The following is a 144,179-nucleotide window of genomic DNA, read 5'->3' on the forward strand; positions in this document are numbered from 1 at the left end:
TATATATATATATATATATATATATATATATATTGAGAGAAAGAGTTTAGAAGTTACTCAGCACGACTTATCCTGGTTCGTCCTCTGTGCCTACGTCCAGTCCCCAGTTCCTCCTGGGATTTTCAATCCAATACTGAGCTCTTTCAAGGTAGAGCACAAACCCTTTACAAGGCAGTGAGTATGCAAGAGTATGTCCTCTATTCGTCTACTCAGCTCCTACTAAGTACTACAACCTAGCACTTAGATTTTTCTACCACTGAATGCTTACAACCAAGCACTCAGCATACACTCTCAATATTACAATTGATAGACTTGTCCTTTCTCAACAGAAGAACCTTTTAGATGATTACACAACAATCAATCTAGCATTTACACAAAGAATAGAAGATTTGGTGTAAGATCTTTGTATTTGAGTGCTTTGAAGATTTCTCTCTTGGATTTTTCTTCTTTGTAATTCGGCAATGATCCAAGGTTCTTGATTGTCCTTTTATAGATGGAAATCTGCAGATGGATCATTTGAATTGTTTTAGCCGTTAACACCAAAACAGCTCTTTTAGGGAACATCTTCTGATCAGCTTCAGACTGTACAAGCCATTCCCTTCCTTTGTTTTCTTCAGGTGTCAGCCTTGTCTTCTTCCTACAGACTTGTATTTTTGTGGCAGTTGTCTTTTACCAATAATCCATTGACCCATGTTTCTTGGAATTAGTCTTCTGTGTATTTTCGAGGCTTCAATTATTGGTGCAGAAGATTGGCAGACTTTGTCCTTTAGTGAACGGATCCTTCATGCTATCCTGACTGTCACTCAGCTTCATTCGTTATCTTCGAGTGTTCAACTTCCATGCTGAGTTCCTTCTTAGTCAGCTTCGTTCTGTTTATACAATTCTTAAGGAGTCTTCTAATTTAGTCAGCTTCGTTCTGGCAACTTGGAAGGAGACTTCTGATATTGAGTTCTACTCCACTCAGCTTCTATTCTTTCATGCTGAGTTCCGTTCCACTCAGCTTGGCTTATGCTGGCTTTTGTCCTGTCTAACTTTATATATATATTTTTGCACTCAATATTGAACAAACACATTAGTACAATTAAATCAAAGCATTTAAATTTAATTGTCTCTTAATCATGGATGATTTTGTCAAATCAAAATCTTGTGGAAAGGTGTTTCAACATACTTCTACTAATTAAGCTGTTAATTTGAAAGTGAAAAATATTTTTTTATATAGAATACAAATAATTGATGTAAGGGCCCGTTTGGTTCAGCTGTTAGCTAATAGCTGTTGCGGTTGCTGTTAGCTGTTTGCAGTTGCAGTAAGCTGTTAGCTGTTTGCAATTGCAGTAAGCTGTTAGCTGTTTAATTACTAGTGTTTGGTAAAATTATATTGAACTGTTGCTGTTCGGATTTAAAATGTCTAAAATGTACATGTTTTAAATTAATCAACGATGAAATTATAAAAGGGAAAATGTGAAAAAATGTCCATAATATTTACAACTAAGAATAATTGATTTTGGCTGCCAACATTAGAAGTATAATTGCACAATTTTAGACGTTAAAGGTAAAATTGCTCCTAGCTATAAATGTAGGGGTATTTTTGCACCTTATTCTATTATAAAATAAAAAATATGTTACACCAAACAAAAAAATTAATCTATATAAAAAATAAAAAATTTATTGAATGCAACAAAACTTTGTTCTTCCAGTAATTATGTTGTAGAAATATAAATAATGTTAAAGAATAAACATATTTTGTGGAAATAAGAAGGATAATTTTGTCAATAACAAATAACTACAAACAACTGTTTATAAGCTTCAAATAGAAGCTTTTCGTGAAACGTCCAAAAAGCTGCAGATTCCAGAAAAAATGCTAAACGCTGCGGTTATATAAACCTAACCAAACGCTATCTTTCCTGCGGTTTGGAGTGAAACGTTAAACGCTCATCCGAAAAGCTAAAACAAACACCCTCTAAATATAAAGGATTAAATAACTATTTGGATATAAATTATAATAATAATGATAATTGATGTAAATTATAATAGTCCACATGCTACATTAAAAGTAGATAGGGATAAAAAAAAAAGCCTTTAACTATAATTTTTTTTTTTTGAAGTCAAACTCAATTAATGAGCCTCTTACAGATTAAACAAAATTCGGTAAAACGTTAAAATAAACGGGACAAGAGGAAAAATGAGAAAACTGTGTAAAAGTGTGAGCGAACTCGTTAGTTTGTCGCCTAACAAAGTAGATAGAGTAACAGTCATTGCTTTGTAGTAGAAATTTGTCTACTATCACGTAGATATAAATCATTGAAAAACTATGAAGTCCTTTCCGAAAAAAAAAAAACTCTGAAGTCAATAATGAGTGAGGTTTGTTTCTCACTATTGTGTCAAAAACAGTTTCAATCATTGTTTATTATTGTTCTATTAGCGATGTATAGTATTTTTTTTTTATTCTGTTGTTCTTATTTTTCTGTTATTAGCGATGTATAGTATTGAATACACAGATTCAAGCTTTTCTAATGTATTTTTAAATTGTAATTTTTTAATTAGTTATGTAAAACAATAAAACAATTACTCCATTGATTTCACAATATTTGTTTTTTAAAGATTGTTTTTTTTATTGGCAAAAAGCATTATTAGATCCCTGATCTTTCATTTTTTGGTTCATTAAGCCTTTAATTTTTTATTTGAATATATTAAACCCCTGATCATTTATTTTTTATCTCATCAAGTCCTTGATGACCAAATTAAGTAATTTTGAACATAAAATTTGGTTAACAGATTGTCATTCATTGTACCTGTATTCGAAATTTGTTTTTTTCACTATTTGAAATCAGTTTTGGATATATAATGTGGCTATAGAAAAACGGTAAAAACCTTAATTAAAACTGTAAAATATTTTTTTTAATAATTTCAAATACATATGAAGTTAATAACGTCTTTTTAACATAATTAGATGTTCACAACTTACTAATTTGGTCATCAATGGCTTAATAAGACTAAAAATAAATGATCATGATCTTAATTTATCCAAATAAAAGATCTGTGGCTTAATGAATAAAAAATGAAAGATCAGGAACCTAATGATGTTTTTTGCCTTTTTTGTTTCATAATACGTTTGATTCAATTCATGCACATTAATTGACTTTTATCAAATATAACTCTATTTAAATTGTTTTTAAAATTAATTAATTTTAAAAAAATTAAAATTAATTATATTTTTTTCTCACAAGGTTCAATTCAATAAAAACCTGAATAAAAAGTAATTTGACCCGTCAGGTTTTAAATAATAAATTAAAATGTAGTAATAAAGATTTGAGAAATACATTGACATATGCATTAATAATTAAAGTAGACATGTGTCAGAAAAATGAAAAACTCGACAGTGAGTCAAAGTCAGCTCAGAGTAATATACCAAACCTGCCTGCAAAGCTTAACAACAGTTAATATGAATAATGATTCTTTTGTTTGAGTACTCAAAAATCAGATTATCATCTCTCAAATTAGAAAAAACAGATTATCATATCCTCACATTAATCTCTATCTTCCTGCTCTTTCAATACAAAATTTTTATACTGAGAATTTTTATTTAGTTAGATTCTGATTCATAGGAGGCTTTTCTACTTTAAATTAAATAATCACTACATACAACTAAAAATTTAAAAATAAGATCAAGAATAAAGCTTAAATGTTAAAAATGTCAACTTTAAGGCAAACACCTCATTAGTTTATTATTTCATTAAAAGCCATAAATTATAGGACAAAAATATATTTAAGCATCCAATTTTTTCAATTTTTGATAGGTTTATAATCGATGTGGTTGAATCTTGTAGATCTTTGAGGAACACTGCAATAAGTTAGGAATCGGGTTAAAAAAGGGATCGATGTCTGGCTAACACACTCTGATGTTTAAGTGAGTTTTCAGGGGTGATATGAGGATCAGCATAATAATAAATCAAAGCCAAAGAGTATAAGCTTAATGGATGAATGTGTACTTTGGAGGGTTTGGAATAGAGAGGGGCGATTATAGACTTTTGGAGCATGTTGTGATACATGTCGCCTATTGATAGACGAATGTGTACCCATTGAGTGGGGTTTGGTATCCCTTAGGCCCACTGGGTCTATGGTTGACGTGATTGGGGGTGATTGTGTTGTAACAGGTTGATCTTTGATTGAGCTGATATTGATTTCCTGGATCGGGACTGTATGACTGAGTTGTTCAGAGAACGTACCTTTTATGATGATGCTTTGGTTCCGAGGGATGGCTCGAGCTTCACTAATGCCACGTTGATATGTGTATATCCGCCTGATATCAGATGTCCCCCTCGGGTTGATATTGATTTTCTAGATCGAGACTCTATGACTGAGTTGTTCACAGAAATTACCTTTTGTGATGATGCCTTAGTTTCAAGTGATGGCTCGAGCTTCACTGATGCCACATTGATATGTTTATATCCGCCAGATATCAGATGTCCCCCTCGGGTCGAGTCTGACATTCTTTAGGATGGGAAGGCTTTTATTAGTGGCGTCCCAGGGGGCTCATTCGTGTTTTTCTTTACGGAATCATAAAAGGGATCGGGCCCTTATTGAGGGGGCTTGGCTTGATATGTTTGGGATTCGAAAAAAAGGTGGGATTGATAAAGAGATTGTGAGGGTTTCTATCGATTGATTTCAAAGGATATACTACAGCAATCAGACAGATGTCTTTAAAAATTATTTTATCGCAAAACAACCATTTTTATACATCGCCCACACACAGAAATCTCGATCGTCTAGTCCCCCATGAACGACGATAATTCTCTATTGAACATCACGATGCAAAAGGATTAAATTATATCAAAACCCACCAGTAAGTGGATCGAAACACATAAAAATATACGATGCTAAAGATGCTCATCAATGTTAGCTTGTGTAGCAATTAGTGTCTGAATCCAAGAGCTTGTCCAAAAATTTAGACTTGTATTCTCCCTAATCCCTAGATAGAATCAACTTGTAGACTTGTATAAATAGTACGAATAAAGGATCAAGTGGGCGATTTGCGAAACTATTTTAAAGACGATTCATGACGAAGTTTGGAAAGAAGATGACAAAGCTTGATAACACCAAATCAAAGGTAAGTAATTTTCCATCTCTTTCATTAATATAACATGATTTAATGGTATAACATGATTTGTTGTGATTGAGCATGGATTTAATGTGTTATTTTGGCTAGGGTTAGTGTTAATGGTATAATGATGATTTTTGAACTCATTTGTGATGTATTTGTTTGATTTATTGTCTTATAAATCGAAGGTTTTGGGTTCAGGATTCAGTTGTGATACTTCGCATATTATGAGTTTGCTTCACAATTACCAAATTGCGAAGCCATTTTTTTCAAACAAGAACCCTAAATCTAGAACCCTCAACTAGAAAATGGCTTCACAAATAGGTGAATGCGTAGCCTTCTGATGAATTGTAAAACCATTTTTTTAGCAAAAAGGCTTCACAATTTCCAAATTGTGAACATTCTACTTGGAACACGAGCCACAATTTTCCACATGTTTCACAATTAAATTAAATTACGAATTTAGTTGCTTCACAAATAGGTAAGTATGAAGCCTTCAGAAGAATTGTGAAGTTGGTTTGTTTTGTAAAACACAAACTGTTTTTACTTAAATACAAATTGTAAGTATTAAATGCACACTATATTGTCTCAAATGCAAATATATTGTCTAAAATGCAAACTATTCTCATTTTTATAGAGTCGAGTGGTAAAGCTAAACTCAAATAGTGGTGTAAAATTCAAGTATCCGTGGAGTTTGGTTCAAAAGGCACAATAACAATTATAGGTGACATTGTTGCCACGATGGAGTTACAAAATAATTTGACGACGTCTTAGATAAATACTTTCAAAAATAGATGTTTCAAACACCTTATGGATTAGGAAAATATCATGTTCTCTAGTACCATTGTCCATACTTTGTTAAACAGGGAGATTGAGCATGTTGGATCTCTCTACAGAGAGATGTGGTTCTCGATTGGAGGAGTTACATTGAGGTTTGAGGATTGGGAGTTCAAGATTATTGGTGGCTTGCAGTTTGGATGTTTGCAAGAGATGACAAAGAGGATAAAAAAACTAAAGTAAAAGAAAGTAATCAGCAAGTACTTCAAAGGAAAATAGTCCATAACTCACCAAAGCATATTTGATGTGTTCGTGAACACCGATTGGAGCGAGAAGGATAACAGTGAAGCCATTAGTATTGTGATGTTGTATTTTATACATCGTTGTTTGATCACCACCGAGAAAACTAGGTTGGTGAATATTGATTAGATCATGCTTGTTGATTATCCAACTTTGTTTGGTGCGTTTTCGTGGGGGAGAGGTGGCTTAGAATGAGACGCACAAGACTACGACGAGGGCTATTTTCAAAAGACGGTAAGCAACTGATATGAGCATATTTGACAAGATTTACTAGCTAGAACATTCATGGAAAATAGTATAAAAGACCAAGTTTATAGCCAAATCCAAGCTGCAAATAGCTATTCTGAAAAAACAACCAAGTTCAAGCAAACAATTATGTGAAAGGATCGAACAACCAGTTTCAGTCCAAATTTGGATAAAAAAAGTGGGTAAACGGATTTACACGCAGATCCAACATTAAAAGGAGAGTGAATATGTGCGATACAACTATATTTAACCATCTTTCACCATTCCAACACATATTTGTAATCCAATGGCTAGAATTAGTTGCTTTTATTATGCAAACAAATGTTTTCCAGTTTTACATTTTTAACCTATAAATCTTTTTGTTGTAGTATAAATATCACATTTTCTACTTTATAATAGAATCTTACCATCTTCTACCTCAAGCCATAATATATCTACGGAGCTCATCCTTTATGGTGTTTAAGGCTACTCCCTTTATTTTAGCAAGCTTGGCCAGCTTAGGCTGGTGATTGTAAGTATTTCTATTCTAGTATTTAATGAAGAATGTTTGTCTTAAATGGTTGTTGATAGGATTTTAATGCTTAGATCCGATCAATCTATGTTTAAGTGATGAAAGATGATATGAGAGTACTTTTGAATCAGGGAATCACCTATTAACATGAATGATTATGGACGGAGACGCGATTAGTTATGTATCGGGGTTTTCACTTGTGAAATGCTTCATAAAACTTAATGCTTGAATGTTCATGATGCAATGAGACTTGGTTATGTAATATTCTTAGAATCTTTGGAAATGGGAGACCATACCTTAGTGATATAAGAAGGAAAAGACTTTAATCAATGCACTTCACAACATTCTTGTTGAATATGGATGGACCACATGTTCTAAGTTTGTGCTAGTTTTGTTATTTTTATTTATGTATTTTATTTACTGTTTTTAGAATAAAATATGAACAAACCAACTTCAAATATAATTTGTACACTCGAACAGTCGTTTAAGGTAATCTTTCACATAGTTTCCATCTCAATCCATGTGGAATACGACACTTGGTTTACTCTTGCTACATCCGACCTAGTACACTTGCTAGAGTCAATATTCTACATACCAACGACTGAGTCAAGAAAAAAGAAAGATCATGCTAAATATTAACTAAGAGGTTTAGCACACCTATTCGAGGTATGAATTGTCTATATATTGTTTACGTATAGTTTACTTACTTGTTTGTCTCTTTTGTACATGTTTAGATATTTGAGTTTTGAAAGACGATTCAGACATACTACATGAAGAAGTAAAATTGTGCCCCTTACGCATGGTTAGATGGAAAAATAGCTAAAGTTCCATCATTTCCTCAAATGCACGATATGTTTAAGGTGAGTAGATATCTGTTTAAACTAAATCATAATCAATTTTGAAATCATATGAATTTTCTCTCAATTTGTGTTTTGTAAGATGCCGCTTCTCCACAACCTATACTTGTTGTAGAAGATACCAAGACGAAGATTGCTTATTATAAGCTGATTCATGTGTCATTTCATCAACAAATGGATCACAACTTGATTGATCTGACATATAATTTAGATGTATATTCTCTTGCTCGGATACATATATCTTAAGTGTAGAGTTTGGTAATATGTATTAAAATGAGTCTATAAATGATTTGCCTTATTGAGCTAGTTTTATAAATTTCGTGAGTTAGTTATCCCAAAATTGAGAATCATAGATTTAATTTTGCCTAGAAAAGTAACAAAGAAATTGGAGAACCAATTATTTAAGACGATGCGCCGCCCTAGCAATAAATAATCAGGGTGAGAAGAATATGAAGCTCATTAAACCAACATCCTTAACATCCTTAAGTCTAACTCAAACAATAAATAAACTAACCGCAACTGAAACGGTCAAACACAAGCATGTTGCCCTACAATCTATGTTCTTGTCTGTCCCTCCCTCCCTCTCTTTCTCTCTCCCTCACGTGCTTTACCTAGAAAAAGGTTTGCCTTGTAAGAGAAAAAAAACCATATTCTAAAAAATCAATAAGAAGAAAACCCCATTTCCATTTCCATGACCTCAATCTGATCTGATGCCTACTCCCGCCCATTTGGCCTTCTGGGTCCCTTTAGTGGAGCGATAAAAAAACACTAGTGTCCAGTTTCTATCATGCCTACCAGCTCATTTCCTCTTTTTTCTACTCATTAAAAATTGAAACTTTCTTGTTCCTTGTATGAAAACACCCCCCCTTTCCTTATCAGATTGGACCAACATAACTGCTACTACTAGATAGAAGAACAAGTCGACGGTACCCTATCTGGGTCCTACACGTAACCCTGGATTTAGGAGAAATTAAAATTCAACAACAAACGTGGCTTACACCACATTTCGTTGTCTCACACTCACCATTAACCTCTCCCCCCACTAACTCTTTTTTATGCAGTTCTTGGGGTTGGGGTTGAAACGTTTCGATTTCTGTGTGTGTGTGTGTTCTAGGTTTCTTATTTGCAGAAATCAGTTTTGTTTTCTAGTGCTTTTGAGCTTCTGCTTCTTTTTTCTCGAAGATAAGCTCTAATTTGGAGGGTTTTCTTTCTTTCTGTTCTTGGATCCATTTCTTCTGGTAAGTGAAAAAGTTGATTTCTTGCTCTTATAAATAGTAGTATTATTAAAGTTTGCTTCTTGCTTTATGCAAGGGTTTATATTTTATTATGTCAACATTATTTTCACTCACTTTGGGTATGGATTTGTGATGGTTCATTTAATTATTTGTTATTTTTGTGGGTCTGTCTTTATAAAGCGGTGCAGGAGATGAAAAATTGATCCTTTTTCTCATCTGTCAACAATTTTATAGGTTTTAGGGAGAGCTGGGGTTTTGGAATTCAGGAAAGGGGAGAGTAAAATTGATGTGGTCTTCAATTATTACTTTCAGTGAGCTGGAGCCATCCAGTTAATCTGGAACATGTATGTGACTTGCTTTCTCTGTGTTTTTTCTTGCATCAAGAATAATGCATGATTGATTTATATCTAATTATCTATCTTCATATATGTATGATGATTGCAATCTATGAATTCTTGCTCAACTGCTTCCTAATTGCTATTGTGAATCATGTTTTTTTTTTCTTTTCTAGTTTGGCTGATGATTATATGATGTCTTTTATTGCCTTGATTTCTGTAATCAAACATGAAAGAAAGAACTTTCAATCTTATGTTTCAAGAGTTTTGTGGCACTGATTTTCTTTGTACCGTTATGAAATCTACTAGATTGCTCAGATTCTGATGTTAAATTTTAGATGTTTAGCTTTCTTATGGATTCCCATCATTCATTTTTCCTTTTCAGATTCCTTTATATATGACTTGGCCTGTGGGAGACTCATCTATGGTGGCTTCTGAATTCACATAATTTAGTTAAGAATATGGGAAACAAAGTTGTTCGTCATTAGTATGCTTTATTAGCTAGGAGGTTCAAGATGGAAGATACATTTACAGAGAAAATTGGGTGTGCTAACGATGATTCCTTCTCGCTTATTGTGGACAAGGATGGAGGATTATTGGGTGAAAAATGTTTAGAAAGTTCAGAAGCGAAGTCGAAAAGATTGGTGAGAAGGGTAAATTCACAAAACACCTTGGTATTAAAAGTTAAGCAATTGCAACACAGTAGAAGTTCCATTAAGGAATCATTTCTTCGAAGCATGCGTATCTTGGACAGTTGGATCCCGAAGCATATGATGACTGTAGATGAGAAATATATTCGTCGTTGCCTAGAATTTATTCATATTAGTGCTTCAAAAGCACCCCCTACCAGCATTTCCTTAAACTTGGGATGGGGAGAATTGGATGTTTTGTCTCATGGCTTGATTCCAGCAAAAATAGGGAATGAATATGAATGTATTTTCACTAGATTTCATGTTGACTGTCCCGTATCATCTGGAAACGGGAGTGTGGTCATTAGCCCTGCCAGAGACTGGATTGTTGGTTCAATCATGGGTAGCAAGAGTATGGTAAATATACTTAACAGCCCTTTGTTTCGGAAATATGGTGCATATGACGGTGAAACCAATTTCGGGAAAGTGAGTTTCAGTGACATTGATGAATCAACATGTTATGATTTCATGAACTCTCCGGGTGTTTTAAGTAACTATTCATCAAGCAATCTGTACAAAGAAGCCGCATTTCCTGGAAAGCAAACCTATAAATCTGAGAGACTGCACGAAAGGCTTGTTTCAACTTCAAGTACAAACACTTCCTCTTCTAATCGGTCTTCCTCTTCTCTATCTTCCTCTGATACTCGAGGGATGCTCCAATGCACATGGAAGGGTGGAAACCCGCATTTTGTTTTCTCTGTTGACGACCAAAAGGTGGTGTATGTGGCAACCTTGTGGAAAGTTGAGTCCGGTGATGATAGAGCTGTGGACTATACATACCTATTCTATATGAGTATGGATGGTCATAAAGAACATGAAATTCATGATAGGGAGTCTCATCTAGTAGGTAAGATGAAGGTTTCGACTTCTTTTACGCTTGGTCCCAACAGTTCTAAAACCATGGAGAGAGAGTTCGTTTTATTCGGTGGTAATGAAGATTCCGTGCGAATGCAAACTTCAAGCCATGACCTCAAGAAGAATAAGGGATTGTCAAAGAAGGTGGTAGAAGTGTTCCGGACTAGTCACTCCATTAAAAAAAGAACTATCTCCAGATTTAGCGGATCAAGTGCCGCACTGGAGAGTTGTTCGTTGGAGTTATTTAAAGATGCAGATAAGAACTCTGATGCGCTTTTTGGGTCCAATCTTTTGGAAAATAATCTACCTCCAAATTTTGAATTGGTTGCCATTGTTGTGAAGGACCCTATTCCTGAAAAAAGACAAGAAAAAGCAGGTGGTTGGGGCTTGAAATTTCTCAAGAAACCAAGTTTAGAGCAAACAGCTACTCTAGAGGATTCCTCACTGTCCTCGGGTTTTTGTGCACGCAATACAGGTGATTGTTCGACAAGTATGGACATTCTAGTTCCAGCCAGTATTCATGGTGGTCCAAGGACTAGAAATGGTGGCCCTTCTGGTCTTATTGAAAGATGGAGATCAGGTGGATGCTGTGATTGTGGCGGCTGGGATGTTGGGTGCCCCCTAACCATACTTAAGAGCCGATCAAGTAGCAAAGATCTTTCACCCAAAGCAGACATGCAAGAGTGCAAGTTAGTTGATCTAATCATACAGGTATTTCTATTATCCTTCTAAGCTTCTATCTTTCGTGGTTTAAAGTTGTTTAGATTTACTTAAAATAAGCACTGTAATGATGTAGTTTCAACTCCAATTTTTCAGGGATCAGAAAAGAGTGCTCCGCCCTTGAGGATGGTGAACGTGTATGATGGATTGTATTTTGTTCATTTTCAGTCAACACTGTCTGCTTTGCAGTCTTTCTCTATTGCAGTGGCATTTATTCATAGCCAGAGTCCGGTTCTCCGACCCAAAAATGTACATGAGTTAGAGTAGCAAGAATCATTGGTTGAGGTTTATTTAGTTTTTGCAACTCTTTAACTATCACATCATTTTTGTTGTAAGTCAATATTTAAGTATTTATACACAAAATTAGATGTTAGTTTTGTCCATTTGTGGCTAGTTTGTTAGTTTAGTGTCAAATCGTGTTTTTAGCGATGGTCCATTGGTTCTTGCTACAGGTTGAGATTGTTTATCCTTTGATTTTCCGACACATGTAACCTAGTATGCTTTGATTGAGTGTACATTTTCATATTGGAAAGATTGACAAGTTTTCGTAAAATGAATCTTACTAGAACATGGTAGCATTGCACTCTAATGTTTTATTGCAGTGAAGCAGTTTTGGCTCTCAAGAGTTGGTGTTGCGTTGCGCCTCAATACTCTGCGTTATGAGGTCATGGTTTGATACATTCTCTGGACTTGTTTATGATTTTTGAGGTAATTTGAATTCTGGCAATTTCTATTATGCTCCTGAATTTTTCATATACTTGTATGTAACCATGTTTCAGAGATAAAAGCATGACGGACTGACCTTAAGGGAGTATTATGATATTTATATCCTTGGTGATCCAGAATGAATGGTGTCAGTCGATTGATGCTCGTTGACCTGCTCACAGTTCGTTGTGTTTCGTGATGCAGATGAATTGAAAGTTATAAGTCAAAATTCCATGTAATTTTGCTTGTTTGATTTCAACACAAATTAATAATGCAAACAAATTTCTTACACCAGGCTGTAACATTTTAGGTATACAGCATAGTTCACATGCTATTTGGCAATGCAGCATAGTTTATTGAATATCATTTTGTCATGAATACTATTCCTGGGCTGGGAGTTAATGAAATGATGAACTGAATTTAGTCCAATTCCTTTTGCATATTTGTTTTGTTGTCTGATATTGAAGTTTTGATATCATGAAGAAACTTGTAAGGAATCCAATTTATGGGTATCATATTGTTTGTTTGGTGTACTTTTGATCAAGTTCGGGAATGGAATTGAATCACCCTACTCTCAGTAGCTTCCTTTTGTCACTAGTCGGGTACGGGTTTCATAGGTACCTGGCACTTGAGACTGGAATAAAATTTTAAAATTTACATATAACCGCTACGATTGTATAGTATCCTTAGGTTATCTGCAGGGATGGAGCCAGCCTAGGGTTCGGGAGCTTCGACCCCTGATTCTAACCTTGAGTAGTATTGGTTTCGTACTGGATATACTTCTTAATTTTAGTTTATATTTCCGTATTTATAATGCAATTTCATTATTTTCATTATTTTAAGATGACTGAACTGGTTAAAAGGTATGTTTTAATGTAAGAGGTCATGAAGAAATTTTATTTATCTATTTGAATTTTCTTTTTCTAAATAACTATGTTATTATTAATTACTTTCTATATCATCTTTATCTTTTTAACCATTTTGAACTTTTTTTTTCCTTAAATCAAAATTTTAAAACTTTTGAGACTGAAAAACATTTAATTTTTGAATTAAATTTTACTTGGGAGGCTAATTTTTGTTACTCAGTCTTAACGAGTTGAACTTCAGAATTTTATTTCCAACTTTGTAAATCTAACTGTGATATTGTAGTATGTAAGGTTAAAATTAGCCTTATATATAAATTCATGCCTTCGTCACTGCTTACCCGCAAGGTTACTCATTATAGCTATTTTATATATTGGTGGTAGGATTTGAACTCACCACCAAATATTCGAAGTTAATTAAATTTAAGTATTAAACCAACTCACCTTTATTATTATTGTTTATATCGAGTAGTTAAATTCATAATCTATTTGTTAATAGATAAGACTATTTGTAAGCATATGAGTATATGAAATGAGAATAAGATTTAATATATGTATCTGTTAGGGTAACGAGACAAAATGAGTAGTTCAGATGATAAAAAGGCAAATTTTTCCATAGACTTGCTAGCCCGTTCTTTATGGGCCAGGCTTCAACATTTATATTTGTCACTTGATCCGGCTTAACCTAAGTTTGTATGAGCCCGGATATAAATAGATTGGATTTGTTTCAAAAGTCCGACCCGACGTGATCCGACCTTAAATTTGATTTTTATTATATTCTTAATTGTTTTTTTAAGATTATACTTTATTTAATTTTGCTGAATTACTTAATTAAATTATAATTTATTATATTTTTATCGTTAATAATTATAATTTATAATATATATATAAATATATTACTTGATGGAGCTAAACTGAGTTTGAGAATAAGTTACTTTAATCGGACTCACACTTGATATGAATATAATACAAGCTAGATTGGATCCGGATAAAGTAAATATATGTCAAATTCGGTTGGACGCGGTCTGAGCACGACCTAACCCAATCCATACACAAGTAAAACGGTAAAATGGGTAAGGATAATGGTATACTGCCTATACTAGCTATTAACATCCATTATTTGGGTTACATAGTGAATATATATTATATATTTTCATTTTTTCTTGGTTAAGTCTTTAAACTTTTACACAAGTTTTTAATTTTTATTTTTCACAAATTGAACCTTACACTAATACTTAGGATTTTAATAAGCATAGATCTAACGATGAATGACCAAATTCATTTGGTCATTAAGGTTCATGTGATCAAAATCGTACTTAGCTAATGAAGACATTAGTTGAGAAAACAATGCGTGGAAAAAAGTTTAAATGCTTAATCTAAAAGAATAAATAATTTCAAAGGTTAATCTTTAAACCATACAATATAAAAGTTTAAATATTTAACCATATGTTTCACTAATATTTGTTTGATGAGGTAAAAGTTTAAGTAAGGATAGATTGCACACTTTCAAGATTGGAATAAACCATAAATTTTGATAGGAATTTAAAGTAGAATTTTGACCTAACGAGGAATCAAATCTCATTTGATAAATATGATTCAATGCATAGTATTTTTAATTATTTTTTAAAGACATCTTTTTGGTAATTTCCTAATATTTTTTTTGTTGGCATTCTTTTACTACCCAACTTCAAATTCCCACCCCTAGCCCCGTGAAAGGACGAAAATGCCATTTCATGGGTTAAGGGTGGGAAAATGCTATTTTTTTTGCTCTTTCGACACGCGAGCTTGTGACTATCACGCCTCACCGTGTGGAGGGGCGTGATAGCCCCACGCCTCACCGTGTGGTTAGGCGTGATAGCTACACGCCCGACCACAAGGTGAGGTGTGGGGCTACCACGCCCGACCACACGATGAGGCGTGATAGCCACACGCCCGACCTCACGGTTGGGCGTGATAACCACACGCCCGCGTGTCCGGAGGGCAAAAAAATTAGTCCGCTATTGAATTAAACCCGTAAATACCTGTTACGTAAAAAAAAATTAGTCCGCTGTTGAATTAAACCCGTAAAAAAATTAGTCCGCTATTGAATTAAACCCGTAAATACCTTAATTAACAAAATAAAGATTTAGTTAAAATAAATTAAACAAACGAAAAATTACAAAAATTTAACTAAAAATCTACAAAATTAATCTAAAAATTTAACATATACATTATAATCAAATTAATATCAAAATTTCACATATAAATTAAACCCCAAATTAATCTAAACATTTAACAATTTAATTAAAATGTAAATATAATTTTTTTAAAAAAAAAAAATTTCAAAAACCCCTCGGACGTATGAAGATCACTCCCGAACCATAGGTCGGCGTATGAACATCACGCCCGACCTACGGTTCCGGCGTATGAATATCACGCCCGACCTATGGTGCGGGCATGAGGCTATCACGCCCGGACCACAGGTCGGGCGTGATATTCATACGCCGGAACCGTAGGTCGGGCGTGATGTTCATACGCCCGACTGCGATTCCGGCGTTTTTGAAAAATCGCCCACAGATTCCATTTTTAAGCTTAAATCAGAAAACAAAAACGGCAAATCTTATCATTTTCGCTTTCCCTTTACGGTTGTTGTTACGCTCCATGTTTTGGTTCAAAAATTAGTCCGAATTTGATCAAAGAGTGTGTAGAGTGTTTGAGAGGTTTTGTGTTTTTTCAAATTTTGGGTAAAGGGTAGTTCGGTCTTTTCACGGGGCTAGGGGTGGGAATTCATGGCTGGGTGGGTTTAATAATTCACCTAATAAAAGGTTGAATTTGATCGTTGATTGTGAGGGTTGCGTCAGATATGCGGATTGGGTTGAAGCTAGGTAAGGTAGAAGCCCGGCCTAAGGCCCCATATATTTTAGCCCATATTCTATTTTAGTAATTATGCATAAAGAGCAGGGAGTGAGCCGGAAATACGAAATTTGAATGCTGAAAACGCAGTACAAAAACCCTAGTTTCATAGCCGTCTATATATGACTCCAAAACCCTAATCTCACTCCTCGTTTTCCTTTCAGCAGTCGCAATGTCGAAGCGAGGTCAGTTCTCTTACTATTCGCTTCCATTCATTACTGTAGTATTTTCCGTCATTGTTCCTTAGGAAATGAATCTTCAATGAGCTTTAGAGAATGATGGATCAGTATTGGTCTCAATTACTTGCGATTGTGACGAGAAAATTGAATCATCACCTGTTTAATTGTTTTGTTTGTGTTGTTAACAGGACGCGGAGGATCTGCAGGTAACAAGTTCAGGATGTCACTGGGTCTTCCAGTGGCAGCCACAATTAACTGTGCCGACAATACCGGGGCTAAGAACCTTTACATCATCTCCGTTAAGGGAATCAAAGGTCGTTTGAACCGTCTCCCTTCTGCTTGTGTTGGGGATATGGTTATGGCCACCGTGAAAAAGGGAAAGCCTGATCTCAGAAAGAAGGTTATGCCTGCTGTCGTGGTTAGGCAGAGGAAGCCCTGGCGCCGAAAGGATGGTGTTTTCATGTACTTTGAAGGTCATTTTTCTCTTTATCTATCGTCTTTTTTCGCAACTGTTTTTCTTTATATTTCGAATCATGATCAGTTGTTTGATACGTGTTTGGTTAATAGATCAATTGGTTTGTGGTTGATTAATAAATGTTTAAATTTTGTTTAATAACCTCATGGTATGATGCTATCTTCCTAAATAGTGTTGAGAATCATATGTTGTTCAGGAAATGGTGAGCTGTCTTGATGATATTAGGGAGAAATTAAGTGATTGCTGGTCAAACTGTGCCCTGATGCGTGTATATCTCTGTGTACCATTAGATGGTTTAGATGGACCAACAATATTGGATATTTATGAGCGGGGCATATCAATTGTGGATGGTCACTTTTTGGAATCTGATATAATTTAATTGTTTCTTAAGTTCATAGACGTGCATATAGATTTTTACCTGCTTGATTGCTGGTGATGTGGTGCTGAGGATATTTAGTTTATGGTTCCTTTTGCACTTCCCATAGCCAGCAATACCAGACCTGCCAACCTACACTAGACCCAGATGATAAGTTCATTATCATGATATCATCTCTGTCAAGGTTGGAATATCCAATACTTTATGTATTGATTTATTTGGTTGGTTGAATTATGCATTTTATGTCCTGCCCCCATCATATGTACTTGTTTATGCTACTTGACTGATTTTTGGTTTTCACTGCTTAAAAAATATTACTATCCAAATAATAGTGTATTGAAGAAAATGACAATACTACCAGATGTAAGTCATGTATCACCCTAAATATTTCATTGTTTGGTACAGTTACATGTCTGGCAAATTGACTGAGTTCATCGTTACAGATATTGGATCATCTCATTGTTCATATCTGCTCCATTTGAACTCTACATACTCTTTAAATAGAAGTGATAAGGCTCTATACGTGTTCCAATTTTATTACCAAATAATAGTGTCTTATAAAAATGACAATACTACCAGATGTAAGTCATGTGTCATCCTAAATATTTCAGTGGTTGGTACAGTTACATGTCTGGCAAATTGACTGAGTTCATCGTTACAGATATTGGAGTAACTTAATGTTCATATCTGCTCCATTTGAACTCTAAATATGGCTTTTCAATTGATGTGATTTCGCTTTATGTGTGTTCCAATTTTATATTTCATATAAATGTTTATAAACCTTGACAAGGGCATGATGTGTTTTCTGTCTGCATGCTAAGTTCTATTCATACCCTTGTCATAATAGTTTGAATTCGCCGTTTTATGCATTCCTTTCACAGCGTTAGAATTTTTTTTTTTAAATATTTCTCAGGTATTAATATCTGTGTTTGTAGTAAAAACTCAAGCGGCCTGTCATGTCCATAGTTATTTGCATTATATAACTTGTATTCTAGGGCTCTGTGGTTGTATTAGTATATTGTTTTCAGCAATTGACACAAGGTTCAAGAAATGTTTGCCTTTTAGTTCGGAAACATGGGTGTGTTATTTATTGTGAATCAGTTGTATATTCTGATTTATTAATCAATCCATCATTAAGATGCATTTTTGTTTGGTATAAAACATTCACTGCAATTACTCGTCACTGTGTTAAAAGTATCTGAGTTGGAAGTGAATTTTTTTTTGTAGATAATGCTGGTGTTATTGTGAATCCCAAAGGGGAAATGAAAGGTATGATGTTTTCTTACTCACTACAAGCTTGGTTACATATATATATGTATATGTCTTGTGGTTCACAACATCTTTGTTTTATCTGTTTTTTTTTTTTCCTGATCTGAGGTCTGATTGGTTTTTTTTTTTTTTGTTTTAGGATCTGCAATAACCGGGCCAATTGGAAAAGAATGCGCGGATCTGTGGCCAAGGATTGCAAGTGCAGCTAACGCCATAGTCTAAAAGTCTTATCTGCTGTTTGTTTCATTATATTGGAATTGTTACATTACCCGTAGGGTTTTTGTTTTTTAAGTTTTTGGAAACTTAATTAAATTTTGTATCTGGAGGTTGCATGAGTACGAATGTTATTTTTATGATAGTATCTTCTGGGTCCCTATCCCTTGATTGCCTTAGTTCTATCCAGTTCTCAAGCTTGCTAAGTTTTTATAAAGAATATTTGAATATGAAAAATGGTAATTTTTATGATTTCGATCTAGCAGGTGGAGTTTGTTTCATAATTCTAGTATGCACACCCTCAAACAGACCAACTGCTGGTTATATATATTTATGATTTGTTTGCTATATCTGATACGGTACTACATATGTTTTTTCGTTTGGTAAAAGTTGAGATTCATTTGAAACTTTCCAATATCAACTCTATGGAAAAGCTTTCAATGATAATAAATTGACCGTTTTCTGTTCTTTTCTTCTTGTAGTTGAGATTCATTGGAAACTTGCCAATATCAACTCTATTGAATAGCTTTCAAAAGATGACAAAAGAACACATCCAAACTACAAAACAAACAAAACCCAAAGCATAAAACTGATTAATTAACTAATTAATTGTGTGTTTCAATCAATTAAATAAATTATAATCAAACAGAATTTTTTATTTATTAAAATCGAGTAAAAAAATTTGTTCCTAAAAGTATCAGCTGAATATATATTGGGATCTGCTGTTTTGATTCTGTCTGATTCGGACCAATGTTCTAAACCAGATTTCTTCATCCACAAAACAATATCCCAACTGCTAATTAACCCTTTTAGGTTTGTACTATTACATCTCAGCCCATAAACTTGTCCTAAAGAAAGTATAATACCCTCCAATTATGATGATGGTTGATTAATCTCTAATACTTGTTTAAAGTGATGTGATTAATACTTTAATTCCATACTATGATGATGATGACGATGATAAGATGAGATTTGGACAAATTGAAAAATGTATTAAGTATCTACCATTTTTTATTATTATTATTATTACTGTCATCTTAATTTGTTCAATCTGAATCAGGAGGTGTTAAATCTCACTCTCTTTGAACATTTGCTGTTTTACAGATTGAACACCTCCTGATTAACAGATTATACTGAAAACTTTCAAATTTCAGTAAAAGATTAGGTATGATGGGAGTGTGGTTAAGAAAGATATTGGAAGGGAGATAGACCTTCTGATGTGTTGAAGATGTACATGTTCAACATTTATGGAACGCTCTCATAGACCTATGCTCTACTTTGCCAAAGAAACTCCATCGACAAATTTGTTTTAACACGTCTCGAATGTATATTTTAAAAAATAAAAGACGTTACTGCTAGGAGATTTAACGGTAAGAAAAAAATATGCAGTCACCATCAGTTAATTTATTACAACACACTAAAATACTGGAAAAACATTCTACATTACATAGGCATAGTGCCATATATATAGCAACAGTGTCAACACCTGCTTTATTTCACCTCAATTTAGCCACACCTCCCATGTTCTTTTTAGCAATGTACTCGAATAAGCTACCATCAAAACAACGCCGTGTAGCTTCTTTAGAGAGATAACCTTCTTCATCTTTTGCAAGAACATAAAGGATAAACCAGCCAAATTTAGTTAATAGCCTCCATGATTACATTTCTAAGTCATGAAAGACGCTATCTAAAATCACAAGGTACTGAGTGAAAAGGGTTTAGGTTTTATCTAGGAACAAACCATCCTATGAAGTCATAGGCAACTCGATTTCCTTGAGTCATGTTCCACATTTCCTTAAATGTTAACTTATCTGGTACAGTTTTAGCATACTTGCTGAATATGTTTTCAAGACACACCGGCATATACCTGCACCCAAAAAAGTTAGAATTTCGACAGAGTTTCTGTCAGTAAACATAGAGTTTCCAGTTTACTTTCATTATATTCTGGATTTGTCAAATTGAAAACCTGCGTAATTATCCGTCACTGATTCTTAGTAAAAAAATCTTAGTTCTTTTAATAATTCTTCGTCCATTGACCCCCCAAGTATTTAGTTTCGGGTCAACCACTAGTAACATAATTGGATGATTACCGTCCTTCAGTGTCATAGACTCCCGAATCACTGCCATGCTTGCCTTTGTGTATGTTGCTTATGTATATGGAAAAGAAAGGGGAAGGAAGCCACCCCTGTCTCAAAACATATAGTAATAAACGAAATAAGAATATTAGATTTAGAAACGTTGCCTAAAGAAAAAGAATCTCCCATCAAATTGGAAAGCAAGATACTAGCAGTAATCAATTTGGTTGGAGCCATTGAAATGTATAAACATAAATAGATATACTAATAAAGAATCATATTTAAACAATAGTTCCTATTTAGATAATAATTTCTATTTATCGCAAATCGCAACTAAAAGAAGCATAATATTCCATCAAATGAGAAACAAAGAAGACATGACTTACAGATTGAGTAGGAAAGCTGAAGAAAACATGGAAGCCAATTGCCAGAAGAAAAGAGACAATTATATTGAAACCAAGTTGACGAAATCCTGAGAGAGACAATTATTTAAAATGATAAGTCTAAGTTTCAATTTATTTCATTCTAATTATTATATACAAATACCAGTAAAGGTCTCCCAGGGATAAACAATTCCATTCTTGTCTTGGTCGAAAAAGGCGACATGCTGCTGAAGAACACTCATATCGTTATGGTCATGTCCTTCAGTTCCGTGTGGATGTTCTTTATCAGGAGCTTTCAATGCTCTTGCCATATCTGTTTTACTCATCAAATTAATTCAACATTTCTCTCCAAAAATAACAATTGGAATTGGAAAAAAACAAGAGAATAAAGAACAAAAAGGCTCATGAAATTCCAGATAAAAAATTATAACTTACAAGGCTTAGGCAAAGTGGTTTCCAAATCATGAGGAACAGGTCTTTGAGAAGTAACAGGTGCTTGAGGTGCTGTTGTTGCCATTGAATCCTCTTCTGCCATATTTATTCTGATCTCTCTTATTTTCAGACTGCTTCTTTCTGTTTCTACAACTTATGAATTCGTTTCTAAGTTTATATAGAGTTGAGAAGATGGTGCCTTAATTGCTTCTACGTCATCGTTTCTATTTTCAAGTTTACTTTTAAACTTCTATCCTTTTTCGATAAAAAGAAAATTGACTTCTTTCAGTGTATAAAATGAAAGTTGTAGATTCTTTTTGTATATAACTATATAATGTTGCTAAACAAGGAAGAAGTTCAACTTTTAAGTATATATGCCTGCTGTTATAATACTTTGTTTACTGATCACCACTGCAATAAATTTATAAGAATTTTAAAACGAAACCGGATTCTTGATTCTTAGACCTAGCTAATTAAGATATACCTTCACTACTCAGATCATATCCGCATATTTAGATTTTTAATTACTGATGTTTTGTGTAATTTCCGAAGTGTCTCGCCGTCTGAATGCTTTCCTGGAAAATAAGGGAAGTGCGGGCTGCGCGATGTAGACATTCCGATGCTAAAATCAATATCACTTTTAAGAATAGTGAAAGTAATGGGGGTCGGGGCTTAGAGCATACATGGAGAGGCTCCCTATCAAAGTTTTAGAGAGTTGCTCCTCATTGGTGGATAACCATTCCAGTAAGAAGTTTCATGTGTATTGTGTCAGAGATTAATATAAGATCTATGATTAAACCTTAACTATCAGCTTGAGCTTTTAGTTCAATTGGTTCTATGACATGTATCGCAATTCTAAGAACTTATCCTTACCGGATCTTCCTAGGCGTGTGTCTCATGACCATCACATACTTATCCTTGCTGGATCTTTCTAGGCCGGTTAGCCTCTTCTTGTCTCCGGTGAGGATCTCCGACGGGTTGTACATGGGTATTTCGGCCTTATACTTGGAGTCTTTCAATGGTGAGAGTTAACTCCCGTGTACTTGTTTGACGCTTCTCGTCGAGCTCTTGAAGCTTGTCACCCATCGTCATCAACAACGCTTCTATTGCTTCAAGCCTTTGATCATTTGATCCCATAGCTTCGGGTTGGGGCGTGATTGGACCATTTCCGGGAAGGAAAATTACTCTGCTCTGATACCAAATGTTACAGATTATTTGAAAATGGACCCTTAATAAAAAAAATTGTACTAAAAAATCTAAAAATAGAAATTTGGGCCCATTTTAAACCTCAAATATCATATTATTTGATCAATTTTTAAACTTAACGGGTATTATAACTAAATTTATAACAAAAAAAAAATAGTATATATTCAATAAAATTAAAATTTTGGGGCTCCTTTTAGCCTTGGCCCTGGGCGGCCGTACCCCGGGCCTATGCCCAAGGCCGGCCCTGGCAAGCGGCAAAGATGATAATAAACCTAATGGAAAAACACTAAATAAGGTAGTAGCATAACAGTAATAAAGAGTGTGGCAGCCCTTGTCCTCTCTACTTCAACTTGACGCATAAGGCATCTCAAACACCCCGCACGCCGTGCCACATAATCCACACGGCGTGTGGGTCCAGTTCTGATATTCCTCGGTATTTCGTCATTGATTCACACGAGCTCCGCATGCCTAGCTGCAGTGGCACGTTGAGTGATACGGCGGCGTGTCACCTCAGTTTTGCTCTTGGGGTACTTGAACTCCGCCTCGTCCCTCTTTCACGGCAACCCATCGCCCTTGCTCTCTCCCACTTCGGGTCTCGTGCTGGAGATGTTCGCATCATAAACTTACCCAACGCCTTATAAAAACCGTCACTAGACGTAGCAACGGTTCTGAAAACCGTCGGTACATACTATAGAGACGGTTCAAACCGTATGATATTTTTTTTCCCTAATAGTGGATAGATGAGCTTGCTTGCCTCTATGTTTGATTGTTGATTATTGTGAGAAATTAGAGGTTTTCACTCAAACAATCAAGAATCCACAAGAAACCTAAATCATAAATTACTTTTCTCGTTTTCAAAGGTAGGCGTTGAATCTTGTTTTCCCTTTTTCAAAGTGCCAAAAAACAGTAAATCTTTCTAAAATGTTTGAACATATTAATTTAAGAACTAATATAGTATAGTACTTTGGATGAATGAAATCATGTATCAATTGTCAAATCTAGAACTATTACATCTTGGAACTTGACAGTTTTGTCTTGGGGCATCCTAACACCTCAACTTTTGTCCTTATTCAAATAAAGCTGTAACGAATGTCTTTGGCAACAACAGCTCCATTATTTTTGGCCCTTACTCCTCTACTATATATACAGTGGTGGAGCCGAGCTCGGGGGCTCCAGTCCATCCTTAAGTAAAAACCAGTTGATAGCCCCCTAAATTCAGAATATAAAGACATGTTTGTAGTATTATTTCAATATGTCAAGTAGTTTGGTTGGTTAAAAAAATTTGCTGAACCCTAACGGACTGGACCTTAAAAAAATTACCACAAACTACATGACCAAATTTAACCCTCTAAATCTGAAATCTTGACCCCGCCACGGTATCTATGCGTATAGATAGGATAGGCCTCTCAAGTAGGACCGATTCCCTCAATAAATGGAGAGCACAAGTGATCATCAGAGCATACACACAATAACCCTTAAGCATGAGCCAAGTACCAGAAGCCAAGGTGCAAGTGCAGACCATTGAAGCAACGAGCCTTCCTCCGGGTAGCTACAGAACCCGAGGTTTCCACCAAGCAAGATTTCAGGCGTTTGATATATTAGGAGATTCAGATACTTTGGGGAATAACCAGTTAAACTGGGCTAACTTGTTCTTGCTCAACAGACTTGGCCACAAGACTTTATCTTCTGCCGACATCAATGTTATCTCTCGGCTCTCCAGTTTATCAGTTGCGGATGAGTCTTCCTTGAAAGAGCTGAAAGCTCTAGCGGGGCAGATGTCTGATGAGTTTGCAGGAATTAAGGAGGAGATGCTACAAATAAGAACAGATTCTGATCTGGAAAAAGTGAGAGAATCTGTGAAGGAAGTAGTAAATCAGGCTGAGTTAGGGGGAAGATTGTCTATAATCGAAACAAAGCTGGATCGAGTGGAGAAACTACTTAACGAAATAGCAAAACGGATGGACGAGAAAAATTTAGAATACTCCGAGAGTAATGAATAATGAATAATATGTGTGCATGCATGTTTTAGTTTCTTTCTTGGTTGCTCTTCAGTTGAATTAAAATTTGTTGGTTGTTAATTGATTGATTTGTGTTTCGGTCAGTTTTAATTGTATCCGAACAAAATTGTGGGTTTGTACGAGTATTAATTGTATCAATAAAATGTCTTCAACTTTGATGATTATTGTTGCTATGGTTATTATTGTTATTTTTATAGAATTTGTGAATTGAGTTTAATTAGCATCATTGAATAAAAATAGTGGTGATTTTAAGCATTTTGTATCAATTAAAACCAACAATCATTAATTGTTAGAGGTATAGTAATAAATTAGGGATTTTTTTTAGAAAATTGTAACGCTCCATTTAGTACGTTGTAATGTAATGCAATACAATTAAGTTGTAATGTAATAGAATGTAATATTGATTCCATTATAATGTTTGATTGACAAATTTTTTTAAAAAAATTGGTGAAATGTAAATACTATTATAATATTTATAATTGCTTCGTCAAATGTAGTTAAAAACTTCAATTAGTTTTCCATGTTTTTTCCATTTTTCCGTTTCCGTATTTTCACGTTTTCTCTATCTTTCACGTTTTTTTTTATTTTTTCGTTTTTCATGTTTCACGTTTTTCATATTGTTCGTGTTTTTCCGATTTCATATTTTTCCCGTTTATTGCATTTTTCATGTTTTTCTTATTTTATGTTTTACCGTTTAATAAGAATTGTGGATAATAAATATAAATAATAAAAATATATATTAGGGTTAGTCGCAATGGAAATGCATACCTTTTTTTTTATAATCTCAATTACATTAATTAGTAAAGAAAACTTGAGTGATATAATTATGATTCCATTACGACAAAAACAATATAACTAATTTAAACATGAACATCTATTGTGATGGACATTCCATTACAATATTCATTACATCGTACCAAACGGGCAGGGACAGATTTACAGTGAAGGCAACGGGGGCACTTGCCCCCATTGAGATCTAGAAATCTATAAAACTACAAGTTTAATTTTTGATTTTTTTTGAGTTTGTCCCCAGAAAACCATAGGCAAACCTTATTGATGACTGCTGAACCTGAAAATCACGCGAGGAAGGAGATGAAGTCTAGGGATAGGTTTTATTTTTAATTTTTTAATCTTCCTGAAGTAAAACGACGTCGTTCCACTTAAGTGGAATGACGTGGAACGGCCTCGTTTTATATCATATAGATTTAAGAGAAAAAAACCTATACCTAAAAAGCCTAATCTAATTGCACACAGCAGCCCACTCCCCTCCCCTGTCTTCTCTTTTCTTTACGCAAGGTCTTGTTCTCTCACCACAAAAATTCTATTTAATCCCTGTCTGTTTCTCAATTTGGAATTCAAACCCCTAATTGTTATATTCTTTTTGCAATTTTCCCTATAATAAAATACAATTTATTGCTTAACTAAATTACGTGCTTAAAAAATTTAGGAATGATGTATTTTTTTCTAGTTTAATTTATTTTGATACATTGTAATAAAAATTAGGGTAAAGTTAAAAAAAATCCACATGCTCTGTAAAAGAGACTCTTTTTGAGATAAAGTTCAAAAATACTTCTAACGTTTATAGCCATTAGCAATTTTATCCATATCGTCTAAAATGGTGCAATTGTACCCTCACGTTGGCAGACAAGAGCAATTTTACCTCTATAGTTGATAAATTGGGCCAATTTGAGAAATATTCAATAAACTGTCTATTTAGTTATAGATCTTGTCATCTACACTTCACATTTGCGTCATTTTATCACTCATTAGTAATGGTTCATAAACATATGATTAGACGTAAATTTAAAAAAAATTGAAAAAATATATTGTCTTTTGTATGAATCGGATAAAAAAAAATTAAATATATCCATGAATTTATAAATATTAACATCTAATTCTATTATTAAATCACAAAAAAAAAAAACATATGAAATCTTTTTTTGAACCAGCTTATTTGCAATTGGTGTAGAATAAAGAATAAAATATTTGTGTTTTATAATAATGTCTGAAATTGACCCAACTTGTCAACGTTAAAGGTAAAATTATCCTTGACTGCTAATGTTAGGAGTAAAATTGCACTATTTTAAACGTTAAGGAGCTTTTTTCGTTTTGCTAAAATGAGACTCTTTTAGTTTGACACTAAAAAATTGATATTTAACGACTTCAAAATGAAAAATTCTAAGAATAAAGTTGTTTAGTACGAAATTTACTATAGAACTAAAAAATTTATTTTTCAAAATCATAGTTTAAAAATTCAAAACCTTGGTGATTTTGAAAAGTAAAAAATTTGATTCCATAATTAATGTGGTACTAAACAACTTTACCCTTAAAATATTGTTATTGGTTTTTTTGTATAATTTTTCTCATAGTTTGCCTCCACTGTATCTAAATCCTGGATCCGTCCCAGCAAACGGGGTCTAAAGGGATTTTTTTTTTAACAATAAATGGTATGCAATACTCTTTTAATTGGTTGGTGCATCATATTTGAAGTACAATAGAATTTCTCCAGCAATTTAATTAACTACAAATAATATTTTGCAAACAAAATAATAGAGTTAAAAAGAAATAAAATATTTAATAATTCAATTGATTTTAGCTCCTAAGATTCCAATTTCTGTCCTTAATTCTTTCTACTGACACAATATTACAAATACATTGATAATGGTTGTGGACAATCTCATCCTTCACTCATTTGAATTTGAATTAGTTGTATTGCATGTGATCATTTTTGTTTCTTAGTAATACTAATATGGCCTACGTTTTTGTTGTTTATTTTGAATTTTTTGTGTGTTTTTAATTGAATTAAGAGAGTGTTTAAATACAGCTCCCAAATTACTTATCACTGCCCTTTTGGACTTTTTTGCTCTTCTCATAATTTTGATCAAAAACTGAAAATTCTCTCTCCAAAATCATAAATCTGAACAACAATAATTGAATTATGAAAATAATTGATGTGTGACAATCCGAACCCCGAAAATGGATGATTACGAGTCGGAAACATTAAGATTTACATTTTTTTTTATCAAAGAACTCATGAAAATAATACATATTTTTCAAGATGACTTTGAATTTTTCGTCACAAAAAATAGGAGAATTTTTCATTTCTCGTCACAAAAAATTGAATGATTTAGTATTTTTCGTCACTAAAAATTTTACGATTTTGCATATTTCAAAATTTGGCCTAAACGAATGCGGCATACCGCCCGACCCATAGCGGGAATGGATGCTGCATCCGTTCCCGCCATGGGTCGGGCAGTATGCTACATCCGTTTAGGCTAAATTTTGAATTTTCTCTCAATTTTTTTTTCCCAATTTTGAAATTTTTTTTATACCAAGGGCAAAATTGTCCAATGGAAGCGATAATAAGTAAGTTAGGTTGGTAAATAGCAAAACCCATTTTCATATCTATTTATGTACGTTCCAAAAAGGAAATAGTATATACCTCCTTATGATAGTTTGGTTTAAATGAGAGAATCAATTATAGTTGTGAATCTTCTTAAAAATAATTTTTTATATCTATATATTTTTAACATTAGTAAATTGAACTATAGAAATTAAACAAATAATTTCAACCATTAAAATCAAAATCAAAAGACTTTGAACTGAAAGAAAATGCATAAAAAAATATTTAAAAAATAATAATTTTAAAATAATTAAAAATAAGAAACTGAAATAAAATTTGATCAAAAATAATTTTTGGAAAAAATGTAGATAAAATAAAGTACATGGACAAAAAGTGAAATTATTCTAGGGTAATAAAGTAAAAATGAATAAATATAGGGATAAAAAGTAAAATTAGTCTAAGAGTAAAAATAGTCCAAGAGTAAAAATGAGTCTAATTTAAATTAAAAATACAAATTACATACGAACACAAATTTACATATAAGCTTATGAAATTAAATACAAATTTTCATATGAATACAAACTCTTAACTTTTTTTTATTACAATTAGAGGTTAAGGTTTAAAAATACCCCTAACGTTTTGGGTCAGAAACGTCTAAAATGGTGCAATTTTATCCCTAACATTGATAAATTGCGCAAATTTAAGAAATAATTCCATGCAATTCCTAATTTTCAAATATGGATACATATAATTTTATTTTATTTTTTTATTAAACGATATATACTTTAATAAACCATCAATTCTTGACTTTGATCTAATTTATATAGATAATGATAAATTATAAATAATAATAATAATAATAATAAATAATGATAAATTATAGATAAATAATAATAGTAATAATAAATTATATATAAATAATTATAATTATAATAAATAATGATAAATTACTGAATATTGAAACTGAATGCTGAAACTAGATGCTGAAATTGAATGTTGAAACCAAATACTGAACTGAACTGATTGTTACTGAACTGAATAGATTATTACTAAAATAGAACAATGCTTTAAACTTTTTTTTTTTTTTTATGAAAATGTCTACATCTTCATTAGAGACGAAAAGAACAAGTACAACAAGAAACGAAAAAGGTAAAAAACCTTACAAAATCCACAATGCTTTAAACTCTTAACTTATAAATCTTACTCTTTAAAATATATTAAAAATAATGATTTTATTTGAATAATAATCTTACATTTAAATTTCCCTAAAAGAATTTAGTTTCAGGAGCGATTTGCAGACAAATAATTAATAGGCATCCACCTTTTTTCCAAGCAAGCGTTGATCTTAGCTTTTTCAAATCTCATTTCACAAATTACATTCATATCTAGGTTTATTCGTTCCATATTCCACCTTTTTCTCCAATGCATTTCGATTTCCCTATACATTATTGCGTGCGTTTTTTATTTATTTTGAAGCTCTCCGATGATCTTCTTTCTTTTCCCCTCTTACTGGAATTTCGACATTGAAGGTATTGACAAAGGGTAGATATATAGGTCTATCAGATGCTCACATTGACGGAGATTTTTCTTTTGATGATGCAGGTGAAGGCTCAATTTCGTCAGGTTAGATTTGTTAGTTTAGTACAATAATTAATTATTTCATCTAATTAATGTGGAAAACTTTCTTCATTTATCAATTTAAAGAATCTGTTGACTGCTAGTAGAGACGCAATTAGATGTGTGACAAAATGACTAAGAGAAGGTATACATATCCCGAAATCTTACTTTGGATTTTCTTTTTTTGTTCTTATTACAGGGCAATGAAGTTTTTGTTGAACTGTTGGGTGAAACAATGGAGTTTGAATGCAACATACAGATGAGGAAATTCTCCATTTTGATTGAAAACGTGAGTTTCATCTACTACCTATTTGATCATATTCTGAATGAAAAGTTATGTGCAAGTTACATGCCAAACAAATATTCCAGGCAAGAATTGAAAAGAATCACCAAGTTCTTGACATTGGTAATGGGCGGGGAACCTTTGCTGTTGAAGTTGTGAAAATAACAGGATGTAATTGTAAATGTGTAGGCATCAATCTGTCTGAAAAGCAAATGAAATTTGTAGCAATGAAAGTCGAACAAGCTTGCCTTAGGCTACAAGTTATATGACCATTATTCAATGAATTAAGCTTATAAGTTATAATTACAGAGCTTATATTGTTTGCAATTTCTGCAGAAAAGTAGCTACGGTCACTTAATTTATTAAACCACAATATCATCTGGAGAACAATTATACCGTAGCCATACTTCCATCTACGTAGTAGCCAGTATCCACCATTGCCTTTTTTTAACTCATTTTATCCTCACTGCCCTTGTTCTGTTTAGCAACATACTCGAACAAGCTACCATCAAAACAACGCCGTGTAGCTTCTTTAGAAAGATAGCCTTCTTCATCTTTTGCCAGAAGATAAAGGAAAATCCACTCTAATTTAGCAGCCACCCTGAAAATGACACTTCTGAAACATGAAAAATGCTATCTAAAATCACAATGATACTGAAACATAAAGGTTTAGCTTTTATCTGAGAACAAACCATCCAAAGAAGTCAAAGGTAAGTCGATTTGCTTCTGTCATGTGCCACATCTCTTTAAATGTTAACTTGTCTGGTACAGTTTTAGCATACTTGCTGAAAATGTTCTCAAGATTCACAGGCATATACCTGCACCAAACAATGAATACTTGGATTAAGATGGTAATACAGTATATTGTGTGTATAGTTGGTTAATTACCGTCCTTCAGTGTCATAGGTTCCTGAATCACTGCCATGCTTGGCTTTGTGTATGTTGCATATGTATATAGGAAAAAGAGGGGAAGGAAGCCACCCCTGTTTCGAAAAAAGATAGTACACATTGTTAGCATACTTAGCTTGAATTCAGAAATGTGACAGATAGAAACAGGATGTTCAATCAAATGAGCACACATTAACTTACAGGTAGGGTCGAATAGCTCAAGGCTCCATTGATAACAAGAGCCATCAGAAGAGCAACAATTACATTGAAACCTAGTTGACGTGATCCTGTTGTAATTGGAGAACAGAAAGTAGAAATCAATTCAGAAAGTTAATTAATAACAACAGGAAACTGATAAAATAAAGTAAAATACCAGCAAAAGTCTCCCAGGGATAAACAATTCCATTTTTGTCTTGGTCAAAAAACGCCACATGCTGCTGAAGTACACTCGTACCATTATGCTCATGGTCTCGAGTTCCATTAGGATGTTCCGTATCAGGAGCTTTCAGTGCTCTTGCCATATCTGTCAACAATTGTCACCATAAGTATATATTCATAGGATAAGGTTTAGAAATTAGATTTATCCTCATACTTGTTAAAGCACAAGGCGCACTAAGGCACTAAGGGGTCCTGGACCTAGGCTCAAGGTGCAACGCAAGGCGCGCTCCTGAGGAACACGAGGTGCAGAAAAAAAAAATATACTCTTTTACCGGTTAAAGCATAAACCAAAAAACACACTTATGACCAGACAAACAAAACAAAACCACATAAAATCATAATATTAAATCATAAATGTCAAAAGCACCAAGTTAAGTTCATATTTTACAGAGACATTAACATATACTTAACGTCTTAACCTAAGTAGCTAACTAATGCTATTAAACTAATAACCATTCATTGTCACTTGATATTTTTATCCATGTGTTCTTCTGTGTGTCTATCGCAGTTTCTGTTTGAGTGGAGTGGAGGAGACTCTACTTAATACCTCTCTAGTCTTTCTATATTTAGTTATGCGTCTTCAGATTCTTATTCAGACTCTGAGGCCCAGGTGAGGTGCACAAGGTGAGAGCCTTTTAAACAGGTCCTTGCTTTCTGTAATAAGGCTCACTATCTTGATCCTTGGGTGAGGCGTGCCTGAGGCACCTTAACAACTATGTGTACCCTTAACGTTTTTAGGGAAATGCACATATACTCCTAACTTAGAAATGTAAAAAATAATAAAATTTTGACTTCCACGTTTACAACGTGGAGAAATTTTTGGTCCAGGCAGTGCAGAGTCAGCTTTTGATTGCTTTGAATGTAAAAATAAACTCAGCCCATATTGTCTGGGTTAAAAAAATTTTACCCCTACACCAGACCAAAACAATGTCATTTTGGTTTGGATTGAGAAATACAAAGCTGTATAATTCTTCATCTACTGAAATGCAATCAGCACCTCGCAGATGAAGATGGAGATGTGGGTAGGACAAAACCACGCCTTAACCACTCCTTTTAAACACCCATAGTAAAGGTGATTCCTAACTGTCGGGAGTGCACCAGCAGTCCGACACCCCCTGCCCTCTTGCCTCTAGGCCTTGGTAAGGTTCCGTTTTATAGAATCTGTTACCTAGCTTCAGAATTGCTCCAAATTGAAAATTTTTATGAACAAAATTTTACTATTTTTTAATTCACATTAGTGTATATCTGCAATTCCCTAAAAACTACATTCATTCAGCATCAAAATAACAATTGAAAACAAAAAAGAAAAAGAAAAGCTTCTGAAATAGAGCTTCGTACAAGGCTTAGGCAAGGTGGTTTCCAAATCATCAGCAACTGGTCTTTCAGAAGTAACAGGTGCTTCAGGTGCTGTTGTTGCTATTGAATCCTCTTCTGCCATTTTAATTTTCTCTCTAATTTTGGATCTGCTTCTTTCTTTAGAATGTGTGAATGTTTTCTGCACGAAATGTTTATAGATTTTTAAAGGTTTCTAATAAAACTCTCATATATATGATGATATGTACCTACTTAGAAACTTTCATCGTTTTCTGATAATAAGAGAGTTGTTTTCTTTCGGTGCACGATTCTCATCTTAAAATTAATAAAAGAAGTTATAACTAAAATGAAAAACTATATTCTATAAATGATAATACCTTTGTAACTAATGTTGCTAAACAAGAAAAAGCTTGCTTAGCGATAGTACTAGTAGAAAGAGGCGTAGTAATTTGAACCAAAGATTTAAGAGCTGTTTTGAAATTATTTCTCGATGGATATCTATTGATGGATTGATAGTCTATATGTATAGATGAAAATGGAAACTTTAAATTTATGAGAAATTTAAAATATGCCGGAACTCTCATCACCTATTACCTAATTAAAATATATGTTTACCTAGTTAGATGAGATTCAGATTTTTCTATTTTTAGCATAATAAAGTTTTTTTATATTAGAGTGCATTGAAGGCTTTTAGTTATAAGGGTTTTAGCTTCTGAGTCGTTGATCTATTATTTTGTTATATTAAACTCCTCATAATTTATTAATAGGTATGTTAGGCTTTTCTGTAACTATTTTTTTATTCCCCTGGAGTCTGAAACCCCTTGGATTCTAGAAAAACAACTATTCTGATATATAGAGATATCAAAGTATTATTCGGTTGCATCAAGAAGTGGATTGTAGAAGGTTATGCTGGATTCGAGACCACTATATGCTGCCACGTCAGTTCAGATACTGATGTGGCAGCATCTTAACAGTCCGGAATCAATGTAATCTGAAATCATAATAGACATTTTGCTGAGATGGGGATTTTAGAGTATAAGTGGTTTGTTTGGTGTAGCTATTAGTTATAGTTAATTGCTGATGGCAGACAAAATTAGGTATTTAGTGAAAATTTATAGGTGTTATATGTGTGTTAAATTAGTATTGAGGGAATAATTTTATTGTTTAATTATACATTTTACTGACTAAATATATAAACAGTCATCTATAAATACCATTGTTTTTCAGTCGTTTGATCCAGTTAGTTTTTCATCCATATTTAATGAAAAAATAAAACGAAATTTGGTGGCTAAGGAGAATCAAACCTTGCACCTTTCACCCTTATTTAATGAAAAAAAAGCGGAATTTGGTAGTTAAGGAGAATCAAACTTTGCACCTTTGAATTCTAGTGTGCGTATATATACTACAAACTGAACTAGCTTTCAACTTGTGTTTTACTAGCAGCAATGTTGATATACATCTTATACTACAATTTAAAAACTAAAACTATTATGTAGTGTTGGGTCTGGCCTAAGAGTTCGATCATTGACTCTGTTTTTAGAGGTTGGACCTGATTTAGGGTGGGTCCTAAATATTAAAAGTGGAAAGTAGATTGTGTCCTAAAAAGGGAGGAAAATACTTTTTTTTTTTTTATAAGAGTCGCAAGGGGTGAAGTTACCTTGTTCCCTTAGGTAAGGCGGTGGCTGTAATTCGGTGTAGGAGGTAGGGCTTTCTGGATCCCTTAGAGGGATAACCCTCTTAGGAACTTGAGGCTCCATTTTGACTTGAATCTTTATTTTAGAGGATCTGTAGGTGTATTTCGAATCATTACATGTGAGACAATGTTTTTTTTTTTTGGTAGGCACATGTGAGACAATGTTTTAATATCTGCCGTTCGATGGCAGGCGTGCTTGATATCCGCTTGAATATGAGGGAGTTAATAGCCTTTGCCTTTTGATCTTGCTGACAGTTACGCAACGGTGAAGGGTTTATAGGCCAACTATTTAGCGCGAAACCTTTTCGTCTCCTTATAAGTTCTGGCTGAATCGCCTTTTGGAGGTCTTTACTTCTATCCTCTTCGCAGTTTTCTAAGCAATGTTAGTTTCTTTTTCCTTCTTCTTTCTCTAGTTAATTCTCTGTACTTATAGGACGTGCATGCAAAGGCTTTTGGGTTGTAATCGGTATGAGGTGTCTGGGTTAGCTTCGAACTTAGACGCTCCACCATCTAGGAGTATGGACAGTCCTGATAGGGAGTTTGGGGGTGCTAGTGGTTTTGAGAGGGATTCGAGGAACTCACAGTGGTTACTAGTTACCGTCACATGCGTTTTTCCACGATGGACCGATATACTAAGGAGTTCTTTGGCAGTTATGTGTTTAAGGAGGCCGATATACTAAGGAGTTCTTTGGCAGTTATGTGTTTAAGGAGGCCAATGTGACCCTTGGCCAGTTGTACGAAGAAATTGCAAGGGATGTGTGATCCACTAGCATATCAGGCTATGCGCCTGGGAGCCGCTTCGACCATCAAAGACACTCTAATATAAATGACAGTTGGTCTCATGTGGAGGATGTGGCCCACTTACACTAACATCCAACTCTAGAATTTGAGTGACACGCGAGCCTTAAAAAGTCTTGTGCAGTGTATAAACTCCTCAATATATGACTAAAGTTGGGAGCTACTTTAGCCTCCAACACTAATGTTATAACTCACATTTAACTCTATACCAAGTGGAATCTATCTATCTTATTTAGCAATACAACAAAAGATGGTAGAAATGCACACAACTATATATCACTTGTGGTACCCTTCAAGAAATAAAATATAGCTAATGCGAGTGTTCTTTCTGTCGTTTCTGATTTATTTATGCACAGTCAAAAAATCAAAGACAGAGTATTTGACCATTATTCAATATATTAATTTTATAGGTTAAAGTTACAAAGCCCATATGGTTTGCAATTTCTGCAGAAGAAGTAATTACCATCACTAAATTTATCACACCACAATATCATCTGGAGAACAATTATACTGTAGCCATACTTCCATCTATGCAGTAGCCAGTATCCACCATTGCGTTTTTTAACTCATTTTATCCTCACTGCTCTTGTTCTGTTTAGCAACATACTCAAACAAGCTACCATCAAAACAACGCCGTGTAGCTTCCTTAGAAAGATAGCCTTCTCCATCTTTTGCCAGCAGATAAAGGAGAATCCACTCGAATTTAGCAGCCAACCTACATGAATCTTCGAATTTAGCAGCCAATCTTATTGAGACAAAAAGGTTTAGTTTTTATCTGAGAACAAACCATCCAAAGAAGTCAAAGGTAAGTCGATTTGCTTCTGTCATCCGCCACATCTCTTTAAATGTTAACTTGTCCGGTACAGTTTTGGCATACTTGCTGAAAATGTTCTCAAGATTCACAGGCATATACCTGCACCAAACAATGAATACTTAGGATTAAGATGGTAATACAATATGTTGTGTGTATAGTTGGTTAATTACCGTCCTTCAGTGTCATAGGTTCCTGAATCACTGCCATGCTTGGCTTTGTGTATGTTGCGTATGTATATAGGAAGAAGAGGGGAAGGAAACCACCCCTGTTTCGAAAAAGATAGTACGTACACATTGTAAACAATGTCAGTATACTTACAAGTAGAAACAGGATCTGCAATCAAATGAGCACACATTAACTTACAGGTAGGGTCGAATAGCTCAAGGCTCCATTGATAAAAAGACCCATCAGAAGAGAAACAATAATATTGAAACCAAGTTGACGGGATCCTGTTGTAATTGGAGAACAGAAAGTATAAATTAATTCAGAAAGAAAGAATTAAGAATAAGAGGCAACTGATAAAATACAAGTAAAATACCAGCATAAGTCTCCCAGGGGTAAACAATTCCATTTTTGTCTTGGTCAAAGAAGGTCACATGCTGCTGAAGTACACTCATACCATTATGCTCATGGTCTGGAGTTCCATTAGGATGTTCTATATCAGGCGCTTTCAGTGCTCTTGCCATATCTGCCAGCAATTATCACCATAAGTATATATTCATAGGATAAGGTTTAAATGTACCCTTAACGTTTTCAGGGAAATTTGTATATACGCTTAACAGTAATAAAAATTTCGGAATCAGCCTTTGATTGCTTAGAGTGCAAAAAATAAATTGTGCCTATAGTGTCTAGGTTTAAATTTTTTTGCTTCTACAGTTGTTGTCGTAGTTTAAATTTTTTTGCTTCTACAGTTGTTGTCGTATAACTGAGAGGTAACGGGTTTGAGTCTTAGGAGCGGTGTCTTACCAAAAAAAAATGGCAGGGGAAGATTTGCCCGCAGTAGACCCTTGTAGTGGGACCCCTATCTGGACCCTCGCTTAAACGGAGACGCATAGTGCACCAGGCTGCCTTTTTACCGCTGACCAAAACAACGTCATTTTGGTTTGGGCTGGGCTGGGAAAAAAAAAAGATATACAATTTTTCATCTATTGGGTGCAATCAGCACCCGGAGGACCACCCCTTAACCACTATTATTAGATGTGGTTCCTAAGAGTCAGGAGTGCACTGTCAGTCCAACACCCCATGCCCCGTTGTCTCTAGGTCTAGGTCAGGTTCCACTGTATAAGTTATGTTAACTAGGCCCAAAATTGCTACATGTACCGTTATTTCGACCCCAATTACTCTAAATTATAAAAAAAATTCTTACATTAGGGTATATCTATGCTTTCCTAAAAACTACATTCATTCATCATAAAAATAACAATTGAAAAAAAAACAGAATAAAGAACAAATACTTCTGAAATAGAACTTACAAGGGTTAGGCAAGGTGATTTCTAAATCATCAGCAACTGGTCTTTCAGAAGTAACAGGTGCTTGAGGTGCTGTTGTTGCCATTGAATCCTCTTCTGCCATTTCAATTTTCTCTCTAATTTTCCAGCTGCTTCTTTCTCTAGAATGTTTGAAAGCTTTCTGCACGAAATATTCCCTTTATCTATAGTGTGAAAAGATGGTGTTGTCCTCCTCCCAACAAATGGTCCCTCAAATATTGCTTCTATTGCACGTGACAATTTGTAGTAAAACTATCATATATATGATGATGTCTACCTTTAAATTTACTTTGAAACTTTTATCCTTTTCCTGTAAAAAGAAAATTGATTTCTTTCGGTGCATGATTCTCATCTTAAAATGAAAAACTAGAATCTATAAATGATAATACCTATGTAACTATGTTGCTAAACAAGAAAAAGTTTGATTAGTAGAAAGAGGCTAGGGGTAGTATTTCTCGATGGATATCTATTGATGGATTGGTGGTCTATATGTATAGATGAAAATGGAAACTTTAAACTTTATGAGAAATTTAATGAAATGGAATTCTCACCACCTATTACGGTACCTAATTAAACTGTATGTTTACTTTACTAAAGATGAGATTTAGATTTTTAACTTTTAGGTCTTGAAGGCTTTTAGTTATAAGGGTTTTGCTACTGAGTCGTAATCAATTATTTTGAAGGCTTTTAGTTATAAGGGTTTTGCTACTGAGTCGTAATCAATTATTTTGTTACATTAAACCCTCATAATTTATTAATATATATGTTACATTTTGCTATAATTTTTTTTTATATTGTGCACGAGTGTCAAACGCTTTTCAAAATAACATGAATTGTATAAAACATTTAGTCAACACTATTGTGTATTGAGAGAAAGTTAATATTTAGAGAGAAAAACTCAAAAAATGATGATTTTGAAAAATAAAATATGTGGTTCCATAGTAAAAATGATGCTAAACAACTTTAATTCTTGAAAAATTTTCATTTTGATGTCGTTATTGATCAAATTTAATAAAAAAAATATGAAACCATTGGGTTTTATTCGAAATTAACCCAAAATATTATTGAGGAAATATTTCTACTTTTAAAATATATTTTTTATTTACTAAATATATAAACAGCCATCTAAATCTAGGGTAAATACCATTGTTATCCAATAGCTGGTATTGTATTGCAAAATTATTCTGGTAACATTCCATGTTAAGAATCTTTCAACTCAAATATTGTGATGTGGATTTATTATTATTATTATTTATATATTACAGAGCAAATAATTTTTTTTTATTATTATTTTTGTTTTTGTTCTGTTTTTATATATATATATATATATATATATATATATATATATATATATATATATATATTTGTCTTTTTGCAATATTTGACAAGAAAACCAATCTTAGAAGTTGAATGAAAGACGTAATAGAGCGACAACTAAACCAAATTTGACACCTTATCATGATGAATGAGATTTGTGGTCTGATGAGCGGCTGAGCGATGCGTATTCTCTTTCCGCTGCTGCAATTATGAGATAGTGGTTATCAAATAATAAATTTGGTTAAGTTTAGGTATCGAATCTACGAGATTTATATCCATAAGTATTAAACTACTCGGTTCTACACGTTATCTAGGCGGTGAATACATATGACGTTTCTACACTATAAACTACTCCTAAAACATATATGAGATAATTTTCATGCCTTTAACCCCATATGGATGATACATATGACGTTAAGTTACAATACGTAATAAACAATATTTTCGAATATATATTAGTAACAGTTTACTATTGCAAAAACGGTTATATATAAACTGATCAACTTCATGAAGTTCTTTAATCCCGATTCCCTCTTAAGGTGACTCTAATTTTATAGGTTCAGAAAATAGGATTCCTAAGTTCCGTGGCTTGTCAATTCCTACGGTTTCTAAGTGTTGATTCCTACAGTTTCCGACTTGTCAATTCTACGGTCTTCGGCTTGTCAATTCCTACGGTTTCTGGATTGTCAATTCCTAATGGATTTTAGAGTTTGTATTCAACCTGCACAATAATCAATTATGAGAATCACAGCAAGGAATAAACATCAACAAGGAAGCGTTAAAGCGGACTACAACCGAATCTAGCACATAGTACAAACTAATTAACAAGGTAAAAGGGAAGAAGAATCCGCCCTTAGAACTAGTTAACCGGACAGAAGGCTGTCGCTTCGGATTCGGAGTTGGAACTCTAGAGCTTGGGGAACGAGGATGAGACGTAACTTCATCGGCACAATGGAGGAATTCCAACAACAAGCTCTCAAGGTATAAGATGCTTTATTACATGAAAAACTGAATGTCAAATTGGGTACCAAACAAAAATCAAGATCGGGGTATAATCTTAAATTACATTTGTCTTTTGATTGTTCACATCCAAAGTGCTGAAATTGGTGCCACACGGCGTGTGGATGTCTCACACGCCGTGTGGAGCAGCCACATGACGTGCGGGAGTCAATTTGACTAGAGGACACTTGACCCAAATGACTTTGTTGACTATTGAAATTCAGTCGATGTTGTCCCCTTCACACCCACACACCGTGTTGACTTCCCTCACATCGTGTGAGAATGTTTCTCACACTTTCAAGTGGTGTGAAATCTGCTCTTTGATACGGCCCTTGGGGCGGTCCTTAAAAATTACCTTCGGCGGCCTCCTCCTCTCTTTCCTCCTCACTATGTTCCTCATGTTGTGGTTCGGGTGCTTGGCTAGATATGCCCGCTTCACCCAATTTCAGCCCCTTTAGCAATGATTTTGCAATTTCTCCAGTTTTTCTGTTGTAACTTCTGATCGATCATGGAACTGGGTTGCAAGTTTTTTAAGTTGTTGCTCTAGTGCCTCTATAGGGTGGCTTGAGGAAAGAATTGCTCTGATAACAATGTCAGGTTTGTGCTCTGATAGTAAGGAAAGTGCAGATTTAGAAGAAATTTTAGGAGAGAGAGAAGAGAGTAATACTTGAAAAATGTTATATTCTCATCGATAATAGGTTAAGCCTGAATCTCATCCTCTAAATAGAGTGATGAACGAGGTGGTTACAAGGTACAACTATGAGTCATCATAGTTACCGCAACAAACTCTCTAGAATCTAAATTAGGCTAACTGTTTTTCTAGGGATTACCAATAGCTCAAATGGCTACAATCCATCTTATAACTAAGGATAAAACTAACAACTAACAATGAATAAAAACAACCCAAATAAGCAGAAATGCAAGATAAAATAGCTGACTGAAATGGAAAATATCTGTTTCAGTCCTTCTTCTGATATGTGACACTCTGCGAGTATCGTGGATTGCCTGAGAGTGAGCAATAGAGAAAAAGATGCACAACTATACATATACATCACTACTAATACCCTTGAAGAAATAAAACATAGCAATTACGGGTGCTCTTTCTGTGTTTCTGTCAAGAAATCAAAGACGGAGTTATTTGACCATTATTCAATATATATTACAAAGCTCATACGGTTTGCAATTTCTGCAGAGAAAAGCAACTACCATCACTTAATTTATTACACCACAATATCATCTGGAGAACAATTATACTGTGTCCACCATTGCTTTATTTATTTTTAAAACTCATTTTATCCCCACTGCTCTTGTTCTTTTTAGCAATATACTCGAACAAGCTACCATCAAAACATCCTCGTGCAGCTTCTTTAGTCAGATACCCTTCTTCATCTTTTGCAAGAATATAAAGGAGAATCCACTCTAATTTAGCTAATGCCCTGCATCATTAATTACATTTCCAAAACATTAAAAATACTATCTAAAATCACAAGATATTAAGAAGGTTTAGTTTTTATCTGAGAAGAACAAACCATCCCATGATGTCAAAGAAAAGTCGATTTCCTTCAGTCATGTGCAAAACCTCTTTAAATGTTAACTTGTCTGGTACAGTTTTAGCATATTTGCTGAAAATGTTCTCAAGATTCACAGGCATATACCTGCACCAAACAATGAATACTGGGAATTAAGATGGTAATACAGTATATTGTGTGCATAGTTAGTTAGACCATGCATTAAATAGAATCAGAATACTAAGACTTGAACAATGAAATCTGGAGCACTAGTATGTCACTCCATCAGTCCTGACATAGAATAGGATGCCCTTGCAAGTTCATGCGCAACCCTATTCACAGAGCGACTATAATGAATCAACCTATTCACAGAGCGACTATAATGAATCAACCTACTACAATCATCAAGAACAAGACCATAATAAGACCTGAAGACAGGTTGATTAATTACCGTCCTTCAGTGTCGTAGGTTCCTGAATCACTGCCATGCTTGCATTTGTGTATGTTACGTATATATATCGGAAGAAGAGGGGAAGGAAACCACCCCTGTTTCGAAATAATGTTAGTATACTTACTGGTAGAAACAGGATGTTCAATCAAATGTGCACACATTAACTTACAGGTAGGGTCGAATAGCTCAAGACTAAATTGATAAGAATACCCAACAGAAGAGAGACAATAATATTGAAACCAAGTTGACGGGATCCTGTTGTAATTGGACAACAGAAAGTATAAATTAATTCAGAAAGAAAGAATTAAGAATAAGAGGCAACTGATAAAATACAAGTAAAATACCAGCATAAGTCTCCCAGGGGTAAACAATTCCATTTTTGTCTTGGTCAAAGAAGGCCACATGCTGCTGAAGTACACTCATACCATTATGCTCATGGTCTGCTGATCCATTAGGATGTTCTGTATCAGGAGCTTTCAGTGCTCTTGCCATATCTGTCGGTAATTATCACCATAAGTATATATTCATAGGATAAGGTTTAAATGTACCTTAATGTTGTTGAATGCATTCTAGTTAAGGTGGGAGCTTTTCAATGAAATCTCAGTCCTCAGCTAGTCGAGGCTATCACTGTCAAAGAAGCTTTAAGTTGGATTAAGAAGCATCGCCCCAGTGAGATTGTCTCGTCATAGTGAAGGCAATTCAAATGGGTTTAAAAGGTCCTTCGTATTTAGTTGATATTATTTTTGATCATTTATTACGAGATTTAGAGCTGTGCTCTATCTCCTTTATTAAGCGTTCAATGAATTCGGTTGTCCATGCTCTAGCAAAAGCTGTTAATTATGTGTCTGTTCGGAGTGAGTGGACATTATTTCAATAAAAAAAAAATGTATCTTAATGTCATTTTGGTTTGGGCTGAGAAAATACTACAAGAAAAATGCGTTTTACCAGCGGAATATGATCCACCAAAGTCCGTCGGTAATTGCTAGTGGTATTTATTCTGCTGGAGAATTCCGCTGGTATTTCCAGTTTTTCTTGTAGTGAAAACACAAAACTGTGTAATTCTTCATCTACTGGAATGTAATCAGTACCTCACAGATGAAGATGGAGAAGCGGGTAGGACAAAACCACCCCTTAACCACTCCTTCTAAATACTCATATTAGACGTGGTTCCTAATGGTCGGGAGTGCACCAACGGTCTGACTCTGACACCCTGTGCCCCTTGCCTTTAGGTCTGTTTTATAAAATATGTTACCTAGATCCAAAGAGTGCTACGGGTTTCCTTTGTGATCCCGGCATGCCTAATAGATTGAAGGGAAAATTCTACCGGACGGCAATTAGACCAGCATTGTTATATGGTACGGAGTGTTGGGCAGTGAAACACTGCCACATCCATAAGATGTCGGTGGCGGAGATGCGTATGTTGAGATGGATGTGTGGTCACACGAGAAAGGACCGGGTGCGTAATGAAATAATTAGGACAAAAGTAGGGGTCACATCTATTGAGAATAAAATGAGAGAAAACCGACTAAGGTGGTTTGGCCATGTGAGACGTAGAGCGCTTGATGCGCCGGTTAGGAGAACCGAAGAGTGGCAAAGGGATGTAGTGGTGAGGGGTAGGGGAAGACCTAAGCAAACTTGGAGGAGGGTGATCGAGAGTGATATGAGTTTATTGGGAATTGAGGAAAATATGGTAGTGGATAGGACGGAGTGGAGGGAGCGAATCTGTGTCGCTGACACGACTTGATTTTCACGGTTTTATATGATGGTTCATGTTAGCCGACCCCGAATCATTTCGGGACTAAGGCTTTGTTGTTGTTGTTGTAGATCCAAAATTGCTACAGGTACCGTTATTTTCCACCCTAAATTACTCCAAATTGAAAACGTTAAAGATAAAATTTTACTATTTCTTAATTCTTACATTGATGTATATGTGCACTTCCCTAAAAACTACATTCATTCATCATCAAAATAACAATTGAAATAAAACTTACAAGGCTTAGGCAAGGTGGTTTCCAAAGCATCAGCAACTGGTCTTTCAGAAGTAATAGGTGCTTCAGGTGCTATTGTTGCCAGTGAATCAGCTTCTGCCATTTCGATTTCCTCTATAATTTTCCAGCTGCTTCTTTCTCTAGAATATGTGTGAGTGTTTTCTGCACGAAATGTTCCGTTTATCTAGAGTGTGGAAAGATTGTGTCTACCCAACCAATGGTCCCTTAATTATTGCACGTGACAGTTTGTAAGAAAACTATCACATTCATATATATGATGATGCCTACCTTTAAATCTACTTTGAAACTTTTATCCTTTTTCTATAAAAGAAAAGTTGATTTCTTTTTAGCTGCATGATTCTCATAAAGGGGCGGCCCGGTCGCACTACGTATCGGGTCCCACCAAGAGGCCGCTCCTAAGACTCGAACCCGTGACCTCTTGATCACACGACAACAACGTTTACCGTTGCGCCAAGGCTCGCCCTCTTGCTGCATGATTCTCATCTTAAAAAAAAAAAACTAGATTCTATAAATGATAATACCTATGTAACTATGTTGCTAAAGATTACTAATAATATTAGAAGAAAGAGGCTAGGGGTAGTATTTTCAACCAAAGATTTTAGAGCTGCTTTCAAATTATTTATCTATTGATGGATTGATAGTCTATATGTATAGATGAAAATGGAAACTTTAAACTTTATGAGAAATTTAATGAAACGGAATTCTCATTACCTATTACCTAATTAAAGTGTATCTTTACTTTAGTCAAGATGAGATTCAGATTTTTCATTTTTAGAGGGTCTTGAAGGCTTTTAGTTATAAGGGTTTTGCTATTGAGTTGTTAATCAATTATTTTTTTTTGTTACATTAGGCACTCATTATTTATTAATATACGTGTTACGAGTCTTAAATGATTCTGAAAATAACGTGGTTTTTCTATGGAACATTTGGTCAGTAGTGTTCATGTGAGCACTACTTTATATATATAAATATATAGATAGAGAGATATATATATGTATATATTAAAGTATCATTGGATTGCATCAAGAAATCGATTGCAGAAAGTTATGCGAATCCGATACCACTAAGATGCTGCCACATCAGCTCAAATGCTGAAGTGGCAGCATCTTAGCTGTCCTAGACTAATGTGGTCTAGGATCGTAGTAGACAATTTTGCTGATAATTAGTGTCCGTTTGTTTTCATTTTTCGGAACTATTTTTTACCTTTTAATTTTAAACAAGGGATAAAAAATATAGTAAAATTTCAAAACAACTACTTTTAACAGGTGAATTGAACAAAATTCTTAATTATTAGGTAGTTAATAGTTGGTGGCAACTAAAAATAGGTATTTAATAAAAATTTATATTTGTGTTAAAATATTATTGAGGGAATAATTTTACTGTTAAAATATATTTTTTATTTACTAAATATATAAACAGTCATCTAAATCTAGGGTAAATACCATTGTTAATAGCTGGTATTTCAAAATTATGCTGGTAACATTACATAGTAAGAATCTTTCAACTCAAAGACTGTGATGTGGACTTTTTATTATTTATATTATTAGAGAGCAGTTAATTTTGTTTTATTTTATTTCAATATTTGGCAAGAAAGCAACCTAACCAAATTTGATTGTGGTTACCGACATCTTCTTATCATGAATTAATGAATCAGATTTGTGGTCTTCAATTTTTCCATACTGTTCACATGCATCCTTTTACTTTTTTTTCATTAAATAATTATTTATGCTTTTCTTGATTAAATTCGTCTGATGAATTATGACTATCTTTTCCTTTTTTGGTCACACATCAATTAATAATCTTTCAGCTCAAAGATTGTAACGTGGACTTATTATTATTGTTATTATTATTTAGAATTCTTCATGTACTTGATGATCCGCTCAGCTCGCACTGATTCGTTCTTTATGCGTTGAGTTTGAACCTAACCCAGTCGGGTCTATATTTATATTTTATTAATGCACAATACAAATTGTCTAGGTCTTTCTTAATTATTTGGTCAACAAGGAACCACTTCATCTTGAAATCCTTAAAATTATCATTTTTATTAATAAGAAAAATGGTCCCGTTTTTACTCTTCTATATAATAAGATCATCTGTAGACTTCAATATCGGAGGCCAAATTCGAAGGAATATAGCCCGTCCAAAGCAATTCTCATATCTTGAGAAATCTTCGTTAAAGCTAAAAGTTTTAGCCAAAAATTGTGGAAATCTGAGATGGATACATCACAAACTCTTGCAAGATGTTTGTAAGATGTCCACGATACTGTCACAAGGGGCCTACTATATATATATTCGGAATAAATATAAAAAAAGGTCATTATTCACCCTACAAGAAGTGAAAGGAAGACGAATATCCATCTGCACCCAAAAATGAAAGAACACAACTTTTTTGGCGACAACAAAGAAGGTTGTTCCTCAACTTGAGGATTGATTTTCTTTCCAAACGCTTTATCAGCCTTTTTTCTGAAAGTTTCTTGGGATTTTTCCTTTTAGGAGCCATGACCACAGTCAAAGAATCCATAACAATCCACGAGAGTAACATTAGACGAAAGAAGAGTAAAAACAAACTCCATACCTTTTATAGGTTCACGGAGAAATTAAAGAGACAACTATCATCATTACCAAGTTGCAATGATCAAAGAGCATTAACTACTCCTGGCACGCATGTGCAATAATGATGCCACTAACAACACATGATAAGCGGGGATAGACAACCGCCAGCTCAAACAGCGCTCCCCATATATAAATGCACCTTGACACATCAGTCTACCTTTTAAATCACCAAAATAGAAGGCACAGATCTAGGCCCATCAAAATGGCCCTAGACCTTTCGGCCAACATGACGAAACTGAAAGCAGGTTTGACATTAGACGAATATAAACTAACCCACGTGGCACTATCATGAAAGACCACTCGATCACCCATGAGTTGGGATCTACGTGGCACCATCACAAAAGATGACACTATCACCCACACGAATGGGTCCCATGACACGATGGATCATAACGGATCTGGCCAGAGATCAAGGCACATTGCCCCCAATTTCATCGATAACGGACCTAGTGGGTTTGAAGTAAACAGATTCCTGCTTAGTAGATACACGACTTCATCTATCAATAGGTGATACATGTTCCTACACGCTTCAAGATTTATAACTACCTCACTTAGCTCAAGTACATTATAAATAGAGCGAGACAATCTCCAAGGTACACATTTAATCATTAGCTCATTACTCAACTTTTATTCATTGTTGTGTTCATCCTCATCTCGTTCCTAAAAGCTTACTTGAGCATCGAAGTAGAGTCCACGGTTCCTGACCCCTTTTTTGAGTCTTTTTCTATCTTATTACTTAGTCTTTTTCTATCTTATTACAAACTTATCTAGGGATATACAAAATTCAACCACAATATATATACTACTATATCTATAGTACATTAAATTGTCCTTCTTTTTACTTTTCATAATCATAACCAAGTTTTTCATTACTTACATCGGGATTATATCAAATTGAAACTTCACAACTACAGTAAAACCTCTATAAATTAATAATGTTGGGACCATGAAATTTTATTAATTTAGAGAGTTATTAATTAATCGATAAATTAATAATTATTAATTTATAGAGTGATTTTAAATTTTTTTAAAAATAAAGTTTAAATTACTAATTTAAATAAAGTTTTTGTCTAAAATCAATGAACAAATAAGATTAAATGTGCATTATATAAGTTAATTGAACTCGGAAGTTCATTGTATTTATGTTAAAAATATTCAATATATTATAGTTAATGAATTCCTATATACATTTATATGGAATGTTGTTTCAAATCATACCAAAAATAGACTTTTTATGAATCTGTCACAATGAATTTAGAGGCAATAACCACTGAAGACATTCATGACCTTGAGGGAACGATTGGTCAGTTTGGTTACCGCAATCCAATGGATGTCAATCAAATATTGGATTATCCAGGTGAAAACAATGAATGCTCAAGTTTAGAAGAAATTGTGTCGAGCATTAAGCAAAATTCAATTGAGGATGAAGCTGAGGATGATTCGGTACCTTTGAAACCAATCACAAGAAATGAAGCAATTATAACATCATCAACTCTTTATAATTTTTTGTTACAATTTGACAAAGATACGCCAGAACTTTTGAATGCACTGAGAATAGTTAGAGATGAAATTCAACTAGATTCAAATTTCAAGAAAAAACAAAATACTATAAATTCATATTTTTACTAAATTATCCTAAGTATGTATATCTATATATATTTCGCATATTTAATTAAGAAATTATTAATTTATAGAGGTAATAATACAATGTATTTATAAAGAGTTGTTCCAGAAAATTATTATCTTATTAATTTATTAAAATTAATCATTTTTTGAACTGGCCCAAGTCGGGACCAGAAGAAATTATTATTTTAGAGAGTTTATTAATTTATTGAGTATTAATTTATAGAGGTTTCACTGTATTTCTCCATATTTTTTCGGTTGTTTCAATCTATATCTGTGAGTAGAGGGAACAAAATTAAAATATACTCACTTATTTATTAATAAGTATTTACACCTATTTATACTATTACATGAGAGTGAGATAATTACCAAATGATCCTATATTATTTACAAGTAATTACAAGAGTACCCTTACATATAAAGTAACTCTATTATACTCTAATACCCCCCTTTCAAGATGGAGGTTGTGATGAAACAAGACCCAGCTTGGGAAGAAAAAATTGAAGAGAAGGAGCGGATAGCGGTTTAGTAAAAAGATTAGCAAGTTGAAATTTGGTGGAAATGTGAGGAGTGGAAAGAAAGCCGGAAAGAAGAAGTTTACGAACAATATGACAATCAATGTCCAAATGTTTGGTACGTTCATGAAAAACGGGATTAGAAGCAATATAAATAGCGGCCTTATTATCACAATGAAGTGGAATAGGTAAATGGAGGGGAACATGAAATTCACGAAGTAAGTAAGAAAGCCACTTAAGTTTGCAACTCGTACTCGCCATACTGCGGTATTCGGCTTCAGCGAAAGATTTACTAACAATGGGTTGCTTTTTAGCCTTCCAAGATATCAATGAAGTGCCGAGAAAAATGCAAAAACCACTAACAGAACGACGAGATGTTTTACAACGACCCCAGTTAGTATTATAATAGGCGGTAAGGTGAAGATTAGCGGAAGCACCATAAAACAAGCCATAATGAAGGGTACCCTTAAGATACCGAAGAAGATAAAACGCGGCTTCAAGATGATGAGTACAAGGCGTGGTCATGAACTGGTTGAGTTGTTGAACCGCGAAACTAATATCAGGACGAGTAAAATTTAAGTATAATAATCGGCCGATTAAACGATGATATTGATCAGGATAAGCTATCAGAGTGCCAAGATCCGGGTCCAAAGTAAGACCGGGTTGCATGGGACAAGGTGAGGAATGAGTTGTTGTAAGTCCCGTATCAGACAATAAATCCGAGATATATTTACGTTGGGACAAAAAAAGCCAGTAGTGTCCCGATCTAACTCAATGCCCAAAAAATATTTGACGAGACCAAGTTCCTTTATGGTAAAGAGTGCATGTAAATGATTTTTGACATTTTGAATAGCATCAGAAGAATTTGCGGTAATAAGAATGTCGTCAACATAAACGATAAAAACAAGGAAGATATTAGAATGATCATAAGTGAAAAGGCAATGATCACAAGGTGTTTGTTTAAAACCATACTCAATAAGTCGAGAAGTAAATTCCTTATTCCATTGACGACCGACCTGTTTAAGGCCATATAGCGATTTACGCAATTTACAAACCTGTCCAAGTGAAGCTTTAAAGTACCCATCAGGAGGTTGAAGATAAATATCTTCATCCACAAAACCATGAAGGTAGGCATTATTAATATCAAGTTGGTGAATAGGCCAAGTATGGGCAGAAGCAAAAGCGATCATTAACCGAACGGTAACAACCTTAGCAACGGGAGAAAAGCTCTCAGTATAGTCAATACCTTGAATTTAATTGTATCCCCGAGCTACTAATCTAGCCTTATAACGATCAACGGACCCATCAGGATGACGTTTAATGTGAAAAACCCATCGAGTAGAAATGGCTTTCTTGCCTTTAGGAAGGGTAGTGAGATCCCAAGTGTCATTGTCATCCAAGGCTCGTAATTCTGCCTCCATAGCTTGAACCCAATTAGGATTAGAACATGCTTGTTGGTATGTGGTGGGTTCAAAATCAGAATCAAGAGTGGAAAGGAATGTAGAATATTGAGCACTAAAAGGAGGTAAACAAGAAATAGTAGGAGAAGAAGATGAAGTAGTTTTAATAGTAACAGCAAAATCTTGTTGCCATGAAGGTGTTTTAAGCGGGCGACCAAATCTGCTACGAGGAATAGGTAAAGGTGTGGGATTAATTGAAGAAGAAATAGGTACAATAGAGGAGGGTGGAATGGTTGAAGAGAACGAAATGTTTAAGAAAGGACTTGAAAGAATATTATCCTTAGAAGGTAGAAGAGAAGAAGTCCCATATATAGAGGAGGTAGGTACAGAGGTATGGATATTGGAATTATTAGTATTTAAATTGTTGGAAAGAGTAGTAGGAATGTTGGAATGGGTAGGGGTATTTGAATTATTGGGAAGAGTAGTAGGAATAGTGGAATTTGTAATGTTAGGAGAAAGTGGAGAATGAGAAGACCTAATGGGTAATGAGTCAGGTGTGGATAAATGTGAATTTACATGTATAGGGTGTAGAAAAAGATGGAAGTACAGGTGGATCAAATGGTAACGGTAAAGGAGTAAGAGAAGGGGAAATATGAGGGAAAGAAGAATAAGGAAATACAGTTTCATGGAAAATAACATCTCAAGAAATAACTATTTTCTGAGTTAACGAATTGTAAATTTTATATGCTTTGTGATCAATATCATAATCCAAAAAAATACCAGAAAAAGCACGCGGATCCAATTTATCCCGAGAAGGATGTAGATTGGAAAAATAACATTGACAATCAAAAGTTCGTAAAAAATTATAATCTGGAATTTTATTATGTAATTTTTCATATGGGACTTCCATTGTAATAAGGGAGTGGGCAAAATATTAATGAGGTACGTGGCAGTCAATAGTGTCTCAACCCAAAATTGCTTAGGTAAAGAAGCATGAAAAAGTAGTGCCCGAGTGATTTCAAGCAAGTGTTTATGTTTACGTTCAACAATACCATTTTGTTGAGGTGTGTGAACACACGATTTCTGATGTATAATTCCTTTAGAACTAAAGAATTCAAAACAAGTTTGATTAAGAAATTCGGTGCCATGATCAGTACGTATTTGTTTAATTTTCACTTGAAACTGATTTTCAATCAAAGAAACAAAAGACGTAATAGCCGAAAAAACTTGAGTTTTAGTACTAAGTAAAATTGTCCATGTGGCACGTGTAAAATTATCAACAATAGTAAGAAAATATTTCGCGCCAGTTAAAGTAGCCAATTTATACGGACCCCATAGATCGATATGTAGCAACTCAAATGAAGTATTAGTAGAAATAGGAATACGAGAAAATAAAATACGATGTTGTTTTGCCAAAAGGCATACAACACAAGGCAAAGTATCTGATATAGTAGAAATAGCAGAAATATGTTGTAACTTTGAAACCGAAGCATGTCCTAAACGGTAATGCCATAAATCCGTAATATGCGGATGAGTTGCAACATTAGCAGTAATAGTACCAGAAAATTGTTCTAAAATAGTATGAGAAAATGAATGGGATGTAAGATAGTAAAGCCCTCTATGGAAAAAACCAATGGCAACAAGGTGATTAGAAAACGAGTCTTGGAATAAGCAGATATTAGAGAGAAACTTAATCACCAATTTAGAATCATGTATTAATTTGCCAACAGACAACAGATTATGCGTAAAAGTAGGAATGCGAAGAACATCTTGAAGTGTAAAATTAGGTCCTATATTAATTGAACCAATATATTCAATAGTATTTAGAGCCATCAGGCAAATGGACCAATTTATTGGAATAAACAGATTCATAAGAAGTAAAATGAGTAAGATTACTAGTAAAATGAGTAAGATTACTAGTGCCATTATCAATAATCCAAATAGAACAATCTGAGGCAAATACTGATGTAGTAAAAGTGCTAGTACTAGCAACCATATTAAAAACAGTAGGACACGAAGGAAATGGAGTACTAGAAAATAATGCTTTACCTTCGTCCTTGAAAGCATAAGGCAGATAAGAGTTTTTGATGGATTCACGAGGAAAAGATGATGAACCACGGTTTGGAGGAGAGGATCGATGTTGAAAAGTAAGCTCCGTCATTAATAACTCCGGAGGCTGTGGAGGTGACTTCGCTATCTCAGACGGTTCCGATGAGGAAGATGCCCGGTTACGGGAACTTATCCTTAATAGAAGGGCAAATAAGAGAACAGGAATTGCTCAGAACTCCCATACGAACGGAGGGGTTAGTGAAGGAAAACAAGAGGCAGGATGCTAACAAATAACAAAAAGTGGCTTCCGGTGACTGCCAAGACAACGTCTGGTGAGGTGAGGAATCCGATGAGAGCTCGTCAACCTCAAAATCGATGAAGCCAGATGAAACCAAAAAATCGATCAGATTAGAGAAATAAATAGAGAGATCAATCAGACTGTACGAAATAGGAAGAACCTGATAAATGAAAAAACTAAAAATAACCGAAGATTTGAAGGAATAACCGGAGAGACGAGGATACTCTGATATCGATCGGAGCAGAAAAACCAGGAGAAGAAAATGCAGCCAATCGAAGAAACAGAAAACAAGCCGATCGGTACAAAAAGAGATTAGATGAGATTTTTCACACAAAAAATGAGAGAAACTGCACACAGAGTTCACAAATACCAGAATCCAGATGAAGAGAGAACCTGGTTGCAGTAAACACCAATCGAATTCCAAATGATAAATCGGATGAAGAGATAACCAAACACTACAATACCAACCGAAGTCAAAGTCCAGATGATAACTAAGCAGAACAGAACCGTCTAAATCGGAGAAGATGAACAGTCGAAAACAGAGGAGAAGACGCGCAGGCGAAAACGAAGAAGCCAGAGATAGAAGACATATCTCAATACATCTCCCAACCAATACACGTGATCTTTGGGGAAATAAGCAAAATAATTGTTCAGATTATAGGTGTAAACTTACAATACAAATCCTTGAAAAGTAGTGAATCTTTGAATGAAGTGAGAGAGTAAAATATATTTTGCTCTGATACAACCTGAGTAGAAGGAACAAAATTAAAATATACTCACTTATTTATTAATAAGTATTTACACATATTTATACTATTATATGAGAATAATTAGCAAATGATCCAATATTATTTACAATTAATTACAAGAATACCCTTACATATAAAGTAACTCTATTACACTCTAATAATATCTCTATATTTCGATCTGCATTAACACTGGAAATAAATCTTAGCAATATGAGTTCTCTTTCTATCCTTTCTGTTTTATTTATGCAGTCAAGAAATCAAAGACGGATCTACATAACCATTTCTCAATGTTTTAAGCATATAAATTACAATCACTAAGCTGAGGTGATTTGCAATTTCTGCAGAGAAGTATACAACATCAATTTATTTATTACACTAACATTCTGCAATTTATAGCCATAATTCCACAGCCGGTATCCACATCTGGTTTTTTCATCTCAGTTTAGCCTTAGCTCCCATGTTCTGTTTAGCAACATACTCGAACAAGCTACCATCAAAACATCCTCGTGCAGCTTCTTTAGAGAGATAGCCTTCTTCATCTTTTGCAAGAACATAAAGGAGAATCCACTCTAACTTAGCTAATGCCCTGCATCATTAATTACATTTCCAAAACATGAAAAATGCTATCTAAAATCACAAGATATTGAGACAAAAAGGTTTAGTTTTTATCTGAGAGAACAAACCATCCTATGAAGTCGAAGGCAAGTCGATTTGCTTCTGTCATCTGCCACATCTCTTTAAATGTTAACTTGTCTGGTACAGTTTTAGCATACTTGCTGAATATGTTCTCAAGATTCACAGGCATGTATCGTCCTTCGGTATCGTAGGTTGCGGAATCACTACCGTGCTTGGCTTTGTGTATATTGCGTATGTATACGGAGAGGAAAGGGGAAGGAAGCCACCCCTATTTTGAAATATATAATAAACAATGATTTTATTGAAAGAAAATGAAGTAATTTCGATACAATTTACCCGAGAAAAAAGGATATAAAGAGGAAGTCGTTAACTTATAGGTAGAGTAGAGTAGCTCAACATTGCATTTATAAGAAATCCCATCAAAAGGGAAACAAATAAATTGAAACCAAGTTGGCGGAATCCTGTTTTGGAGGAGAAAAGCTGAATTAAGCAAAGTGGAATTAATAAGAAGAGAAAAAAAGTGAAAGAGTAAAAAATACCGGCGAAAGTCTCGGAGGGGTAAAAATTCTATTTTTGTCTTGGTCGAAGAAGGCTGCATGCTGCTGAAGAACACTCATACCATTATGGTCATGGCATGGAGTTCCATTAGAATGTTCTGTATCCGGAGCTTTCAGTGCTCTTGCCATATCTATCATGGCATTGGTATATTAGTCATTTTATGCGAAAAAGTGAACAGTAGACGACCAAGAGAAGGAAAAAACGAGAAAGGATGAGAAAATGAAAAAGGACGGAGAAAATGAAAAGAAGACAAAAAAAAAAAAAATGCAACAAACGAAGAAAATAAAAAGTTGAGAAAAATATACTTTTTTTTCAATTTTTGTAATGTTGAGAAATTAGGAACTGTTGGAATACTTTTTACTCCTTTAGTTAATTGGGTTAAATGAACCAACGCGTTTAATAAATAAAAATAAAGAATATAGGAAAAAATGGAAGAAAAACTATAAGAAAAGGACTAAGAGAGATATAGAGTGAAAAAAAATAAAATAAATGAAAATTGGATTTTTTTTTTGGTTTAAATTTGGTATTTTGAAAAGTTGAATTTCTTATAAAAAAAAGAAAAGAAAAGTTGAACTTGATAAAATTATTTAATCTAGTTAAAATAATAGGTCTGAATGAAATTAATCGGTGAATTGATTGTTAAGAACGGATTCAAACCAAAACCAAATAAGGGTCCGTTCTTTATCATTTAATTTCAGTAACAATCAGTTCAGTTCAGTTCAGCATTCAGTTTCAGTATTCAGTAATTTATCATTATTTATTATATTATCATTATTTATATATAATTTATTATAATAATAATTATTATTATTTATCTATAATTTATCTATAATTTATTATTATTATTATTATTATTTATAGTTTATCATTATCTATAAATTAGATAAAAGTCAAGAAATGATAGTTTATTAAAGTATGTATGGTTTAATAAAAAAAATAAAACTAAAGTATGTATTCATATTTAAAAATTAGGAATTGCATCCATATTATGAATTATTTCTCAAATTTATCCAATTTATCAATGTTAGGGATAAAATTCCACCATTTTAGACGTTAGAGGTAAAATTACTTCTGACCCAAAGCGTTATTTTTGCACTTTAACCCTTAATTAAAATAAAAAGTTAAGAGTTTGTATTCATATGAAGATTTGTATTTAATTTTATAGGCTTTAAATTATATATAAATTTGTGTTTGTATGTAATTTGTATTTTTAATTTAAATTAGACTTATTTTTATTTAATTTCATAGGCTTTTATCGAGCCAAGATTTTATCATCCCGGGCTTTTATTTGATATTCAATTTAGTTTTATCTTTAATAATATATTTATTTATTAGAACCATTATTATTATTATAAGTTCATTAATGTCCAATACTATCATGAAAATTATTTTAAAGTCTAATATCATCATTATTGTTAAGTTCAGTAGCATTCAGTTAAGTTCAATATTCAGTAGTATTCAGTTAAAGTCAGTTCAGTATTTAGCAGTATTCAGTTCAATTCAATTCAGTTCAGTTCAGTTCAGTTCAATTCAGTTCAGTTTTTTTCAGCGATAAAGAACAGAGTCTAACTCTATTAAATATTTATAGTTGGATTGGTTGTTAACAATCAATTCATATTCATGAATTCCTTCCTTTATTGGATTAGATTTAGGTTTGTTTGATCCAATCACCATTAAATTAATCTATAAACAATCTAGGCATGCAGAGTATTAATTTCACTCAGTTTCGCTTTGGTACGGGCAATCGCAAAGAAATTTTAAACCCAAGCTATATGGATTTTATTGAACTTTTTACAATCCAAATAGTTGAACCCAAAATTCATTTGAACAAAATTTTAGTATTTCTTATATTATTATCTACACTTTCCTTAAAAAAAAAAAATTAAGAGAAGTTTGAATATTATAAATAAATAAAGAAATAAAACTTACAAGGCTTAGGCAAAGTGACATCTAAATCATGAGAAACTGGTCTTCGAGAAGTAACAGGTGCATATGGTGCTGTTGTTGCCAATGAATCCTCTTCTTCTGTCATTTTTAGTTCTCTTATTGTGAATGTTTTATTGCTTTATATAGAGTTTGCCGCCCAATAATGGCCAATTGCTTCTACACCACAAATTCTACCAATTCTTTCATTTTTGTCCTTTTTCGATTGAAAACAAAATTCATTTGTTTCGATGCATAAATTTCTTCTAAAATTGAAAATGATTTCAATTGAAATTTTCCTGATTGAGAACATTATAGTCAAATTCTAAAATTATACGGAATTCTTACCTGTTACCTAATTAAGTTATGTACTTTTATTTTTTGATAGAAAAAGTTTAGGTAAGGGTATGTCTATCTACTCCTAATGGGCAAACCACAGACCTCCATGAGGATTTACAGTGGAATTTACAGATCTAAATTTTGATCTTTATTAGATAATGATTTCATTGTGATTGGAACACGTATGAGATTTTGTTTGTCATGTTATTTGTCTTTTTATGAGTTAGTTGTTTGCTTTGATCACTAGTTTTTGTATTCAAGTTGTCAATAAATTGACTCTTCACAACTATTACTCCCTATGCCTCGTAGCTAATTTAAGCCATAAACATGAAACCATCCATTATATATAAAACTTATTGTTGCGGCAGTTTTGTTTACTTTTTTTAAAGCATACAATCCCTAATCAAGTTTTCCATTCTACACAAATCAACAATCAACCATTCATCTTTTTAATTTTACTCAATGTAGTCCCTCACTGGAACTATACTCAAGAGTGAGTTCCAATATTTTCTATTCCTTTCTTTTGCCCCCCTCTCCCTCTCCTTGTTTAATTGAACAAATTCTTCCTCTCTCTCCATTTTCATTTTTTATTTTCATCTTCGGGCCTCCTTTTTCAATTTCATCTTCTGATGAAATTCTTCTGTATTCTCCTCTCCCCTATCCTCCATTAGCAACAGCACCCAAACGAGAACTAAATTCAACGAGATAAAAAGAGCTGCAAAGATTGTATGCGAAGCAAATAAAATTCTTTGCTTCTCAAATCAGTATCTTCAACACTGTTTTCATACCTCTCTAAAAATATTTCTCCTGCCAAACTTGAAAAGGGGTTAGACACGAGAATTAAAAGAATCTTCCAAGACTTCAATTCTTATCGTTTTTTATTTTTAAGAAACTCAATTCTCTTGTTTGATTTACAAACAGTAGATTTTTATAGAAAATATAATTGAATTCTTTCAAAATTCATAGGTATAAATACTTCTAAACTAAAGGGTAAGTTAGTTGTCGGGTACGTGTCTAAGTTTTCTAATCTTTATTTTTTTTTCAAAATATATTATAATATATATCTTTTTTTAGTGTTAATTAATAATGAATTTAAGTATATTATTGAGTTTAATTTAATATTTTAGATGTAAATTAAAAAGATATTGCTATTTACTGTCCCCAAATTACTTATTATTATTTGGACAATTTTACCATTTTTATAATTTTTTTAAATTGATTTTTTTAGAGAATCCACCCCAGCCATGGTGGGGGCGGCATCCGCCTAGGCCAAATTTTGGCCGGTGTAAAATCGTAAAATTTTTAGTGACAAAAAATACTAAATCGTTCAATTTTTTGTGACGAAAAATGCAAAATCGTCATAAAAAAATAAGTATTATTTTTATGAGTTCTTTGATAAAAGAACGCAAATTTTAATGTTTCCGACTAGTAATCATCCATTTCCGGAGTTCGGATTGTCACACATCAATTATTTCCATAATCTCAATTATTGTTGTTCGGGTTTATGATTTGTTTGAGAAAAATTTCAGTTTAAAATTATGAGAAGGCAAAAAAAATTCAAATGAGGGCGATATTTAGCAGCCCACATTAAATATTATGGGTAAGTTTGATAAAAAGTTATAAATTAAGAAGACAAAAATCAATATTTTCCAATATATGAAAATCATATATATACTTAAGATGTGTATGTTCTTAAGATGTAATTAATTTCATATTAGTGTTAAAACAAAAATTAATTAAAAAAATAAGGTTGTGTGACATATGGCAATATTAATTGCCATATGTCATAGTTAAGGCATAATATATGCCTTATGAATTGTAGATACAAAGGGAGAGAAATCATAAGTATGGAAAAAAAAAGGTATACTTAAGGTATATTACATTACATATACCTAATGGAATAAAAAGATTTTGCCTTCATTATTTTAATTTCAATTTTTGTATTGAATAAGTACAAAGAAATAATAATAATACAACGAAATTGAAAATAAAAATTAGTAATAATATACTCCTAGCAATGTTACACGCGAAAGTTAGTCACTGTTTCTTGGGCGTTTTGCTGTAAAAGTGTGAGGGCTGGTGGTCTTGGATTAAAAAACTTTGCTATTTTTTTTGGTAGAAACAGGAAAGGAAAAAAACAACCAAAGAACAATTAACCTGGGATTAGCCTAGGAAAGCTAACCCCAATCCTATCCTCTAAAAGAAGAGAAGAGAGAAAGATAGGGGGATCAGAAAGGGTAGTAACACCTAACATCCCCTCATGGCCTGCCGCAGCCAAGCGATCCGCAACTCGGTTCTGCTCTCTGAAAATGTGACTGAACTTTAAGATCTCAAAGGAAGAGAAAAACCTTTTAATAGCTTTGATAAGGTTGCGGCTATTAAGACCAATAGCATGATTATCAGAAATCATTTTGATGGCCTCCATGTTATCAGACTCCACAGAAAGCCTCTTAACGCTCAGGCTTTTAGCAAGCTTGATACCAGAGAGAATACCCCAGAACTCCACAGAGAAGGAAGAGCCCAACCCCAGATTCTGGGTGAACCCAGAAAGCCAGGCGCCCCCCGCATCTCTAAGAACATCTCCGGCAGCAATCTTACCATTGATAAGGCAGGAGCCATCCGTATTCAACTTTACAACCCCATCTCTCGGCCTGCTCCATCCCACGAGATGGACATCACTTTCCTGGGTAGACCTGGCAAGGGAATCCCCTTTGAAACTCTCAATAATAGTAGAGAGTTTTTTTGAGAAGAACTCAGCTAAGTTTGGAATAAAAACAGTTTTATTACCAAAAATCTCCTCGTTTCTCCACTTCCAAATTTGGTGACAGATGATAGCAAAGAAAATGTCACCATGCTCCATTTAAGTCAGTAATTTCCCACTAATACCATCAGAGAACCAGTCATTCTCAGAGTGGGCCAGGAAGGAAGAGAGAATATGGTGTGGGAGAATTTTCTTCCAAACCTCTTTACTCTTAGAGCAAACCCTAAGAGCATGGCACAAAGTTTCATAATGACCACTGCATCTACTGCAAGCTCCAGAGTCCGCCAAATGCCGTCTGTGCCTAACCGAATTAGTAAGCAACCTGTCCTTAACTCCCAGCCATAGGAAACTCCTAATACGGTAAGGGACTTTGAGGGCCCAAATGGATTTCCAAATATCCGAGGGAGGATCGGACCTGTTGAGGGTAAAAGCTTCAAAGGCAGATTTGCAAGAATAAACTCCATTATTAGTCAGCGCCCAATAATGCCTATCCATGTCCTCCTCTTGATTACTAACCTTCACTCCCCGAATTCTAAGGAGAGTCTCCAGGCTAAAGAAGGTATCAAACTTTGACCAGATCCAGTCCCCCTTAGAGTCCACCACATCGACAATCCTCCAGTTACGGATATCACTAGGCGGGGGGGGGGGGGGGGTGGGAGCAACACACATCTACTAACGGTTTATCCCCAATCCAGGTGTCAAACCAGAAGCTGATGTTCTTACCATTACCCACCTCCAGACCAACCCCTAAGCAGAACTCTGCAAACACGGTGCTAAGCCCTTTCCAGAGGAAGGAACAATTGACAACTCTCTCCTTAGGGCCCCCGAAGATTTTGTCTTTTCGATACTTACCACAGAGAAGGCGAACCCAAAGAGAGGAGGGGCATTGCCACATACGCCAAAGGAGTTTCATTAATAAAACTTTATTATTATCCTTAGCTTTCCTAATGCCCAGACCACCAGAATCTTTCGGCTGACAAACCTCACTCCAAGGCACTAGATGGATCTTTCTTCCCTCCGCAGCTTCCCCCCACAGGAACCTACGGTTAATCTTATCAAGATCATTAAGCACATGATCCGGAAGCTGACAAGCCTGCATAATGTGATTGGGAGCTGCACAATTAACTGATTGAATTAACGTGAGGCGGCCAACGAGAGATAGAGTCTTGGCTTTCCACGTGGCACACTTCATATTAACTTTATCCAAAGTATCTTTAAAAGAAACTTTTGACACTCTCTCACTGTGGAGGGGAATACCCAGATACTTCCCAAGAGAATCAGTAAGAGGAATACCTGAAAGATCACTTAATCTTTTATAGACTCTCGGTTTCATATTCTTAGAGCACATCATCCTAGATTTCTGGATATTAAGTTTCTGCCCAGAGGCCGAACAAAAACATTCAAGAATATCCATAATAATACTCAACTGCTCCTCATTACCTTCCAGAAAGATAAGGACATCGTCTGCAAAGAATAAGTGAGTCACCTGGGGACAGAAGCTATTGATAGCCACCGGGTGGAAACTCCTATTATCTATTACATCTTGAATCAGGTGAGATAACCTCTCCATAGCAATAACGAAGAGGAAGGGACTCATAGGATCACCCTGACGGATTCCCCGGCCCGGAGAAAACTCCTCCGACATATCCCCATTAACCATAACTTGAAACACAAGAGAAGAGATACATACCTTAATTAACCTTCTCCAGCTGTCCGGGATCCTAGCTCTCTCCAGACTCTCCATCAGGAAATTCCAGTTGATACGATCATAGGCCTTCTCCAAATCCAGCTGCAGAGCCACAATGCCTTTCTTCCCCTTCCTAATCTTCATCGTGTGGACCATCTCTTGGGCAATCACCACATTATCCATCATTTGTCTACCAGGCACAAAACTACCCTGATTCTGACAAATGATCGCAGGAAGAATGCCACGGATTCTATTAGGCACAATCTTTGTAACCGTCTTATAAAGAACATTACAAAGACTGATAGGTCTCATATGCAAAAAGGAAGAAGGCTTATCAATTTTTAACCAAGCTTTAATGGGGAAATTCTGTTGGGAGCTTTTGCAAGGCAGTTCTTTGGTTGTGGACTTACTAAGGCACCGTTTTTTTACGGCTTCGGGGCAGCCTAAGGTTCGCATCTCTAACTCTTCCATCTGGGTCTCTTATCGGCCAACTTATTCGGTTATCAGGCAAAATTGCACTTGGTGGATTGGCGGTCATTCGAACCACAATTTCTGGACTGACAACTGGATCTCTCCTTTTGTGGCAGATCAATTAGAGATTTCTCCCCGGGTTCAAACTGGCCTGTTTAATTGTGTGGAAGAATTTCTTGTAGGGAATGATTGGCACAATCTGCACTGGCTTCCGGTTAACATTCAGAATGCCATATACGGGATTTCTCGGGGGCTTGATGACTCGGATTTTTGTATTTGGACACCTTCTGACACGGGACAACTCTCTGTTAAAACTTTCTACAGTCATTTAACGCTTCAGGCTGCGACGGTTGACTAGGGAAAATTTCTTTGGACAGCTTTCATCCCACCTAGCCGCTCGGCCACCTGCTGGAAGCTGCTGCATCAGTGTATCGCTACACAAACATCATTGCAGGTTTGGGGCTTTCAATTTGCTTCTCGCTGTGAGCTCTGTAAGTGTAATATTGAATCTGATGAGCATCTCTTTTTATTTTATGTTGTGGCTGCAAAACTTTAGGAGAGTATCGGGCATGGATTTGGCATGACCATTACTCCTGCTGCCCCTTTCTCTGCTTTCTTTTTTTATCTTCAGCATCGCCGCCTCCCCCGTCAGCAGCTGAAGTTATGGAAAATTGCAATCATCACATGCCCTTGGCTAATTTGGATATCTCGCAACCGTGCTATTTTTGACGGAGAACTCCCTTCAATCCAAATTATTATCTCTCAACTCTGGAATCATATTCGTGAAGCTGGTCAGGCTGTCGCTGAATCTGTTCAGTACAGGCCGCCTCCTGCCCCCGACTACGCTATCAGATGGATTCATCCTCTTGCAGGATGGATCAAAGTCAACATGGACGGTTCAGCAGCTGGGGCGCCAGGCAATGCAGGGCCAGGTGGAATTTTTCGAACATCAAGGGGCTTTGCAAGAGGCTGTTTTGCCTTTCCGATTGGTAACAGCTTTGCGCATATTACTGAACTTCGGGCTATTACTTTCACGGTCGATATGGCTTGGGAGAAAGGCTGGCATCAGCTTTGGATCGAATCTAACTCCACCCTAGCAGTTACCTTGATGAAAGAAAGATCATGTAGCGTCTACAAAAGGAAGAGGAGAAGAATCAAAAATGTCGAAAATGAGCAATATTACAAAGGTCGTCAAAAATAAAAGATTGACAAAATGTTGGGGCAGCCGGCCACCAAACAAGTTCGTTGAAGAGAGCACCGTGACGAGCAAGGGCGTCAGAGACACGATTCCCTTCTCTGTAAATGTGTGTGATTTGTACCGTCATAAGAGAGCATTGATGTAGACACTTTAGCCATTCTTGGCAAACCACCCGTAAAAACACCGGAAATAAAAAAGTGTAAGAACTTGAATTTGATTGGTTGAATAAACTAGAAATTACAAGAAAATGTGTTGAAATAAAGAAAAGTGTATAAATTTATGATTGGAAATAAACTTAGGTAGAATTCATTTATTTTTATAGATTTTTTGATGTCCTTGAAAATGAATATGATGACCACTTCCACAGTAACTATCCATAATCTTTAAAGGCCACTTCTCATTACCTTTTCCACTAATTTCTAGGAGGTCTCTATTCTTTTATTAATATATCGGGATCATTTGTTTCTTCGGACGGAGGTACCAACCTAGTTGGGATGTCCGTCAGTAGTTTCCATTCACTACCCTGCCTTTATTCAAAAAAAAAAAAAAAACTCCTAGCAATGTCATGAATCCCTATATATGATTAAACATAAGTGTTTACATTCATTTTTAATTATTTGTATTATTGAACTTAATGTATAGTTTAATTAAATTTTATTATATGAGTAGACTAATTAAATAATATAAATCCATTAATGATTATTTAATTAAATTAAGTTTTTATGTCGTACTCCGTGACAACAAATACATTTACATAAAAGGGGAGATGCGATGCGAAGAAAAACACTTTCGGATGATTCAATTCATGCACATTAATTGATTTTTACCAAACATATCCCTATTTAAGTTGCATTTTTTTATTATTTTGGAAATAGTTAAAAATTAATTTATATTTCTTAGTTCTTATGTTTTAACGTTAAATAGTCAACAAAATCCAAAGAAAAAAATCGCATATGCTGACCGATCAGTCTAGTTGTGGCGCACAAAGTATACTAACAAACAAAACTCGGAGAAAAGAAACTTTTCTAATGTACCGACCCACTAGCAAATTGAAAGCTAAAGAATAAAAAAATAGAGAAAATGCCATAATTTAATGAGGTTCAGCCAATATTACATGCATTCTAAAATACTACCAAATAATATTTCAAATGGACAAATATAATGTAGAGAAAATAACTAAGTCTTAGAATTAGATAGGGCAAGTGGTTGAATTCTTTGAATTAAAGCTCAAAATCTAATATATAGCATTAGAAAAGTTTTATAATTTATACTTTTCCAACCTATTGGCTTCCAAGATTCCTAAAACAGCCAATTTTTCTACAATTTCAAACTCAAGAAATAATCCATCTCAAACCGTAAATGGAATCTAAATACGAAATAGTAAGAAATAAGAGCAATATTGCACATTACATGAGCCGTTATTAAAAAGACAATTTATATGTGACCAATATTTGACCACTATTTATTGTTGTTAGCTCAGCTGCAAAGCTCCATTCTGGTACTGCTACTATTGTATCAATTCATTTTAGCCTGACCTCCCTTTCTCTTTTTAGCAATGTACTCGAACAAGCTCCCATCAAACAGACGACGAATAGAATCTTTAGACAGATAGCCCTCTTCATCTTTAGCAATACCATAAACCAGAATCCACTCCAATTTTTCTGCTAGCCTGCATATATATTAATTATTACATTCATTTCTAAAACATCAAAATAGATTGAGTTTTTCTTTTTTGATCTAGGAACAAACCATCCTATGAAGTCAAAGTTGAGTCGATTTCCTTCTGTCATGTTCATCAGCTCTTTAAAGCTTAACTTGTGTGGTACAGTTTTAGCATACTTACTGAACATGTTCTCAAGATTCACAGGCATATATCTGCACCAAACAATAATGATCAAGTTACACGGATTGTCTATATAAATCGTGTTAGAATAGTAGGTGAATTAATTAATTACCGTCCTTCGGTGTCGTAGACTCCAGTGTCACTGCCATGTTTGCCTAAATGTATGTTGACTATGTAGATGGGAAAACGGAGGGAAGGAAAACGCTTTTTCTACATCTCGACATAAATAATTAAGAAACAGAACGGAAAAGAAACATAATATTTTCATTGAAACAAATTAAGAAAAAATGACTTACAGATTGAGTTGGAATACTGAAGAAAACATGGAAAGCAATTGTCAGAATAAGAGCGATGATTACATTAAAACCAAGTTGACGACATCCTGTAATATAACTTAATTAGAATTTAATTACTTTATTATTGAAGTTCTATAATAATAAAAAAAAAAATATACCTTTAAATGTCTCCGAGGGGTAAACAATTCCATCGTTGTTTTGGTCAAAAAAGGCGACATGCTGCTGAAGAACAGTCATATCATTATGGTCATGGCCTTGAGTTCCATTTGGATGTTCTTTATCAGGAGCTATCAATGCTCTTGCCAGATCTGTTTTACTTGTCAAATTAATTCTTAAATCTAAATTTGTGAATATGATAAAATAATGAACCAAATACTTTAATACAGTGATCAAGATTCACCGTCTCTCGTGATTTATGAGTGCTAAATTAATATTTTTGGTGTTTTTACATAAAAAAAATTAAAAACTCATGCACAATTTCTATAAAAAATTTAGCGTTTTCTGGTGATCAGTGGGTGCTCAAGCCCCTAAGTCCCCTTCTGGATCCGTCCTCTGGTTTAATAGAAATGGAATTATGTTAGAAAAACTCACAGGGCTTAGGCAAGGTGGTTTCCAAATCAGCGGAAACTGGTCGATCAGAAGTAATAGGTGCTTTAGATGCTGTTGTTGCCATTGAATCCTCTCCATCTTCCATTTCTCCACCTTCAAATCGTCAAAAACCCTTATTATGATTTACTTTTTAATTTAAAAAAAGGATTTCAGGATTCACAGGCATATAATAGGTATGATGTTCATAATGAAATGCATGCAAGATTGAATACTTATATTTTGCGACGAAATTTTAATAATTTGCGACGGATATTTCCATCGGAGTTGAGTGATTTTGTAGTGCATATGGAATACTTACCTTTCCGGGACGAAAGTTGCTCAGTCACTGGCATATTTGATGTGTTGCTGAGTATATACTGAAAAGAATGAACTGTGCATCTTATAAATATGCTCATTAATTACTCCGAGCATCTCCAATCATTTCTTTTATTATTATTATTATTGCACATACCAAAGTTATAACATCCCACATTTTATGAATTAATAGTCAAAATCAGCCTAAAAGTTTGTATCAATTTAATTCAAAATGAATTTTGGGTATTAACTTAGCCTTGTTGGTAAATTTTGATAAACCCCTCAAATTGAGTTTTAATACCTAAAATTTATAAAATGTTAGCCAATTTATTTGCCCACGTTGAATTGATCCCCAATTTTAAAGGTAATTATGACCCTTAAGGCTCGTTTGATTCGCGGAACAGAGAGAGAATAGAATAGCTATTCCTAAGAAATAGCTATTCCCACCTTTGGTACAATATTTTTTATGGAATAGCTATTCCATGGAATCCCTGTTCCTTGTTTTCATGGAATAGCTATTCTTTAATTTATCAAAGGAATAGTCTATTCCTAATTTTGTATTTTTGTAATTTACAAAATTACCCTCTATTAAATCTTCAATCTTCTCTCTAGCCCATTTCTCGAATCCTATATATTTTGGCGAATCCATAATTTATATTATAAAAAAACGTGAAAATGAAAAAATGAGAAAAACAGTTAAAAAAATGTAAAAATACGAAAAATATGAAACACAAAAACGAGAATAATGTAAAAAAGTTACAAACACGAGAATATGTAAAAAAAACGCGAAAAACATGAAAACGGGAAAAAACAAGAAAACACACACAAAAAAAAAAGAAAACACATGAATAGCGCGAAAAAGTGACAAAACACGAAATATACTAAAAACGTGAAAAAATACGAAAAACACGAAAACGTGAAAAAATACGAAAAACACGAAAACGTGAAAAAATATGAAAAACATGAAAACATAAAAAAATACGAAAAACACGAAAACGTAAAAAATACGAAAAACACGAAAACGTAAAAATGGTAAAACACAAAAATGTGACAATACGTGAAAAACGCGATAAACATGAAAATGCAAAAAACGCAAACAAAACACGAAAACATGAAAAAAATACGAAAAACATGAAAAAGCGTGAATAACACGAAAAAGTAACAAAATACGGAAAATACAAAATCGCGAAAAAAACGAAAGCACGAAAAACTAAAACGTGAAAAAGCAAAACAATGCAATAACGTGAATAACACGAAAACGTGACAAAACGCGAAAAATATGAAAATATGAACAAACACCAAAAACAATAAAACTTGGAAAACATGAAAAAGCATAAAAAAATGAAAAAATATGAAAATGTATAAAAAAAACGTAATAAACGCATTTTTTTTATATTTTTGTGTTTTTAACGTTTTTCACGTTTTTCGCTTTTTCACATTTTCGAATTTTTTCACTTTTTGTGTTTTCACGTTTTTTTTTGCATTTTTTTTCACGTTTTTTTGTTTTTTTGTTTTTCATATTTTCGTGTTTTTAACATTTTCATGTTTTCCACATCTTTTTATGTTTTTTTTTTGCATTTTCTTGTTTTCATGAGTTTTTTCTACATGTTTTTCCTATTTTTGCGTTTTCATAACTTTCCACGTCTCTATAATTATGTTTTTATTGTTTTTTCGTTTTTAAATTTTTTTGTGTTTTTTTCCGTCTTTCATGTTTCCCTTTTTTCTGTTTTTTTATATATTTCTTAAAATAATATATATTAAATATTTGAACAATTAATAGTAATAATTAAAATTTTAAAAGAAATAAGACATTACATTTGAGGGTAATATTGTCTTTTCAATAAATAAAAAACTATCTATTCCATTCTATTTTATTCCACCAACCAAACATAATAATAATTATTCATAGGAATTTCTATTACATTCTTTGCTATTCTATTCATTTGGAATAGTCATTCTATTCCATTTCATTCTATTCCGCAAACCAAACGACACCTTAATTCTACATTTTAGATTTAGGGTTAAAAGTATTATTGGTTGCTGGACCTATATAATTGTCTAACTTCAGTTTGTCTCAATAAAATCACTTTGTTTTGACTTTTGTTTTAATTAGGCCACTCGCCAATTTCAATGGTTAAAAAAAATTGAAATAATAACATGAGTGACATGTTAATATGAGTCAACTCAGATCACTGATTGAAACAAAATGTGACATCCACGCGTCGGTTATTTTTATGAAAAAAACTAAACTTTGTTTTTTTTCTTAAAAATAACCGACATGTGATAGCTAGGTGACACATACATGGATGTCACGTTTCGTTTCGGTCAGAGATCTGAGTTGACTCATGTTGATGTGTCACCAATGTCGTTATTTTGATTCTTTTTAACCACTGAAATTGACGGAGAGACCTAATTAAGACAAAACTTAAAATTAAATAATTTTATTAGGATAAATTGAAATTTAATAACTATTTTAAGATAACTATGTAAATTCAGTGACTAATGGTGCATTTAACCCGTTTGGTTTGTCTACATGCAAATATTAGGTAAGTACATAATATTATATTTATTTATAATTTTTATTTTTAACTAAAGTTTATATTATAATGAACAAAAAATAGGTAAAACGAAAAAAAAAGATTAAAATAAAAAACATGAAAAATAGAATAGGAAACGTGACAATGTGAAAAACAAACAAACAATTCGTTTGTTTTTCGTTTTTTTTTTTTTTTTTTTTTTTTTGAAATGAAACCTTTCATTAAAACGAACAGGATTAGATGTCCTGTTCCAGAACTAAAGTTAGCTAGAAAGGTTTTACACTTGAATAGAAAAGATCAGCATTGGAACGGAAATATTTAGCAACTAAGTGAGCAACCCCATTCGCTAATCTAGGTACATAATTCACCGAGAATTCTCAGTTGTTTTACGTTCTTCTTTTTTGTCTGTTTTTTCAGTTGCTACGTTTTTTTTACCATTTTCATGTTTTTTACATTTTCTATTTTTTTGTGTTTCCATTTTTTCACTCTTCTCTTCTCTTTTTTTTATTTTTTTTATATTTTTCACGTTTTTTTCTTTTTTTATATAAATTATTAAATGAGTTAAACGGGTTAATTGGACTAATCCACTACCCAACTGTTCATTAGTTAGGTAAAAAAATCATAGGTTGTACGTACCGAAGAAAATGGTTAGAAAAATATTGTACCCTCTTAAAGAGGATAAAACATTTTCTTAATTTTTTTTTCTTTTTTTTTTATAAGGCCCAACTTTAATCCTAACGTTTCAAGCGAAGTGCATATTTAGAATTTACGTATGAAATGATGCATTTTTTTTTTTGAAATGATGCAAATTTAATTCTAACATTTCCAAGCAACCTTTTCTCTTGCTTTCTGCATAAAAAAAAAAAAAAAAAGCAAAACAAAGGAAAATAACCGCCTCCTTTTCTCTTCTCTTTCAAACTTTCTTCTCTTTCAAACTTTCTTCTCTCTTGTGGTTCTACTTTAGGGATGAAGAAGGAAGTTTTTCTTCCTTCTTCTTCCTCACATCGGGTTAGGTTTTTTATTTTATTTTTTTGTTCTTATTTTTTTTAGTTGGTGTTCATATATTTTTTGGATCTGTTTGTCCGTCTGAATTGTATTTTCTCTCTATAATTCTTTTATTTATATCTTTTTCGGATTTAGCAAGAGCGAAAATGATTTATTTTATCCGTAGATCCATATATCTATGTGGTTGCAATAAAAGAAATGACTCACATCCGAATGTTTGAAAGGGCTTAAAGGATGAAGATTGGAATGCAGACGCTTTTTTGCGGATTTGGATTTCTAGGAAGAATATGTTTAATTGTTTTTTGTCTTCTTTTCACCTTTTATGATTTGTTTTGCTCATTGTAGTCTTTTTTATTCCTTCGTGGATCTTGTGAGGTGTTATTCCTTACTGGTTTATTGTACTTGTTCTCAGGGACGAATCCAGGATTAGTATGCAGTGGGAGCAAACTACATATACATTGTAAAATAAAATGTAAAAAAATCAATAACACAACATAAATTAAAGGGATAAGGGCCAAATTTGCCCTTAGTATATAAAATCGTCTAAATTTAACACTAACTTTTCAAAAAAGATCAATTGTATTCCTACGTTATCGAAAATTTGAAAATATTAGTTTAACTATTACAATTGACATTCCAAACATCAATTAAGTCTAAGATATTTAAGTGTCACTAAGATTTAGTTTATCGACAAACTTATTTAAAAGGTCTGATATGACAGTTAAATAATAGTCAAACCAGTTTTTCAATTTTTCATTAACTTAGAGCTAAAATTGATCTGATTTAGAAACATTAAGGTTAACACAATTTTTACACTAGAGCTAAATATGTACTTCTTAAAAAACGTTGGTTAAATTTGATCTTTATCTCTAAATTAAGCTATTTTACAAGATAAGGACAAAATTATTATCTTTTTTCAATAATTTTATAGAAATAGTTAATCACATTTTTTATTTTCTAAAATCATTTGGGGTTTTCTCTCTCTAAAACTTAACTCTTTCTCCTAACCTAACAACATTTAAATGACCTCAAAACGAAAATTTTTAAGAATTAAAATTGCTTAAAATATCATTAATTCTTGATTTTTTTTTTGAGACTGTCAACGGTCGATTTGAGACATTGAGTGGCTACGGATGTTAAAAATGTAAAATTTAGTGGTCATACCGTAAAAAAAACAAAGCTGAGAGGCCATGGGTGAATTTACCTCATTATGTGTTTGCTCGGTGTGTACAAAATTTTATCCATTAAGTTATTAGATGGTTTATATCTCACAAAAAAAAAAAAAAAAGTGTTATTTGATGGTATAATATTAATTATAGTGTCACTTACCCAAAAAAGATTAATTATAGTGTCATGTCTCATTTCTTGCCGTCCATTTCATCAGTTTAATTGGGCCCCATCCAATGGGCTGCTTATACTTAAAGGAACGGTGTCGTTTTATGTTTCAGATATCAAAACTAAAATTGAAACCAATCTAATCCCTAACTCTTTCTTCAACCTTGCGACACACCAGAAGCTCATATATCAACAATGGAGTCCGGGGTAAAACTTCAAAGATGAGAAATTAAAATACATGAAAACTTATATATTTCTAGATCTCAGTGGGGCCAAGTGCCCCATTGCCCCCACGGTAGATCCGTCCCTGCTTATTCTTCTTTTTCTATCTAATGAAAGTATAAGCATTTTCATAAAAAAAAAAAAAACATTTTCAAGCAATATCAATTTTATCCATATGCTATCAAAAATTTGAAATTACTGATTTGACTATTATTTAACTGGTACATCGGACCTTCCAATGTAACGATCCGATCCGGAGAGGGTGGCGTCGGGGTAGAAGGCCTGAGCAAGGAGCGGCCCTAAGGGACGGCGATGAGGCAGAAATGAACTGAATCCCACATCGGAAATGGAGAGGGAGTGATTGTGACTTATTAGTAAGATGAGAATCCAATACATGCAGACGTGTTTTAAAGCCGTGAGGCCTAATATGTTGGAATTGGGCCAGAGCGGACAATATCTACATGGTATTGGACCAGGGTGTTACAATTTGTATCAGAGCCGACTCTCCACGTACGATGTGTGGTTCGGGGACGAACCAGGCGGAAGCTGGTGGGCCTGTAACGATCCGGTCCGGAGAGGGTGGCGCCGAGGTAGAAGGCCTGAGCAAGGAGCGGCCCTAAGGGACGACGATGGGGGCAGGAATGAACTGAATCCCATATCGGAAATGGAGAGGGAGTGATTAGGACTTATTAGTAAGATGAGAATCCAATACATGCAGACGCGTTTTAAAGCCGTGAGCCCCAATGTGTTGGAATTGGGCCAGAGCGGATAATATCTACATGGTATTGGATCATGGTGTTACATCCAAACAAGTTTGTCGATAAATTGAAACAGTTTCGTACATTTTTTTTTTTGGTAACTATAATAACACTATAAATATTTTAGACAGTTTATAAAAGATTGTGATTAACTTATATGTAATAAATTTAGTTTTAATATTTTAATTTAATTTTTATAATTTTGTTAGTAATAACCTAAATATCTTAGACATAATTAATATTTAGAAGGTCTGAAGTGACAGTTAAATACCATTCAAACCAGTTTTTCTAATTTTTAATAACGTATGACTAAAATTAATCTTGTTTAGAAATGTTGGAATTAAATTTGCATCATTTCATATGTTAAAGTTAAATTTACATTATTTTATATATTAAAGTTTTTTTTTAAAGTTCATATATTAAAGTTAAATTTATTTTTTTTACTGATATAATATTTTTTTTGACTAATTTTTCAAACCAAATAAACACTGAAAATTAAAAAAAAAATATATTCTTTTACACGTTATTTTCCTGCAAATAAATGGATCCTTAAAGTATATCTTTTTCGTCTAATAGAAAATCCTCTTATATAGTTTCACATGTCTAATATAACGAGATGACACTTTCTTAAAAAAAAAAAAAAAATTGAGAAGACACTTTTATTCATCAATAATATATTTGGATAATAAAATTAATTATTGTTTATGATGAAAACAATGTTAGTTTTGTGTAAAACTTGCGAAATATTTTACGTTGATACATTTGGCTTAATTAAAGAAGGCTTAATGCATTAGTTGTTACTGAATTTGTCAAAAAATTTGATTACCTATTAAATTTAGGTAATGTTTCATTAGTCTATGGACTTACTTAAAGTGTCGTATAAAAACAGCATAAAATTTTAATAAATAATAAAAAGTTAATTTGTTTTAAATATTTAGAATCGTGAATTAAACCTTCATTTTTTAAGTTTTGATTTTCTTTTACAGATTTAAACAAATTGAAATGATATCATTTTAAACAAGTTCACATGGCAAATTGATTACTGTAAGTAAGTTCAATGAGCCAATAAGTTACTTTAAATAAAATTCAAGTGGCTAATAGATTATTTTAAGCGAGTTTAGAGAATCAATCAAACTTTTGGAACAAGTTTATGGGACTCTTGATATATAAAGTCATTAAAGAACTATATGACTTTTTATATATGAGGTAATCTCCTCATTTGAAGTACATTTTGAAATGAGTTACACTCAAAATTCAAAGTGATGTCAGAACTTCATATTCAATATAGATTTACCTATTGTTTGACGCTCTAAATGTTATCTATACATGTGAGATGAAAAAAATTCATCATTCCGGGAGATTAATTTAAATTTGAGATAAGATGTAAAAATACTTCTAATGTTGATAGTTAAAAACAATTTTGCTCATAACTTTAGTATTTATGAGCAATTTTATCTCTAAATTTGATAAATTTGATCAATTTCAGATATCATTACAAAACACATATATTGCTCTTTATTCTGTACTAATTGTCTAATAATTGGTTTTAAATATATTCATATTTTTACAATTTGATAATAAAATATACGAATTTCTCTTTTATCCGATTCGCACTATAATTTTTTAATTTAATTTTAAATATCACATCTATTTGTAATTTTTTTTTACTGACGCTTAAATATAAATGACACAATTTATGATTAGAAATATAGTTGGAGGAATTATTTTTCACATCCAATTAAAAAATCTAACGGCTAGATGTCTGTTAATTGCACGTCTATAAAATGTCAACTTCAAATTCCACATATAAACATATAATTCGTTTAAAAGGTTAATGATATGGATTTTTAGACACAAAAAGGTCTCATTATATAATAATAATAATAATAATAATAATAATAATAATAATAAAAGATGTTAGCTTTTTTTTTTTATAGGATAGGTGTGACCACATTACGAAAAATAATTCTCTTAGTAATAATGAGTTTTAACTCGTGCTATACATGACATATAAACTTTTATATAATTTAAATAAATAAATAAATAATTTAATATATATTATTTTTATATTATGTATATTTAAATTAAAATATATTTTTTATTATTAATTCAAATAAATTGATTTTGAAAACAAAAATTGATTAAATAATTTATAAAATTTTAATTAATGGTGAATGATTTATTTAGTTTTACAAAAATTAATGATTTGAATTTTTTGTAATTTTAATATATACATTTTCATATTATTTTTATAAATTGGAATTCTTTAAAATAATAATAATAAAGTAGGAGATTATCTCCAATCATGTGTTGGCTGAGGATTTCACAAGGGCTGAGGATTTCAATGCTGTTGTGAATGGTGGTCCGTATATTATCTCCAATCATGTGTTGGCTCTGAGACCTTGGGTCCCAAATTTTGATCCCCATGATTGCTCTGTTAACAGGATCCTTACTTGGGTTAGGTTCCCGGGCCTACCTCTTGAATACTACAGTGATAGGTTCCTGAACAAGATTGGCAGCCTTGTTGGGAAAGTCCACCATGTTGATAAGACTACCATTGGGGCAGTGAGAGGCAAGTTTGCCAGGGTCTGTATCGATATTGATCTCGCTAAGCCTCTTCTTTCTCAGTTCTGTACTCAAAACAAGGTCTATCATATTGAATATGAAGGTATACACAACATCTGCTATGAATGTGGTATGTTTGGCCATACCCTTGAGGGTTGTCCTAAGAGGAGGAAGGACGTGGAGGAGTTGGTGCAACCTATCATAGGCGAAGCTGAGAAGAGTCAAGGGGAAGTAAGGAGCTTTGGCCCATGGATGCTTGCCAAGAGGCCAGTGAGAAGGAAGCCACGGGCTAATGTTAATGCTAATCATTCACCAGATATCAGTACGAAGATGACTACTCTCCAGATTGCTCCTGAGATCAAGGTCAGACCCCCGGATATTAAGAAGGGGATTGAGACTGGAGTGGACTCAGCTTCGGGTTCCGGGTCAAGGTTCGGTGTTTTGTCTATGGAGGAAGATCAGGACTCGGATCCTTCTGATAAGCAGATTGATTTAAGCATGCCTGGTCTGGAGTCGGTAGAGCATGCCTCTAGTCTGGGTAATTCTATTAATCCTCTCTTTGTCTCTAATGCTTCTGCTAAAGGCAAAGAGATTCCCCAGTCTATCCTGTCAGCTGGGAAGGGTTTGAGTAGGGAGGCGAGTACTCTACATCCTCCTGTTGATGCTCCTATTGGTAAGACTATAGGAGTGAGTAAGTTAAACATGAAGAATCCCAAAGGGAAACCTAAAAAGAACCTTCATGGTTTGAATTCTTTGGATAAAAGGGGTCCTTCTGGGACCGCCTCTAGGCTCTCCGGAGCCCCGAACAAATACCTGATCTAGGGTTTGGGCCTGCGTCTGTAGTCTCCCCCTCTGATGGACTTCTTCGTTTGGAATGTTAGAGGTGCGGCGAGCAAGGCTACCCGCATTCATGTCAATGATCTCATTAAACAGTTTAACCCTTCCTGCTTTGTCCTTCTTGAGACCAAGGTTAGTGGAGCCAAAGCAGATGAGGTGGTTAGAAAGTTTAAGAATTGGAATTGCGTCAGGTCGGAGGCTACTGGCCGGGCAGGGGGGATTTGGCTCTTTTGGAAGCCAGGTCAAGTCAATATTGATATTGTTACTATGGACAGTCAATTCATCCATAGTAAGGTGTGTTACCCGGGTAATAAACCCTTCTTTATTACCTTCGTCTATGCTGATCCTGTTTCGACTAACCGAAGAAGGCTGTGGGAGATCCTTCATTCTTTTAGCTCTAACATGGTGGAGGCGTGGTTGGTTGCCGGGGATTTTAATGACATTGCCCTCTTGAGTGATCAGAGAGGAGGGGGTAATCATTATGTGAACCGGTGTCTTAATCATAAGCAAAGTATGGATATGTGCGGGCTTTCGGACCTGGGTGCTGCTGGCCACAAATTTACCTGGAAAAGGAATAGTGTGTTTGTTAGGTTGAATAAGGTGTACGCTAATGTTGCAGCGATTTATAGGTTTCCTGAGGTCAAGGTACTTAATCTCCCTTTCCGTCACTCAGACCATTGCCCTATCCTCATTAATTTGGTCAAAGGAAATCGGCTGAAAGGTAATAGACCTTTTAGGTATCTGGTGGCTTGGGAGTCTCACCCCGAGTTTAAGGATTTCGTTAAAAGAAATTGGCATCCCCACTCTGATGTTCTCCTCGCTACTGAGGAATTCAGGAGGAATGTGGCTGTTTGGAATAAAAATACTTTTGGTCATATTATCAGGAGGAAGAACAAACTCTTGAGGAGAATGGAAGGTGTTCAGTGTTGCTTGGAGGTTCGTTTTGATCATAGCCTGAATGGTCACCTAAGAGCTCTTCAGAACGAGTTGGAAGCTGTGCTTAGACAGGAAGAGCTTCTGTGGTTCCAGAAATCTAGGAAGGCTTGGATTCAAGATGGGGACCGGAATACCAGGTTTTTCCACCTCTCAACGATCATTAGGAGACAGCGAAATAGGATCGAGGCTATTAAAGACGCCAGTGGTGAGTGGATTTTTGAGGAGGAGGACATTCGGCGCCTTGCCCTTGATTTCTACAAGGACCTGTTCAGAGAGGAAGCTGTGGACCTAGAGAGTGCCCACTCTGGCATTTCCTTTCCTCGTTTGGGGGAGGATGCTATTAATAATGCTTTCCATCCCATTGAGCTTAAAGAGATTGATCTGGCCTTCTCCAACATCGGTTCCACTAAGGCTCCTGGTATTGATGGTATCCCCGCTAGTTTCTATCATAAATACTGGGACACTGTTAAAGAGGGTATATACAGCTTTGTGTTAGGTGTCTTTGGTGGTTCGAACGATATCAGTTTGGTTAATAAAACCCTCCTTGTCTTGATTCCTAAGGTTGACAAGCCTTCTTCCTTTCTCCAGATGAGACCCATCAGTCTTTGTAATGTCTTGTATAAAGCTATTACTAAGATTGTGGCTAATAGAATCCGGAAGATCCTTCCGGATATTATCAGCCAAAATCAAGGGAGCTTTGTTCCTGGAAGACAATTGATGGATAACGTTGTTATTGCCCAAGAGGTTGTCCATTCTATGAAGATTAAGAAAGGCAAGAAAGGGATCGTGGCTCTCAAGCTGGATCTGGAGAAAGCCTATGATAGGTTGAACTGGAGCTTTCTTCTGGATAGTTTAGCCAAAGCTGGTATCCCGGAGAACTGGAGGAATTTGATTGGAAAGTGTATCTCCTCTCCTGTTTTCCAGGTTATGATCAATGGGGATATGTCGGATGAGTTCTCTCCATCCAGGGGTATTCGTCAAGGGGATCCTATGAGCCCCTTCCTTTTTCTTATTGCCATGGAAAGATTATCTCACCTGATCCAAGAGGCGGTGAGCAAAGGGACTCTCCACCCTGTTTCCATCAACAGACATTGCCCCCCTGTTACCCATTTACTCTTTGCTGATGATGTCATGCTTTTTGTGGAGGGTAATGAGGAACAAATTAAGGCTGTGATGGATATCCTCGACTGCTTTTGTGAGGCTTCTGGCCAGAAGATTAACATCCATAAATCACGTATGCTTTGTTCCAAGAATATGGATAATAGCTTGTGTAGAAGACTGAGTGAGATGTTTGGCATTCCCCTGACTCAATCGTTTGGGAAATACCTTGGGGTCCCTCTTCATAGTGACAGGGTGTCCAAAGCCTCTTTTAAAGACATTTTGGACAAATCTAACGGTTTGTGTGCTAGCTGGAAAGCTAATTCTCTTTCCCTTGTAGGTCGCCTTACTTTAATCCAGTCTATCAACTGCGCTGCTCCAAATCACATCATGCAAGCCTGTAAGCTCCCTGAGCCGGTCCTCAACGACCTTGATAAAATTAATCGGCGTTTTCTGTGGGGAGAGTCTGGGGATGGGAGGAAGATTCACCTGGTCCCTTGGAAGGAAGCCTGCCAGCCTAAGAGCAGGGGGGGTCTTAGTATAAGGCAAGCTAAGGACAATAATAAAGTCCTGTTAATGAAGCTTCTTTGGAGAATGTGGCAATCCCCCTCCTCCCTTTGGGTTCGTCTTCTGTGCGGCAAGTATAGGAAAGATAGAATCTTTGGTGGCCCGAAGGAGAGGGTTGTCAGCTGTTCCTTCCTCTGGAAAGGGCTTAGTGCTGTTTTTGCTGAGTTCTGTACGGGGATTGGCTTGGAGGTGGGTAATGGGAGATCCATTAGTTTCTGGTATGACACCTGGATTGGTGACAAACCGTTGATTGAGGTGTGCATCGCCCCTCCGCCGAATGATCTCCTCTCCTGGAGAATTGCTGATGTGGTGGACTCGGAGGGAGACTGGATCTGGTCTAAGTTCGACTCCTTTCTTAGCCTGGAGACCCTCCTTAATATTAGAGGTGTGAAGATTAGTAATCAGGAGGAGGATAAGGACAGACACTGCTGGGCCTTGACTAATAATGGTTCTTATTCTTGCAAATCGGCCTATGAAGCTTTTACCCCTAATAGGGCTGATCCTCCCTTGGAAATTTAGAAGTCCATTTGGGCCCTCAAAGTCCCCTACCGCATTAGGAGTTTCCTATGGCTGGGAGTCAAAGACAGGCTCCTCACGAATGCAGATAGACACAGAAGGCACTTGGCTGTATCTGATGCCTGTAGCAGATGCAGCGGCCATGTGGAAACCTTGTGCCATGCTTTGAGGGATTGCCCGAATAGTAGAAAGGTTTGGGAAGGGGTCCTTCCTCACCACATCCTTCCTTCCTTTATGGGGTTCTCTAATATTGACTGGTTCTCTGAAGGCGTTAATGGGAATTTGTTGGCCAGTATGGAGCACGGGGCTATTCTCTTCGCTATTATTTGTCACCAAATGTGGAAATGGAGGAATGAAGAGTTATTTGCTGAGAAGACTGTCTTTATTCCTGACCTCCAGTTTTACTTCTCGAAAAAACTCTCTGTTATTACAAAGAGTTTTGAAGGAGAGCCCCTGGTTCATCCCTCCCTGGTTAAAGAGGTCCAGTTAGTTGGTTGGAGGAAGCCCAGGGAAGGGGTTGTCAAGTTGAATACGGATGGCTCCTGCCTTAGTAATGGCAGAATTGCTGCTGGTGGAGTTCTTCGGGATGCTGGTGGCGCCTGGCTGGCTGGGTTTACCCATAACTTAGGTACGGGCTCCTCATTTACTACAGAGCTCTGGGGGATCTTGTCTGGCATTAAACTCGCCATTCGCATGGGTGTTAAAAGACTTTCGGTGGAGTCTGACAATTTGGAGGCTATCAACAGGATTTCGGATAGACAGGCTGTTTGTCTTAAGAGTCAGAATCTCATTAAAGCCATATTGAGGCTTCGTCCTGCCTTCGATTCTCTTACCTTCTCCCATATTTATAGGGAGCAAAACCGCGTGGCGGATCGCTTGGTAGCTGCTGGGCATGGGGGGATGTTAGGTGTTTCTACCCTTTCCGTTCCTCCTTCTTTTCTGTTACCTTCTCTTCTTGAGGATAGGATTGGGGTCAGTCTTCCTAGACTGATCCCGGGTTAGGTTTTTGTTTGTTTGTTTTTTTTCTTCCCTTCTTACCAAAAAAATAAAAATAAAGTAGGAGATTAATTAAGAAATATATTATAGTATTCCTTCAAAAAAAAAGAAATATATTATAGTATAATGAAAAATGAAAAATTAAATTAAACTACAATTATAAAATTCAATATTATATCTACCATATAAAAGAATTATAAATCTATTTATTGTGTTATAAACTATTACAATTAATATTTTTCTAATATTGCACACGAATAGACTATATATCAATCTAATACATTAGATATATACATTTAGTCTTTGCATTAATTAATAAACTTTAATTACATATAAAAAAAATTCATAAGAATTAGACACAAATCCATCTTGATGATAAGCATTTTGCTTAATGGAATTTTAATGATCACCAAAGTATTCGAATTCAATTATTCATTAAATTAATAACCCAATATATACAATTAAATAATTTGGTGATGAATTTCTCTTTTTTTTTTGGTAGGAAAGGGAAAGAAAAAATAACAAAAACCAACACCTAACCCGGGATTAGCCTAGAAAAGCTAACCCCCACCCGATCATCCGACAGAATCGAACAAAGGAAGTTCGGAGGAGAAGAGAAGGTTGAAACTCCCGGCATCCTATCATGGCCCTCCACAGCAAGGCGATCAGCCACTCTATTCTGCTCCCTGTACACATGACAAAAGAAGATGGTATCGAATGAAGAACACAAGATGAATTTCTCTATTAACATCACATCAAGACATTCAATCAATTTGTTCTTTATTCTTTCACTAGATACATTATTAGCACTACAAGAAATCATTTGTTTTGTGGGGAAATTTTTCGCCACTAAATACTAATTTTTTCGCCACAAAAGTCCTTAGAGGTGAAACCCAAAGTTCGTCCTCAGTTCGCCATCCTATAGGCGCCACAATAGGTATTTATGGCGAAATAAAGTTTCACCATAATTGGGTATTATATTGTGGCGAAATATCCTCACCCTTGTCACTTATTTCCCCACTGATAAATATTCATTGGATTTAATATTTAGTTTTGTGGGAAATAAATTTTTCACAAAAAAACCATACTTTATGGCGAATATATAATTTCGCCACTGCTAAGTGAAATTGTGTGACGAAACATTCGTCACAATTGGTATATACGTTATGGGGAATATATATTTCCCCACTGATGAGTTACATTGCGTGATGAAACTTTTGTCACAATTAATATATATATGTTATTGCCACTGAAGTGTCATTGTGTGACAAAACGTTCGTCACAATTGATATATATGTTATGTGGAATATTTATTTCGCCACTGATCAGTTACATTGTGTGATAATTTAATTCCAAATTTGTTTTTTTTTCTTTTTGAAGCTATTCCAATTTTTTTTAATTAGACATTTCTAATAAAATATATCTTAACAAAATTAATAATAGTAAAAGTTTATCAATTAAACAATAATAATAAAACAAAATACATCATTAAATAGCATGAAGTTTAAACTTAATATTAGGATTTAACAACTAAAGCACTAACTAGTTACGGTAGTGTGTCAAAAAACCACACCAAGTTCAACTTAATATTAATGTTAGGACAATTACATAATACTAATGTGTCCGTAAATATTAACTTTGAACTTGAAACTTGTCAAAAACAAAATAATAACAATTTCACCTTAATATCACACTATCAACATTGTTAATATTGACTATATAAAAGAATTCAAATATGCATACCGTATTCAAACAAAAAATTTGTCCATCCATATACAGTTAAACCTCGATAAATGAATGTTCGATAAAGTAATAACCTCATTTATATAATAAATTATTTCGGTCCCGACTTGGGCCAATGGACTAAAGTAATAACCTCGCTAAATGCATTAAGTAATAAAAATATTTAAATCCTTAAGCGCCCAATGAAAATATAAATTAATAATTATTGAATTACATACAATATTGATGACTGGTGGTGAACTCTTGATCGGAATCCTTCCCTGCGGAGGGCGCCGTTGGGATCGGCGGAGGGAAGCTCCGATGCCTAAGTTAGTATATAATAATAGAATAAACTGTAATGACAAAGTAGGATTAAGGAGAGCGTGAATGTGTACCTCAATAGCTTAGGATGCAAGCTATTTATAGTCATGTAGTTATAACTCTTGGTAACTAGAAAGTCTCCATTAATGCTTCATTAATGGCGGTTACTGATCTCATTCAAGTATGACCGTTAGCTCATTAATGGGTTATTAGTTGCCTTTATCGGGAATCGGCTAAGCCGTTATGGAGGCGGATAGAGGTGAGATGGCAGGTCTCCCGTGTGTTTGACTTCGGATAGCGTATGGAGGAATCTAGGTGATCCGCCATTCCATTGACTTGCTTGATACGCCATAGCTTTCCCGATCGCCTTGATACGTGGTCGTTTGGCTAATCTCCTTTTTAGTTCCGTAAATAATATTTGGATGTTATCAGAAGCCCCCCTAAAATGACGCTAAAGTCCTTTAGGGCTTTTGGACTTCCAGGCGTGCCTTCGTGTGGCGTCTCATTAATGATTGCTTTGTCCCAGGCCATCCATCAAGTGACAGGTGTCTTGGACACACCGTTCGAGGTAAGTGGCGGAATTTCTTCAAACTTCTTCCTTCTCTTACCTTCATTTCATTTTCTCATTTGCTAAAACTCTTCCTGTGTTTTTCCAGAGCTTCCCTCGTGTCAAGAACTTTTAAAGCTTCCGATCTTCCATGTAAGTTTAACCTTCTTATTCTATTCGTTTCTGTTGCCATCTCTATTTTTATGAGTTCTTCTTCCGGCTCCACTACTGAGATTTTTAATTTAACTACTTCCTCTGAGTATTCACTCAGTTTGACCTCGTCTGAAAGTACAAATTCCTCCGAGAGCACTCCGAGCTGCGATTTGTTAGAATTGCACAATTCTGTGAGGGAGCGTAGGAATCGTTGTTTCGGGTTTATAGAAACCCAAAACTCTTCCGCTACGGTAGCCCATGTTGCTCCGACGATAAACCTTAGAGCTTTTTCGGGGATGGAGGCTTCTTCTTCAACCCCAACTAGGAAAAAGGGGCCTCGTGCGGAGATTACTTCATCTCGCATGAGTCCTGCGGATCTTGCCAATTTGGCGGATCGCTATCCATGGATGAAAAACTATGAGATTCAATTGGCGGATGCACATCAGCGTCCTGCCTGTCCTCCTAGGGGATTTCTTTCTGTATATAGGAGCCATGTAAAAATGGGCTTTCGCCTTCCTCTCCCTCGAGTGATGGGAGATATCCTCGATTTCTTTCGGTCTCTCCATAAGCCCTCAAGGCGTCAAACCGAGTCATTGATAACCTTTGTTAAATTTAGAGGCTATTCGTCGTTTAGCAACAAAATGTCAAATGTTCATCTTTGGGACGAGAAGTTCTTTTTCGTCAAGGTGAAGGAGGGCGAATCACTGGGATTTCCTCTGAACTGGAACTACAAGCCCCAACACATGAAAGGAGATTTGCTTCTTTTGAACGACATAGAGGAGAAAGTGGCGAATCTTATGAGGAGCGTCAAAACTGACTTCTGGACATACGCCGATGCTTTGGAGTTCATGATGAGTGATATTCCCTTAGCCAGCCGTGTGGGGGCTGAAATTACTTACGTGAAGTTTACTCAGCTTGATGAAGGTACTTTTATTCTTCCTTGAACTTTAATTACTTTGTTGTCCCCTTGTCAGGGAATTATCTGAGGCAAGTCGCGCCCTTGTAGAGAGGCGTAAGAAGCAGAAGGAGATGGAGATGGAGGCTCAGAAGAACACTCATGTGGCGAATCCCAGCAAGAGGGATGAGAAACGCCCGCTGGAAGGTGCTATGATCCCTCCACACAAGAAGACAAGGACGACTGCTGCTGGCGGAGAGAAGCTGTTGGCTAATGCTTCAAGAGCCGGGAGGTCTAAGGTGGACTGGTTTGGCCTCAATCAGGAACAGGTATGACTTCTTTATATTTCTTTATTCTTTGACTATAGACTCTGACCTTTGCTTTCTACACGTAGGTGATCAAACCTGATTTGGGAAAGTACTGGTTCTCCAAGTATGGCACTAAGGGGTCTTTGGGGAACGAAGCGGTCGTGAATGACCTGGATGAAGCCATTGGCCAGCTTGGAGAAGTCCAGGAGAGCCAAACCAAGTTCTCTGGGAAAAAGAGATCTTCTTTCGATAAGCTTTTCTCTTCTTGTTTTACATTTTTGGATGAAAGAGTGATCTCCATGAGGGAGATTTTGTTTCTGAACAGTCTTTTTACTTTTTCAGGCCTATGCGCATATGCGCGCAATGGAGGCGGATCTTCTCCAGGGAGTCGCGGATAAGGCTACTATCAAGAGGCTGGAGAATGATGTGGTTGTTGCTAGTGCAAATGCAGCTGCTGCCATTGCCCTTAATAAAAGCAAGGATGACGAGATCCGCGAGCTGAAAGAGAAGATGGCGGAAGATGCCAAGGACCATAAAGCTGCCTTGTTAAATACGGAGATTATGGCGGGTAGCCGAGCTTATTATTATGGTGAGCGGATCATGGCCTATGTCAGACTCGCCTACCCGGAGATTGATTTTGTGGATCCAGAGTATGTGGTCCCCGAGGTTGAAGACGCCATCAGATATGACAAAGTGCCAAATCCCCGTGACTTCATCCGTGACCAAGTCTAAAAAGAGCTGAAAGGATCGGATGAGGAAAGCAAGCCGGTCGTCAACCTTGATGCGGATGACCTTAGCGAGGTATCCAAAGAAGCGGGTGATAAGGCAAATGCAGCGGAGATCGATGGTGTGGCTCCTGAGGTGGGGATTATTGATATGGAGAATGAGGCTCCTCCAGAGAGCGCATCTTTAGAGAAGGATGCCAAGGAGGATGCCGTCGTAAACATTTAGTTTATTGTAACTTAAGTACAATTTTTGTTGAATTCTTTTGCCCGTTATTTTTACTTTTCGCTTTATATCTTTCAGTAAGTAAATATCTTGAATTTGGGACTTATTTCGTTAGTTCAAGGTAGGTGGCCAGCCATACCTCGGAGTGTGAGCCATTTTTGAAGGCTTGAAGCTTTTTATTCCTTTTGAGGAAGTTAAGCTGCCATAGGCGATCGATTGCTTCCTATCTTTGAGGTGAATCGATCCGCCACCAGGTCTTGATATTCTTCTTTGAGAAGAATATTTGAGGATGTAAAGATCTCACGTCTGAGAAATTTTTAATCCATCTCTGACGGCGGTTAATCATTTCCTATCTTTGAGGTATATTGATCCGCCATCCGAGTTTGTTGCTCTCCTATCTTTGAGGAGAAGGTAGATATGCTATGACAGCGTTGCTCTACCATGGGATTGCTTTTGTTGCCTCCCCATTTTTGAATCTGGAATATTTATATTTCTGCAAAAAGATACTTAAGAAGGAAATCGCAAATGAAAATTTCTCTTTATTGAATGGCGATTCGCCTTATTACAGCAAATTGGTCTTATGTGTGAGCCTCATTAAAACCTTTAATAAGAAAAACCACATGGGATAAAACCTTACTAAAGGAAAAAGAGTACTCAAGACCTTAATTACATTTTACTCTCTGATGAAGTATTTGCGGAGGTTCTGGATATTCCACGTCCGTGGTAATGTGTTCCCCTCCATATCTTGAATCATAAAGGTGGCGGGTCCCACCTTAGTGACTATCTTGTATGGTTGTTAAGCCCAAAATATACCTAAAATATCATTAATATTTACATCAGTTTTGCTTCGAATTCATACTATTTATACCTGTTTAAAATACTTTTACTTTCGAATATGTTTCTTTCTTGTAAGGTACCTAAATATTTGGTAAAATCCAAATAGGAACGAAAAGAGGTTAAAAACAGAATAAAAACCCTACAAAAGGAGTCAAAGACGACAAAGATCAAACATGCCAAAACGAGGACGAGGACGAAGTCAAAGACAACGGAAATTACTCCGTGTCGCGACCGGGAATCCTCCATTCTCGGTCGTGACACACGTCGCCAGCTTTTTCCCTTGACATTTTCGAAGACCAAATATTTGCTCCCCCATTCTCGGCCGAGAATTTGCATTCTCAGCAAGTTCAGAAATTCCTGGAGAGCCATTCATACACATTCGTTTTCGACGAAACGCGTTCGTTCGGGTGGATAGAAACGTCCCTTCACAACGGAAACGACACTTCAATCATGACTCTTCAACATCTATAAATAAAGAGTTGATGGAGAGTTGGTGAGATATAGAAAAAAGAGAAGATTAGTATAGAATTTATGTAGAAATTCTGAGTCAAGCGATTCAGAGTTAGAAGTTCGATTCTGTAAAAAGAAATATGATGTACACACATTGTTTATTAAATAATTACAAACACAGTAGCATTTAGATTTGTTCATATTAGAATACATTTTGGTAGTAACTGACCGTATCTCTATTACGAAGTTACAGCGAGAAGATTTAGTAGAGGATCCGCCCCTGAGCCTGACAAACTCTAACGAAACCCAAGGAAAGGATTGACAACCCATTCACTTGCAAGTCGTCGAAAGTTTCCATGCTTCTTATTCTCTGTAAACTTGTATCAAATTCATATTTCATCTAATAAAGTTCATTCTATTCGATAGATTTTTATGTAGCACTTTGGTAAATGATCCGAAGTGAGTTCTGGTGTTTTCATTAAAACGTAGTTAAATTCAAAATCTTTACAAGGAAACTTTGTTGAACACTTAGGCAAATTGATATCATCAGTAGAGTATCAATTTGGTTAAGGTAGCGATCTAACCCGACCGTAGGAGGATTGACTGCAGTTCAAAGCCCTAAAATTAGAGGAATCGACGTTTATTTCATTGTTATAATTTATACAAAGTTTAAAGTTGTTTTCTTTGCTTAATGCCAACGAATACATTTGTTTACTTTTCTAAAAGAACTAAACGTTTCTGTTTTGTAAATTTATCCTTAAATCAGAAGTGATTTCTAACGTTTGTTATACTCTAATCTAATTCTTATTCTAGCGATTTCAAAACCAAATTCAATTAAACGATTTTACATATTATAAACCTTAAAGTAAATTTAACCAATTCAAAATAAGTTTTTGTTAAAAAAAACGTTCCCTGTGGGATCGATATCTTTTATTACTACAAGCGTATACCGTGCACTTGCGGAAATCGCTCAACAGGTTTTTGGTGCCGTTGCCGGGAAACGTCAAAATTTTTGACAAAAATTTAGATTTTTCATGTTATATTTCGAATCTAGGTTTATTCATACTTATTTAAACTTTTATATTTTATTTATTCCAAATTACTAATTTATTTATTTTTCAAATTCTGTTTTGAAGGTAGTTTCGGTTCGTGCAAAATTTCAAGTTCACGCGCAGTTCTCGAAGTTCAGGCATTCCACCAAAACCGCTAGACCCAGAAATTGAAAAAACGGTTAAAAAGAACAAGAAAGACAAGAAAAACAAAAATAAGACTCCAATAAAAACTAGAGTTACTGAGCCAGAAATTATGGCCACACTTATGGATTACGCTAGGCCAGGAGTGGTCGGTGTAACAAACAGCATAGTTAGACCCCAAATAAATGCAAACCAATTTGAAATTAAGCCAGCATTGCTTAATATGTTGCAAAATAATGTAACATTTTATGAGTTACCTAACGAAAATCCTAACACCCATTTGACAAATTTCTTAAAAATTTGTGACACTTTTAAAATAACAGACGTGACTGCGGAAGCAATCAAACTTCGCCTTTTTCCTTTTACTTTGAAGGATCGAGCCAAAGAATGGTTAACTTCTATGCCAGCCGCAACATTTGAAACTTGGGAGCAATTAGCCCAAGCGTTTTTATCAAAATATTTTCCTTTAGCAAAAACCACAAGAGTCATTAAAGAGTTAACATCTTTTTCTCAAAATGATAATGAAACTCTTTATGAGGCTTGGGAACGTTTTAAAGAACTTCAACGTTTATGCCCACACCACCAATTGCCCGCTGAACTTTTAATGCAAACATTTTATAATGGATTAAATCCTACAACTAGAGGTTCATTAGATGCTATGTCTAGAGGGTTATTCATGAAGAAAACGTCGGCCTAAGCAAGAGAACTTTTGGAGGAAATGGCAATCAACAGTAGTATGTGGCCCGCGGAGCGTGGACATATACCAGTGGCGAAACCATCATCCTCAACTACATCATCAGTTAAAGGTATAATGAATCTCGATCCAGTTGCGATGTTGCAAGCCCAATTTTCTGCCTTATCGCACAAAATTGATAGGTTTATGGCACCGTGCGATCCTAATAGTAAGCCAATCCAAACAGATGTAGATTATGAAGGTATGAGCGAAATTGAACAGGTAAATTTTGTCCAAGGGCAAAACCAAACTAATAACCCTTATTCTAATACATATAATCTTGGATGGAGAAATCATCCTAACTTTAATTGGAGAGATAATAAAAATAATAATACAAATGCTAATCAAAATCGTACCACCAATTATCAAAATCAATCAAGAGATACGATTAGCACTTTATCTTCTAAGATCGACAAATTTATTGATGCTATGAGCGGAAAAATAAGTAATCACGACGATGGTTTTAAACGGATCGAGAATAAATTCGATCAGCTTATTAAAAACCAATCATCTAGCATCCATAATTTGGAGGTTCAAATTAGACAACTTGCTAAATCAATTCCATCCCGCAAAGAGGAAAGTCTTCCCAGCCATACGGAAGAAAATCCGAAAGAGCATGTAAAGGATATCACTCTTCGCTCAGGGAAAAATTACTTAGGTCCGAAAATGCCCGAGAATTCAACTTTACCAGGAACTGATTTACCAAAATCCAAAGAAGATACATTAAACCAAAAAGATACACCAATTGACTCAAGTACAAAAACTTTTGTACCCAAACCACCTTTTCCACACAAAGTCCGAAATAAGGACTATGACAAACAACTTTTAACGTTTTTAGACAAACTTAAAAATTTGCATATTAATTTAACGTTTATGGATGCGATTACGCAAATTCCCAATTATGGTAAATTCCTAAAAGATTTAATTTCAAAGAAAATCAGTTGGGAAGGAATTTTATCCATTTCGCTAACTGAAGATTGTAGTTCAATTGTGTCAAGTAATTTGCCCACTAAACTCAAAGATCCTGGATGTTTTACTATTCCGTGTAAGTTGGGAGATATTGAATTCCCAAGTTGTCTTTGTGATTTAGGAGCAAGCATAAACTTGATGCCATTATCTATTTTTAATAAGTTAGGCTTAGAAGAGGATATCAAACGTACCAATATGGTTTTGCAATTAGCGGACCAAACCACTAAAAGACCATATGGTATAATCGAGGATGTTTTAGTTAAAGTTGATAAATTTATTTTTCCTACCGATTTCGTTATATTAGATTTTGCATATGACGTTAATTGTCCACTAATCTTTGGTAGACCGTTCATGAACACGGGACGTGCTCTAGTTGATGTGTCGGAAGGGAAAGTAGTTTTGAGAATAGGAGAAGATAAGATCGAGTTTGATATGAATCAAGAAATGAAATATCCTATGGAGGATTTCGCTTGTATGAAACTTGATTTAGTTGAAGAATGTGTTATTGACATTATTCAAAAAAAAGAAATAATAGAACCTATAATGAGTGAAGAATTAGAAGATAAGGACCCAGAGCCTTTGATTCGAGAAGATGAACCAGTTCCGCCTTCAATTATAATTCCACCTAAATTAGAACTTAAAGAATTACCAAACCATTTGAGGTACGCTTTCTTAGGCGAAGGCAACTCTCTTCCTATAATTATCTCTAACAAACTAACACAGGTTCAAGAAGAAAAATTAAAGGAAGTTGTTAGAAATAGAATAGGAAGTATGGGATGGCAAATTTCAGACTTAAAAGGAATTAATCCTAGTATTGTAATGCACAGAAATCACTTAGAAGAAGATAAGCCACCTAAAGCGGATAGGCAAAGACGCTTAAATCCGAATATGAAAGAAGTAGTCAAAACGAGATTACTAAACTTCTAGACAATGGAATCATTTATCCTATTTCGGATAGTGAATGGGTTAGTCCAGTCCACTGTGTACCTAAAAAAGGAGGCATAACTGTTGTAAGGAATGATGAAGGTGAATTAATACCTACACGAACCACCACCGGTTGGAGGGTTTGTATAGATTACAGAAACCTTAATAAAGCAACTAGGAAATACCATTTTCCTCTACCTTTCATTGATCAGATGATCGAACGAATAGCTGGTCATGCTTTCTATTGTTTTCTAGATGGCTACTCCGGATTCTTTCAAATATATATTTACCCGGATGACCAAGACAAAACAACCTTCACATGTCCTTATGGAAAATTTGCATATAGGAGAATGCCCTTTGGTCTATGTAACGCACCAGCGACATTTCAACGTTGTATGACTGCGATTTTTAATGATTTCATTGAAGATATCATGGAAGTTTTTATGGATGATTTTTCCGTTTATGGAGATTCTTTTGATTCATGCTTACAGAACTTGGATAAAGTTTTGTCTAGGTGTGAAGAAACAAATTTAGTATTAAACTGGGAAAAATGTCATTTCATGGTTGACGAGGGAATTGTTTTAGGTCATAAAATATTTGAAAAAGGATTAGAAGTGGATAGAGCAAAAACTTCAGTGATAGAAAAATTACCCCCTCCAACTACTGTTAAGGGAGTACGGTCGTTTTTAGGACATGCAGGTTTTTACAGGAGATTTATTAAAAACTTCTCTGTAATTTCCAAACCACTTACTAATTTTCTCATGAAAGATTCGACCTTTGATTTTAATGAAGATTGCGTTAAAGCTTTCGAAACATTGAAAACAGCTTTAGTCAGTGCACCTATTATTGCTAAACCCGATTGAGATTTACCTTTTGAAATCATGTGTGATGCAAGCGACTTAGCCGTCGGATGTGTTTTAGGTCAAAGAAAGGATAAGAAACTTCATGTCATTTATTATGCAAGTCACACACTGTCCGGTGCATAATTAAACTACACCACAACCGAGAAGGAAATGTTAGCTGTAGTTTTCGCATGTGATAAGTTTAGGTCATACTTGTTAGGTTCGAAAGTTATTATTTATACCGATCACGCAGCTTTAAGATATTTATTTTCTAAGAAAGATGGGTTTTATTGTTACAAGAATTTGATATAGAAATTAAAGACAAAAAGGGAGTTGAAAACCTTGTCGCCGATCATCTATCACGACTCGAAGATGAAAATGGTCCTATAGGTGAGACTATCGGTATACGAGATGATTTCCCTGATGAATATCTCTATCAAATAAAAAGCGTCATGTCGCCATGGTATGCGGATATTGCAAATTATCTTGCAGCCAACATTGTTCCGGAAGGATTAACTTTCCAACAAAAGAAGAAATTCTTCTTTGACATTAAACAGTATTTTTGGGAAGATCCTTTCTTGTTCAGAACTTGTGGTGACGGGATAATTAAGAGATGCGTTAGTGAAAATGAATATGAGTCTATAATGTCGGAATGCCATTCTAGCTCTTATGGGGGACATAACGGCGTTAGTAAGACAGTAGCCAGGATTTTAGAATGTGGATTCTTTTGGCCTACATTGTTTAAAGACGTTCGTTCATTTATTATTCGTTGTGACAAATGCCAAAGAACATGGAATTTAGGCAGAAAAGATGAGATGCCCCTCACGAACATGTTAGAAGTTGAAGTCTTCGACATGTGGTGAATAGATTTCATGGGACCTTTTCCCCCTTCTTTTGGTAAAACTTACATATTAGTCACCATAGATTATGTTTCGAAGTGGGTTGAAGCAATTACAACCCCGACGAACGATTCTAAAGTTGTTGTTGGTTTTCTTGAAGATATATTTTGTAGATTTGGTTGTCCTAGAGTCATTGTAAGTGATGGCTGTACCCATTTTATAAACCGAAGTTTTGATATACTTATGAAAAAATATGGAGTACGTCACCGCGTGTCAATGCCATACCATCCTCAATCGAATGGTCAGGCAAAGATATCAAATAGAGAACTCAAATGGATACTAGAGAAAACAGTTTCGTCTTCAAGAAAAGATTGGTCTTGTAAACTCAACAATGCGTTATGGGCATACCGTACTGCATTTAAAACACCAATAGGAATGACTCCATACCGATTAGTGTATGGGAAGGCATGTCATTTTCCAGTCGAATTAGTCAAAAATTCAAGTTCGGGATTTGTTCATTTTGGATTGTTTGTTTAAGGGTTTGAGGGTTGATAGCATCGGTATGCTATTTGATAATTTATTTCATGCTTCGAGGGCTCATACCATTCAAGTACCTCTCGATAATTTTATCACTGCACTTGTTTTGGGAGCATGGGGTGAATTAGCCGATTATGACATGTCCACCTACCAAGGGTATGTTCCAATTTTGGACATTTCGGCTCTTGAGCGGGCTCACTTATTGCTTACTTCGGTTCCTCCCGTTTTTATTTCATATGCTTCCCGTATTGCCCATCTTCGTGGCACTATGGGTGGAGGAGCTTCAAGTTCACAATTTGTAGGTACCGATGAAGGAGGCGCGGCGGAGGAAGAGGAAGATGTACCGCAAGCACAACCACAACCCCATGCACCTCAAGATGATGATCCGGTGGATTTAAGGCGGATTTTGAACCAAATAAATTCCAATAATCGCCAAATGAATTTAAGAATTGATGATTTGGTGGAGACTAATATGGTGATGAATGACAACCTCAATACCTTGAGGAGAGAGCACAAGTCTACTCGACATCGGATGCTTTCATTCTTCCGTCGCCGAAATGTGGAAACTTCACCAACCCCTCTGGATTCCCCGCCTAATGCTTAGGTTATATCTTTTATTTTCATCTTATTATGTTGTTTTTCAATTTCAGTTTGGTACAATATTTCTATTAATTTTGTTTCGTACAATTTTCAATTTTAATTTTATGTTGGATGCTTTTCATTTGCAACATTTCTCTATTCTTTCATATGCTTTATTTCGTACTAATTTTTCATGTTATATCCTTATTTTTGCACCAATGAGGACATGGTCCAATTTAAGTGTGGGAGGAGATATACATATATCATTTTATTTTTAGTACGACTAAATGCAACACTTGTTTATGCAAATGCAACATATATTGCAACACAATTTATTTAACATTATTTTTCATAACTTTACATTCTCATATGCTTAAAAATATTTTAACTTATGATTATTTTTAGGTTATCATTATCGTTAGAAATAATATTTCTATACGGGCAACATTATTTTTCAAAAAAATTTCACAAATCTCTGATACGATTTTAAGTAAGAATTGTCTCGAGTGAATGTATTTAAGTAAATAAATTCTTTATTTTTAAGGCTTCTTGTAAGGCTTCTTTGAATACTTATCATTCAAAGAAGAGCAAGTCAAGAAGATACTTATCATTCAAACTACTTGTAAGGCTACTTGTCAAACTTCTTGTAAGGCTACTTGTCAAACTTCTTGTAAGGCTACTTGTCAAACTTCTTGTAAGGCTTCTTGTAAGGCTACTTGTAAGGCTACTTGTCAAACTTCTTGTAAGGCTACTTTGAATACTTATCATTCTTTCTGAACAGCCTTTTCATTTTTCTAGTGAACATGACCATCTCTTCATCGTCTGTTGAGCTCCCGTCAGTGGAGTCAGCTTTCATGACAAGAGACTTTTTCTTCTTGTCCTCAGACTTCTCCTTCACCTCAAAATTCTTCATTGAGATCTCATGGGTCAGCAGAGATCCAATGAGTTCATCATACTTGTAGGTGGTCAAGTCTTGAGCTTCCTCAACAGCAGTTTTCTTGGCTTGCCAGCTTTTGGGAAGGCTCCTCAGTATCTTCTTGACTTGCTCTTCCTTAGTAAAGATCTTGCCAAGTCTTTTGAGCTCGTTGATTATGTTTGTGAATCTTGAGTTCATTTTAGAGATTCCTTCATCATCATTCATTTCAAACAGCTCGTACAACCTCATGTGCTGGTTCACCTTGGACTCCTTAACTTTGTTGGTTCCTTCATAGGTGACCTCCAGTTTCTTCCAGATTTCCTGCGCTGACTCACAACCTGAAATCTTGTTGTACTCTGCAGCATCTAACGCACAGTGAAGCATGTTTATAGCCGAAGCATGATTTTGTAGCTTCTTGAGGTCATCTTCTGTCCACTTAGCCTCAGCTTTGACAACCGTTTGGCCGTCAACAGTTTCAACAGGAACAAATGGGCCTTGGACTATAGAAAGCCATGCACTCATATTTGTTGCCTGAATGAAATTTTTCATTCCGTTCTTCCAAAAGGTGTAGTTAGACCCGAAGAACAGAGGAGGCCGAGTAATGGACAGTCCCTCAGGAAGAATCTGAGTTGTTTGATTTTCTGGGAGGAAACGAGTGCTGTTCTCAGCCATTGTGGGGATCAGCTCAAGATAGTTATATCTTGCTCAGTGAGCTTTTAAGCTCTGATAACGTGACAAGGTTAGTTCCAGGGGGGGATAGGAACTATTTAAAATTTTGTCCGTTAAGGCTGACTTCTTTTCTTTAAGAAAAGGTTTACACAGCGGCGCTAAGTAGTTTTAAGACACAAGCTTAGTCAACTGGTGACTAAGTTTGTTTCTTTCCTTGAGTCAGGAGATAGCACTTAAGTCTATTCCTGAACTCAGCTTCTTAGTGCACTCAACTCAGCGTGAGCTCGTTACTTAGTCAGTTTTATAGCAAGCAATATATAAAGGAGTTTAAAGGTTAGAAATATGTTACTCAGCAGACATATCCTGGTTCGGCCTCTCCGCCTACGTCCAGTCCTCGGAACTCATTCCGAGCTTTTTGAATCCTCTACTGAGCTCTTTAAAGGTAGAGCACGAAACCTTTTACAACAGAAGCTGAGTATACAAGAGTACCTTCCTCTATTCCTCTACTCACTCTTATAACTACCGCTGAGTACTATAACCGAGTACTCAGCTTCTCCTTTCTATTCTTCTAGAAATGATAAGTGTTTGTCCTAAACAACAATTGCTAAGACACCTTAGATGAATGAAATCACTCTAGACTTTTACACAATGATTAGAATTGGTGTAATATTTGCTTTGCTTTTCTCACAGAACTTCAAGTATGAATTTGGTCAGCGTTTCGACTTGATTGAAGGTCTGCATCGAATGAAGCATTTGAAAGGCCTATTTATAGTGACACTTCAAGCATCGGTGATTTCGAATTTTGAAATAACCATTGGAGGCTAACGGCTTCCTGTCGCTTTCACTAAGGACGTGCTTAGTGTCGTTGGCCAATGATATTCTTGTATCTTCTGTCTATGGCAGTGCTCAACAGCTTTTCGTCAGATGAACAGAATGTTTCGACATTTATAGTAAAGTCTTCCAGACAGCTTACTGCGTCTTCTGAGCTTTACCCAAAGTAGAAATACTTTGTCTCTAAGTTGATTCCGTTCTGCCGCTGACTTGTACTTCTTGCCGTTTAACTCAGCAGCTTCATCTTGAAGCAATTGACAAAAGGCTTCTCGATCCTTCTTCATGCTGAGCTAGTGTTTTGCTTAGAACGACTTCGTTTTGTCTTCTTGGGCCATGAGGTCTTGATCTGTTGACTTGGGCTTGACTTCCTCTTATGGGCCTTTAGGCTTTTTATCTTAATGTCTTATAAATCAAATTAACTCAACATTGAACAAACACATTAGTGTGAATAAATCAAAGCATTTAAATTTAATGTGTTAGAATATTTTTATCATTAACATAAATAATTTTGCCAAATCAAAATCATGTGGAAAGGTGTTTCAACACAGTTTTGCTTCGAATTCATACTATTTATACCTGTTTAAAATACTTTTACTTTCGAATATGTTTCTTTCTTGTAAGGTATCTAAATATTTGGTAAAATCCAAATAGGAACGAAAAGAGGTTAAAAACAGAATAAAAACCCTACAAAAGGAGTCAAAGACGACGAAGATCAAGCACGCCAAAACGAGGACGAGGACGAAGTCAAAGACAACGGAAATTACTCCGTGTCGCGACCGAGAATCCTCCATTCTCGGTCGCGACACGCGTCGCCAGCTTCTTCCCTTGACAATTTCGAAGACCAAATATTTGCTCCCCCATTCTCGGCCGAGAATTTGCATTCTCGGCAAGTTCAGAAATTCCTAGAGAGCCATTCATAAACATTCATTTTCGACGAAATGCGTTCGTTCGGGTGGATAAAAATGTCCCTTCGCAGAGGATACGACCCTTCACAACAGACACGACACTTCAATCACGACTCTTCAACATCTATAAATAAAGAGTTGATGGAGAGTTGGTGAGATATAGAAAAAAGAGAAGATTGGTATAGAATTTATGTAGAAATTCTGAGTCAAGCGATTCAGAGTTAGAAGTTCGATTTTGTAAAAAGCAATATGATGTACACACATTGTTTATTAAATAATTACAAACACAGTAGCATTTAGATTTGTTCATATTAGTTTACATTTTGGTAGTAGTCGACCGTATCTCTATTACGAAGGTACAGCGAGAAGATTTAGTAGAGGATCCGCCCCTGAGCCTGACAAACTCTAACGAAACCCAAGGAAAGGATTGACAACCCGTTCACTTGCAAGTCGTCGAAAGTTTCCATGCTTCTTGTTCTCTGTAAACTTGTATCAAGTTCATATTTCATCTAATAAAGTTCATTCTATTCGATAGATTTTTATGTAGCACTTTGGTAAATGATCCGAAGTGAGTTCTGGTGTTTTCATTAAAACGTAGTTAAATTCAAAATCTTTATAAGGAAACTTTGTTGAACACTTAGGCAAATTGATATCATCAGTAGAGTATCAATTTGGTTAAGGTAGCGATCTAACCCGACCGTAGGAGGATTGACTGCAGTTCAAAGCCCTAAAATTAGAAGAATCGACATTTATTTCATTGTTATAATTTATACAAAGTTTAAAGTTGTTTTCTTTGCTTAATGCAAACGAATACATTTGTTTACTTTTCTAAAAGAACTAAACGTTTCTGTTTTGTAAATTTATCCTTAAATCAGAAGTGATTTCTAACGTTTGTTATACTCTAATCTAATTCTTACTCTAGCGATTTCAAAACCAAATCCAATTAAATGATTTTACATATTATAAACCTTAAAGTAAATTTAACCAATTCAAAATAAGTTTTTGTTAGAAAAACGTTCCCTGTGGGATCGATATCTTTTATTACTACAAGCGTATACCGTGCACTTGCGGAAATCGCTCAACAATGGTCCCGTCCATGTGACTCCCAACTTTCCTTTGCCCTCCATGGATTGAATTTTGTCAGCTTTCCAGAGCACCAAATCCCCCTGATTTAGATCCACGAGCTTAACGTGTCTATCATGGTAAGCCGCAATCCTTTGCTTGTAGGCAGCGATTCTGACATATGCCTTCTCCCTTTTTGCCTCCAGTTGATCGAGACTTTCCCTCAACCTTTTATCGTTCTTGTACTCACAATAGAACAGAACTCTATCGCTAGGGATCTAAATTTCTATAGGAATTATGGCTTCTACGCCATAGGAGAGGGCGAACGGCGTTTCACCTGTTGCTGTTCGAGGAGTGGTTCTGTATGCCCATAGGACATTCATCAGCTGATCCGCCCACTTTTTGTTATGTTCCCCCAACCTCTTTTTTATGCCCTTGACGATTGTTCGATTTGTAACTTCGGTCATTCCATTGGATTGAGGATAGTACACTGAGGCGAACCTGTTATGAATGCCTTGACTTTCACAAAATGCTCTGAACCCTCCGCAATTGAACTGTGTCCCATTGTCAGTGATAATTTTATAGGGGACTCCGAATCTTCCGACGATATTATCTCTTACAAATTCGACCATTCGCTCTGCACTTATGGAGGAGACAGCTTCGGCCTCTACCCATTTCGTAAAGTGATCAATAGCTACCACCACGTATTTCCTTTGTCTCTTTGTAGGAGGAAAGGGACCGACAATGTCGATACCCCAAATGGCGAAAGGTCGTCCCTCGATGATGGGATTTTATAGGTGCTTAGCTGTGTGAGATTCATTCGCATGAACCTGGCAGTTATGACAGGACTCTACCAACTTCTGAGCATCAAGCTCTGCCGTAGGCCAATAAAATCCAAACAACCTGGACTTTTTTAGAATGGAGGCGGATGCTTCATGGGCTCCATAAGCACCTTCATGTAACTCTTTGAGGATCTCCTGTCCCTCTTCTGTCGTAACACACTTCAACCAAGGCTGTCTGAAAGATTTTCTGTACATGTGATCATTTATTATGGAGAAGTATGCTGCTTTTCTTACCGTCCGCCTGGCTTTTTCTTTGTCTTGAGGCAAAGTTCCGTCTGCGAGGTACTACTGGATTGGCAATCTCTAATCTCCAATGGCGGATGTAAGAAGAGCGACGACTTTTGGAGCGAATGTCGTTCTAGTTTTCACTTCGAATGGGCATTGTAGATCCACCCACTGATCTTTGCTAGAAGCCAGCTTAGCTAGGTGGTCTGCTTCTGTGTTTGATCCTCGAAGCACATAGACTAACTCCTATTTTGTTTCTTTAATTTCCAGGTGGTTTAATAGCTTTTTGGCATCCTCTACATATTTGACCAGAGTTTCATCTTTCACATCAAAAATTTTGATTACCTGGTTGACCATCAGCTTGGAGTCGCTATAGATCACAACCCGCTCCAGTGTAATCTCCTTCAACAGGCGTAGCCCCAACATCAAGGCCTCATATTCTGCAGTATTATTTGTCGCGGGAAACTCTAGCTTCGCAGCATAATGTAATTTGATGTAATGAGGTCCCTTGATCACTATGCCTATTCGTACACCTTCTGCTGAAGAAGTGCCATCAGTGTACATCATCCATTCCTCCACTTTTGGCTTAGGAAGATTCACGCCCTCTTCAGTGAATTCGTTCACAAAGTCTGCCAAGACTTGGCTTTTCAAGACGGCTCTACCTTCATAACGAACGTCAAATTCGCCTAGGCGGATTGCCCACTCCATCAACCTCCCTGAAGTTTCTGGCTTTTGTAATACCTTCCTCATAGGTATGTTGGTGCGAACGATGACTGTATGAGCCTGGAAATAGGGTCTAAGGCGAATTGAGGTGGTGACCACAGCTAATGCCATCTTATCCAATCTTGAATACCGAGTTTCGGCATCTTTTAGGACTTTACTTACATAATAGATTGGATATTGTTGGCCATCTACCTCCCTTATCATGGCAGTACAAACTGCTTTGTCAGTGACAGAAACATACATGTATAGACTCTCACCTTCCAGGGGCCTGCTCATTAAAGGCGGTTCTGAGAGGAAGCGCTTGATCCTTTCAAAGGCTTGCTTACAATCTTCATTCCACTCGAACGCTTTCTGTTTTTTTATCACTTCATAGAAAGGTTGGCATCTACGAGCAGAGCATGAGATGAATCGACCAAGTGCTATGATCCGCCCGTTGAGGCGTTGCACCTCTCTAACACTATGCGGAGCCTTCATGTCCAGTACAACTTTGATTTTATCTGGATTAGGTCCTACTCCCTTCTGGCTGATCATATATCCCAGGAACTTTCCATAAGTTGCCCCGAAAGTGAACTTCTTAGGGTTTAGCTTAATGTTGTGATGGCGAAGGACTCCCAAGACCTCTCTTATGTCCTCGGCATGCCTCTCCATGGTGGTGATTTTGATGATCATGTCATCCACGTAAACTGAGAAGTTATCACCCTTTCTTCCTTCGAATATCTTGTTCATCATCCGCTATAAGTAGCTCCAGCGTTCTTGAGCCCAAAAGGCATAACCTTAAAACAATAGGTTGCCTGGTGAGTTAAAAAGGAAGTTTTGATTCTGTCAGATGGCTCCATGGGGATCTGATGATAGCTCGACTTCACATCTGTGAAGGAATATATGGCGTGTCCTGCAGTCCCATCAACTAGAATATCGATGTAAGGCAAAGGGTAGTTGTCTTTGGGACAAGCCTTATTAAGGTCCGTGAAATCAATACACATGCGATATGATCCGCCTGCCTTTTTTACTAGGACCACGTTCGCCGGCCATTATGTATAAATAACTTCCTCAATGGCATCTGCCTTTTTCAGTTTAGATATTGTTGGTCCCGTATAATGTGACAAGGTTAGTTCCAAAGGGGGGGATAGGAACTATTTAAAATTTTGTCCGTTAAGGCTGACTTCTTTTCTTTAAGAAAAGGTTTACACAGCGACGCTAAGTAGTTTTAAGACACAAGCTTAGTCAACTGGTGACTAAGTTTGTTTCTTTCCTTGAGTCAGGATATAACACTTAAGTCTATTCCTGAACTCAGCTTCTTAGTGCACTCAACTCAGCGTGAGTTCGTTACTTAGTCAGTTTTATAGCAAGTAATATATAAAGGAGTTTAAAGGTTAGAAATATGTTACTCAGCAGACATATCCTGGTTCGGCCTCTCCGCCTATGTCCAGTCCCCGGAACTCGTTCCGAGCTTTTTGAATCCTCTACTGAGCTCTTTAAAGGTAGAGCACGAAACCTTTTACAACAGAAGCTGAGTATACAAGAGTACCTTCCTCTATTCCTCTACTCACTCCTATACCTACCGCTGAGTACTATAACCGAGTACTCAGCTTCTCCTTTCTATTCTTCTAGAAATGATAAGTGTTTGTCCTAAACAACAATTGCTAAGACACCTTAGATGAATAAAATCACTCTAGACTTTTACACAATGATTGGAATTGGTGTAAGATTTGCTTTGCTTTTCTCACAGAACTTCAAGTATGAATTTGGTCAGCGTTTCGACTTGATTGAAGATCTGCATCGAATGAAGCATTTGAAAGGCCTATTTATAGTGACACTTCAAGCACCGGTGATTTCGAATTTCGAAATAACCGTTGGAGGCTAACGGCTTCCTGTCGCTTTCATTCTGGACGTGCTCAGTGTCGTTGGCCAATGAGATTCTTGTATCTTCTGTCTAAAGTAGTGCTCAGTAGCTTTTCGTCAGATGAACAGAATGTTTCGACATTAATAGTAAAGTCTTCCAGACAGCTTACTGCGTCTTCTAAGCTTTACCCAAAGTAGAAATACTTTGTCTCTAAGTTGGTTCTGTTCTGCCGTTGTCTTGTACTTCTTGTCGTTTAACTCAGCAGCTTCATCCTTGAAGCAATTGATAGAAGGCTTCTCGATCCTTCTTCATGCTGAGTTAGTGCTTTGCTCAAGACGACTGCGTTTTGTCTTCCTGGGCCGTGAGGTCTTGATCTGTTGACTTGGGCTTGACTTCCTCTTATGGGCCTTTAGGCTTTTTATCTTAATGTCTTATAAATCAATTAACTCAACATTGAACAAACACATTAGTGTGAATAAATCAAAGCATTTAAATTTAATGTGTTAGAATATTTTTATCATTCACATAAATAATTTTGTCAAATCAAAATCATGTGGAAAGGTGTTTCAACAAACTCCCCTATTTTGATGTTGGCAAAAATATTCAGTAAGGAACTCAGTATTGAGCTCCCCCATGATAGTTGACCTTGTTTTCTCACAGATACTCCCCCGTAAGGGTTGAGCTACTGACTTTGTTTTACTTTAAACATTTCAAGGTTTAATCAAGTAAGTCTAAGGTCAGTTTTCAAAAATAGGTCAGCTCATGGAACATATTCTATTTAACTCAGTTAAGTTCTGCGGAAGATTTAGATATCAGAGTACGCTGAGTATATCTTTGTTCAATGAGTTTTAGTTAAGAGGACATATAAAAGAGGTCAACTTATAGATCAACATAGCAGACAATCATGAAGCAGTGTAAGCACATAACACAGTTGATTTAATGAAGATACGTTAAATGTTTAGCACAAAACATAAGTAAGCATCACAGAAGTTTAGTCAATTGAAAAAGGTAGATGCATGCATAGTTTTGAATTGATGGCCAGCACAACAAAGTATATTAGGAAAAGAATACAAGTTTTAAAAAGCCTACATCTAGCAATTCTAGTCAAGCTATTTTTCTTGTAGTTGATGTGGGCAGAATGCTCTTTGGCTTTTCCCTTTTGTTTCTGCTGACTTCCAGATGCTTCTCTTGTATGCTGAGTTCTTTTAGCTTGTTCTTTCTCCCCTGTTTTGCCAGCATTAGGTAGAGGAGGAATGAAGGTGTTGTTGAGGGCAGCATGAGTTAACCGTACAGAGAATGCCTTAAGCTTGCGCGTGCTTTCATTTATACCATCAAAAATAGGAACACCATCATCCAAGACAGAATGGGGAACCCTGACCGAGGCACTGAGCATACTCAGAATGTATTCTTGAGACTTCCCAACCCAGGTGATACTGTCAGTCAGCATGGCAAAAGCTTGATGAAACATTTTAAGCAGAGCCGAGTCATAATACTGACGTTGAGCATTCGAATGACGCACATGTTTGAAGATGGATTGGGAGTGTTGCAGAAGCTCATTCGTCTTGAGTTGCTCAGTTTCCATCTCTTCCTTACTCAAGTTGAGTAGACGAACAGCCTCACTAATTTGCTCAATGGAGCATTGGGAGGTGGAAGAGAGTTGCTCGTTGGTTCTGGCTTGCTCAGAGTGAAGCTGGTTGAAGAGTTGATGAACTTCAGCAGAAGTTGACCCTGGAGAGAGTTCATGTGATTGACCATTGTCAGCTGGAGTTTGGCCAGCTTTGTTATTGATTCCTGCTTGGGCTGTTGAGACTGGAGTGATGTCATGACACTCAGAAGATCCTTAAGACCTTTGATTTCTGTGAGAAGCTGAGTGACAGATGAAAGTTAAGTTGGTTCAACAGGAACTGACCCAGCGGCTTCGGCATTGGTTTGATGAAGGTCCTAGAGCAAAGCTTGAGCTGAGTCAATGATTCTTCGACCAGACTCAGTTGCGTGTAAGTAGTTGTAGGATCCATCAATGTGTGGCCCAAATGCCGGAGTATGAGTGGCACCGGATGGAGGAGGTGTTTGGTTCAGTTCATTATTGGACGTGCTAGCATGATCAGCGGCTGGACTTGAGTTTAGATTGCCAGCAGGAGCTGATTGGTTGATATTCTGCACTTGAGGATATGGAAGAGGATGATCGGCAGAATTATCTACTTGCTCAGAGTCAGGCTGAATCTGACTGGTTTGAGGAGGTTGAGGTGTTTCAGCATTGACCTGAGCAGGTGTTTCCTTAGCTAGCTCAGTATGTTGAGGAGCAGGAACTTCGAGTACTTGCTCGGTATCAACTTGATGTTGAGTAGCAATTGAGTCGGCATGTTCCTTTGGTTGAGAAACAGAGGCTTGCTTTTCTGGGTGCTCTCTTGGAGGAGACTCAGTGGGATTGGAGAAGAACTTAAACTGCATATCAGGGAGATCAGTGATCGGATCCCGTAGTGGTGAGTCATCCATAAGATCAATCACTGGGGATTTATGAGCCTTCTTTTTAAGTCTCCTTAATCTTTTAGTCTTTGGAGGAGAGGGGTCAACAGGAATGGACTCAATTGAGTCAGTAGGTGAAGTTGCCCCTTGATTAGCAGGATCATTTGCTGTTGGCTCAGCTTCTTCTTCAACCTGCTCAGTGTTGGTTGGTTTATGTTGCTCAACATCTACTGTCTCATGTTGCTCAACATCTACTGTCTCCTCAGTATCAAACTGACCACCCAATTCTTCTTCATCTTGGTCAGTGGGGTTTTTCTCAAGATCAATGCCCTAACTTCGCACAAAATGAGAGTCTTCAGAGATTATGACGTCCAGTGGAGGTGCATTGATAGGACTCAACCCAGAGGAGATTTTCTTCTTCTTTCTCAGTTTTTGCTCAGGAGTGTCCTCTTTTTCTTCTTCCTCAGGCTCAGCTTGCCTTTTGAGGTTTTCTGCTGACTTAGGTCCAACCTGACCTTGTGCAACTTGAGGCTTTGTCCCTTTGGACACAAACCAAAGCTTTTTCGGTGGAGCGTCAGCGTCCTTGGAAGAGCTTTGAACAGCTTTCCTCTTTCTGTCCTACTTGTTAGCTTGAGCTTTCCTCTTTTTCTTTCCTTCTCTGGTCTGCATCCCCTCTGTTTCCTGAACAGCGGCCCCTTTTCCTTTCTTAGGGACAATGGGTTGATCGTAGACCAAGCCAAATAATGCAGCTGCAGTAATTTCAGTCCCCCAGACATTGATTTCCTCAACCAAATTCACCTGGTGATCTTTGAGGATTCTGGTAATAATGGAGCCTAACCTAAGGGTTCCAGTACTTCTTTGAAAACCACCGATTAAAAAGACTGGCATGTTGATCGGCTGGTAGGTCAGCATGTGCCAGATGAAGCACTGCTCGAAGTTCGACGCTGAGGAAGTGGAGTTGACCTTTGGAAAGAGGAAGTTGGTCAGTATGTAATGAGCCATCTTTTGATTCTGACCCATGGAGGTGCTCAAGATTTCCCCGACATGACCGGCAGGTTTGCAAAACTCAGCGGGATAATCAATTTTATCTTGGTCACCTGATTTTCTAAGTTTAGCTCCTTCGGTTTTCAGCTTTAGCAGTGAGGCAAAGTAAGGAGGGTTGATGAAGATATCTTTCCCTTGAACCTTGGTGACCATGTAGTCCCGGTTATCATCAGTGGCTCTTAGGTTAGTGTAGAACTCCTTCACTAACTCAGGATAGGTGGCTTCTCGAGTCGAGAACAGCTCGGTCCAGCCGTTCTTTGAGATCCACTCACATAAGGGTTGCTCAGCTTCCACAAAGCCCTTCGAGAACCAGCGGGAGTGGTCAACCTTATATCCCCTTACGCTGTTGTAAACAATGGAGTAGGTACGTTCCATCGGTTTCTTTCCCTTATTCTGCTTCTGTTTCCCTTTCGAAGAGGTAGCTTGGTCAGCCTGGGTTTTCTTGCTCGGGGTAGTGACCTTAGAGTGGTCACGCTGACCAGGTTCTTGAGACTTGGTGGGAGTCTCGCTATATTCATGCTGAGTAGGAGATGTAGGGTTTTCATCGGAGCGGTTATCGTCGTAACCGGCACCGGAGACATTCTGAGAATCGTTAGACATGATTCTTAGAGAATTTTGAGAAGTTTGGGAACTTTAGAGAAGAGAGAATTTGAATACCAGAAATTTCTAAGCGTAAAGAGGTACAAGTAGGAATTCATCCACTATTTATAGAGGTGATGAGTTGATCTGAAGCGTTGAGGTGGCCGTTTGACCTCGAGATACTCAACCGACAAAGATTCTGGCATTTATGACACAATCGGCGCATGTATTTTCTAATTATTGTGCTTACGTCATCCTAGGTGGCTATTTAATTCGCGTGTTTAGCATTAATTTGTGCAACGGATCTTTTACTCAGTGTTAAGAATTCTAAACGTTTAATGTTCTGAGTAATCAGTTCTACGCAAAGGAATTATTCGTGTGCTTAGTAACTCAGCTTAAGATAACCACTCAGCGTGTATGTCTACTCAGCATGTAATAGACATTGATTTAGCATAAATCATTCAGCATGGTAATCAACTCAGCATGCATATATCACATATTATACTTGGAATTTATTGAAGAGTATTAAACATACCAATGGCTTCTCTACGTATGTTGAATTGCTCACGAGCCAGTGGCTTTGTGAAGATATTAGCAAGCTGCTCATCCATTGGGACATAGGTCAGCTTGATCTCTCCCTTGAGTACATGATCTCTGATGAAGTGATGTCTTATGCTGACGTGCTTCATCCTGTTGTGCTGGATTGGGTTCTTTGATAGGTCAATGGCACTCTTGTTGTCACATTTGACTTCAATTGTTTTAGTCTGAACACCATAATCTTCTAGCTGTTACTTAATCCAGAGGACTTGAGCAACACAGCTTCCAGCAGCAATGTACTCAGCTTCAGTGGTTGACAGGGCTACTGACGACTGCTTCTTACTGAACCAAGACACAAGACAACTTCCAAGGAAGTGACATCCTCCTGAGGTGCTCTTTCGTTCAAGCTTGTCTCATCCATAGTCAGCATCAGTGTATCCAATGTGTGAAATTATAAGTATTGGGATACCATAAACCTGCATTCACTGAGCCTTGCAAATATCTAAGGATTCTTTTTACAGCTATGTAATGAGATTCCTTAGGGTTAGATTGAAAACTAGCACAATAACATACTGAGAACTGAATGTCCGGCCTACTAGCAGTTAAGTAGAGTAGAGAGCCAATCATACCTCGATACAGTTTGTTGTCTACTGACTTACCATTTTCGTCAGCGCAGAGGACAGTGTCAGTGCCCATAGGGGTAGATATTGACTTGCAATTCTTAAGTTCATACTTCTTCAATATTTCCTTAGCATACTTAGTTTGACTGATGAAGATGCCATTTTTCCCTTGTTTGATTTGAAGTCCAAGGAAGAAGTTGAGTTCTCCCATCATTGACATTTCAAACTCAGTCTGCATCTGCTTACTAAATTCCTTGCACATGGACTCATTAGTGGCACCAAAAATAATGTCATCAACATATATCTGAGCCAGTAGGGTATCTTTACCCTTCCTCTTAATGAATAAGGTTGTATCAGATTTACCTCTGACATAATTTCTAGTCAGCAGGAAACTGGCCAGCCTCTCATACCAAGCACGTGGTGCTTGCTTGAGACCATACAGAGCCTTTTTGAGTTTATAAACATGGTTTGGGAACTTGGGATCCTCAAACCCTAGAGGCTGATTAACATAGACTTCCTCGTTTATAACTCCATTAAGGAATGCACTCTTAACATCCATTTGAAATAATTTAAAGTTCATATAACTTGCATATGCACATAAAATTCTTATAGCCTATAGCCTTGCCACTGGGGCGAAGGTCTCACCATAGTCAATACCTTCTTGCTGACTATAGCCCTGAGCTACTAGTCTTGCTTTGTTCCTGACCACGTTCCCTTGTTCATCTAGCTTGTTACGGAAGACCCATCTTGTTCCTATGGTCTTCTGACTTCTTGGATTTGGCACTAAGTCCCACACTTCATTTCTTCTGAACTGATCAAGTTCTTCTTGCATTGCACTCATCCAGAACTCATCGTGATCAGCTTCAGCGAAGTTCTTTGGTTCCTGAACTGAGACGAATGCTACGTTGCTGAGGTATCTCCTGAGTTGATTTCTTGTCATCAGCGTGTTTTCAGCAGCATCAAAAATGACACTCTCTGAGTGTCCTCTTGGTATTCTGATCTCTTTTGGTAGAGTGATGTCTTGAGCTGGTTGTGTTTCAACAATCTCTGCAGGTATAGATTGGTCAGTGAAAACAATTTGAGTTTCGCTTTTACCTTTGGTCAGCCCTTGAGGTAGTGACTCAGCGGCTGTTTCTTGGTCAGCGGGTGCTGAGTATGGATCATCCTCAGTCAGCTTCTTGTCTTTTCCTGCAGGGTTAGTTTCATCGAACTCAACGTGTACTGACTCTTCTAAGACCTGAGTTCGTTTATTGAAAACTCTATATGCTTTGCTGTTTGTTGAGTATCCTAAAAAGATAGCTTCATCAGCTTTTGAATCAAACTTAGCAAGGCTGTTTTTAGTATTTAGAATAAAACATTTACAGCCGAAGGCACGAAAGTATCCAATGTTGGGTTTTCGTCCTTTCTAAAGTTCGTAGGGAGTCTTCTTTAATATGGGTCTGACTAGAGCCCTATTAAGTATATAGCAAGCTGTGTTGACAGCTTCTCCCCAAAAGTACTTTGGAAGCCTATGCTCACTCAGCATTGTCCTGGCTATTTCAACCAAGGTTCTGTTTTTCCTTTCAACTACCCCATTCTGTTGAGGCGTCCTAAGAGCAGAAAAGTTATGGTCAATGCCGATGGCTTCACATAATTCAACAAACTGTTGGTTTTTGAATTCTCCACCATTATCACTTCGGATGTGAGCTAACTTTAGGTCTTTATCATTTTCAAGTTTTCTTACTAATGTTGAAAACGTCTCAAAGGTTTCATCCTTGCTACTCAGCAAGATGATCCAAGTGTACCGAGAAAAGTCATCTACAATGACCAAGGAAAATCTTCTACCACCCAAGCTCAGCGGCTGGACTGGTCCGAAGAGATCCAAGTGTAGCAACTCGAGTGGACGCTTGGTTGAGACAATGTTTTTACTATGAAAAGATGTTTTAGTTTGTTTTCCAGCCTGACAAGCATTGCATAATTGATCTTTTTCGAACTTAAGTTCTGGCAGTCCCTCAGCTAATTGCTTTCTTGCTAATTTGGCCAGGAGGTCCATGCTTACATGATCAAGTCTCTTGTGCCATAGCCAGGAATTTTCTTCCTTTGACACTAAGCATACATTTTTTAAAAATTTCTTTTCCAAATTCAGCATAAAGACATTGTCAATACGAGGGGCAATTAAAATCAATTCATTTTTTTTCCCCTCGAGTATTTTACATCCAGTGTTATCAAATATAACTTTTCTCCCGTTATCGCATAGCTGAGCTACGCTGAGTAAGTTATATTTAAGTCCACTGACTAGGGAGACTGACTCAATAGTAGGATTACCACCAACGGTTCCTGACCCTACTATCTTACCTTTTTTGTTGTCTCTGAAACTTACGCTTCCACCTCATTTACGCACAAGTGTGATGAACTAAGTTTCATCACCCGTCATATGCCTCGAGCATGCGCTGTCAATGTACCACATTTTTTACTTCTCAGCACACCTCAGGCTTACCTGCAATATAACTAGTTATCTTTAGGTACCCAAGTCTTTTTGGGTCCTTGTTTGTTAGGCTCAGCAGGTAAAGCATCATATTTAATCTTATGACGACACACTTGGACAGTGTGTCCATTTTCCCCACAGAAGTCACAGCTGACCTTCCGTTTGGGATATCTCACTGACTGGTCAGCACCCCAGTGCTGAGCATGCCAGCACACCTTTGTGGTGTGTCCTTTCTTCCCACAGAAGTCACAATGGACATTCCGCTGAGGATTCCATCTCTGCTGACCAGTACTTCGGTACTGAGTGTTCAGAGGAATATTTCTTTTATTCGGAATCTTGAGTTGATTCTGAATAGATGTGATGTCCTTTCTCAGTTTCTTAGAATCTGATTAGACCTCTGAGACAAACTTGTGCATAGTTTCTACGTTGCTATGCAAAGTTGAGTTGTCTTGGAGGAGATATCGAAGGTCACTCAGTTTGACCTCTTCAATCTCGTCACATCGCCTGTTGAGTGCTCTAACCTTCTTGTTACACTTTTTAATAAGTGTGTAGAGCTCACTCAAGGCATTTACCATTTCATTTCTGAGCAGGGGTAGTGATATTACCTCAGTTGAGTGTGCTTCATCGTCAGATGCAATGGAGGGGTCAGCATGCTCAGAAACACAAGGCTCAGCAAGCTCATCTGCCATGAAGCAGATCTTTGCTGACTCAGTGGCATCATCTCCTGATGATGATGACTCATCACTATCACTCTAGGTTGCCACCATTGCCTTCTTGATGTTCTTCTTTTCCTTCCTCAAGGTAGGACAGCTTGATTTGATATGGCCAGTTTGACGACATTCAAAGCATGTGATGGGCTTTGAGCTGTCCTTCTTGTACTTGCTGTCGCTAGACTCAACTTTGTACTTGTCAAACTTCTTGTAAGGCTTCTTGGAATATTTATCATTCTTTCTGAACAACCTTTTCATTTTTCTAGTGAACATGGCCATCTCTTCATCGTCTGTTGAGCTCCCATCAGTGGAGTCAGCTTTCATGACAAGAGACTTTTGCTTCTTGTCCTCAGACTTCTCCTTCACCTCAAAATTCTTCATTGAGATCTCATGGGTCAGCAGAGATCCAATGAGTTCATCATACTTGTAGGTGGTCAAATCTTGAGCTTCCTCAACAGCGGTTTTCTTGGCTTGCCAGCTTTTGGGAAGGCTCCTCAGTATCTTATTGACTTGCTCTTCCTCAGTAAAGATCTTGCCAAGTCTTTTGAGCTCGTTGATTATATTTGTGAATCTTGAGTTCATTTCAGGAGATTCCTTCATCATCATTCATTTCAAACAGCTCATACAACCTCATGTGCTGGTTCACCTTGGACTCCTTAACTTTGTTGGTTCCTTCATAGGTGACCTCCAGTTTCTTCCAGATTTCCTGCGCTGACTCACAACCTGAAATCTTGTTGTACTCTACAGCATCTAACGCACAGTGAAGCATGTTTATAGCCGAAGCATGATTTTGTAGCTTCTTGAGGTCATCTTCTGTCCACTTAGCCTCAGCTTTGACAACCGTTTGACCGTCAACAGTTTCAACAGGAACAAATGGGCCTTGGACTATAGAAAGCCATGCACTCATATTTGTTGCCTGAATGAAATTTTTCATTCTATTCTTCCAAAAGGTGTAGTTAGACCCAAAGAACAGAGGAGGCCGAGTAATGGACAGTCCCTCAGGAAGAATCTGAGTTGTCTGATTTCCTGGGAGGAAACGAGTGCTGTTCTCAGCCATTGTGGGGATCAGCTCAAGATAGTTATATCTTGCTCAGTGAGCTTTTAAGCTCTGATACCACTTGTTGGTCCCGTATAACGTGACAAGGTTAGTTCCAAGGGAGGGGGGATACGAACTATTTAAAATTTTGTCCGTTAAGGCTGACTTCTTTTCTTTAAGAAAAGGTTTACACAGCAGCGCTAAGTAGTTTTAAGACACAAGCTTAGTCAACTGGTGACTAAGTTTGTTTCTTTCCTTGAGTCAGGAGATAGCACTTAAGTCTATTCCTGAACTCAGCTTCTTAGTGCACTCAACTCAGCGTGAGTTCGTTACTTAGTCAGTTTTATAGCAAGCAATATATAAAGGAGTTTAAAGGTTAGAAATATGTTACTCAGCAGACATATCCTGGTTCGGCCTCTCCGCCTACGTCCAGTCCCCGGAACACGTTCCGAGCTTTTTGAATCCTCTACTGAGCTCTTTAAAGGTAGAGCACGAAACCTTTTACAACAGAAGCTGAGTATACAAGAGTACCTTCCTCTATTCCTCTACTCACTCCTATACCTACCGCTGAGTACTATAACCGAGTACTCAGCTTCTCCTTTCTATTCTTCTAGAAATGATAAGTGTTTGTCCTAAACAACAATTGCTAAGACACCTTAGATGAATGAAATCACTCTAGACTTTTACACAATGATTGGAATTGGTGTAAGATTTGATTTGCTTTTCTCACAGAACTTCAAGTATGAATTTGGTCAGCGTTTCGACTTGATTGAAGATCTGCATCGAATGAAGCATTTGAAAGGCCTATTTATAGTGACACTTCAAGCACCGGTGATTTCGAATTTCGAAATAACCGTTGGAGGCTAACGGCTTCCTGTCGCTTTCATTCTGGACGTGCTCAGTGTCGTTGGCCAATGAGATTCTTGTATCTTCTGTCTACGGTAGTGCTCATCAGCTTTTCGTCAGATGAACAGAATGTTTCGACATTAATAGTAAAGTCTTCCAGACAGCTTACTGTGTCTTCTGAGGTTTACCCAAAGTAGAAATACTTTGTCTCTAAGTTGGTTCTGTTCTGCCGATGTCTTGTACTTCTTGTCGTTTAACTCAGCAGCTTCATCTTGAAGCAATTGATAGAAGGCTTCTCGATCCTTCTTCATGCTGAGTTAGTGCTTTGCTCAAGACGACTGCGTTTTGTCTTTCTGGGCCGTGAGGTCTTGATCTGTTGACTTGGGCTTGACTTCCTCTTATGGGCCTTTAGGCTTTTTATCTTAATGTCTTATAAATCAATTAACTCAACATTGAACAAACACATTAGTGTGAATAAATCAAAGCATTTAAATTTAACGTGTTAGAATATTTTTATCATTCACATAAATAATTTTGTCAAATCAAAATCATGTGGAAAGGTGTTTCAACAGATATCTCCTCCTCGATCGCTTTCTGTCTCTCCGGACCATGATTCCTTCTCTTCTGAGCTACAGGAATCGCATCTCCGGCGATGTTGAGTTTATGAGTGATCACATCTGGACTGACCCATGTGAGGATCTCATCCTTCCATGCGAATACGTCCTTTAACTCGAGGAGAACCTTCGTAACATCATCCTTGATTTCAGCTCTCAATCCTTTGGCAATCCACACTTGTTTTTCATCCGCAATGAGGAACATTTCTGTATCTCCAAGGGCCGTTATAACAAGCTCATCCTCTTCATCATCCTTAGACTGTGGGCGAATTGATAAGGATGCCGAGTATGTTTGTTGAGCAACTTTCTGATTCCCCTTGATCATTACTCCTCCTTTAGCTGTAGGAATGTACATTGTCAAATGGCATATCGATATTAGAGCTGCCACTTCCGAGATAAAAGGGCGTCCCAGGATAATGTTGTAAGCTAACTATCCATCCATAATGGAGAATTCAAGATCTCCTGTCCATGCCTGATCCTGATCCGCCATCTCACATTCCAGAGTTACTTGTCCCTTCATTTGGATCGTGTGACCTGTTACTCCCAGGATGTCTACGATGGTGGTCTCGATCTGGATAGGATCAATTTTAAGTTTGGCGAATGCTCCTCTAGTGATGACGTTGCATGAACTGCTAGTATCTATCATCACTCGTTTCATTTCACATCCTTCCACCATCATGGTGATGACGAGAGCATCTTCATGTGGAGGGATCACTGGACCAATATCTGCAAATGGGTGATTGAGTGACGCTCTATCCAGAGCGGTAGTTCTTGCCTTCTTCACTGTAGGCTGATAACCTGGTCCGCCAGCGATGACGTTAATGACCCCCTTAGCCTTCTTCTTTGGATCCTCTCTTGGTTTATCACCATCTCCTTTCTTGTCATTCTGGACGAACCTGTCCAGTTTTCCTCTCTCAATAAGCCATTCCTCCTGTGATATTTGCAATAATTTTTGGGGTTTCTCCCCGTATTGGTATACTCCCCCCTTTTGGTTCGGGGTATGAAATGCTCCGTTTGTGTTGGTTGTTTTCTATCCACATCAGCACTTCACTTTTGGAAGCGTTTAAAGGCGTAAATGATGGCATATATGCTGATTTATTCCTGGAGCCTCTCCGCCTACTTTTGGAGGTCGATTCGGGGAGCCTTTCTTTTTCCTTATCCCGCTTTCGAGATTCGCATTTCCCTCTTTTAGGAGGAGAAGCAGATTCTCTTCGGATATCATCGACTTCCATGAAATCCTTACATCTTTCCATCAACTCAGCTATGGTTTTTGGTTTATTTCTGATTAGATCCACTTGCAAACTTTTGCAGGTCGTATTCTTTATCACTGCTTCCACGGCTGTGGAAACGTCCACATCTACCACGCGAATGCATAACTTGTTGAAGTTATTGACATAATCTCTTAGAGACTCATTTTCCTTCTGCTTCAGCTCGAAGAGTTTTCGCGATTTAACCACTGGCGGGATGCTTCCTGCGAACTTCGCACAAAATTCTCTGTTCAATTGATCCCAGCTATCTATCGATCCTGGCGGAAGAGATTGAAACCAATCATACGTCGGTCCTTTTAGCGTGGTAATGAACATTCGGCACAACACTGCTTCACTGGCACGGTTAAGTCCAAGCAACATGCGATACTTCCTTGCATGAGCCTCAGGATTATCTTCCCCAGAGTAGCCTGGTATATTTGGGATCTTGAAGTGCCTATCAGTTTCCTCATCTTCGATCCACCTAGTGAAGGGCGATTCTCGGTTGGCGAAAGGATTGTGCCTTGCATTCTCCTCATTCTGCCTACGTATTTCCTCCCTGACCTGATCAGCCATTGAGCCTCGATTCCTTCTCGGGCGTCTCCTACTGTGAGATCTACTCCGCTGTGAGGAGGAGGAGCTGGATTCTGATGAGGGATCTGATGGTGACCTTCCTCCACCTCTGCCACGCCCTCTTGGTGGGGACCGCCCACCTCCTCCTTGATTTGGTGGTGGCAGTAGTATGACCTGGCGAGGTGAACCAACTCGACGTCCATCCTCCCTCCGCTCAGGAGGTGGAGGTGATCTTCCGTGTCGGGGTCACCTAGCTCGACGTCTGTGATGAGAATGGGATTTGGATCGTCTTCTCTCATGTGATCTAGTTCGCCTTCTATGTCTACGATCATCACGTCCGCCTTCTGGGTGCTCATGATCCGCAACCTCATTAATTTGTTCCTGACCCGCCTGCGGTCCAGTTTGCACCGGAGGGACTCGTGGTCTGCCAATAGTGATTCCTGGGTTTGCTGTGTGCCTTGGGGGAGCTTGATCATTCCTTCGACTTCCCTCTGGTATGTCCGGAAATAACCTTCTGTTTATTGGTATATCACTTGCGAGCTCTGGATTAACGACCATTGAATCTGTGGGTTGAGAGAGAAAGTACGCCGAATCACGAAAGGCTCTCGGTCTATAAAAGGCAGCTTACCATTGGGATGTGGTCGGTCTTGGCGGACGGCGGTTCAGAGGGGGAATGGTTCCTGTTGTGGGTCCACCTACATCGTGGTTCTCCAGATAGGCCCTCAATCGTCCCGCCATAATGGGCCTATGCATACTGCCCACTGCATCTGCACAAATTTCCAAAAAGGAATCTGGCGATATTTCTCTTTCATCATGGACGATTGACTGATCAGGATCAACATGGCTGGCGCTTATTTGGGGATTAACTAAAAGCGGTACTGATGGTGTTGTGGTTCCGGTTGAGGGGTTAGACCCTCCACTTGCCATGTTTGTGATTGTGAACTAAGTCCTTTTTGGATTAGAACTTCCACGTTCACCGCACCAATTGATGACTGGTGGTGAACTCTTGATCGGAATCCTTCCCTGCGGGGGGCGCCGTTGGGATCGGCGGAGGGAAACTCCAATGCCAAAGTCAGTATATAGTAATAGAATAAACTGTAATGACAAAGTAGGGTTAAGGAGAGTGTGAATGTGTACCTCAATAGCTTGGGATGCAAGCTATTTATAGTCATGTAGTTGTAACTTTTGGTAACTAGAAAGTCTCCATTAATGCTTCATTAATGGCAGTTACTGATCTCATTCAAGTATGACCGTTAGCTCATTAATGGGTTATTAGTTGCCTTTATCGGGAATCGGCTAAGCCGTTATGGAGGTGGATCGAGGTGAGATGGCGGGTCTCCCGTGTGTTTGACTTCGGATAGCGTATGGAGGAATCTAGGTGATCCGCCATTCCATTGACTTGCTTGATACGCCATAGCTTTCCCGATCGCCTTGATACGTGGTCGTTTGGCTAATCTCCTTTTTAGTCCCGTAAATAATATTTGGATGTTATCAAATATATATATATATATATAGATCAAAACCTTTCAATCAATCAAATAGAATTCATTTCTTTTGAAAAATTGCATCTATAGTTGATTGTTTTTTCTTTCCACCTAAACCAAAATGAACACCATCCTTAACTTTTTGTAGTGCAAACACAACTACTGGTATATTTTACTCATGTTGTAGCAAGTAGTTGTTTAAGGTGACCATTGCTTGAAAGACCTCTTTTGACGATACATTTGCGACCACACAACTATCATGTGATTCTGGATCATTTCCATCATCATTGTTCATTATTGACTGGATAATTTCTTCGTCTGTAGGCGATTCCATAGCTGCATCATTCTCGCTAGGATAGTTCAAAAGTTGCTCGACATCCATCACATTTCTATAGCATAAATTAGAAATGACATCACTTAAAATTATCTATAAAATAATAAATATGGATTTATTGATAAATGAATAATTTATTCATTTATCGATAAATAAATAATTTCGCTTAATGAATATTTTTTTCCGGTTCCAATGATATGCATTTATCGAGGTTTTACTGTATATTGTGAGTTCACTAGATTTAGGGACTATATTTTTCAATTGAAATGAATTAAAAAATATTCAAAATTACTTACTAAAAACTACGTACTTCTTTAAATACCACGGAGTTCTCTAATCAAACTAATACATTTTTAAAGCGAACCTTAAACATAGTGAATCACCGAGATACTTTTGATTTAATCCCAGGTGAAGGCATATCAATTTGAATTTTTTAGCCTAGACGTATTCATGTAACCGTAAAATACACAATTCATGTAAAACTTTAAATAGTCAAAAGATAACAAGAAAAAAAAAACTCAAGTTTTACTGGAACAAAACAACTTCTGTAAGCACAACAACTCCACCATTTTCCTTTATCTTTTTCTCCACAATCTTGGAAATAAGCTTAGCTTTCACAACAATCGGTTTATCCACTGAGAGAGAACACCCTTACCTAACACCTTAAAGAAGCCAAATTGAGTCACATCAAGCATCGGTACATCGGTGCATTGAGTCACATCAATCATCGACCATAGGTTATAGATGTTGACGATAGGGCAACAGAGCTTGTTTCTCAACTTGTGGATTCCTCTAGTCTAGGCTTGCTCCATATTCTATGAGGATGAAAGCTATACCAGCTCGGTTAAATAGTGCAGCATATACCCAGTTAATTCTCTACTTAGTCACATGTATTTTCTAAAAGACAAAGTGATATGTCTGTATTCGAAAATAGACCTACCGAAGCGGTGTAAAAATCCTGATCGCTCGTATGAAAATGATTTTCACAGTGAAATTATTATTTTCTGTGTAAGAAAGAAAATGTGAAAAACAAATCAATCCAGCCATAATAAGTCAGAATGCAGATACTTGGTAAAAACCTCAATAGTGATTTTTTTATCATCAATAAACAAACTAAAATATAGCTTTTAAAACATCTTGGAAATAAATGAGATACCAAAACAAATCATGATTATGATATACAGTGTACCATTTTGGAAAGCAAGGAACATCCAGCAAAGAACATGCATTGTAGGGGACATTGATGATAAGGAGTGAACATATATCATGTTCGATGACCATCATCAGAAGTTATAAAAATATTTATAAAGAATACCTATGAGGTTCCTATCTCGGCTTTTTAAAAAATCTCTCTATCTCCACCCATGTGAGGAAAATAAATAGGGATTTATCCCAGTTAGGGAAAATCCACATCTCGTGCTGTTTAAAATTCTAATTTTATTATTAATAAGAAATCGACGTTAAAAAGTGAGATTGGTTCCATACATCTAAAGATTTAAAAATCTCTAAAATTGCATTTATTTTGGATCTATTAAAACTAGCTAACAATACAATTCAAGTCTTCCGTTTGGTTCAAAAATCTTCCAACATATTTGCTCAATAATAATGAGAATTTAAAATCTTTAAAATTAATGTAGTCAACAGTACAATTCTTGAAAAATTAACTAATTTTAAAGAAAAAAACCAACAGTTGAATTATATAATGTAAATCCACAATACAATGTAAATCCACGATACAGTAAAACCTCGATAAATACATAACATTGGGACCGAAAAAAATATTCATTAAGCGAAATTATTTATTTATCGGTAAATGAATAAATTATTCATTTATCGATAAATCAATATTTATTATTTTATAGTTGCGTTGTCACAAATGTATCGTCAAAAGAGGTCTTTCAAACAATTGTCACCTTAAACAACTACTTGCTACAACATGAGCAAAATATATCAGAAGTTGTGTTTGCACTACAAAAAGTTAAGGATGGTATTCATTTTAGTTTAGATGGAAAGAAAAAAAACAGAAGAAATGACTTCTAGTTGATTGATCGAAAGATTTTGATCTATATATATATATATAATTATTAATTTACATTTTCATTGGGCCCTTAAGGATTTAAATATTTTTATTACTTAATGCATTTACTTTAGTCCATTGGCCCAAATCGAGACCGAAAGAATTTATTATATAAACGAGATTATTACTTTATCAAATATATATTTATCGAGGTTTAACTGTACAATTCAATTCGTATTTGGCCCTAATCAACACTCAACCACCGATAAGAGCATATTTATCGGTTCAATTCGATTTTAAAGAAAAAATCATAATCCGTGTTTGGCCCTAATCAACACTCAACCACCGATAAAGGCATATTTATCGGTTCAATTCGATTTTAAAGAAAAAATCTAAGAGTTAAATTTAATTTTAGATGGTAACCTAATACAATAATCTTCAAGAAATCTCTAAAATCTAAGAGTTAAATTTAATTTTAGATGGTAACCAAATACAATAATCTTCAAGAAATCTCTAAAATCTATTTTCAATCCGGTTTAAGAATCTCTAAAATCTGTATTCCACCCTAATCAACACTCAACAGCACATAATAAGAGCATATTTATCATTTAATCTTCTAGATGTCTTGAGCTTCTTTTCATGGTGAAGTCTTGGGGTTCCTGTCTTGTTCATTTCAAGGACAGGAAATTGGACATTGAAGCATTCTAAATTAGAAAACAATAACCTTTTCTAACACAAATATATAAGCTAGATGAAATATTGTGAGTGAGAGAGTGAAAGATTCAACTGAAGAAAGTTATCTTCATGCTTTTAGCACTACAAAAGTCCCTGCTAGTTAAACATTTATAATGAAAGCTTGCTCTCATGTAAGACATGTATAAGCATCCTTCTGATGATTTCTTTGAACTCTCAAATTAGCAAAGCATAAATAAATGATCTCACATAAACAACATAAAACATATGGCTGCAAAGACTGAATTATTCACTTCAACTACTACTAATGATTCACAAGTTCAACACTCAACAAAAGAAAGACAATAACTGTCTGTCTGCCACCATTTTTAGATGCTAAGCTAAGCTGTGATGGTTTATGCAATATCTACACAAATGCAAATACCATCCTTCAATTTATTAAACCAGATGAACATTCATCAGTGTACTGGCCTTTGCTGCTCAACTCATTTTCGCATCACCGCCCATGTTCATTTTAGCAACATACTCGAACAAGCTACCGTCAAAGCAACGCCGTACTGCTTCTTTCGACAGATATCCTTCCTCATCTCTAGCCAGAATATAAAGGAGAGTCCACTCCAACTTAGCAGCAATCCTGCACACAATATCTACAACATTAAAATGCTATCTGAAGTCGAGAAATCGAGACAAGATGTTTAGGTTTAAATTGCCCTGATACAAACCAACCAAAAATGTCGAAAACAACTCGATTTCCTTCAGTCATGTGCCACACCTCTCCAAATGTTAACTTGTCTGGTACTGTGTTAGCATATTTGCTGAAGATGTTCTCAAGATTTACAGGCATAAACCTGTACCGATGTTCAAAAAACAAATGCAATTTCGGCATCAATACTGGTTAAACTACATACTGACATGGTAATATGATATGATATTATAGTTTCCTACCGTCCTTCGGTGTCATAAGTTCCAGAATCACTGCCATGCTTTGATCTGTGTATATTGCGTATGTATACAGGCAAAAAGGGGGAAGGAAACCAACCCTGTGTGAAATAATATATATCATAAACATACACTACCTTTTCAATATAGTTTGGTTAGCTCTTAGATTCAGATATTTGATTGGAATACAATCAAAAGAGGTAAGATTGTTATAATTCAAATTAGAAACAGATGTCATCCAATAAACTAGAAAATTTTCATTAAAACATTATATCATAGGTGTACTAAACAAGAAAATCTGATCTATTTCCAAAATCACCATAGAGTAATGGGTGTCATAAAGAGGTTGAATTAAATAGATTGAACCATAAATAGAACATCAAAACGGAGTAAGAGAAAGAAAGAACAGACATGAACAAGGAACTTACAGGCAGAGTAGAATAGGTCAATGCTGCATTGATAGCAAGAGCCATGACAAGAGAGACAATTATGTTGAAACCAAGTTGACGAAATCCTGTTGTCATCAGGATAAAAGAGAGAATCAAGCAAAACAAGTATTATTATTATTATTATTGTTTTTATCTTTATTTGATTTTGAAATACCAGAATAAGTCTCCCAAGGATAAACTATTCCATTGCCGTCTTGATCAAAGAAAGCAACATGCTGCTGAAGGACACTCAAGCCATAATGCTCATGGCCTTGAGTTCCATTAGGATGATCTGTATCACTAGCTTTCAATGCTCTTGCCACATCTGTTGTCAACATCAAAATAATTCAACAATTATTAATAAAATCTCTTCCGTATATAAACCCCTATCTAAATTTCCATCATCTAGGTAACAATCTAACCCAACACCATCTAGATATTGTCTAGATTATCCTTTTGGACAAGTCTCACGGCTTTAAGAAGCTTACATGAATTAGAACACACCTTCCTAATATTTACCCTAAAACTGTACAATCAAACTACAAGATTCACCATCAACATCACTCTTCAAACGCAAATGCTTTGATATAAATTGGTTTATATAAGAGATAAAGGGATAGGGATTTGACATTACATACGAATTGCACAGATTATAACTCCAATTCGTCCAAGTTTTCAAATAACATTGATGTGAAAAAGGCTCCAATTGTTAAACCTAGGCAGAAAATTGGATATTTTCCGTCTGAATTGAAGAAAGGAAATTAGAAAAACTTACAAGGCTTAGGCAAAGAAGCATCCAAATCATCACGAACAGGTCTCTCATATGTAACAGGAGCATAAGGTGCTGATCTTGCCAATGAGTCTGCTGCCTCCGTAGCCATTTGTGTGTGTCAAGTGAAAATTGCAGAAATTCTCTCTCTAGAACGAAAGAGAGCGTTGTGTTGGTGTGTGTATATAGAGATTTGAGAATGGAGGCGTGGCAGCCATGCAGAGAAAGATGGTTGCTTCAACATTATGGTGTGGCAATTCCTAGTGAAAGCAGCATCGTCATCATCATCGCACCTTGATTTCATGTTTCAATGTTTACCCCCTTTTTTCGCTTATACTCTCAATATAATATAATAAATTTAAACTAATTTCATTGTTTCGGTGCGTGCCTATCTTTATTCCACCCCAATTATATAGGGTATTACTATTTACCGCCCTTAAATTTCTTACTACCGCTATCTTTTGACAATTTTAGCCTTTGCATAATTTTTGATTCAAAATTTGAGAAAAAAAATTTGAGAGAAAAATTTAAAATTTGGCCTAAACGGATGCGGCATCCGTTCGGTCCATGGTGGGGGCGGACGCGGCACTCCGACCGACCCATGGCAAGAACGGATGGCGCATCCGCCCCCACCATGGGCCGGGCGGATGCGCCATCCGTTCTCACCATTGGTGGGGCGGAGTGTCACGTCCGCCCCCACCATGGGCCGAACGGATGCCGCATCCGTTTAGGCCAAATTTTGAATGTGCAAAATCGTAAAATTTTTAGTGATGAAAAATACTAAATCGTTCAATTTTTTATGACGAAAAATGCAAAATTCCCCAATTTTTTTGTGACAAAAAATACAAAATCGTCATGAAAAATATGTATTATTTTCATGAGTTCTTTGATAAAAAAAACATAAATTTTAATGTTTCCGACTCGTAATCGTCCATTTTCGTGGTTCAGGTTGTTACACATCAATTATTTTCATAATTTCAATTATTGTTTTTCGGGTTTATGATTTTGGAGAGAGAATTTTTAGTTTTTGATCAAAATTATGAGAAGGTCAAAAAAGTTCAAATAAAGGCGGTGATAGTAATTTGAGTGCGGTATTTAGCTGCTCACATTATATATTCACACTTATACTATTCAGATTGTCAATTTAGATAATTGAAATGGATATATTAATATTACATGGTAATTTATACCCATGTTCTTTCAATTTGTTTTTTTTTTTTTGTAAAGTAATTATTTTATAAAAAATAGTAGATATTGAATAAGTAATTAAAAAATTATAATTTAGAATACGAGTTTGAATCTGCATCTTTAATATCATAGATCGTGATAAAGTAATATTAGAAGTGCTTGAAATTGTTTTTGATAGAACGGAATAAAACAAACTTTACTCAGAATTGACTTGAGAGTCTTTTTCTTCAAAAATGACCTTATAATCTTTCAATTGAGTAAGATCTATGTGATGGTAGACAAAACTCTTCTGCTTTTCTATAAAAGAAAATATGATAGTACTCATATAGAAAGACAAGTCATAACCATTTACAGGGAAAAGATCACGATCACTCATATAATATAACGAAAAATACAAGAAAGAACAAAAAATTTCAAATAAAAGAGAAACTGTCAAACATATGTAGATTGATAACAGTGGCGGATGTAGGGGGGGTCAAAGGGGCATTCTCCAAAAAATAAAAATAAAAATTAGTCCAAAAAGAAGGGTTAAGGTGCAAAAATACCCCTAACGTTCAGGATCAGGAGCAATTTTACCCCTAACATCTAAAATGGTGTAATTTTATCCCTAATGTTCGAAGCCAAAAGCAGTTTTACCCTAACGTTGATAAATTGGGTCAATTTGAGAAATAATTCATCAAACTGTCTTCTCGGTCATGAATCTTGTCATCTACACTTCACACATGCGTTATTTTATCAGTAACAAATCACAAACATATGTTGGGATATGAAAAAAATATTAAAAATATACTGTCTTTTGTACGAATTAGACAAAAAAATTCAAAAAATTCACCGAATTTATAAATATTAATCTCCAATTTTATTATTAAATTACAAAAAACATTATATCCTTTTTTTAGAATAAATTGATATGCAATTGGTGCAAAATAAAGAAAAAAATGACTATATATTATAATAGTGTCTTTAATTGATCCAAATTTATCAACGTTAGGGGTAAAATTGCTTCTGACCCAAAACGTTAGAGGTATTTTTGCTCTTGGCTACAAACATTAGTCTAAAAAAAAAATTACATAGAGTTTTGCTTCCCCCTCCTTCAAATCCTGGATCCGCCACTGATTGATAAAAATAAATTATTTAATAAAAAACAAAGAAATGTAAAGAATGAGTTAATCTTTCGGCTAAAAGACGGAAGAAAACTCAAAACTTAGATAAAGAAATTGAAAATTTTCTTAACAGCTAGGGTTTTGCTATCGTCTTGTTCTCTAGTTGATGAGAAATTTTACAATTAGGTTATATCGGTTCTTACTCTTTTTATGGCCTCAATTATCGGTCATTAAAGTTTTTAAACGTTGAATTTTATTAAGATAATAATTTATTTACTGTTAATCAAAGTAAAAGGACCAATGACAACTTCAAAATAAAGTTCAAGGATAAATCTTTTTCTTTCTTTTGAAACAAACAAACTGAATTATATTAAATCGGTTGAAAAACATCACTAATAAAAGATGGTGGATATACTCACACGCTGTGAAGAGACTTAAGAGTAACTACTCTTACTAAAGAATGAGCTTCCAAATTCGAAAGATTGAAAAACTTAGACTGTGGATGCTTGATTGCTTGGGCAAATACTAAATAGTCGATTGAATCTCAATGTTATCTCCATTGACAGATTTGATCCAGCTTAGAGCCTCATCTATTGTCATAGCTTCAGCGAACATAGGATCATACAAACCATCAAACACGTCATACTTCGCAAAAATCGGGATGCTTGTGAAGAATGAAACTGAAATAACAATAACTAGCCTCTTGCAAAACTTCAGCATCAACTTTACAATAAACTTTCTAGTTTCGGGTCTTTGCCATCTATCTTGGACAACAGAAGTTGGGGTAAATTTTATCAATGGTGTACAATCTTTGCTCCATTTCATACTTTGGTGTACAACCTTCAATTTGTCTCACTAATATGTACGAACTTATAGGTGACTTCCCACTTTGGTGTACAGCAGGTAAAAATGACCGGTCAACATAAAGTCAACGCGCCATGTCAGCAGTTTGATCGGTCAAAAAGTCAAAAATTGACCACCTAAAATAAAATTACTTATATACCCTCTCCTTCCTCCTCCCCTTTCCCTTTCCATTTCTCTCTAACTCAACTCTCTATCTTCATTCAATTGTAATTACTAAAAATTGGATTGAAATTAAGATACAAAGAAAACAATTACTAAAATAGAAAAATACAATTATGCATTCTGGGTTAAATGTGGAGTCATTTTCCAAAATTTAGATGATAGGCATAGCTACTAATGTGTCACACCCGACCCTAAACGACCTCAATCGGCATCGGGCGGAAATAGAAAGATTATAATCAATACTTAAGAGTCTCTAAATTATCCAACGCCATTATATTACAATTGAACTACCAAAGTTCTAACCATAATTCTCACAATAAGCAGCCAACTTCCAAACCCCGCCTAAACGGTCGGTAACCTTCTCTATATCCTGTACTTTCTCACCTAAAAACATTAAAATATTTAAAAACGTGAGACAAAAATCTCAGTAAGAAACTATCAGCTACAAAAACCAACTTTACTTAACATAGCTACACATATACATTGATAAAGGGATTTAATCAAAACCTTATAAAATATACTCAAAACTTAAGTTCATGATATAGTCAAAGTAGTAAACCAAAACCATAAAAATATATAATCTTGTATCCATTCTTGAGTTCAAAACCTTATAAAATATTGTAATCAAATAAGTGTTTTATCAAACCAACTCGTATTTAATCAAACGTAAAACTTTATATCAAAATCAATCATAACCGAAAACATAATCCAAATGAACTTAAAACATTGTATCCATCCTCGAGTTTCTCCCCTTAAGTATCAATCCATAACCACATATATAGTCGAGACGTCTCTTAACATTGCCTATCCCATATGGTCTTACCCAATACTTCGCTGCCATACCCAATAGGTCTTCAGACTGTGTACACAGGTCATGTCCCTCACTGAACATGGTCTTCAAATATAAAACCACCGATCCGGATAACTCTCGATGGATATAAAATCATAAAATCATAACGTGCTCAAATTTTCTTTCACAATCAAATTCCAAACTATTTCATAACCATAAATCATTTGGCTTCAATTAGCCCTTTTGTATCATAAAAATCATATTTTGACTTCAATCCAAAATAATAACAACAATAACCGCAACAGATTTCTCAATCCAAAAACAATTAGTAAGAAATCATCAAATTCATTTTGTTCAATATAGATAGACATTGAAATAAAAAACATATATGTATATATGTAAATCAACGAAATTAAGCCTTAAATCAACATAATCAAGTAAAATCTGAAATTCACATAAAAGCATAGTCAATAGCTTCATTTGAACCATAATTTCACAATAAAAAGCAAAATCGTGAAAAATCCCAATTTTACAAAATTCCTGCATAACCCTAAAATATCATTGTCTGAAAATTCTTTGATTATATATATATATATATATATATATATATCTATATATATAAAACTCAAAATATAGTTGATAGTTACTTACCTTGACTACTAATGGAAGAAAACACTATCGTTCAATTCTCCGCTAAATTCTGTATAAGACGTTTCCCTCCAATCACTGTCGAAACTCAAAAACTCTTCGATTAGGACTTAGATCTATGCATAAGGATGCTATGGTTTCAATTTCAAGTGATTCGAACGGTCAAATCACCGTAAATCAAAGAAACGGTGGAGAAACGGTCGAAGAACGATGAACTGACAGAGAAAAGAAAAAAGAAAAAAACAAAGAAAGATGATCATCCACTCCACTCCACCTCTTCGATATATATATATCCAAATCTGGCGAATATCCAGTTTGGTCTTCCATCTTTATATAATCTTTTAAAAATTATCCTAAACTTTTAATTTACACCTAAAATCATCGAATTAACCCCAAACTTTTCCTATAACACCAAGTTAATATCACACGCCTAATAATTATAATATATATTAACGTAAATAATTATAAGGTTCTTATAGTTTTACTTAACACGTTAGCAAGTCCATCATATTATTATAAGGTCCTTAAGTTTTATTTTAATCAATTCTTTAGTCCTTCCATGTATTTTTGTAAATAAAACCCCAAAATTACCCCTAGTTATATACATAAAAAAATTTATCTTTTAGTTTCAAATTTAATCTAATTAGTTTTAATAAAGTTTTTTAACTACATGTATACACCAAAATTAATATACTTGAAAAAATGTATTGTTAATTTTCTTAAATTATAATTATTTTTTTATTTATTTTTTAATATAATATCTTTAAACTAACATTAAATATTATTATAATTTTTTTTAAAACATATATTTTTTTCTTTATTCGTAATTTTTTTTAGAATTGTAAAAACTTTTACAATGATAGTCTTACTCCTATTTTGATAATTTTTGAAATATTTTTCATTCATTTTTTTAGTCAATAAATTTTACGTTATTAAATTAAAGCTCTATAATTATATAAAAATTAATAAATCAATTACTTTACATTGGAGCTTATATTGGAGAGATTGTGATTATGTAGGAAAAAAAGAGAAAAAATATAAAATAGAAAAAATAGATGTCTTATCATTAAAACATAAAGTAAATGGTAGTTTTGATATTTTAAAATTTATTTAGTATAGTTTGACCATTGATCCAAGTATAAGGACTAAGAAGTTAATAAAAATAAAAATTGAGGGACTATATAATTATTTCTAAAAACACATGGATGAAGTAGCGTATTAGGTAAAAACATAGAGACCTTATAATTATTTACCTTATATATTAATACCAAGGTATAAATTCTAGAAATTTAGACACGGACGTGACAATTTTCCCCACCTTAAGAAATTTCGTCCTCGAAATTCAAATTCTCTAATCTAACTTTTCTTCCTCAAATAATCTCCAAGATCACAAAATTATTTCAAATTATCAAGATTCCTCGTACTCATCATAAGACCACAAATTCTAATGTTTTCTTCCATTAACGTAATCCTTTATCAATATCGACATCTTTGTAACACTCATTGAAATATACTCTTAGTAACTCTAAACTTCAACCTAGTCAATTCCATCACCAATAAATTCACAATAAAACTTCAAATATCATTCATATCTTCCTAACATACACTCTAACATACACCCAATCTCACTTTAATAAATTTAAATCATAATTGATTCCATCAATTGCATATATATCAAATATATTTCATCTATCTCCAAGTTCTACAGACTTCAAAAACTATCACGTTTGAACCGCTAATATGTATAATATTATATTTTTCTTAAACTTTACATAATTCGAATCACTGATTTGTATCAGCATATAATCTTACTTCATCATAATAATAATACTTATATCTATAATTTTTCACCCCAATCATTATTTATATTATAATCTCCAATCATTAGCATCAACATCACCATCACTCTTATAAGAGTCATTTCATAAACATCAATGTCACACCCGACCCTAAATGACCTCAAGCGGCATCGGGCGTGAAATGGAAAGATAATAATCAATACTTAGGAGTCTCCAATTTAACCCAAATATCATTATATTACAATTGAACTACCAAAGTTCTAACCATAATTCTCACAATAAGCAGCCAACTTCCAAACCCCGCCTAAACGGTCGGTAACCTTCTCAATATCCTGTACTTTCTCACCTAAAAACATTAAAACATTTAAAAAGGGTGAGACAAAAATCTCAGTAAGAAACTATCAGCCATAAAAACCACTTTACTTAACATAGCTACATATATACATTTGTAAAGGGATTTAATCCAAACCTTATAAAATATACTCAAAAAAAACGTAAGTTCATAATATAGTCAAAGTAGTAAACCAAAACCATAAAAATATATAATCTTGTATCCATTCTTGAGTTCAAAACCTTATAAAATATTGTAATCAAATAAGGGTTTTATCAAACCAACTCGTATTTAGTCAAACGTAAAACCTTATATCAAAATCAATCATAACCGAAAACATAATCCAAATGAACTTAAAACATTGTATCCATCCTCGAGTTTCTCCCCTTAAGTATCAATCCATAATCACATATATAATCGAGACGTCTCTTAACATTGCCTATCCCATATGGTCTTACCCAACACTTCGCTGCCATACCCAATAGGTCTTCAGACTGTGTACACAGGCCATATCCCTCACTGAACATGGTCTTCAAATATAAAACCACCGATCCGGATAACTCTCGATGGATATAAAATCATAAAATCATAACGTACTTAAATATCATTTCACAATCAAATTCCAAACTATTTCATAACCAAAAATCATTTGGCTTCAATTAGCCCTTTTGTATCATAAACATTATATTTGGACTTCAATCCAAAATAATAACAACAATAACCGCAATAGATTTCTCAATCCAAAAACAATTCGTAAGAAATCATCAAATTTATTTTGTTCAATATAGATATATATTGAAACCAAAAACATATATGTATATATGTAAAGCCACCAAATTAAGCCTTAAATCAACATAATCAAGTAAAATCTGAAATTCACATAGAAGCATAATTAATAGCTTCATTTGAACCGTAATTTCACAATAAAAAGCAAAATCGAGAAAAACCTCATTTTACATAATTTCTGCATAACCCTAAAATATCAATTTCTGAAAATTCTTTGATTATATATATATCTATATACATAAACCTCAAAATATAGTTGATAGTTACTTACCTTGGTTACTAATTGACCCGATCGATTCTTCTCTAAATTCTGTCTAAGACGTTTTCCCTCCAAACGTTTCCAAAACTCAAAAACTCTTCGGTTAGGACTTAGATCTATAGATAAAGATGCTATGTTTCCAATTTCGAGTGATTCGGACGGTCGAATCTCCGTAAATCGAAGAAACGGTGGAGAAACGGTTCAGAGAAAACTGATGATAAAAATATAAAAGCGAAAGAACAAGAAAATGAATGAAAAATAGATAAGGATGATCATCGAGTATATCTGGAAGATTTGGGTAAAATTTTTGGCAAATATCACGTTTGATCCTTCATCTTTTTATAATCTTTTAAAAATTACTCTAAACTTTTAATTTATACATAAACCATCAAATTAACTCCAAACTTTCCCTATAACATCAAATTAACCTCACACACCCAATAATTATCATATATACTAATTCAAAATATAAATTTTAGAAATTTAGACACGGATGTGACAATTCTCCCCACCTTAAGAAATTTCGTCCTCGAAATTCACGTTCTCTAATCTAAATTTTCTTCCTAAAATAATCTCCAAGATCACAAAATTATTTCCAATTCTCAAGGTTCCTCATAATAATCATAAGACCACAAATTCTAATGTTTCCCTCCATTAACTCCATAATTTATCCATCTCCACATCACTGTAACAATTATTTATACATATCTCTTAATAACTCTAAACTTCAACCTAGTCAATTCCATCGCCAATAAATCCATAATAAAACTTCAAATATCATATATTCAATTTTATATGATATGATACACTTTATATTCGTATTTTCCTAACATACACCAAATCTTACTTTAATAAATTTAAATCACAATTGATTTCATCAATTGCATATATATCAATTATATTTCACTTATCTCCAAGTTCTATAGACGTCAAAAATATCACTTTTAAACCGTTAATATGTATGATATTATATTTGTCTTAAACTTCAAATAATTCCAATCAATAAACATCATACACCTATAATCATATTTCATCATAATAATACTTAAATCTATAATTTTTCACTCCAACAACTATTTATATTATAATCTTCAATCATTAGCATCAACATCATCATCACTCTTATAAGAGTCATTTCATAAACCTCAACATCAACATCAGTATCACCAATATAGACCTCATTATGATGATACAATTTCCTATCAATAAGAGTCATTTCGTAAACTCTTAACATCAACATCACTCTTAGACTTCTCTGTTTAACTCCTCAAAATCAATTAAGCTAACATGTTATTTTTTTTCCAAACTCCAAATAATATCTTTACACCCATAAAAGTCAATAAATCTATAATATCATTCGATTTTCTTATTTGACCGATAAACACTCAATTTGATCCTTATATAAACTTAAACCGTAATCACACAAACTTCAACTAAAAATAACTTCTATTAACAATATATGTACTACAAAACTTCAATTCTCAACATATATATCCTCTTATATCATATTTATCACTTAATTTCCTACCTCAAAATGTGCTTAAAATCAGACAAATTTGTCTTCAAAATTCATATCTTAATTATTTCCTCAAACACTATTTAAGCTTACCAAATTTTCATATTTAATCACCAAATCATGAACTCTAATATATTCTCCCACTTTACTTCTCATTGATCACTGGCATCGGTATCTCTCTAAACATCATTTATATAACTCTCAATAATTCTAAACCTCAACCCGATAAAATTCAACAATAGATCTGCACTTGAATTCGGATATCATTTATTCAACTTAAGATTCCATAACTTGTTAAACTCCTATCATAATCTCCAATTGATAATCAACCTCCAAACCAAGTAATTGAAATCTCCACATTTTCGCTTTCTTAATCACTTATATATTAACTCCAAAACTCATCATATCAGTTCAAAGTCTCCTAACCTTACTTCACATCTGAGATACGTATATTTTTCAGCTAACTATTAAACTCTCAACTATCAATTCCAAAGCATACTAAGGAGAAAAATCAAAACAAAAACCAAATTCTGGTTTAAAGCTAAAATGACTAACATATGTCGTTTCCAGCATAACTTTGTCATACGGAGTCCGATTAAGGCGATTAAAAAACCCTTGGAAACGTAAGATAATAATAAAGAACTTTCATTTAGGACTCCATGACAGATTCAACCTCTACGTGGTCGAAAAGTACATCATAAGATCAAATACGAATCTGATTCTCTCACAGCACCTATATAGACAATTCTTTATTATCTCTAGCTCAAAGTGATAATTTACTCCTATATCATATATCTATGGCTGTAAGCTAACTATTAAACTCTCACATATCAACTCCAAGTGATACTTAATGTCAAGTATGTAACCCATATCACCAAATATCAATAATTTGCAATTTTTCATACACCCAATATTTTACTAACCATCAAATCTCATTTCTACCCCTCATTTTCTCAATCCTCGAAAAATGTCAAAGTATTTCTTAGCTTTTACCATATATCCATATTCCTCAATTACTATCGACTATTTCTTAGCTATCACCAAATATTCATATTCCTCATTTACTAACAATTATTTCTTCGGTATTATCCAATATCGACATGCCTCAATTACTATCAACCTTAGGTCCGAAGAATTTAACCTAGAGCTCTGATACCAAACTGTCACACCCGACCCTAAATGACCTCAAGCGGCATCGGGCGTGAAATGGAAAGATAATAATCAATACTTAGGAGTCTCCAATTTAACCCAAATATCATTATATTACAATTGAACTACCAAAGTTCTAACCATAATTCTCACAATAAGCAGCCAACTTCCAAACCCCGCCTAAACGGTCGGTAACCTTCTCAATATCCTGTACTTTCTCACCTAAAAACATTAAAACATTTAAAAAGGGTGAGACAAAAATCTCAGTAAGAAACTATCAGCCATAAAAACCACTTTACTTAACATAGCTACATATATACATTTGTAAAGGGATTTAATCCAAACCTTATAAAATATACTCAAAAAAACGTAAGTTCATAATATAGTCAAAGTAGTAAACCAAAACCATAAAAATATATAATCTTGTATCCATTCTTGAGTTCAAAACCTTATAAAATATTGTAATCAAATAAGGGTTTTATCAAACCAACTCGTATTTAGTCAAACGTAAAACCTTATATCAAAATCAATCATAACCGAAAACATAATCCAAATGAACTTAAAACATTGTATCCATCCTCGAGTTTCTCCCCTTAAGTATCAATCCATAATCACATATATAATCGAGACGTCTCTTAACATTGCCTATCCCATATGGTCTTACCCAACACTTCGCTGCCATACCCAATAGGTCTTCAGACTGTGTACACAGGCCATATCCCTCACTGAACATGGTCTTCAAATATAAAACCACCGATCCGGATAACTCTCGATGGATATAAAATCATAAAATCATAACGTACTTAAATATCATTTCACAATCAAATTCCAAACTATTTCATAACCAAAAATCATTTGGCTTCAATTAGCCCTTTTGTATCATAAACATTATATTTGGACTTCAATCCAAAATAATAACAACAATAACCGCAATAGATTTCTCAATCCAAAAACAATTCGTAAGAAATCATCAAATTTATTTTGTTCAATATAGATATATATTGAAACCAAAAACATATATGTATATATGTAAAGCCACCAAATTAAGCCTTAAATCAACATAATCAAGTAAAATCTGAAATTCACATAGAAGCATAATTAATAGCTTCATTTGAACCGTAATTTCACAATAAAAAGCAAAATCGAGAAAAACCTCATTTTACATAATTTCTGCATAACCCTAAAATATCAATTTCTGAAAATTCTTTGATTATATATATATCTATATACATAAACCTCAAAATATAGTTGATAGTTACTTACCTTGGTTACTAATTGACCCGATCGATTCTTCTCTAAATTCTGTCTAAGACGTTTTCCCTCCAAACGTTTCCAAAACTCAAAAACTCTTCGGTTAGGACTTAGATCTATAGATAAAGATGCTATGTTTCCAATTTCGAGTGATTCGGACGGTCGAATCTCCGTAAATCGAAGAAACGGTGGAGAAACGGTTCAGAGAAAACTGATGATAAAAATATAAAAGCGAAAGAACAAGAAAATGAATGAAAAATAGATAAGGATGATCATCGAGTATATCTGGAAGATTTGGGTAAAATTTTTGGCAAATATCACGTTTGATCCTTCATCTTTTTATAATCTTTTAAAAATTACTCTAAACTTTTAATTTATACATAAACCATCAAATTAACTCCAAACTTTCCCCATAACATCAAATTAACCTCACACACCCAATAATTATCATATATACTAATTCAAAATATAAATTTTAGAAATTTAGACACGGATGTGACAATTCTCCCCACCTTAAGAAATTTCGTCCTCGAAATTCACGTTCTCTAATCTAAATTTTCTTCCTAAAATAATCTCCAAGATCACAAAATTATTTCCAATTCTCAAGGTTCCTCATAATAATCATAAGACCACAAATTCTAATGTTTCCCTCCATTAACTCCATAATTTATCCATCTCCACATCACTGTAACAATTATTTATACATATCTCTTAATAACTCTAAACTTCAACCTAGTCAATTCCATCGCCAATAAATCCATAATAAAACTTCAAATATCATATATTCAATTTTATATGATATGATACACTTTATATTCGTATTTTCCTAACATACATCAAATCTCACTTTAATAAATTTAAATCACAATTGATTTCATCAATTGCATATATATCAATTATATTTCACTTATCTCCAAGTTCTACAGACGTCAAAAATATCACTTTTGAACCGTTAATATGTATGATATTATATTTGTCTTAAACTTCAAATAATTCCAATCAATAAACATCATACACCTATAATCATATTTCATCATAATAATACTTAAATCTATAATTTTTCACTCCAACAACTATTTATATTATAATCTTCAATCATTAGCATCAACATCATCATCACTCTTATAAGAGTCATTTCATAAACCTCAACATCAACATCAGTATCACCAATATAGACCTCATTATGATGATACAATTTCCTATCAATAAGAGTCATTTCGTAAACTCTTAACATCAACATCACTCTTAGACTTCTCTGTTTAACTCCTCAAAATCAATTAAGCTAACATGTTATTTTTTTTCCAAACTCCAAATAATATCTTTACACCCATAAAAGTCAATAAATCTATAATATCATTCGATTTTCTTATTTGACCGATAAACACTCAATTTGATCCTTATATAAACTTAAACCGTAATCACACAAACTTCAACTAAAAATAACTTCTATTAACAATATATGTACTACAAAACTTCAATTCTCAACATATATATCCTCTTATATCATATTTATCACTTAATTTCCTACCTCAAAATGTGCTTAAAATCAGACAAATTTGTCTTCAAAATTCATATCTTAATTATTTCCTCAAACACTATTTAAGCTTACCAAATTTTCATATTTAATCACCAAATCATGAACTCTAATATATTCTCCCACTTTACTTCTCATTGATCACTGGCATCGGTATCTCTCTAAACATCATTTATATAACTCTCAATAATTCTAAACCTCAACCCGATAAAATTCAACAATAGATCTGCACTTGAATTCGGATATCATTTATTCAACTTAAGATTCCATAACTTGTTAAACTCCTATCATAATCTCCAATTGATAATCAACCTCCAAACCAAGTAATTGAAATCTCCACATTTTCGCTTTCTTAATCACTTATATATTAACTCCAAAACTCATCATATCAGTTCAAAGTCTCCTAACCTTACTTCACATCTGAGATACGTATATTTTTCAGCTAACTATTAAACTCTCAACTATCAATTCCAAAGCATACTAAGGAGAAAAATCAAAACAAAAACCAAATTCTGGTTTAAAGCTAAAATGACTAACATATGTCGTTTCCAGCATAACTTTGTCATACGGAGTCCGATTAAGGCGATTAAAAAACCCTTGGAAACGTAAGATAATAATAAAGAACTTTCATTTAGGACTCCATGACAGATTCAACCTCTACGTGGTCGAAAAGTACATCATAAGATCAAATACGAATCTGATTCTCTCACAGCACCTATATAGACAATTCTTTATTATCTCTAGCTCAAAGTGATAATTTACTCCTATATCATATATCTATGGCTGTAAGCTAACTATTAAACTCTCACATATCAACTCCAAGTGATACTTAATGTCAAGTATGTAACCCATATCACCAAATATCAATAATTTGCAATTTTTCATACACCCAATATTTTACTAACCATCAAATCTCATTTCTACCCCTCATTTTCTCAATCCTCGAAAAATGTCAAAGTATTTCTTAGCTTTTACCATATATCCATATTCCTCAATTACTATCGACTATTTCTTAGCTATCACCAAATATTCATATTCCTCATTTACTAACAATTATTTCTTCGGTATTATCCAATATCGACATGCCTCAATTACTATCAACCTTAGGTCCGAAGAATTTAACCTAGAGCTCTGATACCAAACTGTCACACCCGACCCTAAATGACCTCAAGCGGCATCGGGCGTGAAATGGAAAGATAATAATCAATACTTAGGAGTCTCCAATTTAACCCAAATATCATTATATTACAATTGAACTACCAAAGTTCTAACCATAATTCTCACAATAAGCAGCCAACTTCCAAACCCCGCCTAAACGGTCGGTAACCTTCTCAATATCCTGTACTTTCTCACCTAAAAACATTAAAACATTTAAAAAGGGTGAGACAAAAATCTCAGTAAGAAACTATCAGCCATAAAAACCACTTTACTTAACATAGCTACATATATACATTTGTAAAGGGATATAATCCAAACCTTATAAAATATACTCAAAAAAACGTAAGTTCATAATATAGTCAAAGTAGTAAACCAAAACCATAAAAATATATAATCTTGTATCCATTCTTGAGTTCAAAACCTTATAAAATATTGTAATCAAATAAGGGTTTTATCAAACCAACTCGTATTTAGTCAAACGTAAAACCTTATATCAAAATCAATCATAACCGAAAACATAATCCAAATGAACTTAAAACATTGTATCCATCCTCGAGTTTCTCCCCTTAAGTATCAATCCATAATCACATATATAATCGAGACGTCTCTTAACATTGCCTATCCCATATGGTCTTACCCAACACTTCGCTGCCATACCCAATAGGTCTTCAGACTGTGTACACAGGCCATATCCCTCACTGAACATGGTCTTCAAATATAAAACCACCGATCCGGATAACTCTCGATGGATATAAAATCATAAAATCATAACGTACTTAAATATCATTTCACAATCAAATTCCAAACTATTTCATAACCAAAAATCATTTGGCTTCAATTAGCCCTTTTGTATCATAAACATTATATTTGGACTTCAATCCAAAATAATAACAACAATAACCGCAATAGATTTCTCAATCCAAAAACAATTCGTAAGAAATCATCAAATTTATTTTGTTCAATATAGATATATATTGAAACCAAAAACATATATGTATATATGTAAAGCCACCAAATTAAGCCTTAAATCAACATAATCAAGTAAAATCTGAAATTCACATAGAAGCATAATTAATAGCTTCATTTGAACCGTAATTTCACAATAAAAAGCAAAATCGAGAAAAACCTCATTTTACATAATTTCTGCATAACCCTAAAATATCAATTTCTGAAAATTCTTTGATTATATATATATCTATATACATAAACCTCAAAATATAGTTGATAGTTACTTACCTTGGTTACTAATTGACCCGATCGATTCTTCTCTAAATTCTGTCTAAGACGTTTTCCCTCCAAACGTTTCCAAAACTCAAAAACTCTTCGGTTAGGACTTAGATCTATAGATAAAGATGCTATGTTTCCAATTTCGAGTGATTCGGACGGTCGAATCTCCGTAAATCGAAGAAACGGTGGAGAAACGGTTCAGAGAAAACTGATGATAAAAATATAAAAGCGAAAGAACAAGAAAATGAATGAAAAATAGATAAGGATGATCATCGAGTATATCTGGAAGATTTGGGTAAAATTTTTGGCAAATATCACGTTTGATCCTTCATCTTTTTATAATCTTTTAAAAATTACTCTAAACTTTTAATTTATACATAAACCATCAAATTAACTCCAAACTTTCCCCATAACATCAAATTAACCTCACACACCCAATAATTATCATATATACTAATTCAAAATATAAATTTTAGAAATTTAGACACGGATGTGACAATTCTCCCCACCTTAAGAAATTTCGTCCTCGAAATTCACGTTCTCTAATCTAAATTTTCTTCCTAAAATAATCTCCAAGATCACAAAATTATTTCCAATTCTCAAGGTTCCTCATAATAATCATAAGACCACAAATTCTAATGTTTCCCTCCATTAACTCCATAATTTATCCATCTCCACATCACTGTAACAATTATTTATACATATCTCTTAATAACTCTAAACTTCAACCTAGTCAATTCCATCGCCAATAAATCCATAATAAAACTTCAAATATCATATATTCAATTTTATATGATATGATACACTTTATATTCGTATTTTCCTAACATACACCAAATCTCACTTTAATAAATTTAAATCACAATTGATTTCATCAATTGCATATATATCAATTATATTTCACTTATCTCCAAGTTCTACAGACGTCAAAAATATCACTTTTGAACCGTTAATATGTATGATATTATATTTGTCTTAAACTTCAAATAATTCCAATCAATAAACATCATACACCTATAATCATATTTCATCATAATAATACTTAAATCTATAATTTTTCACTCCAACAACTATTTATATTATAATCTTCAATCATTAGCATCAACATCATCATCACTCTTATAAGAGTCATTTCATAAACCTCAACATCAACATCAGTATCACCAATATAGACCTCATTATGATGATACAATTTCCTATCAATAAGAGTCATTTCGTAAACTCTTAACATCAACATCACTCTTAGACTTCTCTGTTTAACTCCTCAAAATCAATTAAGCTAACATGTTATTTTTTTTCCAAACTCCAAATAATATCTTTACACCCATAAAAGTCAATAAATCTATAATATCATTCGATTTTCTTATTTGACCGATAAACACTCAATTTGATCCTTATATAAACTTAAACCGTAATCACACAAACTTCAACTAAAAATAACTTCTATTAACAATATATGTACTACAAAACTTCAATTCTCAACATATATATCCTCTTATATCATATTTATCACTTAATTTCCTACCTCAAAATGTGCTTAAAATCAGACAAATTTGTCTTCAAAATTCATATCTTAATTATTTCCTCAAACACTATTTAAGCTTACCAAATTTTCATATTTAATCACCAAATCATGAACTCTAATATATTCTCCCACTTTACTTCTCATTGATCACTGGCATCGGTATCTCTCTAAACATCATTTATATAACTCTCAATAATTCTAAACCTCAACCCGATAAAATTCAACAATAGATCTGCACTTGAATTCGGATATCATTTATTCAACTTAAGATTCCATAACTTGTTAAACTCCTATCATAATCTCCAATTGATAATCAACCTCCAAACCAAGTAATTGAAATCTCCACATTTTCGCTTTCTTAATCACTTATATATTAACTCCAAAACTCATCATATCAGTTCAAAGTCTCCTAACCTTACTTCACATCTGAGATACGTATATTTTTCAGCTAACTATTAAACTCTCAACTATCAATTCCAAAGCATACTAAGGAGAAAAATCAAAACAAAAACCAAATTCTGGTTTAAAGCTAAAATGACTAACATATGTCGTTTCCAGCATAACTTTGTCATACGGAGTCCGATTAAGGCGATTAAAAAACCCTTGGAAACGTAAGATAATAATAAAGAACTTTCATTTAGGACTCCATGACAGATTCAACCTCTACGTGGTCGAAAAATACATCATAAGTTCAAATACGAATCTGATTCTCTCACAGCACCTATATAGACAATTCTTTATTATCTCTAGCTCAAAGTGATAATTTACTCCTATATCATATATCTATGGCTGTAAGCTAACTATTAAACTCTCACATATCAACTCCAAGTGATACTTAATGTCAAGTATGTAACCCATATCACCAAATATCAATAATTTGCAATTTTTCATACACCCAATATTTTACTAACCATCAAATCTCATTTCTACCCCTCATTTTCTCAATCCTCGAAAAATGTCAAAGTATTTCTTAGCTTTTACCATATATCCATATTCCTCAATTACTATCGACTATTTCTTAGCTATCACCAAATATTCATATTCCTCATTTACTAACAATTATTTCTTCGGTATTATCCAATATCGACATGCCTCAATTACTATCAACCTTAGGTCCGAAGAATTTAACCTAGAGCTCTGATACCAAACTGTCACACCCGACCCTAAATGACCTCAAGCGGCATCGGGCGTGAAATGGAAAGATAATAATCAATACTTAGGAGTCTCCAATTTAACCCAAATATCATTATATTACAATTGAACTACCAAAGTTCTAACCATAATTCTCACAATAAGCAGCCAACTTCCAAACCCCGCCTAAACGGTCGGTAACCTTCTCAATATCCTGTACTTTCTCACCTAAAAACATTAAAACATTTAAAAGGGGTGAGACAAAAATCTCAGTAAGAAACTATCAGCCATAAAAACCACTTTACTTAACATAGCTACATATATACATTTGTAAAGGGATTTAATCCAAACCTTATAAAATATACTCAAAAAAACGTAAGTTCATAATATAGTCAAAGTAGTAAACCAAAACCATAAAAATATATAATCTTGTATCCATTCTTGAGTTCAAAACCTTATAAAATATTGTAATCAAATAAGGGTTTTATCAAACCAACTCGTATTTAGTCAAACGTAAAACCTTATATCAAAATCAATCATAACCGAAAACATAATCCAAATGAACTTAAAACATTGTATCCATCCTCGAGTTTCTCCCCTTAAGTATCAATCCATAATCACATATATAATCGAGACGTCTCTTAACATTGCCTATCCCATATGGTCTTACCCAACACTTCGCTGCCATACCCAATAGGTCTTCAGACTGTGTACACAGGCCATATCCCTCACTGAACATGGTCTTCAAATATAAAACCACCGATCCGGATAACTCTCGATGGATATAAAATCATAAAATCATAACGTACTTAAATATCATTTCACAATCAAATTCCAAACTATTTCATAACCAAAAATCATTTGGCTTCAATTAGCCCTTTTGTATCATAAACATTATATTTGGACTTCAATCCAAAATAATAACAACAATAACCGCAATAGATTTCTCAATCCAAAAACAATTCGTAAGAAATCATCAAATTTATTTTGTTCAATATAGATATATATTGAAACCAAAAACATATATGTATATATGTAAAGCCACCAAATTAAGCCTTAAATCAACATAATCAAGTAAAATCTGAAATTCACATAGAAGCATAATTAATAGCTTCATTTGAACCGTAATTTCACAATAAAAAGCAAAATCGAGAAAAACCTCATTTTACATAATTTCTGCATAACCCTAAAATATCAATTTCTGAAAATTCTTTGATTATATATATATCTATATACATAAACCTCAAAATATAGTTGATAGTTACTTACCTTGGTTACTAATTGACCCGATCGATTCTTCTCTAAATTCTGTCTAAGACGTTTTCCCTCCAAACGTTTCCAAAACTCAAAAACTCTTCGGTTAGGACTTAGATCTATAGATAAAGATGCTATGTTTCCAATTTCGAGTGATTCGGACGGTCGAATCTCCGTAAATCGAAGAAACGGTGGAGAAACGGTTCAGAGAAAACTGATGATAAAAATATAAAAGCGAAAGAACAAGAAAATGAATGAAAAATAGATAAGGATGATCATCGAGTATATCTGGAAGATTTGGGTAAAATTTTTGGCAAATATCACGTTTGATCCTTCATCTTTTTATAATCTTTTAAAAATTACTCTAAACTTTTAATTTATACATAAACCATCAAATTAACTCCAAACTTTCCCCATAACATCAAATTAACCTCACACACCCAATAATTATCATATATACTAATTCAAAATATAAATTTTAGAAATTTAGACACGGATGTGACAATTCTCCCCACCTTAAGAAATTTCGTCCTCGAAATTCACGTTCTCTAATCTAAATTTTCTTCCTAAAATAATCTCCAAGATCACAAAATTATTTCCAATTCTCAAGGTTCCTCATAATAATCATAAGACCACAAATTCTAATGTTTCCCTCCATTAACTCCATAATTTATCCATCTCCACATCACTGTAACAATTATTTATACATATCTCTTAATAACTCTAAACTTCAACCTAGTCAATTCCATCGCCAATAAATCCATAATAAAACTTCAAATATCATATATTCAATTTTATATGATATGATACACTTTATATTCGTATTTTCCTAACATACACCAAATCTCACTTTAATAAATTTAAATCACAATTGATTTCATCAATTGCATATATATCAATTATATTTCACTTATCTCCAAGTTCTACAGACGTCAAAAATATCACTTTTGAACCGTTAATATGTATGATATTATATTTGTCTTAAACTTCAAATAATTCCAATCAATAAACATCATACACCTATAATCATATTTCATCATAATAATACTTAAATCTATAATTTTTCACTCCAACAACTATTTATATTATAATCTTCAATCATTAGCATCAACATCATCATCACTCTTATAAGAGTCATTTCATAAACCTCAACATCAACATCAGTATCACCAATATAGACCTCATTATGATGATACAATTTCCTATCAATAAGAGTCATTTCGTAAACTCTTAACATCAACATCACTCTTAGACTTCTCTGTTTAACTCCTCAAAATCAATTAAGCTAACATGTTATTTTTTTTCCAAACTCCAAATAATATCTTTACACCCATAAAAGTCAATAAATCTATAATATCATTCGATTTTCTTATTTGACCGATAAACACTCAATTTGATCCTTATATAAACTTAAACCGTAATCACACAAACTTCAACTAAAAATAACTTCTATTAACAATATATGTACTACAAAACTTCAATTCTCAACATATATATCCTCTTATATCATATTTATCACTTAATTTCCTACCTCAAAATGTGCTTAAAATCAGACAAATTTGTCTTCAAAATTCATATCTTAATTATTTCCTCAAACACTATTTAAGCTTACCAAATTTTCATATTTAATCACCAAATCATGAACTCTAATATATTCTCCCACTTTACTTCTCATTGATCACTGGCATCGGTATCTCTCTAAACATCATTTATATAACTCTCAATAATTCTAAACCTCAACCCGATAAAATTCAACAATAGATCTGCACTTGAATTCGGATATCATTTATTCAACTTAAGATTCCATAACTTGTTAAACTCCTATCATAATCTCCAATTGATAATCAACCTCCAAACCAAGTAATTGAAATCTCCACATTTTCGCTTTCTTAATCACTTATATATTAACTCCAAAACTCATCATATCAGTTCAAAGTCTCCTAACCTTACTTCACATCTGAGATACGTATATTTTTCAGCTAACTATTAAACTCTCAACTATCAATTCCAAAGCATACTAAGGAGAAAAATCAAAACAAAAACCAAATTCTGGTTTAAAGCTAAAATGACTAACATATGTCGTTTCCAGCATAACTTTGTCATACGGAGTCCGATTAAGGCGATTAAAAAACCCTTGGAAACGTAAGATAATAATAAAGAACTTTCATTTAGGACTCCATGACAGATTCAACCTCTACGTGGTCGAAAAATACATCATAAGATCAAATACGAATCTGATTCTCTCACAGCACCTATATAGACAATTCTTTATTATCTCTAGCTCAAAGTGATAATTTACTCCTATATCATATATCTATGGCTGTAAGCTAACTATTAAACTCTCACATATCAACTCCAAGTGATACTTAATGTCAAGTATGTAACCCATATCACCAAATATCAATAATTTGCAATTTTTCATACACCCAATATTTTACTAACCATCAAATCTCATTTCTACCCCTCATTTTCTCAATCCTCGAAAAATGTCAAAGTATTTCTTAGCTTTTACCATATATCCATATTCCTCAATTACTATCGACTATTTCTTAGCTATCACCAAATATTCATATTCCTCATTTACTAACAATTATTTCTTCGGTATTATCCAATATCGACATGCCTCAATTACTATCAACCTTAGGTCCGAAGAATTTAACCTAGAGCTCTGATACCAAACTGTCACACCCGACCCTAAATGACCTCAAGCGGCATCGGGCGTGAAATGGAAAGATAATAATCAATACTTAGGAGTCTCCAATTTAACCCAAATATCATTATATTACAATTGAACTACCAAAGTTCTAACCATAATTCTCACAATAAGCAGCCAACTTCCAAACCCCGCCTAAACGGTCGGTAACCTTCTCAATATCCTGTACTTTCTCACCTAAAAACATTAAAACATTTAAAAAGGGTGAGACAAAAATCTCAGTAAGAAACTATCAGCCATAAAAACCACTTTACTTAACATAGCTACATATATACATTTGTAAAGGGATTTAATCCAAACCTTATAAAATATACTCAAAAAAACGTAAGTTCATAATATAGTCAAAGTAGTAAACCAAAACCATAAAAATATATAATCTTGTATCCATTCTTGAGTTCAAAACCTTATAAAATATTGTAATCAAATAAGGGTTTTATCAAACCAACTCGTATTTAGTCAAACGTAAAACCTTATATCAAAATCAATCATAACCGAAAACATAATCCAAATGAACTTAAAACATTGTATCCATCCTCGAGTTTCTCCCCTTAAGTATCAATCCATAATCACATATATAATCGAGACGTCTCTTAACATTGCCTATCCCATATGGTCTTACCCAACACTTCGCTGCCATACCCAATAGGTCTTCAGACTGTGTACACAGGCCATATCCCTCACTGAACATGGTCTTCAAATATAAAACCACCGATCCGGATAACTCTCGATGGATATAAAATCATAAAATCATAACGTACTTAAATATCATTTCACAATCAAATTCCAAACTATTTCATAACCAAAAATCATTTGGCTTCAATTAGCCCTTTTGTATCATAAACATTATATTTGGACTTCAATCCAAAATAATAACAACAATAACCGCAATAGATTTCTCAATCCAAAAACAATTCGTAAGAAATCATCAAATTTATTTTGTTCAATATAGATATATATTGAAACCAAAAACATATATGTATATATGTAAAGCCACCAAATTAAGCCTTAAATCAACATAATCAAGTAAAATCTGAAATTCACATAGAAGCATAATTAATAGCTTCATTTGAACCGTAATTTCACAATAAAAAGCAAAATCGAGAAAAACCTCATTTTACATAATTTCTGCATAACCCTAAAATATCAATTTCTGAAAATTCTTTGATTATATATATATCTATATACATAAACCTCAAAATATAGTTGATAGTTACTTACCTTGGTTACTAATTGACCCGATCGATTCTTCTCTAAATTCTGTCTAAGACGTTTTCCCTCCAAACGTTTCCAAAACTCAAAAACTCTTCGGTTAGGACTTAAATCTATAGATAAAGATGCTATGTTTCCAATTTCGAGTGATTCGGACGGTCGAATCTCCGTAAATCGAAGAAACGGTGGAAAAACGGTTCAGAGAAAACTGATGATAAAAATATAAAAGCGAAAGAACAAGAAAATGAATGAAAAATAGATAAGGATGATCATCGAGTATATCTGGAAGATTTGGGTAAAATTTTTGGCAAATATCACGTTTGATCCTTCATCTTTTTATAATCTTTTAAAAATTACTCTAAACTTTTAATTTATACATAAACCATCAAATTAACTCCAAACTTTCCCTATAACATCAAATTAACCTCACACACCCAATAATTATCATATATACTAATTCAAAATATAAATTTTAGAAATTTAGACACGGATGTGACAATTCTCCCCACCTTAAGAAATTTCGTCCTCGAAATTCACGTTCTCTAATCTAAATTTTCTTCCTAAAATAATCTCCAAGATCACAAAATTATTTCCAATTCTCAAGGTTCCTCATAATAATCATAAGACCACAAATTCTAATGTTTCCCTCCATTAACTCCATAATTTATCCATCTCCACATCACTGTAACAATTATTTATACATATCTCTTAATAACTCTAAACTTCAACCTAGTCAATTCCATCGCCAATAAATCCATAATAAAACTTCAAATATCATATATTCAATTTTATATGATATGATACACTTTATATTCGTATTTTCCTAACATACACCAAATCTCACTTTAATAAATTTAAATCACAATTGATTTCATCAATTGCATATATATCAATTATATTTCACTTATCTCCAAGTTCTACAGACGTCAAAAATATCACTTTTGAACCGTTAATATGTATGATATTATATTTGTCTTAAACTTCAAATAATTCCAATCAATAAACATCATACACCTATAATCATATTTCATCATAATAATACTTAAATCTATAATTTTTCACTCCAACAACTATTTATATTATAATCTTCAATCATTAGCATCAACATCATCATCACTCTTATAAGAGTCATTTCATAAACCTCAACATCAACATCAGTATCACCAATATAGACCTCATTATGATGATACAATTTCCTATCAATAAGAGTCATTTCGTAAACTCTTAACATCAACATCACTCTTAGACTTCTCTGTTTAACTCCTCAAAATCAATTAAGCTAACATGTTATTTTTTTTCCAAACTCCAAATAATATCTTTACACCCATAAAAGTCAATAAATCTATAATATCATTCGATTTTCTTATTTGACTGATAAACACTCAATTTGATCCTTATATAAACTTAAACCGTAATCACACAAACTTCAACTAAAAATAACTTCTATTAACAATATATGTACTACAAAACTTCAATTCT

General features: G+C 34.9%; 9 protein-coding genes, 1 non-coding gene and 1 pseudogene across 15 annotated transcripts; 3 read left to right on the forward strand and 8 right to left on the reverse strand.

Moving 5' to 3' along the window:
* The first annotated feature begins 8,478 nt into the window (after positions 1-8,478).
* LOC136219491 (uncharacterized) lies at positions 8,479-12,765 on the forward strand. 2 transcript variants are annotated; one of them, XM_066006912.1, is made up of 4 exons: positions 8,479-9,024; positions 9,256-9,365; positions 9,742-11,611; positions 11,717-12,765. In XM_066006912.1, exons 3-4 carry the CDS (start codon positions 9,872-9,874, stop codon positions 11,885-11,887), a joined length of 1,911 nt encoding a protein of 636 aa, XP_065862984.1. In that variant the 5' UTR covers positions 8,479-9,024; positions 9,256-9,365; positions 9,742-9,871; the 3' UTR covers positions 11,888-12,765. The 2 variants fall into 2 exon arrangements, with proteins under 2 accessions (XP_065862984.1, XP_065862985.1); XM_066006913.1 differs by lacking the exon at positions 9,256-9,365.
* Positions 12,766-16,105: 3,340 nt separating this feature from the next.
* Positions 16,106-18,771, forward strand: LOC136219492 (large ribosomal subunit protein uL14). Its single transcript, XM_066006914.1, has 4 exons — positions 16,106-16,265; positions 16,448-16,732; positions 18,338-18,379; positions 18,519-18,771. Exons 1-4 carry the CDS (start codon positions 16,253-16,255, stop codon positions 18,599-18,601), a joined length of 423 nt encoding a protein of 140 aa, XP_065862986.1. The 5' UTR covers positions 16,106-16,252; the 3' UTR covers positions 18,602-18,771.
* Positions 18,772-19,914: 1,143 nt separating this feature from the next.
* Positions 19,915-21,618, reverse strand: LOC136216489 (probable peroxygenase 3). 2 transcript variants are annotated; one of them, XM_066003011.1, is made up of 6 exons: positions 21,486-21,618; positions 21,214-21,363; positions 21,054-21,139; positions 20,683-20,777; positions 20,334-20,459; positions 19,915-20,242 (listed from the first exon to the last, which is right to left on the reverse strand). In XM_066003011.1, exons 1-6 carry the CDS (start codon positions 21,583-21,585, stop codon positions 20,089-20,091), a joined length of 711 nt encoding a protein of 236 aa, XP_065859083.1. In that variant the 5' UTR covers positions 21,586-21,618; the 3' UTR covers positions 19,915-20,088. The 2 variants fall into 2 exon arrangements, with proteins under 2 accessions (XP_065859083.1, XP_065859082.1); XM_066003010.1 differs by having other exon boundaries at positions 20,062-20,195.
* A 7,715-nt stretch (positions 21,619-29,333) lies between these two features.
* Positions 29,334-35,322, forward strand: LOC136219495 (uncharacterized). 4 transcript variants are annotated; one of them, XR_010684180.1, is made up of 4 exons: positions 29,334-29,672; positions 29,866-29,955; positions 34,430-34,626; positions 34,716-35,322. XR_010684180.1 is itself a non-coding variant. In XM_066006917.1 (3 exons), exons 1-3 carry the CDS (start codon positions 29,613-29,615, stop codon positions 30,216-30,218), a joined length of 333 nt encoding a protein of 110 aa, XP_065862989.1. In that variant the 5' UTR covers positions 29,334-29,612. The 4 variants fall into 4 exon arrangements, 1 of the variants encoding a protein (XP_065862989.1); XR_010684179.1 differs by having other exon boundaries at positions 34,430-35,322; XR_010684181.1 differs by having other exon boundaries at positions 34,473-35,322.
* Positions 30,199-32,808, reverse strand: LOC136219493 (peroxygenase-like). Its single transcript, XM_066006915.1, has 6 exons — positions 32,614-32,808; positions 31,211-31,360; positions 31,039-31,124; positions 30,838-30,932; positions 30,642-30,767; positions 30,199-30,550 (listed from the first exon to the last, which is right to left on the reverse strand). Exons 1-6 carry the CDS (start codon positions 32,711-32,713, stop codon positions 30,397-30,399), a joined length of 711 nt encoding a protein of 236 aa, XP_065862987.1. The 5' UTR covers positions 32,714-32,808; the 3' UTR covers positions 30,199-30,396.
* A 117-nt stretch (positions 35,323-35,439) lies between the features above and the next one.
* On the reverse strand, positions 35,440-37,577 carry LOC136219494 (peroxygenase-like). Its single transcript, XM_066006916.1, has 6 exons — positions 37,367-37,577; positions 36,433-36,582; positions 36,258-36,343; positions 36,065-36,159; positions 35,868-35,993; positions 35,440-35,795 (listed from the first exon to the last, which is right to left on the reverse strand). Exons 1-6 carry the CDS (start codon positions 37,464-37,466, stop codon positions 35,642-35,644), a joined length of 711 nt encoding a protein of 236 aa, XP_065862988.1. The 5' UTR covers positions 37,467-37,577; the 3' UTR covers positions 35,440-35,641.
* A 3,186-nt stretch (positions 37,578-40,763) lies between these two features.
* On the reverse strand, positions 40,764-52,262 carry LOC136219496 (probable peroxygenase 3). The gene is made up of 7 exons (XM_066006918.1): positions 51,866-52,262; positions 43,648-43,806; positions 42,001-42,150; positions 41,826-41,911; positions 41,657-41,751; positions 41,227-41,352; positions 40,764-41,133 (listed from the first exon to the last, which is right to left on the reverse strand). Exons 1-7 carry the CDS (start codon positions 51,975-51,977, stop codon positions 40,968-40,970), a joined length of 894 nt encoding a protein of 297 aa, XP_065862990.1. The 5' UTR covers positions 51,978-52,262; the 3' UTR covers positions 40,764-40,967.
* Positions 52,263-52,998: 736 nt separating this feature from the next.
* Positions 52,999-56,138, reverse strand: LOC136219497 (probable peroxygenase 3; annotated as a pseudogene).
* Positions 56,139-63,761: 7,623 nt separating this feature from the next.
* LOC136216492 (probable peroxygenase 3) lies at positions 63,762-65,571 on the reverse strand. The gene is made up of 7 exons (XM_066003012.1): positions 65,532-65,571; positions 65,216-65,326; positions 64,783-64,932; positions 64,625-64,710; positions 64,441-64,538; positions 64,235-64,360; positions 63,762-64,154 (listed from the first exon to the last, which is right to left on the reverse strand). The coding sequence occupies exons 1-7, from the start codon at positions 65,563-65,565 to the stop codon at positions 64,001-64,003; spliced, it is 759 nt and encodes a 252-aa protein (XP_065859084.1). The 5' UTR covers positions 65,566-65,571; the 3' UTR covers positions 63,762-64,000.
* Positions 65,572-86,754: 21,183 nt separating this feature from the next.
* On the reverse strand, positions 86,755-86,861 carry LOC136221082 (small nucleolar RNA R71). The gene has a single exon (XR_010684873.1). It is a non-coding gene; the product is annotated as a small nucleolar RNA R71 (small nucleolar RNA).
* Positions 86,862-117,188: 30,327 nt separating this feature from the next.
* Positions 117,189-119,279, reverse strand: LOC136219498 (peroxygenase-like). The gene is made up of 6 exons (XM_066006919.1): positions 119,110-119,279; positions 118,510-118,659; positions 118,335-118,420; positions 117,913-118,007; positions 117,690-117,815; positions 117,189-117,601 (listed from the first exon to the last, which is right to left on the reverse strand). The coding sequence occupies exons 1-6, from the start codon at positions 119,213-119,215 to the stop codon at positions 117,448-117,450; spliced, it is 717 nt and encodes a 238-aa protein (XP_065862991.1). The 5' UTR covers positions 119,216-119,279; the 3' UTR covers positions 117,189-117,447.
* Positions 119,280-144,179: the final 24,900 nt, after the last annotated feature.

Source organism: Euphorbia lathyris, chromosome 2 (genome assembly GCF_963576675.1).
Source record: "Euphorbia lathyris chromosome 2, ddEupLath1.1, whole genome shotgun sequence".
In the NCBI taxonomy this organism is placed as follows: Eukaryota; Viridiplantae; Streptophyta; class Magnoliopsida; order Malpighiales; family Euphorbiaceae; genus Euphorbia; species Euphorbia lathyris.

What these genes read in the sequence shown, in the direction of transcription:
- LOC136219493 (XM_066006915.1), bottom strand. Translation starts at nt 32,713, where the DNA reads ATGGCAGAAGAGGATTCAATAGCAACAACAGCACCTGAAGCACCTGTT. An exon ending in AACCACCTTGCCTAAGCCTT is followed by an intron (nt 31,361 to 32,613) that starts GTACGAAGCTCT and finishes AATTGTTGACAG; the next exon opens with ATATGGCAAGAGCACTGAAA. An exon ending in ACCTTTGACTTCTTTGGATG is followed by an intron (nt 30,551 to 30,641) that starts GTTTGTTCTCAG and finishes TGTCATTTTCAG; the next exon opens with GGTGGCTGCTAAATTAGAGT.
- LOC136216492 (XM_066003012.1), bottom strand. Translation starts at nt 65,565, where the DNA reads ATGCCAGTGACTGAGCAACTTTCGTCCCGGAAAG. An exon ending in GCAACTTTCGTCCCGGAAAG is followed by an intron (nt 65,327 to 65,531) that starts GTAAGTATTCCA and finishes GACGATTTGAAG; the next exon opens with GTGGAGAAATGGAAGATGGA. An exon ending in CCCCTCGGAGACATTTAAAG is followed by an intron (nt 64,711 to 64,782) that starts GTATATTTTTTT and finishes GTTATATTACAG; the next exon opens with GATGTCGTCAACTTGGTTTT.
- LOC136219498 (XM_066006919.1), bottom strand. Translation starts at nt 119,215, where the DNA reads ATGGCTACGGAGGCAGCAGACTCATTGGCAAGATCAGCACCTTATGCT. An exon ending in TCCTTGGGAGACTTATTCTG is followed by an intron (nt 118,421 to 118,509) that starts GTATTTCAAAAT and finishes TGATGACAACAG; the next exon opens with GATTTCGTCAACTTGGTTTC. An exon ending in GTTTTCGACATTTTTGGTTG is followed by an intron (nt 117,602 to 117,689) that starts GTTTGTATCAGG and finishes TATTGTGTGCAG; the next exon opens with GATTGCTGCTAAGTTGGAGT.
- LOC136219494 (XM_066006916.1), bottom strand. Translation starts at nt 37,466, where the DNA reads ATGGCAGAAGAGGATTCAATGGCAACAACAGCACCTCAAGCACCTGTT. An exon ending in TGAGCTATTCGACCCTACCT is followed by an intron (nt 36,160 to 36,257) that starts GTAAGTTAATGT and finishes TTTTCGAAACAG; the next exon opens with GGGTGGTTTCCTTCCCCTCT. An exon ending in ACCTTTGACTTCTTTGGATG is followed by an intron (nt 35,796 to 35,867) that starts GTTTGTTCTCAG and finishes AGATTCATGTAG; the next exon opens with GTTGGCTGCTAAATTCGAGT.
- LOC136216489 (XM_066003011.1), bottom strand. Translation starts at nt 21,585, where the DNA reads ATGGCAGAAGAGGATTCAATGGCAACAACAGCACCTCAAGCACCTGTT. An exon ending in TCAGCTTTCCTACTCAATCT is followed by an intron (nt 20,778 to 21,053) that starts GTAAGTCATGTC and finishes GTTTTGAGACAG; the next exon opens with GGGTGGCTTCCTTCCCCTTT. An exon ending in GTCTATGACACTGAAGGACG is followed by an intron (nt 20,460 to 20,682) that starts GTAATCATCCAA and finishes TTTTGGGTGCAG; the next exon opens with GTATATGCCGGTGTGTCTTG.
- LOC136219491 (XM_066006912.1), top strand. Translation starts at nt 9,872, where the DNA reads ATGGAAGATACATTTACAGAGAAAATTGGGTGTGCTAACGATGATTCC. An exon ending in TAGTTGATCTAATCATACAG is followed by an intron (nt 11,612 to 11,716) that starts GTATTTCTATTA and finishes CCAATTTTTCAG; the next exon opens with GGATCAGAAAAGAGTGCTCC.
- LOC136219496 (XM_066006918.1), bottom strand. Translation starts at nt 51,977, where the DNA reads ATGACGGAGCTTACTTTTCAACATCGATCCTCTCCTCCAAACCGTGGT. An exon ending in AACCACCTTGCCTAAGCCTT is followed by an intron (nt 42,151 to 43,647) that starts GTAAGTTTTATT and finishes AATTACCGACAG; the next exon opens with ATATGGCAAGAGCACTGAAA. An exon ending in ACCTACGACACTGAAGGACG is followed by an intron (nt 41,353 to 41,656) that starts GTAATTAATCAA and finishes TGTTTGGTGCAG; the next exon opens with GTATATGCCTGTGAATCTTG.
- LOC136219492 (XM_066006914.1), top strand. An exon ending in TGTTTTCATGTACTTTGAAG is followed by an intron (nt 16,733 to 18,337) that starts GTCATTTTTCTC and finishes TTTTTTTTGTAG; the next exon opens with ATAATGCTGGTGTTATTGTG. An exon ending in TCCCAAAGGGGAAATGAAAG is followed by an intron (nt 18,380 to 18,518) that starts GTATGATGTTTT and finishes TTTTTGTTTTAG; the next exon opens with GATCTGCAATAACCGGGCCA.
- LOC136219495 (XM_066006917.1), top strand. Translation starts at nt 29,613, where the DNA reads ATGCTCACATTGACGGAGATTTTTCTTTTGATGATGCAGGTGAAGGCT. An exon ending in TGAAGGCTCAATTTCGTCAG is followed by an intron (nt 29,673 to 29,865) that starts GTTAGATTTGTT and finishes TTCTTATTACAG; the next exon opens with GGCAATGAAGTTTTTGTTGA. An exon ending in TCTCCATTTTGATTGAAAAC is followed by an intron (nt 29,956 to 30,035) that starts GTGAGTTTCATC and finishes CAAATATTCCAG; the next exon opens with GCAAGAATTGAAAAGAATCA.